Source organism: Homo sapiens, chromosome 5, assembly GCF_000001405.40.
Source record: "Homo sapiens chromosome 5, GRCh38.p14 Primary Assembly".
NCBI classification, from domain to species: domain Eukaryota; kingdom Metazoa; phylum Chordata; class Mammalia; order Primates; family Hominidae; genus Homo; species Homo sapiens.
Window position 1 is genome coordinate 44,741,310 of NC_000005.10, and position 144,179 is coordinate 44,885,488.

Sequence of the window (144,179 nt, forward strand, 5' to 3'; positions counted from 1 at the left end):
CATATTTACTTGTGACAATCTAATAAAACTAGGAATCAAAAATAAAATGTAACATATTGGAAATTAAGAAACAGTAATGAGTAACACCTGAATTAAAGAGAAACTGAAAATAAAATTTACTATAAGACATTCAAAGGTTGCATTTATGAGAAACTTTATAACCTGAATGCTTAAATTATTTCAGAATTATGGGGGATATAATTGAATAGTAAAGACAAATGCCTGCATGTAAGACAGGTTTGATTTTTTTTTGTTCTACACAATTATCTCTCATAAATGAATCATTATATATTTGAGTTCTTACAAAGTATCTCAAATTATGTGTCATGCTCTCAGTATGTTTTAAGCAATGATTATCTAGTTGAGGAGGACATATTAGCCTTAAATGATAGCCCTCAAGGCAGTTTGGGATGCTTTGGGATGCTTATCAAGTTTACCTGACAGGGTTGACTAACGAAGATAGCAAATAAATTGAACAAAGATTTGGTAATTATTCCAGTGCAAATTATTTTGTATTTATAGGTTTTGTATTTAATGAGAAACATGAATTTTTAGAATTGTTCAGAGTGAAAATATACTGGTTACATTTCCGACATAATAAAAAATATGTTTTTAGAGGAAATGAGAAAAAAACTGTCTTATGCCATGCAAACGAGATTTAACTGTGTGAGGAAACACCAGGGACCATGAGCTGTGGATTGAAAAGGTGCTGCATCTTAAACAACTTAGGCCATGTGAAGATTAAGTGCATTATGAAAAAGTACTCAGTGACTCATCAAGTGGAACTAGTGGCAAAAAATATTGATATCAAAGATGCATATAAAGAATTCAAATAAAATTGCTTCAAAAATATAAGAGAAGAGTGATATTCCTAAACAAATACATGTTTCTAACTCCTGTTAGACAAAATGGAAACCTAGAATTTGTTATGGGTCCCTCCCTTACCCCTGCCATGGGTATTTCACCAAAGAGGAAAAGTTATAGGTTAAAAAAAAAAAAAAAAACACGCCAATTTTGCCAAGCCAAATGAATGCCAAATGAATGCCAAATGAGAGAAGGAATTCTTAAACAGGACACAAAACACACTGTGAAAAAACAAAGCATGATATATTGAACAATAGTAAAATTAATTTTAATCAATTGGCATTTTCAGAATAATAAAAGGGCAAAAAGTGAAAAAAGAGGATATTTGTGACAAAAACTGACCAAGCACTCATATTTAAATATTCAAGGAATGTTTACAATTCAATAACAGATGACCCAATGTAAAATGGACAATAAGCACTTCAAAATAAAGAAAATATCTAATAACAATAAACTTATGAAAATGTTATCAAAATTAGAGAAATGGATACTAATTTAATGTAATTTTCCAAGATGAAAAATTACTACACACTCTCCAGAATGTCTAAAATTAAAAGATAAAAAATACCAAGTATTGGCACGAATTTGAGCAACTGGCAATCTCACATGCTGCTGCTGTAGAATACAGTAATCTGCTACAATCTGCTGCTGTAGAATACAGCAAACTGCTACAATCACTTTAAATTGTTTTGCATTATCTTCTATATTTGACTACTATATATCGCATAACATAACAATTTCACACTCAAGTAATTATTCAGCACAAATTCATGAACATGTACCTAAAGCATAGATATAAAAATGTTTATACTCCCAAAGCAAAAGCAACCCAAAGTCTGTCAATTATAGAATAAATAAGTAGTGTTTTAGTCACACAATAAATACTGTAAAACAATTAAAATGAACAATCTACAACTGTGTTCAACCACATGGATGAATTTTATAAACCAAAATTTTAGTGAAAGGAGCCAAATACAAAACAACACATACTCTATGATTCATTTTTGTATAGTTGAAAACAGACAAAACAAGTCTATTGTGTTAGAAGTCAGTGTAGTGAGTAACATTTGCTTTGGAGTACTGGGGTGCTGATTTGGACAGTGCAGGAGGAGGTGGTGGTGATGCTCAATTTCTTGAGCAGATTGATTGTTACCTTGGTTAGTTCAATTTGTGCTCATGATTTATATACTTTTCTCTTACTTTTCATCTAAAAAATTAAAAGTGGATTAAAACCTAAATGAATATAATAAATCTTTAAAATATTTAAAAGAATATGTAATTTTTGTAATATTTAAAGATACTTATGGATAAAGGTATAATAACCAAAAAAGGGTACTTAGAAGCCACAAAGGAAATACAAAGCATTCTTTACTAATAAAAAATAACTTTTCTATGGCAAATATCTCTATAAACAAATTCTAATGAAACATGCTACACCAGGGTATTTGTTCCACACAAAATTAAGTCTTACTCTTTCTGATGCATATAAACCACAAAGCCTAATAAGCTAATCATAGAGCCTAACAGAAAAATGGACAATAGAAAATGGCAATAATTCGTGAAAGAAATATTGCAAAAGTCAGTAAGCATAAAATATTTCTCAACCTCACTGATAGGAGGATACAAATTAAACGGTTCAAGAAGAAATTACAGTATAATTTGGGTAGTAGTAAATAATCTTTTGATATTTATTAAGAGCAACACATCTATTCTTTGACCTTGCAAACACACTTTTGAAAATCATAAAAAGTAAAATCATAAAAATATGTGTTCAAGTGTTTTCATTTCAGCACTGTTGCCTGTGACAAAATGTTGTAGTGGACAGAACCCCTGAATATCCTCCTCTGTCTCTCTTTTTCTGTCTCTGTCTCTCTCTCTCTCTCTCTCTCACACACACACACACACACTTGAATAAATCATACTTATAGAATACTATGTAGCTATTAAAACAAATGTGTTAATCATCAAGCTGACCTGGATGGTTGTCAGGGATACATAGTCTACCTAAAAAAGCAAATTGCAGGAGTCTTGTTTTATTATGAAAAAAATTTAAGTGCAGCAACAGAAAAAATTCAAAATGCATATATGCGAATATATGTTTGTAAATACTTATAAGCAGACATAAATATGTGGAAGAAAACACATCAGGTTGTTAGCATGATTCCCTGAGATAGGGTTTTTTTATTTTTAATTTTTTTTCCTGTGACTCATTGGTGTCTTTATGAAAGACTAATGTGGACATTTGGAATTGATAAATTTTATTATCATCTAGAAAAACATATCATATTTTGAAGAACTCTTTTCATAGCTGTTGAATCTTCTTGATGACAGTTTTACTTTATTTGGTATGCTTGATGCTACATCTACTTCACATTTTTATGACAACTTTTTAATAAACATCTTTGAAGCACTTTCTTAATCTTTCTCAATTCTTGCTGGCTTGACCAGAAAGAGCACTTTTTCTGGAAGTGTGAAATCAGACACTTACTTAAGGAGGTGTATTTTGGTGATAATTTCTTTTTGTCACACAAAAGTTGTGATGGTTAGAGATACCATATAAATGCCTTGTCTTTCAATTTAAATAAAAGTATAATTAGAACCAATGTCATTTTAACAGTTTTAAACAGGCGTATTCTGTTTGTTATCTATATCTATTTAACCATAAATTAGATCCATATCACTTGTGGGTTTTCAAAGATTTTTTTTTCATTCTTTTCATTCTTTGGGCAGCTAAAATCTAGGATGGTGTTAAGTTTCTTCATTTTGTCAATTATATATAAAAAATTAGAAACAACATGAATCTGCATTTCTTGGATGAGATAGTTAATAACAAACTATTTCTCAATATTTGTATACTAAAAACTAGTGAAGGTGTTATGTGTTTCAGTATCTTATCTCTTATTTGAACATGGGTTTCTGAAAGGAGCCTATATAATAATATAAATGGTATGTAGTAAATGAGGCACTGTCTTGGCTGGGACTGCTATAAAAAAATTACCATAGACCATTGACTAAACCACAAACATATACTTCTCACAGTTCTGGAAGTTGGAAAGCCAAGATGAGGATGCCAGTATGGCTAGCTTCTAGTGAGGGTCCTCTTGCAGGTTGCAGACAGCCGGCTTCTTGGCTCCTCACATGGCAGGAAGAAGGTGCGCAAGCTCTCTGGCCTCTTCTTACAAGGGCATTAATTACCTTCTGAAGGCTCCACCTCCAAACACCATCACATTGCTGACTGGGGGGACATAAACATTCAGTTCGTAACAGGTACCCTTAACTGTTTCTTGTAGCTTGCATTCTAATTACGATCATCATCATCACCTCAACGTTTGATGACAGGAAGAAACTTTTCCTTGGTTGAAGAATTTATCAACAGTTCAGAAGTTACTAATAAAAATACTATTTTACTTGCAATTTGATCTCTTTCAAAATGGATCACGTTTAGATCACAGTCTTCAGAATTATTAACATGTATGCCTTTTTTAGAGAGTTGATTTTAATGCATTAATAGATTTTAAATAATATATATGTATTTACTTATTTCGAGTCATTGATAAATTTGCAAAATTGTTTCTTAGGGCTTAGGATTCAAAGTATGGTAACAAAATAAAGCTGAGCAGTACAGTAAATGCACATTGGGTGATATTTCACTAACTAAACAAACCTTATTTACTACTTGTATTGCTTAGGTTTAAACACAAGAACATTACAAATGGTTTTAAAACTCATAATGATTCAAAATCTTAAAAGGAAAAAAAATGCACAAACCTTCCATTAACTTCCTTGTCATTTTTTAATGTTTTTCTCTTCTTATGTTTTTCTACTGTTGGGCAAGGTGGGAAATGTGTATTCTGACATATAGACTCTAGTGGTAAAGAAAAAAACATTGCTATTAAAAAAAAAACAGAAAAAAAACAATAAAAAGAAAGAAAAAAGAAGATCATTTTTGTTAATTTGTAGTATAAGTTGAATTAAATGTGCTACCCAGTAGCATACAAAATCAATTTTTAAAAATTGAGCACTAGAAATACAAAGGGAAATAGTTCCTTCCAGACTAGGACTTTAGATTCAAAGACAATATCTTTAAGCATACTGATCTCATATTACAAAGAACATGAAGGAGTTATTTTAAGAAAAAAGAAATAAAACTGTCAATTCCTTCACAAAGGAAAAATTTATATGTAATTTAAAAACAAATTAAACAACTACTTTAAAATATGCTATTTGTTCAATCTCAAGCCTTTTTAATCCAAAAAGGGTTTTGAAATCAGGTGAATAAAAATATATATATATAGAATATATAAACAATGCAGATGTTAAACTGTAGGACAATGAAAGTTTAAAGAGTTAGAGAGACAGGAAATAAACATGGTAATAAACACATTACTAGAATATTCATCTTAAAGATACCTACATCATTGTTCATGAAGTTGACCTTCTTAGTTCTTTTTTTTTTTTTTAACTTTCATTTTAAGTTCAGGGGTACACATGAAGTTTTGTTATATAAGAAAACTCATGTCACAGGGGTTTGTTGTACAGATTATTTTATCACCCAGGTAATAAGCCTAGTACCCAGCAGTTATTTTTTCTACTCCTCTCCCTCCTCCCACCCTTAACCCTCAAGTAGACCTGTGTCTGTTGTCCCTTTCTTTGTGTTCATGAGTTCTCATCATTCAGCTCCCACTTATAAGTGAGAACATGAGGTATCTGGTCTTCTGTTAGTTTCCTAAGGCACCTTAGTTTGCTAAGGTAACATGAGGTATTTGGGCTTCTGTTAGTTTGCTTCTATTAGTTTGCTAAGGATAACAGCCTCCACCTCCATCCATGTTCTCGCAAAAGGCATGTCTTATTCTTTTTTATGGCTGCATAGTATTCCATGGCACATATGTACCACATTTTCTTTATCCAACCTGTCATTGATGAGCATTTAGGTTGATTCCATGTCTTTGCTATTGTGAATAGTGCTGCGATGAACATAAGTGTGCATGTGTCTTTATGGTAAAATGATTTATATTCCTCTGGTATATACTCAGTAATAGGATTGCTGGATTGAATGGTAGTTTTGTTTTTAGCTCTTTGAGGAATTGCCACACTGCTTTCTGAAATGGTTGAACTAATTTACACCACCACCAACAGTGTGTAAGTGTTCCATTTTCTCCACAACCTCGTGATGATCTGTTATTTTTTGACTTTTATTAATGATAGCCATTCTGACTGATGTGAGATGGTATCTCACTGTTGATCTTCTTACTTCTACTAAATATCTGAGGAATTATTTTAGGTCTCCAAATCATGTCTGTTATTCTTTCAGCTGCCAATAATAGCAGCTAACTTACTATGCTTCATTTTAATAACTAGATAATTGGCCTCCTGGAATAATATTTAACTGGTCCATTTTAAGATCCATTGTGAAGTCATTTCCAGTCATTTCGAAAGTATAAACATTTGCTCACTTGTAAACTTCTTCAAAGCTTGGGCAAGAACACCAAGCATGTCAAAGTTCTTGTTTCTTCCCATCTCTGACTTCAAAAACATATAAAAAAAAAGATGGGAATTAATATTCAGCATGACTTGGGTGATATTTAACCTCTGAATCAGTTTAGCTTCATTTGTTTAAGTTTATAATAATACAATAAGCATAAAAGTTTCAGATCTTAACCCAATAATCTTTAGTGACATTACACTTCATAGTCTTGCTTCAGCTCTTTATGTAATCATCTCGTATGATTTTCTTGTATTTGTTTTCAAAATATTATTTGGCAACCCAAGCCTCTTGCCTAAATAACATATTTTCTATTTAGTGCATACCATGGAAAAAATGTCTTTAAAGATCAAAGGCCAAAAACTACACACAAAACAGTAATAAATTAAAAAATAATTTTACAATACTCATACCCTAGAAAGACAAGCTCACCTGATTCACAGATTCAGGTGAATTTGGTATTACAAAATAATTATTACTATTCTTCACTTGGCTGTAGTTCTGGGGGCAAGACCCTATCTGGCAATTGTTCCAGTACAAAAGGGGAATGGTAGCAGGTTAGGGGATGGGATAGATGTCACCAAAACCAGAGAAATGAGCAGATCCCAGAGTGTGTGAGTAACTAAGTCCAAAAGCTTGGAAGGAGATGTTCACCAAACCAAGTGGGTTAGAAACAGATGTAGAAATTGAGCTAAAGTGCCAGAAATCCAGGAAATCAGAGGATGATAGTAATTGCAAGCAGGTCCAGAGAGAAAACAGAGGTTTTTGGTGTAAAATGGCGTATGGTTTGCAGCCCATGATCCAGCTGGGCTCAACTTTTCACAAACATATCTGTGAAGGCACAGGAAGATCACAAAAGTCAGAACGCTGTAAACCAGAACTGACAATTAACCTTTTGCAAGTATCTATGAGAAATTTTCATAAACTAGAAAGTAAAAGACTTGAGTTGAAAATTGCGATAGGTATTTCAACCTTGCTTTACTTAATTAGGAGTAGGTAAATTTTTCTCTTTCCTGCTATTTCCCTGGTCCAAAAATAAATCTGCATCAATCAGAAAACTAGGCAAATATCTTTTTACTCTGGGGAGCTATATTTTGAAATTCATCTTCCTGCCCCTTAACCCATGATTATTATTACCATGACAACCCCTTTTCATACATATGTTTGGAGATTACAGAAAACAATGTTATAAAGTGTGTGTGTGGGGGGGGGGGGTGAGGAGTTGTCTAGTGATGATGTACAACATTCTAAAAGGTATAATCCACACAAATTAAGTGTTATGGAAATATAGTAATGAGAAAGAACTGAGAACATTGAACACTCTAAATTTTGAAAGCACTTCATTTATTCTGAGTGCTGCAAAATTAGGCAAAACTAGGTACCGGAGGCCCTATCTCTGATCAGTAGCACATCACTGGCTATCTGTTAATGGATATTGGGCTAAGAGTTATGTACTTCAGCATGTGTTTTGGTTGTAGATGTGGGAGATAAGCATATGTTTGCAAGTACATAGAGCTTAGGGTCAATGGCGCTCAATCAATGAAATTTGGGATATGCAAGATAAGTATATGGTGAAAAGAATATTTTTTTCAGTAAGGCATTGACTGGAGTTACTCAAGTCACCTCAATGAGGCAAGGTCCCATATAAGTTTTGCAACTATTCACAGCTTTCTAACCCCCACTAAGAATGAGGTATTTGAGGCAAAGGACCCTCTGTATCACTTTCCCTAGGCCACTGTTGGTATTTTGAGAATGTGAATGAGGCAGCAGTCCCACATTTTTATTTTAAATTTTCTGATTGCCACAAAAAGTAGTAGCTAATTAATTATTTTACTTGTATTTGAAATAATGATCAATGTAGGGGTGAGATTTGGGAAGCAGAATGGACAAGCATAAGCATAGATTCAGCCTGTCTTCTCCACGAATAATATTGATCTCACCATGTGGTTTAAAGGTGGACGTGAAAACAATCTTTTTCCAGATATTTATTATTTTCTTTTTCTTTTGTCTTTTTTTTGCTATGTTTAAGGTCTACAGTAATGTTTTGATATACATAAATAGTAAAACGATACCTACGGAAGCAAATTAACATATCCATAACTTCACATAGTAATTTTTTTTTGGTTTGGAGTGAGAGCACCTAAAATCCATATTCTCTTAGCAAATTTCCATTTACACAAAACAATATTGTTGACTATATCCTCATGCTGTGCGTTAGATTTCCAGATTTACTCACACTATGTAACTGCAACTCTACCCTTTGACTTATCTCTCCCCTTTCCCTTCACCCTGGTAACCACAGGTCTACTATTTCCGCATATTCAACTGTTTTGTTTTGTTTCATTATATTTTTATATTTACATATATAAGTGAGGTGATGCAATATTTAAAGCAATTTTAACAAGAGGATTTCAGAACTGTGCTTATTAACAGCAGCCTCAATAGATTAACTTTGAGGCTTGATCTGAATGTATATGATTTCAGATATTTGCTAAAACACCAAACACACATAAACTTACTCTTGATATTTCATAGGCATTGCTTGTAAAAGAAGCATTTGTGAAGGATCACAGGGCCCTGCATAGAGTAACCTTTTTTTCTTGTCCCTCAAGGCTTTATGCCCAAGTATCTTTCTGTTGCTAAAATCATTGATTTGGGTTTTGCCACTTACTTAATCTTGGTCCTCAAATCGAGTTGCCCAAGCACATTGCTGACTTTACCCTATAGCATCTGCCTGACTTTTGTTATCTTAGTTGAACTTTTTGAGTAAAACTTTGGGCCCATTTACTAGCCTCCTTCCTATTTTATCAGCTTTTCTTATGTCATCTGCCCTGTGGCTGCACAAGTCCTAACATGATCTTTATCTCTCTCAATTAAAATGAGACTATCACTTGCATTGACAAATTTAGTTGGTTATTGTGATTATATGTTGTCAAAAGCCCAAAGACAAAACAAATTAGTAAATAATCATGCTGTTTGCAGCTTTCATTTCATATATACCTTACTTGATTTCCAGATGGAGAAATCTGATGTCTGTGGAAGGCCAGAAAGCTAAGAAAGTACTGAGTTCTCTTAGAGAAGATAAGAATGTAAACAGATATAATTAAAAGATTACAAAAGTTTTTCAAAAGTGTAAGCAGACAATGGGTCATAATACTGCCAGATATATTCAAAGCTAATTTATTTGGGAATGCTTAAGGTACTTTTATTTTTAAGTAAGAAAATGCTTATTGCTGTATATTCTGAAAAAGTGTTGTGCATTTGTTCTCTGCATATTGAGAGGATTTTCAGCGGAAGCGTTACTGCTTTTGTGTGAGTTTAACTCTTCACACTTAAATCTTTGCATCTGGAGAAGTTTAGGTTTAGAAGATCTTTCAACTGCTCTCCAACCAACTTCATTGCACATTGTATATCATTCTTTTGTGTCTTTTCTCTCTTCAATAGTGCACATGGCTCAGGTAAAGAGTAGATGTAAAAAAACATAAATACACCCTGGAAGTTTCTTGATTCTTCAAACCATCTTAAAATAGAATTTGTAAGCCTAAATTCACATTGAGTCTCAAAGTTTGTATATGGTTAATTTACTGTTCTATCTGTCTTGATGCTGAACCAATGTTTTTGTTTGTTTAATGTGAGTGGTCTTTCTAATCCCATTAAGTGGAAACAAAGTTTACAAATGTAAATCCATTTTACTTTGATTTAGTACTTTTGCAAGACCAGGCTTCACAAATCAAGGACTGAACTTTGACAGCAAGAGTAGTTTCAAAAGGTGTTTTTCTCTCACCTTTGAGAGAAAAGGAGTAAGATCTTTCTAGGGATTTCTTTTTTTTTTTTTTTCCTCCAAAGATAAACACTAGTAGTATGGGAGGTTGAGGGGATTGGACTTGGCAGAGCCCTTTTGTTCAGAAGTAAATGTTGAGCCTACGCTGAGATCCTGCAGATGGAATACAATCTGTGAGATTATTCCTGTTGTTTTTCTACTACTATGTCAATTATCATTCTTTGAAGGGAAAAATTAACAGGGCCTCTGTTGGGCATTGAGGAAAAAACTCTGGACTCTGGGTCAGAAGAAAGGAAACAAGCCATAACCACTTGGAGCCTCACTTCTCATATGTATAAAATAATAGCAATAGTGGTTAGTATTTATTGAGCAGATGGAACTTCTACTTCTAATCCTCACAATAGCCCACTTGAGTTTCTGGAATAATTTATTTAGTCAAATTTATGTGAAAATGCCTGCCATACTATATACTATTGTTCTGAAAATCAAATGGGGCAATTCATATAAAACTATCTGAAAATTAAAGTTACAATTTTCAATAGGAAGGACTCTTGTCTATCTTTCTTGAAATCATTTTTATAGCTGTTTTGCATAACTCAGTTGCTGTCAGAGAAAAAGAAGTTGTATACAAATTCCAAATAATAATTTGACACTAATAAGCAATGTCAAAATAAGAACATAGAGTTAAACACTTTTTCCCTTGAGTAACAAACAACTTTGAAAAAGTCAGTGTAATACTTTTGACAGATATTATTAACAGGAAATTGTGGAATTAGTATACTTAAAGTCTAGGGAGAAAAAATTTATATTTTTCTCAGGAACTCTAATAAATATATCATTATAGGAATAAATATGAATCTAAAAAATAACCTAGTTAATATGACCAATAAAGAGTAATAATGGGTGGGAGATAAGTGTTTTTCTAAAATATGTTTATACTTTCATTTCAAAAGTTTATACAACAAAATTATAATTCTTTTTATATTTTTGAAACAGTGTTAAAAATTATATAGCAAACATGAGACAGAGAGAGAGAGAGAGCTAAGCAAGTAGGAATAAACTTTAGTCCTCAACCTCAGGTATGCAAAAATATATATATATTTTAAATTTTTCTACAACTTCATTTTTGATGCTGAGACTCCATGCTATCCATCTGGTAAAAAATTCAATTGTCTTCATTACTGGTGTCCTTCCTATCTTGATCCCCTGGTTCTTTTCCAGTGCCAAGGCATTGGGGGATGTTCATTGGTATAACTATTTAATCATCCATTCCTCTGTTTGCACAACGTCTTCAGGTCTCTGTTGCTTCTATGCCAGATGATTTGGTTTGGCTGTGTTCTTACCCAAATCTCATATTGAACTGTAGCTCCTATAATTTCCATGTGTCCTGGGAGGGACCTGGTTGGAGGTAATTGAATCATGGGGGTGGGGCTTTCCCATTCTGTTCTCATGGTAGTAAGTCTCATGAGATCTGATGGTTTTATAAATGGGAGTTCCCCTGCACACGTTCTCTTGACTGCTACCATGTAAGATGTGACTTTGCTCCTCATTCATCTTCTGTCATGATTGTGAGGCCTCCCCAGCCATGTGGAACTGTGAGTCAATTAAACCTCTTTCCTTTTTAAATTACCCAGTCTCAGGTATGTCTTTATTAGCAGCATGATAACAGACTAATACACCAGGTTTTGATGAGAGAATGTTTTCCTATTTAATCTCATTCACATCAGAGATCTTGCTGCTTTCCTGGTTACACTGCCAGAAAACACAGATCTTTTTCTCACCTCCTTCACAAGCTCAGGGGATCTCTATTCTTGAGCGAGGGTCTCCCACCATCCATGGTATGATATTTTGAATAGATAGTTAGTCTTCAGCTCTAAAACTCTTGCAATCTCCAGATTGATAAAAATGTATTCTGTATGTTAGTGAGATGACTGGTGGCTGACCCCTAAATAGCCTCAGAATGGGGGCTTGTCACCAGAAAGACAAAGTCATGATTACAGGGTTGGGACTTTCAGCCCCATCTCCCAACTTTCAGAGAGGGGAGAGGGGCCAAAGGTTGAGGTGATCAACAATGGCCAATGATCTAATCCATATAGCCATGTAATGAAGCCTCCACAAAAAAACTAAAAGGACTGGGTTTGGGGAGCTTCTGGATAGCTGAACAAGTGGAGATTCCTGAAAGGTGGCACCCAAAGAGGGCATGGAAGCTTCATGCCCCTTCCCACGTGTCTTACCCTATCCATGTCTTTATCTGGCTCTTCATGTGTGTTCTTTGTAATACCTTTGTGATAAAAAAGTAAACACAAGTAAGTGTTTTCCTGACTTCTGTGAGCTGCTCTAGTAAATTAATCAAACTGGGAAAGAGATCATAGAAACCTTAATTTATAGTCAATTAGTCAGAAGCAAAGATAACAACCTGGGACTTGCAACTGGGGTCTGAGGTGGGTGCGGTCTTGTAACACCGAGCTCTTAAACTGTGGGAGCTGATGCTGCCTCCAGGTAGATACTGTCAGAATTGAATTGAATTAGAGGACACTCAGTTTGCTGGAGAATCTGGTGTCAGAAGTGTGTTGTGGTATGTGAGAGTAGAAAAAAAGCAAGCTTTTTTTTTCCTTTTTTTTTTTTAATATGGACACTCCTATCCTTGTGTATGTCCAGCACATACTGTCTTAATCTGTGAGTCTTCTTTTACATGCTTTAAACTTCCTTAAGACTTACATGTTTATAAAACAAAAGCCAGAAATATTTGCAGTTTATTTCTGATTTCTGCCTCTGCTTCTATCCTCAAAACTGTTTCAACTGACAATTTTCTTAAAACAGATCAAAGGAGAGAGAAAAAAATGTATAATTTAGTGTAATATGTATAATTTTAGTATGTATAATTTAGTATCTCACTGTGGTAGGATGAATAATCACCCCCAAAGACGTTCAAATTCTAATCACTAGAACCTGTGAATGTCACCTTATATGGAAAAAGATGTTTTGAAGATGTGAGTAAATTAAGAATCTTGAGATTAAGAGATTATCCAGGTGGGTCTTATAAGATCCTTGTAACAAGGACCAGGAGAAGATAGAGTCAGAATAGTAGCAGGTGATAAGTTGATGGTAGCAGATACTGGAGTGGCATACTTTGACAATGGACCACAAGTCAAGGAATACTCTTATAGAAGCTAAAAGGGAAGGAAACTGATTCTGCCTCCAGGTCCTCAAGATCCCCAGTGAAACTGATTTTTGACTGCTGACCTCCAGAACCATAAGAAAACAAATTTGTGACGTTTTAAATATCTAAATCTGTGGTGATTTGTTACAGCAACAGGAAACTACTAAAGTCAGAATCCTCTCACTTAAATGCTAAAAGTTCTCGAAACTCAAAGCTTGATAACAAATTCTTTTCTTACCTGTTTTCTCTTAACTGGAAGAATTAAGATATTCTTAAATACTTTTCTCTTCCATGTGATATGTTAAATTATTTCTCTAAAGATTTCATATTTTAATATTAACAAACCTTGTTTTTCTTTGCAAAAATTACTATACGTCTTCAAAAAGCATTTAATACAAGGACAAAGTTGGTCCCCATCCATGAAGTGCTCTGATAGTTTTAAATAGATTTGATCTTGATAGTTCCATATTTATTCATTAACTCAGAAAGAATGACAAACATTTATTGTTAACCCACTGCATTTTAGACCTTTTATCTAGTTCCTGTGGGCATAATGATAAATAGAAAGAAATAATCAAAACTACAAAATTATTAGTGCAATAATAGAAATATATGAAGAAAGCTCTGATGTTGCAGGGCTGAATCTTATGTGAAACAATGAACCAGTCCTAAGGTATTTACATTGTCCAAAATTGAGTGTAATCTCCTGAATTTACTTAGTTTGACCAATGGGGTATATGCAAGCATAATTCAAGTAGAGACTTGATGCACACTTGCTCATTGGAGCTTGTTGTTTAGTAAATCTTGCTCCTGAGATCCAGACACCATGTGAAGAAGTTCAAGCTAGTCATGTGGAAAAATCCAAATAGAGAGGGAAAGAGTTTCCACACTATTAAGGCATAGCACTTGGGCACTATAAAACTCATAGACAAAAGACTATCTCTAAGATATCTATTTGCATGGCTTTGGATCCTGCTAAAGAGCTATATATGGAGGAAGCTGTCTTGAATGCTCCAGCTCCAGCCACCATCTGACCACAAGCAAGAGCAGCACAAGAATGGTGCAGCTTAGCCCATGCCAACCTATAAAATTCTGAGCAAATAAAATGGTGGATGTTTTAACCCACTAAGTTTTGGACTGTTTGCTATGAAGCAATAGAAAATTGAAATAGAAATTAGTATCTGAAAGTAGGATACCACTGTAATAATAACCGAATACAGGGGTAGTGGCTTTGGGACCGGACAGTAAGGAGATTGTTGAAGGAAGCTTGAAGTGCAGGAAGGAGATTGTTATTAAAAGGTGGAGGGGGTAGATAAAACCACAAAGATGGGAAAAAACAGAGCAGAAAAACTGGAAACTCTAAAAATCACAGCGCCTCTCCTCCTCCAAAGGAACGCAGCTCCTCACCAGCAACGGAACAAAGCTGGATGGAGAATGACTTTGATGAGTTGAGAGAAGAAGGCTTCAGACAATCAAACTACTCCGAGCTATAGGAGGAAATTCGAACCAATGGCAAAGAAGTTAAAAGCTTTGAAAAAAAATTAGACGAATGGATAACTAGAATAACCAATGCAGAGAAGTCCTCAGAGGACCTGATGGAGCTGAAAACCAAGGCACGAGAGCTACGTGACGAATGCAGAAGCCTCAGTAGCCGATGCAATAACGGGAAGAAAGCCAATGCAATCAACTGATGCAATGAACTGCAATCAGCGATGGAAGACGAAATGAATGAAATGAAGCATGAAGAGAAGTTTAGAGAAAAAAGAATAAAAAGAAACGAACAAAGCATCCAAGAAATATGGAACTATGTGAAAAGACCAAATCTACGTTACATTGGTGTACCTGAAAGTGATGGGAAGAATGGAACCAAGTTGGAAAACACTCAGCAGGATATTATACAGGAGAACTTCCCCAACCTAGCAAGGCAGGCCAACATTCAGATTCAGGAAATACAGAGAATGCCACAAAGATACTCCTTGAGAGAGCAACTCCAAGACACATAATTGTCAGATTCACCAAAGTTGAAATGAAGGAAAAAATGTTCAGGGCAGCCAGAGAAAAAGGTCAGGTTACCTACAAAGAGAAGCCCATCAGACTAACAGCTGATCTCTTGGCAGAAACTCTACAAGCCAGAAGAGAGTGGGGACCAATATTCAACATTCTTAAAGAAAAGAATTTTCAAACCAGAATCTCATACCAGCCAAACAAAGCTTCATAAGTGAAGGAGGAATAAAATACTTTACAGACAAGCAAATGCTGAGAGATTTTGTCACCACCAGGCCCGCCCTACAAGAGCTCCTGAAGGAAGCACTAAACATGGAAAGGAACAACCAGTACCAGCCACTGCAAAAACATGCCAAATTGTAAAGACCATCGAGGCTAGGAAGAAACTGCATCAACTAACGAGCAAAATAACCAGCTAACATCATAATGACAGGATCAAACACACATAAAACAATATTAACTTTAAATGTAAATTGGCTAAATGCTCCAATTAAAAGACATAGACTGGCAAATTGGATAAAGAGTCAAAACCCATCAGTGTGCTGTATTCAGGAAACCCATCTCACATGCAGAGACACACATAGGCTCAAAATAAAGGGATGGAGGAAAATCTACCAAGCAAATGGAAAACAAAAAAAGGCAGGGGTTGCAATCCTAGTCTCTGATAAAACAGACTTTAAACCAACAAAGATCAAAAGAGACAAAGAAGGCTATTACATAATGGTAAAGGGATCAATTCAACAAGAAGAGCTAAGTATCCTAAATATATATGCACCCAATACAGGAGGACACAGATTCATAAAGCAAGTCCTTAGTGACCTATAAAGAGACTTAGACTCCCAAACAATAATAATGGGAGCCTTTAACACCCCACTGTCAACATTAAACAGATCAACGAGACAGAAAGTTAACAAGGATACCCAGGAATTGAACTCAGCTCTGCACCAAGCGGACCTAATAGACATCTACAGAACTCTCCATCCCAAATCAACAGAATATACATTCTTTTCAGCACCACACCACACCTACTCCAAAATTGACCACATAGTTGGAAGTGAAGTACTCCTCAGCAAATGTAAAAGAACAGAAATTATAACAAACTGTCTCTCAGACCACAGTGCAATCAAATTAGAACTCAGGATTAAGAAACTCACTCAAATTCGCTCAACTACATGGAAACTGAACAACCTGCTCCTGAATGACTCCTGGGTACATAACGAAATGAAGGCAGAAATAAAGACGTTCTTTGAAACCAACGAGAACAAAGACACAACATACCAGAATCTCTGGGACACATTCAAAGCACTGTGTAGAGAGAAATTTATAGCACTAAATGCCCACAAGAGAAAGCAGGAAAGATCTAAAATTGACACCCTAACATCACAATTAAAAGAACTAGAGAAGCAAGAGCAAATACATTCAAAAGCTAGCAGAAGGCAAGAAATAACTAAGATCAGAGCAGAACTGAAGGAAATAGAGACACAAAAAACCCTTCAAAAAATTAATGAATCCAGGAGCTGGTTTTTTGAGAAGATCAACAAAATCGATAGACCGCTAGCAAGACTAATAAAGAAGAGAAGAGAGAAGAATCAAATACACACAATAAAAAATGATAAAGGGGATATCACCACCGATCCCACAGAAATACAAACTACCGTCAGAGAATACTATAAACACCTCTACACAAATAAACTAGAAAATCTAGAAGAAATGGATAAATTCCTCGACACATACATCCTCCCAAGACTAAACCAGGAAGAAGTTGAATCTCTGAATAGACCAATAACAGGCTCTGTAATTGAGGCAATAATTAATAGCTTACCAACCAAAAAAAGTCCAGGACCAGATGGATTCACAGCCAAATTCTACCAGAAAGAGGAGCTGGTACCATTCCTTCTGAAACTATTCCAATCAATAGAAAAAGAGGGAATCCTCCCTAACTCATTTTATGAGGCCAGCATCATCCTGATACCAAAGCCTGGCAGAGACACAACAACAAAAAAGAGAATTTTAGACCAATATCCTTGATGAACATTGATGCAAAAATCCTCAATAAAATACTGGCAAACCAAATCCAGCAGCACATCAAAAAGCTTATCCACCGCGATCAAGTGGGCTTCATCCCTGGGATGCAAGGCTGGTTCAACATACGCAAATCAGTAAATGTAATCCAACATATAAACAGAACCAAAGACGAAAACCACATGTTTATCTCAATAGATGCAGAAAAGGCCTTTGACAAAATTCAACAACCCTTCATGCTAAAAACTCTCAATAAATTAGGTATTGATGGGATGTATCTCAAAACAATAATAGCTATCTATGACAAACCCACAGCCAATATCATACTGAATGGGCAAAAACTGGAAGCATTCCATTTGAAAACTGACACAAGACAGGGATGCCCTCTCTCACCACTCCTATTCAACATAATGTTGGAAGTTCTGGCCAAGACAATCAGGCAGGAGAAGGAAATAAAGGGTATTCAATTAGGAAAAGAGGAAGTCGAATTGTCCCTGTTTGCAGATGACATGATTGTATATCTAGAAATCCCCATCGTCTCAGCCCAAAATCTCCTCAAGCTGATAAGCAACTTCGGCAAAGTCTCAGGATACAAAATCAATGTACAAAAATCACAAGCATTCTTATACACCAATAACAGACAAACAGAGAGCCAAATCATGACTGAACTCCCATTCACAATTGCTTCTAAGAGAATAAAATACCTAGGAATCCAACTTACAAGGGATGTGAATGACCTCTTCAAGGAGAACTACAAACCACTGCTCCATGAAATAAAAGAGGACACAAACAAGTGGAAGAACATTCCATGCTCATGAGTAGGAAGAATCAATATCGTGAAAATGGCCATACTGTCCAAGGTAATTTCCAGATTCAATGCCATCCTCATCAAGCTACAAATGACTTTCTTCACAGAATTGGAAAAAAGTACTTTAAAGTTCATATGGAACCAAAAAAGAGCCTGCATCGCCAAGTCAATCCTAAGCCAAAAGAACAAAGCTGGAGGCATCACGCTGCTTGACTTCAAACTATACTACAAGGTTACAGTAACCAAAACAGCATGGTACTGGTACCAAAACAGAGATATAGATCAATGGAACAGAACAGAGCCCTCAGAAATAATGCCACATGTCTACAACTATCTGATCTTTGACAAACCTGAGAAAAACAAGCAATGGGGAAAGGATTCCCTATTTAATAAATGGTGCTGGGAAAACTGGCTAGCCATATGTAGAAAGCTGAAACTGGATCCCTTCCTTACACCTTATACAAAAATTAATTCAAGATGGATTAAAGACTTAAATGTTAGACCTAAAACCATAAAAACCCTAGAAGAAAACCTAGGCAATACCATTCAGGACATAGGCATGGGCAAGGACTTCATGTCTAAAACACCAAAAGCAATGACAACCAAAGCCAAAATTGACAAATGGGATCTAATTAAACTGAAGAGCTTCTGCACAGCAAAAGAAATTACCATCAGAGTGAACAGGCAACCTATAGAATGGGAAAAAATTTTTGCAACCTACTCATCTGACAAAGGGCTAATATCCAGAATCTACAATGAACTCAAACAAATTTACAAGAAAAAAACAAACAACCCCATCAAAAAGTGGGCAAAGAATATGAACAGACACTTCTCAAAAGAAGACATTTATGCAGCCAAAAAACACATGAAAAAATGCTCATCATCACTGGCCATCAGAGAAATGCAAATCAAAACCACAATGAGATACCATCTCACACCAGTTAGAATGGCAATCATTAAAAAGTCAGGAAACAACAGGTGCTGGAGAGGATGTGGAGAAACAGGAACACTTTTACATTGTTGGTGGGACTGTAAACTAGTTCAACCATTGTGGAAGTCAGTGTGGCGATTCCTCAGGGATCTTGAACTAGAAATACCATTTGACCCAGCCATCCCATTACTGGGTATATACCCAAAGGATTATAAATCATGCTGCTATAAAGACACATGCACACGTATGTTTATTGTGGCACTATTCACAATAGCAAAGACTTGGAACCAACCTAAGTGTCCAACAACGATAGACTGGATTAAGAAAATGTGGCACATATACACCACGGAATACTATGCAGCCATAAAAAATGATGAGTTCATGTCGTTTGTAGGGACATGGATGAAGCTGGAAACCATCATTCTCAGCAAACTATCGCAAGGACAAAAAACCAAACACCGCATGTTCTCACTCATAGGTGGGAATTGAACAATGAGAACACATGGACACAGGGAGGGGAACATCACACACCGGGGACTGTTGTGGGGTGGGGGGAGGGGGGAGGGAGAGCATTAGAAGATATACCTAATGCTAAATGACGAGTTAATGGGTGCAGCACACCAACATGGCACATGTGTACATATGTAACAAACCTGCACATTGTGTACATGTACCCTAAAATTTAAAATATAATAATAATAAAATTAAAAACAAAAAGGTGGAGGGGTTTGGAGCTGTATATTGGTAGAACAATTGGGAGGCTATCACTTGCAGTAAACTGAAAGTGACTACCAATCTGTAGTCTAGAGAAGGTGATTTTCAAGAAGAATATTGCAGGTATAAATGGTCTTTTTAAAGTATTTCAAAAAAGTGAACTAAAGAGGGAAATGTTCAGTTTTTGAACATAATTTAGAGGAATTGTTTACAAATGAGAACTTGTTGTGTTGGAAAGCAAAACTGTTCTTCATTCCTAGACTTTCCAGTTGGCAAAAGGTTTTTAAGGTAAAAACAGGTCTCAGTGCAAGTATCAAGCACAAGGTGATGACAGTAAACCGTGATTTCAAATAGTAAAAAGTCAAGGAAGGGTACAGCTATAAGACCTCTTTTAGAGAACTGAGAAATATTTAAGATGGTGCTTTATAAACTTCTCAGCCATGCAAAAGACTTATAGGATGTTAAGGGTATGTGTTTTATACTCTTATAATTTGATACTCAGGAAAACCACAAAGCTTTGAAAGGAATTATATTAGTTTGCACTAAAAGGAACAAAGATATTTAAAGCAAAAAAAAAAAAAAAAGATTTCTAAATCCTACAGGCCAAACATAGCCTGAGAAAACTATTCACATGCAAATGCAGGATATTATCATAGAAAATAAAGACCCCAGAGGGTGGAACAAAGAGCTGCAAAACAAAACAAAACAAAAACACTCTCAGAGAGTAGCACTGAGTTCTAATGAACACACTATTTTTGCCCCTAGAAAAATAAAGAGGGCTAGATTCCAGAATTTCAAAATTAGTGACTGTTAGGTGCCTCTCACCACCATACAGATCATTTTTAAAGAAGATATTATATTGTGGTTCATGTATCCCTATCTCACCATTATATGTCCCTATCTGAACCTCAGCATACAATATGGGTAATAGATAACTTCAGTTCACAGATCTACAGATCAGGGATAACTGCACCAGAGGAGTCTTATCCATTATTTGAATATCATTTCAGCAATGACATTCTGGACTCTATGCCTGAGCCTAATGCCATAAAGGAATGAAGCTTTAGCAGTCTTCTGGGAGAGGCAAGTAAGTATATTTTATATACATACACTCCCGTGAACAGTGAAAAATGAGACAAGTTAGCCTACCATGGTTTCACTGATGCTGTTAGAAGACTTAAAACTCATGGGTCAGAGCAGAAAGATAGACTATTCTTCTTAAGAATAGAAGTATCAGAGCATTTGCATTTTTGTGCTAGTTGCACAAGTCTCACTTCTCATAGGGTGAGGTGAAGAGGGCCACATTCCACCTGCACATGCAGCAGGTTGTGTTACAGGAGATGAAACCCAAGTCTAGGGAGCCCAAATCTTTCATCATTGGCAGGATGCTTGCTTGCCCTTGCTCTAGATACAGACATCAATTTTATTATACTGGCCTTTTGCTCCAGATAGAGACACTATGTTTACTTCAGAGAGCATCTGTTATACAGATACTCTCATAAAGAGAGTCCAGAACAAAGTCAGCTGGTGCATCTACTTGTAGGAAGTACAGAAATGCAAGACAATCATGGGGATTATCTCCCAGCAATTACTTTCAGTTATTAGCAAAAATTTCTGTTTGTTTGTTTTAGTACTAGACATATTTCTTTTTATTTTAAAAACTTTAATCTTAATTCAGTTCAGAAAGGATCCCCTTGCCTTATCTACCACAGGCTAAAACCTTGCCTCCTCAGCTCTTGGAGTAAGGTGGCAGAGAAACCTCATCTTCTTCCGTTTCTTGGCATTTAGTTTCCACAGTAGGGACACTGTGGAGAAATGAGGGTGGCGGACAAGTATTTGTGGTGGAGAGATTCTCTGACCTCACTCCGGTTTCAATTGGTCTCACCTTTTCTCCTAGCGTCCTATTCATATGATGCTTAAGTGCTACACAGACTTATTTTTTTTCACCTTGCCCCAGGCTCTTTGCCTCCTCCAAAGTACAGTCTTGACTCTCTTTGACAAGTCAAAGGTACAAAATCCCCAATCCTTTCTCTAATATAAACATCTAATCACTTGACCTCTATGGCCTCTTGAGCAGCTCTGCAGCTCATCCCACACCACTGACCCCCATGGTATCCTTTCTTACACATTCCCATAACCCTAAGGGGCCCTATTTTATTCCCAGACACATTACACTATGACCCTTTGAAAACCTGAAGGTGTATCCCATTCCACCAGACCTCCAGGCCTCAGAAATCTCTATACAAGGAGAAGCACAAATATCTATGTTCAAATTGCAGAGGGTACATGTCAAGTTCTCCTAATTTTTCTCATACCTGAATAAAAGCAACCGAAGAGAATAGTGTAACATACTCTGAGATTTCACATGTTTATTCTGAGGATACTCTCACTAAAATCTTCCCTAGCATTGGCCTGAGTTGAGATTTTAGTCTCTGCATCTCAGCAAGTCTCTAGTTGGGAAAGACAAGACACCAAGCATCTCTTTCTGCAGGAATTCCCCAGTCTCTATGAAAGATTTACTTACAGTGCCTAACTTTGTTTTGGGGAGGCAAAGCAACATTGCTCATATATATTTATCAACTGAGGGGCGGCAGTAAGACTGCTTCCAATGTCTCTTGGCAAGCCCTGCAGCACTGTAGCTAGATTCTACTCTAGGCTACTTGGAGACATCTTTCTGAACCTGCAAAGTAGGGTGCTAATGACCCTTTGTTTTCAGCTTTATCCTTTCCCTACAATTTTGAAACAGAAAGAAAAGTCACAATCAATATTTTGACTGAAAAGACAATTCACAATATAAATTACATTATGATAATCTATTCCTATTGTGTTAATGTTGTATCATATTTTTGTTGATATTCTTATAACATACCCCAAATATTTATTGGAAAAGTGGATTACAAGAAAATTCCACCCATAAAACAGACATCTGTGTATATAGTATGCATACACTATTTCTGCCCTCCTAAGTTTTCTTGTTTATCTGAGCTGCTTCTGGATTGGAGGTTCACATGACAATCATAATCACAATAGTAGACCCAAGGTGGAAAACTGAGGATGAGCTAGAATACTATGTATTCCAAGTATATTTTAGACAACTTCTAGTGATTTTTTGGTTCTCTTTAGAAGTCCTTTATTTTCCCAGGCTGCATCGATTCTCTACTCAATTTGTCACCATAATGATGTGAAGCTTTTTCAACTCTCCTCCAACCCAGCTCAAATCCAATATTAATCACATATTGCTTCCTTCACTTATACCTCAGGATCTTTATTTTTAGTGTAAATAAGGACTACCTATGACCTTTGCTGAAATTCAGATTTACAAATCTCTGGCATATAAATTTTATTAGCTCAAGAATTTAAAAATTTTAACAGAATTTTTGCATAATTTGAATGTAAGTGATACATTGGGCCCTCTATTTCCCCACCCATATAAGGGGTGGCATTCTTCAAAGTATTATAAATACTTTGGAAGCAGCATAATCTATTAGATGAAAGTACTGGCTTTAGAGTCAGCCAGGTGTGCATTCAGATCCTGGCTCCATTATTCATTAAAGCTTTCTTCATTTTTGAAGGAAGATAGAACTTTGTTGACAGCTAAGGGCAATAGAAGGTATAATTGCCTTAAATATGATAAACAGAGTGTGAAACACTTCTGCAAAGAGTGAGATAGTAAATATTTTCAGCTTTTCAGTAAATATTTGGGCACAACTACCCAACTCTGCCGTGGTAGCATCAAAGCAGCCATAGAGAGTACATCAGCAAATGAGAGCAGCTGTGTTCCAATCAAAATTTATTTACAAAATCATGTGCTGAGCCAGATTTGGCCCACAAGCTATAGTTTGTTCACTTCTCTAAAAGAACATGAAAATGATAAAATCACATTTATGAATGCATTGATTATAAAATATAATTCAGCTATCATTTTGTAATCCTTTAAATAAGCTGTCTTAAATGATAGAAAATGAAAACAAGACTAGATTATGGGGTTATATTGTGGAGAGATTGAGCGCTACTGTGCCAAATTTTGTATCTCTAATTGCTACACATCTTTCCAATGATGTGGTGGCAGTTATTTTAAAAACGAGATTTGAGGTAGAGTGCATTACTTTTCTATCTGCAGTAATTGAATTATAAACCTATATTCTTTGGCATGTAGCTTTCAGTGCTTTCCTATAGTTTGTGGAACAAATTTTCCAACCCCTTGACTGTTTTTTTTTCATGTGACTTTCTTTCACCAGTGGAATATTAGCAGACGGGACATGAACAGAAGTTTATAAAGCTACTTTTGAACCTATGGTAGCACAAGAAGGATATGCTTAGACTAGTCTGCTGGTCCCACAGGAGGATATGCAACATGTGAGGCAGAGCCATGCCCAAGTGAACTCAACTGGTTCCAGAGTATGAATGAGAAGACCAGTAGAACCATCCATGCAAGACTGACTTGGACAAATGTCAGCCAATCTGAAGATCTGTTGGATAACTGATTCAGCGTTTTAAGCCACTAAGTTTTGGGATACTTTTTAATGCAGCGTTATTTTGGTCAGAGTTAAGTGGTTAAAGAGTCAATATTCTTATACATATTACACACAGTCAGATAGACAGACCGATACACACATGTGCACACACACAGAGAATAATATAGGTCTAATGGCTTAGAATTTACACTTTAATTTCCTTCTATTACTTGACACATTCTTTATTTTTCAGTTTCCATTGCTGGTTTCAGGAAATGATGCTAGAGAGGTAGGCCAGAACCAAATAAAATAGGATGTGCCAAGAAAGACAGAACACAAGTAGACATAAGAAGCCACTGAAGGATTTTAACCAACATCTCATATTTATACTGTAGTTTAAAATTGTCATATTGTCAACCAGGTATGCATAAGTAGAGTTTTATTTTTCATAAAAGAATTATTTGTACATACAGCTTCATATCTGCTAATGGAGAAAATAACTTAAACTTGGCCCTGCCAGGCAACCCATTTTCTTCCAGTTTAAAACTTAGTCTTTTTCAGGTTAGCTAGGCCAATTCCAGGTGCTCGTCCTACCTTCTTTCTCCCATTTCTACACCACCCTTCTTTTTTGTCTCTCCCTGGGAGATATCTGAGCTTAAGGAAAAATTCGTTAAGAGTGGGGATCGGAGAGACCTCTGTTCCACTAGTTGCCTTCTGGACATTTTCTGGTCTCCACTGTTGATGTATCCATCCCTTCTGGCCTTTGGGTGCACTGAGGCATCTTGCTATTGTCTATGGTTATGCCATAGCTCCTAGTCAAAAGGCTCACATTCTTTTTTATTATTATTTTTTTTTTGACAGAGTCTTGCTCTGTCACCTAGGCTAGAGTGCAGTGGCGTGATCTCAGCTTACTGCAACCTCCGCCTCCAGGGTTCAAGTGACCCCAGCCTCCCAAGTAGCTGGGATTACAGGTGCCCGCCACTGTGCCCAGCTAATTTTTAGAAACGGGGTTTTACCATCTTAGCTAGGCTAGTCTCGAACTCTTGACCTTGTGATCCACCAGCCTCGGCCTCCCAAAGTGGTAGGATTACAGGCGTAAGCCACTGCGCCCGGTCAAGGCCCATGTTCTTAATACTTTCCTAGTCTCACTCCCATGTGTCTTCGGATCTGCTTTATCACATTTACATGCCCTTGGCAAATAGGAACTTATGAATGTTTCCCATTCACATGTATGCTGTAGGGAACTAGAATCAAGGGTTATCTTGAGCCCATTCTTTCTGCTTAAATACGTTGCATACATACAGGTGTTCTTTGAGATGGTACTTCCCTAAAGGTCGAAAGTAAAGGGAAATACAAACCCACTTTCAGCTGGGTTTGAAAGGTAAGAAGAAGACAGAATCTAAGGTAATGCCTCTCAAACTTTAACAAGTTATGAATCATTTAGCAATCTCTTTAAAATGGAGACTTTTATTTAGTAGGTCTGTTTTGGGGCCCAGAATTCTGCATTTTGAACAAGTTTCCAGGTAGTGCTAATACTTCTAGTCCATGGACCACACAATGAGAAAAAAGGATCTCAAATTCTAAAGCACCTGAAGACTAACTGGAAAGCAGAGTTAATGTAGAAGAAAGGGCTTAGGATAGCTTACCACCCTCTCAATTGGCCTTGCCAACTCTTTAGAACTGTTTGACTTCCCTCCTCAGAAATCCTGAAACCCACCAAATTTACTTTCAAAGTTCACATTCATCACTCTGTATTGCAGCTGCTTTCTGTTACCCTAATTAAAACAGTTTTCTGTGCCTAATTCTTTTGGTACTGCTTTTGCCTAATCCAGCTGAGCACAGAAGATTCTCAATAAACGTATGAAGAATAGTCTGTACTCTCAAATTAAAAGCTATGGAAAATATTCCAGTATCTTTATCGAATATCTTCATAAGTTTAAACACAACAACAACAACAAAACTTCATCAACTAGTTTACTTGTACTGATAATGTAGAGTGAACAACCTAATCACCCACTTTCTGGTTATTAAATTTAAAAAAAAAAAGAAAGAAATGTATATGAACTTTGGAAAACTGAAGATATTATTGAGATTTCCCTTTCCCTCTCTTTTCTTCTCCATCCCCATCCTGTACTTCTTGCCCTATAATATCCATTGACTAAGTGTTGGAGCTCTAAAACTAAAATATTATAATCAATCTAAGATTGAATTTTGCTATATAAGATTGTAATTCATCTCACGTTTACATACTATTCCTCTTAAATGATTAATAATATAAAGTAATATACATATAATGTGTATTATATATTGTATTCATCTGATTTACACTGCTGATAAAGACATACCCTAGACTGGGAGGAAAAAGAGTTTTAATGGACTTATAGTTCCAGATGGCTGGGGAGGCCTCACAATCATGTTGGGAGGCAAGGAGGAGCAAGTCATGTCTTACATGGATGGTGGCAGGCAAAAAGAGAGTTTACGCAGGGAAACTCCCCTTTTTAAAACCATCAGATCTCAAGAGACTTATTCACTCTTATGGGAAGAGCATGGCAAAGAAGTGCCCCCATGATTTAATTACCTCCTACCAGGTCCTTCCCACAACATGTGGGGATTCATGATGAGATTTTGATGGGGACACAGCCAAACCATATCATATATTATGGAAAATTTTCTAAGATAATGCTTCTAGAAGTCTTTTTCAAAATATAAAAATAATTATTATAGTATAATCTGTACAACATTCAAACAACCAGTTGGTGAGGTTGTAAATCAAATGAGAGAGGAGGAACTGATCCGGGTAGCAGGAACACATTTCCAAGTAAAATTTGCAACAGAGCATGTTGAGATCATGGTTTTAATTTATGAATGGCATTATTATCTTTAAACTATTATTTTCCAAGCTCATATATGGCCTTTTTGAAGGTTTTCTGAATGTTACATTTGATTTTAAGATCTAATCCAAAATGAAATATAGAATGTGCTTTGTTTTCTATAAAAATGCCAATGACTATCTCTTAAATTAGTCAAGGAAAGACAAATTACCAAAATTCAAACTTATTTGAATTATTTTTAAGTGATTCCAGGCAATAAATACATAGAACCCATGGAAAGTTTTAGCTTCAAATCACAAAATTGCAAAAAAAAAAAATTGTAAATGGCTAAACATAAGGGGGGTTATGGAAAATATTTGGTCACCTTAATTATAGGTTTAAATGCCACAAACAATATAATAATAGTTTTAACTTACTTTTTTTGATTACTAAGCAACTAAACCAACTTTACAAATGTTAAATTCAATAAACTCAATATCTCTTTAAAGCAGGATTTCTTTCTCTCCCTGGGCATCATTTGCTGATAGATAAAAACAGAGTAATAAATAAGTGGCTTCCTGAAGGCAGGTAAGGCAACCTCCATGCCAGACCAGTTCTCAATACAGTGACCAAAATTCCCCCCATTTTCTTGCTTTTACTCTCTATAACTGTTAATTATAATAAACCATATGGAAATGTTTTCCTTAAATGATATTCTTGCTCTATTGTATTTTCATTAATATTTTTACTTTATTTCATTTATTAATATGAGGATGAAACAGTTTGGCATCTCTTTTTCCACCACTCAGTGTTATTTTCAACAGATTGTTTTCTATTATTTGACAGTTTTCTGGAAACCACCTACTCATTCATGTTCGATGTGGTCAGACCACTGTGGTGAACTGAAGACTGAAGACCACCATTACTATTTGTTTAATGTTTACATTTTGTTTAATAGGGGCTTCCTATTTGAGACTACTTTGGGAAATGCATCTCAGATAATTATGGCAGGAAAACAGTGGACAAAAGTATAAATGATGCAACCCTAGACTGGAATTCTCAATCTTGTCTTCCAGTGAAGAAATATGTTTTTACTACATTTATGTCTTTCTGTGCACTATTTCTTAAGTATAGAAATATTTTGTAAGGTAGACAAGAGAATTTATGTGTTTAGTCCTTACAGATTTTATTTTTATTGATTTCACAAGTTGTGACAATATTTTGCCTGAAAGCTCAGTTATATTATTCTTAGATTTCATTTGTTGGCAGCCACTATTAGTTTATTTATTTAAAAACTATTTTACGTAGAAAAAGGTGCTGTGGCTGTATCCTGAAACCTTAGATGTTTCTCCCATTAGACTTATCTATTTTGTTTGTGACATGATAGCTTAGCAGGGCACAGTAGACCATTAGGAAAATAAGCAAATTCTTATCTGGTAGTCATTAGCTAGAATCACTCATTCTCATTTCTCTCTTGCCTGAAAGTTGGTTCTTTTCTCATCCTGGAAAATATTTTGATAGAGAAGTAAGTGCTGGTGAAAAGTGAATATGTGGCAGATGGACTGGAACGGAGAAGGGACTAAAACTACATTTGTCTATGTAATCATTGAGGGGGTTAACAAAGACAAATCAGTGACTAGCTGCTGGCATTATCATATTTCAGGGCTTAAGTTTTGATGTAGAAATAGCAAACTATGAAACACGTTCATCGTCAATCTCTTCTGCTTTTTTGAAGGGACTTCTAAGCTCTGTCAGCTAATAGCTTTAGATAACAGAGTTTTAATACACCGTATTGATAACAACTATTATTGTTATCAATCACGAGGACCTTCTATTCCTTTATCAATATCAAGGACCTTTTATTCCTTTTACTAAAAATGTCCTAAACATTCATCATTGCTGACGTTAAGTATCTTCTGAGTGACAAAACCGGCAGAGGAGGGGTTTACAGTAGTTTCTGTTTAGTCCTGTGAATTAGAAAAATTAAGAATAACATGTTCTTTTTATAAAGTCAATATCACTGAAATTAAATTAAATTACAGAAAACTTAAAACTTAAGAAAACTTAACAAGTACTTGCTACTTACAAAAGTAATTTAAGTATTACTTGTCAAGCTTTAATAATGAGCAGATTCCTTTTAAAGGGAAAAAATGCTCTCACAGACCAGTGAATAAGAGATTCATGAATCCAAATTTGAGAGTCCTCAATTTAAGAAAATATCTTTCAGGTGTAAATTATCAAAGAGAAAGAAAATATTTTGGCTTTAAATATAACAAAACAAAGTTTTTAAAGATTAATTTCAAAACAAAACCAGAGAAAAGTCCTATGGATCTTGTAGATCCCTAAATAAGGGCTCTAACCTGAATTTCTGGATAAAAACCTAGCAAGATACTTGGGAGCATATGACTTATTTAATAAATTGCTGAAAGAATTTATACATTTTCTAAAATTGCCTAATTTAAAGTTGGTAATGTCACAAAGCCTGTGAGTGAATATGACTCAATCTGCATTTCGGAGAACTCAGTAATATACATAATTTGTAATAACATATTTATGTAGTAATTATGACATGTTCCAGCATCATCATTTTGACAGAGATCAGTGGGAGAAAATAATTAGATTATATTGTCAGTGTAGAGGAAATGGTCACTGAACCACAGCCAAGTTTTATCGGGGCAAAGTATCATAAGATATGGGCCCAAATGATTACTTTTTATGGAAAGATTAATAAGTGTGGATATTGGCCATGGGAGGAGAGTCAGTGACTCTTTAGTTTAATAACAAAGTAATGAGGAATTCGTCATCTGAATTCTTGCTGAGCTAGTTACTTAAATGCACCCATGGGAATGAAATGAGGTAATGGTGAAAGCCTTTTGAAATCCCCCAAATTGTCCTCATTTAGAAGAAAAAGTCCAGAGACCCTAATTTCAATTAACTATTTTCTAAAATACTGAGGGAAGAAGGTGTGGTTTGTTATATGGAGGTTTTTATTTTTCTCTAGCAAGTCTCAGTTTTCTGAGAGCCCCAAATTAAAAAAGAAATTCCAAGTTTAGTGTAAGAGGCAGTGAGGAGAGAAGCAAACGGATATTTAGCTACCTCCTTCCCTCATAATTCTATGTACAAACCAGAACCAAATGCTATTACCGCCACATTAAAGAAAAGAGGAAGAGTGGTTGGCCATGCTAACAGAGCTTCTATCAGACATTAACCCTGTGTGTGGTGGTTCCAGAAGCCAGTTCTCTAATTCTTGACAATTTTTTCATAAGCACTGACTAAGGAACACAGAAGGGGCCAGATATTGTGATATCACTGTAAATCCATCACTCGGTTTATTTAAACATATCTCAATTCTATGTAGACAGAAAGTACAAACATATTTGCAACCTGTTTATTAGTCATCATATTTGATATATTTTATGGAATGCCCTTGGTATACCAGGTGCTATGCTAAAAGGCTTATATATCTCATCTTAATTAAACCTTACACTAATGCTAGGAGCAGGTATACAGCCAAATATGTGCGATATAGTACATGAAAGATACAAGATTTGAAACCCATCTGTTTCTTATTCCTACATTCTAAGCCACTTCATTATTCTACTCTTCCATTGTTTTTGCTTCTATATAGCCATTTAAGACTAGGTGATATATTCCAAAGGAGTTTGTTGACTCATAGGTTCATTTAGATTATAGGTTTTAAATCTAGATGGTAATTCACACATTTGGGATTTCAAGTCCAGTCGCAACTGGTCCGCTTCAGTTGTTTATTTTTAAAAATCCAGCAAATATGATTTTTCCTTTTCCTGTGCTATGAATAATCATGTGGACAGTTTCCACACGAATAAGAACTCATTGTATGAATAGTATATACAATGACTATATGTTTTATATGTTTTAATACATATATATGTATAACATATATATATGTTTTATATATTGTATATTATTGTATAAATAGTATACTTACTATTTATACAATGAATATATACTGTAAAAATAAATATATAAATATATATGCTATAAAATATATATATTGTGTTGCAGTGGTGCGATCTTGGCTCACTGCAACCTCCACCTCCAAGGTTCAAGCGATTCTGCTGCCTCAGCCTCCCAAGTGGCTGGGACTACAAGCACGCACCACCACGCCCAGCTAATTTTTGTATTTTTCAGTAGAGACAGGGTTTCACCATGTTGGCTAGGATGGTCTTGATTTCTTGACCTCGTGATCTGCCCGCCTCGGCCTCTCAAAGTGCTGGGAATTCAGGCATGAGCCACCGCGCCTGGCCGACACATTTATTTTGCTACTTAATCAGCCATAACCTAGATGTCATATCATTGCAGTTCAGTGTAAGGCTGGAGAGGTAGATTTTGGCCACACACATAAACACACACACGTGTATACACATACATGTATAAATGCACACATTCATCAGACCAGTGGGAATCTGGGTCACGGTATTTCATGGGCAAAAGGTTTGGAAAGATTTGATTAATAAAGTAGGTAATGACATTAGACTACAAAAATTATTCTGGAAATCAATGATCTCAATGTATTCTTGATTCCTCCAACTATCTGTTGTATCAAATTCCAGTTTGAGCATCATATTTTAAGACTATTGCAAGATGATGGGGACCTAAAATTAGTACTAATATTAAGATGGTGAAAAACTGAAGGTGAGTTTAAGAAAATGAAAAAGATGCTTAGTTAAATGACAATTTTCAACAAGTATTTAAAAGGTTGTTATGTAGAAGCAGGAAAGAACTTAGCTCTATGTGGTTCTTAAGAGCAGAACTAGGACCAATGGCTAAAAGCTACAGGGAAGCTTTTAGACATCAAGTTCAACTCAGGAAAAACTTTCTAGCAATTAATACTTTTCAATAGTTAAACAGGTGAACCTAAATTCTCACAGAATGGGAAAAAATGAAAAGTACCCTAGAACTCTTTTAGTCTTGTTTCTTAATTTTATGGATGAGGAAATTGGGGTTTGGCAATAAGTGATTTGATGAAGGTGATGAAAACTAACTGTGGATCCAGAGTTATAACTCTTTCTCTCTTGTTGTACAAACTAATGTTTTGGGATTTTTTCCTTTTTTTAATACTCCATGCCATCTCCAAAGCAGTGAACTTGTCGTTGTTTTTCATTTATTCATAAAATGTTTAATAACTAATCACATGCAGTCCAGTAGGGGCTTTGTAAAAACATGATAACTTTGAGCAGATTTTGTTGAAGGAGACTTACTCAATTTTTCAATTAGAGATGACTAACACAGAAACTGGCATGTAGCTATTGTTAAATCAATTGAACAAGACTGAATAAAATGGAGGATTATTCCGTACACTCCCCAAATCCTTCTGACTCTCAGCCTAATAGCATATGAACTAGAAAACAGAATTGGTTCAGAAACAGAGGTCTAAGAGTGAGACTATGGTATAGGCAGGGTCAGTAGAAGAGAAATGAGGGGAAAGAGAAGGACTCTAGAGAAAGCAGGAGGAGTAAAAAGCAAAATCATAACAGAGTCAGAGTTATGGGATCTGCTTTGGAAATCAAAACTTACATTAAGGAAGGTTTAAAGATAGGCATGCTGGAAAGTAGGGGGTTAACAATAGATTTCTTTCTAAGTCACATGCAAAGTAATTTTTTAAAATATTGTAGTGAAAAGGTAACAAAAAATAATTTAACACTCCCATTCCTAAGCTATTATTTGGGGATAAGACGAATTCTAGTCCTTAAAGCATCTTCTATGATGCTCTTTTTCATCTTATATTAAATCTTTTCTGGAGGAAATGTTCATTAGTTCAAATAAAGCTATTGTTCCTGGTTAAAAGAGTAATGCCAACTCGGAGTGGTTTTGTGGGTTTATTCTCCACTTGAGAATAGAGGCTTCAACTTCGTTAGCAAACCATATTGTTTTAAATTAAATTTTCAAATAAATATACTTGGGTGTGAATTCAACTGAAAATATTTTGCAAAACTAAAAAAAAATTCCCAAACTCTAAAAACATTCCAGTGGTTTTGAAAAACTGAAACATGTTGAGGTTTAGTTATTGCCAAGGATTTTAAAATAATGATTTCTAACCACACCGGCCCCACAAAACCTAGCTGCTGTTCAAGGCAACTTTCCCTCCCATACATATGTTAACAGTGACATCTTGTGGTCAGTTTTTACTTAAAAAATATACAGGCAAAGTACAGAAATACATACTTTCATCATTACAAAAATATCCAATTTCTCCTTGCTCTTCCAAATATTTCTATGGTACTTATCCATTATACAAATACTCTTTTATATTTTTAATTTTTTTAGGTACATACTAGATGTATATGTTTATGGGGTACATGAGATATTTTGGTAAAAGCATGCAATGCATAATAATCACATTGTGGAAAATTGGTGGATAGCCATCCCCTGAAGCATTTATCTTTTGTGTACAGACAATCCAATTATATTCTTTTAGTTGTTTTAAAATGTACAATTTAATTATTACTGACCATAGTCCTCCTGTTGTGCTATCAAATACTAGGTCTTATTCATTGTTTCTATTTTTTTGTACTCATTAAACATCCTCACCTCCTCCCATTCCCCCACTATGCTTCCTAGCCTCTGGTAACCATCCTTCCATTCTCTGTCTCTGTGAGTTCAATTGTTTTGATTTTTAAATCCTATGAATGAGTGAGAACACACAATGTTTGTCTTTCTGTGCCTGGTTTATTTCACTTAAATAATGACCTCCAGTTTCATCCATGTTATTGCAAATAATCAAATCTAGTTCTTTTTTTATGACTGTACATATGTACCACATTTTCTTTATCCATGTATCTGTTGGTGGACACTTAGGTTGCTCCAAATCTTGGCTATTGTGAACAATACTGCAACAAACATGGGAGTGCAGATATCTCTTCGATATGCTGATTTCCTTTCTTTTGGGTGTATACTCAGCAGTAGGATGGCTGAATTGGATAGTAGCCCTATTTTTGGTTTTTTGAGGAAACTCCAAACTGTTCTCCATAGGGGTTGTACTAACTTACATTCCTACCAACAGTGTACAAGCGTTCCCTTTTCTCCACGTCCTTGTCAACATTTGTTATTATTGCCTGTCTTTTGGATAAATGCCATTTTAACTGGGGTCAGATGATATCTCATTGTAGTTTTGATTTACATTTCACTGACAATCAGTGATGTTGAGCAAATTTTTATATGCTTTTCTGACATTCGTATATCTTCTTTTGAGAAATGTCTATTCAAATCCTTTGTCCATTTTTAATCGATTGCTAGATTTTTTTTCCTGTAGAGTTGTTTGAGCTCCTTATATATACACTGGTTACTAACCCCTTGTTGGTTGAGGAGTTTGCAAATATTTTTTCCAGTTCTGTGAGTTGCCTCTATGTTTTACTGATAGTTTCCTTTGCTGTGCAGAAACTTTTTAACTTGATGTGATCCCATTTGTCCATTTTGACTTTGGTTGCCTGTGCTTGTGGGGCAAGAAATTTTTTCCCAGATGAATATTCTACAATGTTTACTCATAGTCATTTCATAGTGAGAGGTCTTAGATTGAAGTGTTTAATCCATCTGATTTGATGTTTGTGTATGGTGAGAGATAGGGGTCTAGTTTCATTCTTCTGCATGTGGATCTGCCCTACAGGATATACTTTCATAATTCTAAGTGGTATATACTGAGTGTTGTAAGTGAAAACTTTCCACAAATATGAAATTGATATGTGAGTGTTGAAGGAGAGTGGGAAAATCATGTCTGTTAACCTCGTTAAGATGAATGAAGCTAAAATCTTCATTTTCCTGATCCCTTGATCTTTCTTATCCTTACGACATCACAGAGTACTAGGTAAACGTAATAAACATAATAACAGTTAAAATTTGTTGGACAGTCATGATGCATCTGTTACCCCTCTAAGCACTTTGAAGTGGTATTATTGCATTTAAACATAACAACACCCCCATCAAGCAGTTACGTCGTTATTTCCATTTTAAACATGAGTAAAGGGGACACAGAAAGGTAAAATGACTTCCCCAAGATGGCAACGCTAATCATTGGCAGAACTATCATTTGCCCAAGGGAATCTGACTCCACTGGATGTACTTATCCACTAATCTGAAAAAGAGATGCTGCTGGATCAGAACACATGGGTCATTATCCTCTAGCTAACCTACATTGCAGAGTGAATCATCACCTTAGGTTTTATTCCTAGTGTTCCCTGATAATCTTAAAGGCCACACTCATAAAAATTCCACCTCTCTTTTTATACGAAGTCACTGTAGTCATAGTGATATTTTCTAATTAATTCAACATGCAACTAATTTAAGAACTTGAACGCAACAGACTGATTTCAAATCTCAAGAATGAATGGAGAAAATAAACTAGTTTTTCTCGTAGATCTCCAGGTGCTATAAATTCTAAGGATCTTTCTCATTCATTTCTTGAACTAGAAATTGAAGTCTCTTCTCTTTTGTGATGCACTAAAGTTCAATTTCTCTATATAAACACATTTTGAGGTATTAATAATTAAAAAATAATGTACAAAAGCCAATCATGAGAATGTTGAGGGCTGCCTGTGTGTGTACATATATGTGTGTGTTTGTGTGTGCATGTGTGAACTTATAAATACACACCCATAGACCCTGTTTTTATGCAACCCAAACCCCATTGTGCATTTTTCTAATAACTCAGTCTATAAACCTTACCCTCTCATCTTCTCTTGATGTTTTGCATAACCTTCTGGGATATCCCTGTCTCTTCTACTTCACTGCTGGAAAAAAAATTAAGCATTCTCTAGATTTCTGTCAGTAAATTTAAGTTTCTATACTTGGCTACCCTCTTAGCAATACCTAAGCAGAGTTTAATCTAGAAATTTAGAGCAATAAAAACGTTTTAATACAGGAAATTATTTTGCTGTACAATATAGGCAGACAGTTTGCCTTCAGAAATTCAGAAATGCAGCTTTTGAGGGAGGTCAGCATCATTGGTCTCAGCTACCTGCAATACAGAAGGAAATAATTTATTTCATAGGGAAAAACATGAAAAAGACTTATCTCACACCACACACAGAAATGAATTCCAGCTGAGCTAAAGACTAAAATGTGAAAAAAGACAAAATTATTAAAATTTTGGAAGATAATATATCATAATGTCGATTTGTGAAATATTTAACCAGGTTTTTTTAAATGAGCAAAACATAAATATGATCACATTGAAGTTTAAGAACTTCTCTTTATCAAATGTAATACTGAAGAAACTGAAAAGTCAAGCCACAAGCTAGGCAACATATTTGCAAACTATTTTAAAAAAAGATGAACAAATCCTGAACAGGCATTTCACAGCAGAGGAAATAAAAATGACCAATAATTGTACTAAAACAAGCTCAAATTCATTAGTAGGCATGGAAATGCAAATTAGAACCACAAAAAGATGTCATGTTACCCAGTGAATGAAAACTTAAAAGTCTGACAATAACAAGTGTTGCTGATAATAAATTGCTAGTAAGTGAAAGAGCTGTTCAAAATTGACATATAATAGTTAAAATAAAACACTTTTAGAAAACAGTTTGACATCTTACTAGAGTTGAAGATGATTCAGCCACTTTTATTCCAGCCACTCCATTTCTAGCATACACTACAGAGAAGTGTATATTTAAAGAGGCCTGTTTAAAATAGGTCAAAATGAGAAGCAACGCAAATGTTAAACAATAGGAGGATTATCTACTGAGAACTATCCATGGAATGTAATACTATATAATGTAAAAATCATCAAACCACAGCTACAAAATTCAACATGGATATATCTCATAAACTTAAAGTTGAATGACCAAACCCATTACAGAAGAAAATACAAAGCATGCCTTCATTTATATAAAGTTCAAGAACATGCAAAACTAAACCATTGAAAAGCCATACAAGTTGTTCACTGTGAAAGTGAAACATATGTTGAACTTTTAACAAAGTAATAATAAACATAAAATTGAAGACAGTGGCTACCTCTGGTGGAGAAAAGGAGGGATAGGATTGGAGTAACAGCGGACGGGGAACTCTTCAAAGCAACTGGCAATGTCCTATTTCTTGTGTTGGAAGGTAGGTATGTGATTGTTTATTTTGTTTTATTCTTCAAATTTTACAAAAATTTATCAATGTCATATCTGTTCAATATTAAATTACAAAATTTAAAAGGACTCGCTGGTTCCACTTCCTCACCTGCATAGCCTGGCCTCTCCTACTATTCTTCACTACCATCTGAGTTATCTCATATGCAAACATTTCTCTGCTCATAGTTCTACAATGGTTGCCCATCCCCTACAGGAGTGTATGTAAAATGTATGTAGCACACAAGGCTCTGCATAAAGATACAGTCATTAAAATATCATTAATTTTCCAGTTTATCCTTTCTAAATTTGAACTTGGGCACAGACTATTAAACTTCAGTGTAGAGAATCAGTACAACCAGAATTCGACTTTGGAATCTGTACATGATCAGGTTTATTCAGCAAGTAATTGTCCACTTGATGGAATAATATATAATGCATGTATTCAGATTCTGGTGAAACATTACTTTTCTTCCACATTTCTTACATCTAAACCAAGTTTTGTTCTGATTTTTAAAAGAAATAAGCTGACGGGCACGGTTGCTCATGCCTGTAATTCCAGCACTTTGGGAGGCTGAGACGGGTGGATCACCTGAGGTCCGGAGTTTGAGACCAGCCTGGCCAACATGGTGAAACCCCATCTCTACTAAAAATATACAAAATAAGCTGGGTGTGGTGGCAGATACCTGTAATCCCAGCTACTCAGGAGGCTAAGGCAGAAGAATCGCTTGAACCCAGGAGGCGGAGGTTGCAGTGAGCCGAGATCATGGCACTGCACTCCAGCCTGGGCAATGAGACCGAAACTGTGTGGAAGGGAAGGGGAAAGGGAAGGGGAAAGGGAAAGGGAAGGGGAAGGGGAAGGGGAAGGGGAAGGGGAAGGGGAAGGGGAATCTGTAACCAGTAAAGATAAATTAGAAATTACAAGGAGGAAAAATACCAATAATCCCATCATTTGCTTTCATCTTTTGTTAATATTTTATTGCACTTCTTTCCTGGCTTTTTCCGTGTCATTATGTGTGTATTTCTTATCCAATCATGTAGTTTATACATTTTTTTAATCTTGGGTTTTAAACTCATCTTTATTTCAAAACTATTTTACTATTTCAAAAATGTTATTTTAATGGTTTCATAGTAGTCTTAATTTAAATATACTACAACTTATTTTATCAGTCCTATACTATTAGGTAGATATATATCGATATATCTATATATATAGATATATCTAATGTATATATATATCTATATATATATCTATATCGATATATATCTATATATACCCCTCACAATGATTATACAAAATCGGGCCTAGAGGAAGGGGAAGAGGCAGAGTGGTGACTCAAATGCAAGGGAGAAAGAAGTTTAGAGGAACAGGGTTTCTTTCACTAATTGTGAAGAGAGAGAGAGAAAACTATTCTGGACAGAGGACTAGGAAGCTGGATGGAAGAAACTCACCAACCAAGTGGTCATAGAAAAACGACTGCCCCTGCCTGCAGGTCAACAGCCTGAGTACTTTCAACCCTCGTGACTGGGAAGTAGGGACTTAGATCTGCTGGAGATTGGGTGGAAATGATGGTGCCATGTTTGGTGAGCTTCTAGTCCTTGACCTGGGCAAAATTAAACTTTTTCCAGAGAGTAGAAAAGCAACCCACTGTCACCATTAAAAGTTGAGTGTGTGTGTGTGTGTGTGTGTGTGTGTGTGTGTGTACTTAATATGTTAAATTATATTGAGTCACTCTGATTGACTTACAAATTTTTTCCTCAGGGTCAGAAGTAATGGACATTTTAACAGACTGAACTATATCACCAAAATACTCCCCAGAAAAGTGGTAACAATTTACTTTCCAATTGTGAATATCATACTTTTGATGCCTATACATAAATTCTTTAAGACTATTTTAACTACTTGTGTTATTTTAGAAAAATATTAATTTTAGGCCAACTTAGATCAACATAAATTTGAAGGAAATATATTGAAGAATGAGAGGAAAATTATTGTTTTTCTCCTATGTCATCTTACAGACAAGTTTTCATTAAACTGGGATGACTTCACTTGCCAAAGACATTTGATATATCAAATGCAGCCATATGTTCTAAATATAACGGATTACTGCCATGTGCATGAGTTAAGGAACATTGTATTGTGTATTGAAAGAACATTGTATTGAAAGAACATTTAAAATATATGGTTAAATTTCAAATAATTCATGTTGCAGATGTGTTCATATTTTAATGACAGAGAAGTAGGAAAATACATAGCCTGGTGTTTGGGGTATAATCAGTTTGATGGTACACCTAAGCCATATTGAAATCTGGTCCTATCTCCAAAAGAGTATATTTAAATTCACAGGTAACTCCTCAGAAAGTCTTTGTTAGGGAGGAGGAAGCAGAAACTACAAATGGATAGAGAGAATAGGATGCCAGGAAACTCATCGGTCTAATATTCAAGGAAGCATTGTGTGCATGACCTCTTGGTGCCTCACTTATGGACTGTGAATAGATTATGAGTGGATTAGCATTTCTATTGATCCTAGTTTTATTCTGTTTTTTATGATTTTTGGCATTAATTTTGACTTTTAAATATATTATATTTTTAAATATATTTTATTTTATGTTGATTATTGAGTTTTTAAAACCCCTCCTTAAGTTTTGCACTGGTGGCAAGTAAGACACTCAAATTACTCCTGTCTCAGTAGACATGCCCCTGGCTACCTTTTTCTTCCCTTATTTGTCCAGAAGCTTAGCATAGTCATGTGGCTACTGAAAGTCAGAATTTTTTACTATATCTTCCAAGCCAGACCTTTCCCCTGTGGGCTCTTTTTTATGCTTCAAAAGGCCTCCCTCTTTCTTATCTCACAAACATGAAAAGAACTCTTAAATACATTCTACTCCTAGGTGTTCTTATCCTAGCTAGTTGTAGACAATATAATAGACAATACATTGCACATGAATGTTGAAGGGTAATTATATTACTATTGCTAGGGTAAATGTATGTGTTAAAAAGAATCTACCTAGAGATAAACTCTTCTTATCTATTTTGACAAAAATATGTATGCTTCTAGTGGTATGAAGATGGCTGTGAACAAGACATATAAGATTTCCATTCTCATGGGATTTAACTTATGGAAGATATACAAGCATAAAGATTTGATCAGGATTGATGACATCTCATGCACTTTGGCAAATAATGAGGAAGGAATAATAACAAAAATGCTGGTAACAGAGTCAGTACCCATAGGTACTGACTTGAAAAGATAGGCTTGTCTGATCTGGGTAAGATGGCAGAAAATGAGATAAATGTAAACTGTTGAATTTGAGTTTTAATGATAACTACAGAGAAGGGGCTGTAGCTTAGTCATAACTCATACACTTTGCTACACAGAAACTCAGTATGAATTGACAGTTTGAAATGGTTCCACCCCTAATTCAGATAATATGTAATATGGAGGTGGGTGTTTCCAGGGTTGTTGTTTCAGGGATGCAAAATCATTCTTAGATTTGATGATTTGCTAGGACTCACAGAACTCAGAAAAGTGGTGATATTCATGGTTATAGTTTTTTACAGTAAGTTAATACACATTAATATTAGTAAAGAAAAAATGTGCATAGGGTAGAGTCCTGGAGAAAACAGGTGCTACCTTCCAGTTGTCCTCTTCTATTGGAGTTACATGGACAATGCTTACTTCTCCCAGCAATAATATGTGACAATTCATACAAAGTGTTGCCAACTGAGGAAGCTTACTTGAGCATTTGTATCCAGAGTTTTTTTTTACGGGTCAGTCACATAGGCACAGAGTGCTTGCCTGACTGACTTTAGTTACTTGTTCTCTAGTCTTTTCAGAGGCCAATCTGATAATATGTGTTCCAAAGCCCCAGGTATACAAAGATACTCTCATCAAGCAGGATATACCAAGGGACTAGAAGTTATCCCTCAGAAACCCCAGGGCCAGTTATTTTATTTATTCATTCATTTATTTATTTTTGTAATGAACAGAATTTTAACACTCTGAGTCTGGCGAGTTAATCCTTTACTGCACAGTTGCTTAATTCAGCAGGACAAAAAATGTCATAAAGGAACCAGGATCATCTTTCCATTCTGTCATTCTTGGTGTTCCTGTGATGTCTCTTTGCATGATTGTAAATGGCTAAGACAATTCCAAGCATTACATGAAGATATAACAACTATTGTTGAAGATGATGGGGGTACCTCCCTTTATCAAACTGGAAAACCCATCCAAGAAGCTTCAAGAAAAATTGCCCTCAACCATTGTAACGCAGGCTAATCATGATATACCCCATGGACTAAGGGGACTGTTACCTTTCCTGAGCACACTGGAGAGTAAATGCCTGAACACAATTCAGGTTCTACTAGTCAGGAAGAAGAGGACAAGAGAATGGTCATTGGATTCCAAAACGATCTGCCACAACCAATCCATGTTTTCACAGGAATCAAAATTGAATAAGTCAGAAGTTATAGGAATATTAAGCTCAATTTGGTGTAATGAAAAACACTGGATTCACACACTGCTTTTTATGTATTCTTAATGTAGTACCTATTACATTGTATTCAAATTATCTTTTCATGAAATGGTATTTACAGCTATGCTTTGCGGTCCTCAAGAACAGGGACAAGTCATATTTCTATGCCTAACACTTAACATACATTAAACATTAAATAAATCATTGATGAGAACATAAATGAATTAACAGAGTAGTCCAAAAAATAAACAGGGATACTCTGGCAGTAGGTGACTTCATCATTCACTTGATAAGATACAAGAAAGAAGTCAGGTATTAAAATGGGTGCTGATACAAAATAACCTTTACATATGCTTCCAATACTAGATATTTTAAAAATGAAATTGCTATATCATGAGAATAAATTGGTTTCTAGTGCTAATAATGTACTTCCTCTTCTTGTATTACCACCCCCAAATAATAATATTAATAAGAACATAATGCTTAAAGAGCATTTTATTTAGTGACCCTGTGAGAAATCAGGACAGGCAATAATAATCCTACATAGATAAGAAAATTGAGGCCATGAGGCCTTAAGTAACTTCTCCAAACTCACACAACTTATTAAAGTAGAGGAGCTGTTACAGGAAAGCAGTCCTGATCCAGACCCCAAGTGAGGGTTCTGAGACTTCACACAAGAAAGAATTCAGGATGAGACCATACAGTAAAGTGAAAGCAAGTTTATTAAGAAAGTAAAGGAATAAAAGAATGGCTACTCCATAGGCACAGCAGTGGCATGGGCTGTTTGACCAAGAATATTTATAGTTATTTCTTGATTATATGCTAAACAAGGGGTGAATTATTCATGAGTTTTCTGGGAAAGGGTTGGACAATTCCAAGAACTGGGGGTTCTCCCTTTTTTACGCCATATAGGGTAATTACCTGACATAGTCATGGCATTTGTAAATCATCATGGTGCTGGTGGGAGTGTCTTTTAGCATGCTAATGCATTATAATTAGCATATAATGAGCAGTCAGGAAGACCACAGGTCACTTTCGTCACCATGTTGATTTTGGTGGGTTTGGGCTGGCTTCTCTACCACAACCTATTTTATCAGCAAGATCTTTGTGACCTGTATCTTGTGTTGACCTCCTATCTCATCCTGTGACTAAGAATGCCTAACCTCCTTTGAATGCAGCCCGGTAGGTCTCAGCATTATTTTACCCAGCCCCTATTCAAGATGGAGTCACTCTGGTTTAAACACCTCTGACAGAGCCAGGAACATAACCCAAATAACCTGATTCCAGAGTTCTTACCCCTAACCACTACACTTTACAGTACTGACTCACTCTTTCTTGCCCACGTTCTTTGCTTCCTTTCCCTGGGCCATCAAGACATACTTCCTGAAATCTTAAAGACATAATCTCTACTCTTATTTATTTATTTAGAGACAGAGTCTCACTCTTGTCACCAAGGCTGGAGTCCAATGGCATGATCTCAGCTCACAACAACCTCCGCCTTCCGGGTTCAAGCAATTCTCCTGCCTCAGCCTCCCAAGTAGCTGGGCTTACAGCAGCCACCGCCACGCTTGGCTAAGTTTTGTATTTTTAGTAGAGATGGGGTTTCACCATGTTGGCCAGGCTGGTCTCAAACTCCTGACCTCCGGTGATCCACCTGCTTCAGCCTCTCAAAGTGTTGGGATTACAGGCGTGAGCCACCACACCCAGCCTAATCTCTACTCTTAACAGATAATTATACATAAAAAGTCTTTCAAAAATCTCCACTTCACATAACTGCTAGATTAACTCACACACTCCATTATTCTGTAAGACCTACAAAACTGTAGGAGAGAAAAAAATAGTTTTCTCTAGCCTTCATAATTCTTAATTGAGACTTCCCTGTAACAAAAGACAGATTAACAAGATGTGAAAGGAAAATTAATATTGGGACCCCAAAATCTCTAGGCTAAAGGGAAAAGTCAAGCTGGGAACTGCTTAGGGCAAACCTGTTTCCTATTCTACTCAAAGCCACCTCTCTGGTCACTGAGATAAATGCATATCTATTACCTCCTTTGGTGAGGCAAATCAGAAACTCAAAAGAATGCAACCATTTGCTCTTATCTACCTATGGCCCGCAAGTCCCATCCCTGCTTCAAGTTGGCCCACCTTTTCAGATCAAAATGTTCATCTTATATACGTTGATTGATGTCTCATGTCTCCTTAAAATGTATAAAACCAAGCTGTGCTCTCGTTACCAGAAAGGGGTCTCGATCCACACCCCAAGAGAGGGTTCCTGGTTCTTGCACAAGAAAGAATTCAGGGTGAGTCCATAGTGCAAAGCAAAAGCCAGTTTATTATGAAAGTAAGGTGGTGAAAGAATGGCTACTCCATAGACAGAGTAGGGCATTCTTGAACACACCAGGACAAACACGTCCACCCTAGGTACAATATTTGTTTATATATAGGATAAAAAAGATATGGGGAGATGAGCTCTGCTACAAGAATTTGTGATAAAGGATTTATTTTCCTAATTACTATATTTTGCAAGAATTGATATTATTATCTTTAAAGCAAAATTAAGAATGCTTCTGTTCTCAATATTCGGGACATCAGGACACTCCTAAGTCTGGGTCTGTTTAGTAAATGTTATCAATCTGTTCCCTTAACCATGAACATCTAGAGGCTAGGGATACCTAACTTTTTGGGAATGCAGCCCAGCAAGTTCCAGCCTCATTTTCCTAGCCCTCACTCAAGATGGAGTTGCTCTGTTTCAAATGCATCTGACATATTTCCCCCCCTCCCTTTACAAGAGGACCCTTAATGCTAAGGGTTGCAGAGAGATGAAGATCTGTCTTCTCTAATTTCTTCAGGCTGAATAGAGGTGATAATATTCCTGCCTAACTACTGGGTCTCTTGCATTCAGGGTAGAGAGGGGCTCAGTCAGAAAGCATCAGTATGGTGAGGGCTATTCATAACTCTCAATTTCAACAAAAGGTGATATCTGAAAGATTAATAAGTGTTCAATTTAAGAAAACATTGAGTAAGCCTGTCTTGCATTCCTACACACAGAGTACAACCACAATACATTCCAAAATAGCAAAGCAAATTAAGTAAAAGTATCCCAAGTAAACTAAATTAGAAGGCTTTCCATGAACTGGGCAATTGTTGGAACCAAGCTGATATGGGGTTGCTAGCTGATTCCAATGTGCCCAGAATTAGGATATCAATCCAGATTTTTACATTGACCAACCCTCTTATTTCTTCTCAGTAGCAGCCAGAGATCACTGGTTGGTGCACAGGAATAAGCAGGGTTAGTCTAAATTGCAGAGAAAAACCTCAAAAACAACTGAGGAGACTAGAACCTAATAACAGGTGTACCATAGTTCTTGAAACACAATTTTTTCCTCTCTTCAGTATCCCATTTTTATTAAAGACAAATCACGATAAGACTGATTTGCTTTATTATACTTGGCCTGATTATTTGTGTAAAATGTAGCAAGAATAATTATTTTTCACTTAGACTTTTTAGATTGGCTTTGATGGAACTCTCTTCCATAGAAGGAATCTCAGATAAGACTTTTTTAAAGTCAAGCCCTGATATGGGATTGTATCCTCAAATACCTATGAGTTGGGTAAATGTCTCTCCTTTTGAGGTCCCAAGATAACTTAGGGCTAATCAGCCTGTCAGAAAGTGATATTCTTTACTTAATACAGGTCAGGAATCCTGTGCAGGGACTGTGTAGACAAAGTATGAGGCCAGATTTCCTAAGGGGCTTTTGTCGCCTCTATATGTCAAGTTTAATTCCTTAAAGGAAAACACACCATTCCAGTCAAGTCCTTGGTAAAATAACCAGTTTCTCCAACTGTGTATTGTTGCAAAAGAAAATTGATTCTTATTGCACTTACACAAATAATTATACTGACATAAATTAAGAATACTCACAACTAGTTCCAAATTCTGGAGAAATCAGTTAGAGAGAAACAAATATGTTCCAAATTTTGTTCACAGGAGTATACTTTACTCAATTGCTAAAAGCTGTAAATAGCTCAAAAGAAAAGCTTCCTTGACTCTGAAAAAACAAAACAAAGGATCAGCAACATTTTAAGCAAAAATATTACTTCAGTCTTCTTCAGTTCGGTCCATGCAGTTAACTCCTATTTGATATCCATGAAAATTTTGACTCTCCATGAGTCCTGAAAGTTTTTTTCTCTAATGTCATAATCTTCAAAGTCATCAGAAACTTGCATTTAAGAACATCTGTCAAAGTCCTGCAGCTGATTACAAACCACCTTTTGAAGAAGATTAAAACAAAACATCAATTGTCTGTGGATGATAAAAAGTCTTAGGATAGCCACTATCAAAGCCACAACTGATAAAAAAACTTGGTTACTTCTGTGGCATACAAAATTTTATGTAATAATTGTAATTATCAGTGATAAGCACACTAAGTTATATTAGGATTATTGGAGTTTCCCATAATTCTGGAACACATACCAATAACATATTTATACAAATATAGCCCAAAGAAAGCCAATTTTATATGTGACAATGTTTCCTTTACGATTTTTGTACTAAATAAACCAAACTTCACCTTTACATTAGCATACTGTTAATGTTAAACCCAAGTCCTAATAAAACCTAATAAAAATATCTACCCAATTTTAATATTTGACAAGGGGTAAGATTCTCATAAACCTCTTATAACCCTTCAAAATTTTTTGTTAAAGAGCAGATCAGCGCTCTAAGAAAAAGTATGCTTGTATTCCAATGTTTAATTTACAGAAAAACTGAATACTCCTTTAACTTTGGCCAATATGTTCACACATAGATAATTTTTTTAACAAGATTAATTTTTCACAAACCTTCCACAACTTGTTCAAACATTCAGCTTTATCCAAACTTAAAACAATCATTAACCCTTTAATCTAGGCAGAAACATCCACATTCCCATGCCCTCTTATAATCTTTTACCAAAAACACATTTCAATTTCTTTACACACCTTACATGTAGAACTGTTTCTATTTTCCAAAGATTACTTAAGTCACGTGACCTAAAAGACATTACACTTTTAACTTTCCTGACAAAATATTTGATTTAAGCTTATATTATTATTAAACCAATTAATCAAAGCTGTTTTAGATACAAATATCACACACCCAACACATATAAATACGCAGACAGAAGGTAAAGGACTCATTCCCTAAGCCAGGAATTGAACCCTGAACCCCAGCCGCCATTGTGATGAGGGAGACCAAGAGAAAGAACTGCCACGTGCTTATAAGGTCAAACTCCTGAGGACATACAAAACAGGAGGAAAACCTCATCCAGTACCCCCCCACCCAGGGACCTGCAGCAAAGTTTATAAATGACCAGTTTGCTGGGCTATCTTGAACAGTGGGCTTATGGGTTTCTAAGCCCATGTTCTATCCTGAGGTACCCCTCTTTATGATAGAACACACAAGGCACACCAGATTCACTGCAGCTTAAGATAAGCCTCACAAATCCTTTTTTCCAATAATCAAAACTTAATGAAGGAGATAAACAGTAATTTTTACCATTCAATGAACCAGTTTGCACAGAGAGAAAGAGAGAGAGAGGAAGCATTGCCTTGGCAGGGTGAGGAAGGCAAAGACTCAGGGAGGTCAGAGAAAGACCCACCAATTGCTCAAAAGTTCAAGCAGCTGCTTCTCAGTTGTTGGGAACAGGCCTCCCACCATCTGGCCGTAATCTGGCCCCAAAACTGGCAATAAACAAAATCTCTGCAGCATTGTGACATGTTCATGACGGCCATAATGCCAATGCTGGAAGGTTGTGGGTTTACCAGAATGAGGACAAGGAACACCTGGGCCACCCAGGACAGAAAACCACTTAAAGGCATTCTTAAACCACAAACAATAGCATGAGTGATCTGTGCCTTAAGGACATGCTCCTGCTGCAGGTATCTAGCCCAACGCATCCCTTTATTTCGGCCCATCCCTTCGTTTCCCCTAAGGGATACTTTTAATTAATCTAATATCTATAGAAACAATGCTAACGACTGGCTTGCTGTTAATAAATACGTGGGTAAATCTCTGTTCAAGGCTCTCAGCTCTGAAGGCTGTGAGACCCCGATTTCCCAGTTCACACCTCTATATTTGTGTGTGTGTGTCTTTAATTCCTCTGGCACTGCTGGGTTAGGGTCTCCCTGGCTGAGCTGGTCTCGGCAAGCAGCATCCATTGTGGGGGCTCTAATCCAGGTCAAAGGGTCGTTAGAGCGACGGTTGGAGAACATGGAACTAAGCTGGAGGACACCTGAGTACTCTTAAAGCAATCCCCGTGGTAAGTAAGAAGGGGAGCTCGGAAGCATCAGGGTAACAATGGGACAAGTGTGGGGTCTGGTTCATTCTGCCTTGTAACTTTTTCACACTGATGATGAGGAGGAAGGAGAGTATAATGAAATAACAGAAGAGGTTACAGAGCAGGTTTGTTTGCCAGCTAAAGCTAAAGTGGCAAAGAAGGGAGAGATTCATCGCTACCCTTCTGCACCCCCTCATTGTTATTTTGAAGAAAAAGAGTGGCCTGACTCTCCAGATCTTTCTTTTCCGGAGGACACTGGGCGAAAAGTAGTTGCCCCAGTGACTGTTTGAGCAGTGCCTCGAGCGATCACTCTTAGTTCTATTCAGGCTGGAATTCAGCAAGCTAGACGTGAGGGTGATTCAGAGGTTTGGCAGTTCCCTGTTAGAATACACCCCCCAGATCAACAGGGAAATATTACAGCTACATTTGAGCCTTTTCCTTTTAAATTCGGGAAAGCACATTTAGTTGATTATATCAAGGCCTGTGATGATATCAGAGGTAATCTGCATAAGGCTACTCTGCTAGCACAGGCAATGGCAGGACTGAGAGTGGATAAAGGAAATACTCCATTTCCTGGAGCTTGTTTTAACTGTGGGAAGCATGGTCATACGAAAAAAGAATGTAGAAAAAAATCAGCAAGTCAGGCCGACAGATAGGGGAAAAAAGAAAACTGCTGAGCCCAAAATATGTCCAAAATGTAAAAAAGGAAAATATTTGGCTAATGAATGTCACTCTAGTTTGATAAAGATGGGAACCCGATTTCGGAAAATGCCATGAGGGTCCCGTCCTGGGCCCCATTCTAAACTGGGGCATTTCCAGCTCAGGCCATTCCCTCACCCCTGTACAATGTCTGTCCCCCACCACAACTGGTAGTGCTGCAGTAGATTTATGCTGCACAAAAGCTGTGAGCCTTCTGCCTGGGGAACCCCTGCAAAAGGTCCCAACATGAGTCTGTGGACCCTTGCCAGCAGGTATGACAGGGTTACTTCTAAGAAGGTCTAGTTTAAATTTAAAAGGGGTACAAATGCATACAGGAGTAATTGATTCAGATTATAACGGGGAAATTCAAATTGTTATGTCTACTTCTGTTCCCTGGAAAGCAGAGCCAGGAGAGCGTGTAGCACAGCTCCTGATTGTGCCATATGTGGGAACGGGGAAAAGTGAAATTAAATGAACAGGAGCATTTGGAAACACAAATAAACAAGGCAAAGCTGCTTATTGGGTAAATCAAATTACTGATAAACATCCTACCTGTGAAATAACTATTCAGGGAAAGAAATTTAAAAGTTTGGTAGATACAGGAGTGGACATTTCAGTCATTTCTCTACAGCACTGGCCGTCCACATGGCCAATTCAACCCACTCAATTTAACATAGTTGGAATTGGTAAAGCCCCTGAAGTATATCAAAGTAGCTATATTTTGCATCGTGAAGGGCCAGATGGACAACCTAGGACTATTTAACCAATTATAACTTCTGTACCTATAAATTTATGGGGAAGAGATTTATTACAACAATGGAGAGCACAAGTTCTAATTCCAGAACAATTATATAGCCCTCAAAATCAACATATGATGCATGAAATGGGGTATGTCCCTGGTACGGGACTAGAAAAAAATTTGCACGGTTTGAAAGAACTGCTTCAAGCAGAAAGACAAAGTTCCCACCAAAGGTTTAAGATATCATTTTTGATGGTGCCCATTGTTAAGCCTCCAGAACCTATACCTTTAGAGTGGTTAACAGATAAGCCAATTTGGATACAACAATGGCTGCTAAGTAAAGAGAAACTGGAGGCTTTAGAGGAATTAGTTACTGAACAATTAGAAAATGGGCACATGGCTCTAACATTTTCCCCTTGGAATTCTCCAGTTTTCGTAATTAAGAAAAAATCAGGTAAACGGAGAATGTTAACTGACTTAAGAGCCATCAATTCAGTTATACAACCTATGGGAGCATTACAGCTAGGATTGCCTTCTCCTGCTATAATTCCAAAAAATTGGCCTTTAGTAGTCATAGATTTAAAAGACTGCTTCTTTACTATACCTTTAGCTGAGCAAGACTGTGAATGGTTTGCATTTACAATTCCTGCAGTAAAGAACCTGCAGCCTGCTAAGCATTTTCATTGTTTCACAGATGGGTCTAGTCATGGTAAAGCTTATTATTCTGAATCAAGAGGTAAAGTTTTCCAGACGCCCTATACTTCAGCTCAAAAAGTGGAGCTTGTAGCTATAATTGAGGTATTGACTGGTTTTAATATGCCTATTAATGTGATTTCTGATTCTTCATACGTGGTTCATTCCACACAGTTAATTAAAAATGCTCAGTTACAATTTCACACAATGAACAAATGATGACAAAAACAAAAAAGGGGGAGAAACAAGGATTATGGGACAGCCCATACACAACTGACTTTAAATTTAAATAGCATTATTAACTTTAAATTTTTTTGAGCCTGCCCAAAGGCCAGACGTTATCAGCAGCTGAACAGCATCTACAGAAACCAGCTGCAAAGACAGAAGCAGAACAGGCTGGTTTGCTGGAGAGATCCAATAACAAAAAGTTTGGAAATAGGTAAAATAATAACTTGGGGTAGAGGTTGTGCTTTTATTTCTCCAGGCCAAAATCAACAGCCAATTTGGATACCATCAAGACACCTGAAAACTTATCATGAGCCAGATGCCAAGGAAGAGATTCCAGGAGGATCCCGAGGACCCCCTGGTTGCAACCATGTCAAGGCTGATGCTGAGGAGGACCCCATCTGTCATGAACAACACCCATTCAACACAGCCATCCACCTGGGGACAGATCAAGAAGCTGTCACAGATGGCGAAAGAAAACCTGAGGAAAGCAGGACAACCAGTCACAATGAGTAATTTAATGGTAGCTATGATAGCAGTTATCACTACTGCCATGAGTATTCCTTCAATAAGGGCTGACACAGAGAACAATTATACTTATCAGGCATATTTAGCAATCTTGGCTAGCAATAATGCCTAGATGTTATCACTCTATGACGCAGTTACATATGCTTTCTTATCTCAGTATTTACCATAATAAATCTGCTCCTATAATTGAGGCATACCGCCCTCAAAAACTTATTTGTAAACAAAATTAAACCTGGACAGGAAAAATGAACGTACTTGTTTCGGAAGATTGCACTGCAGAACAGGCAGAGGTGCTGCACAATGATTCCTATGGAATCATTATTAACTGGTCCCCTAAGGGGATGTTTAGCTTGAATTGCACTGCTCAGCGTGTGTGCCATGGCCATACTATGTTCAGATGGTCTGAACAAAAAGGTCAGATGGTAGAAATGATAAGAAGTACGGCAAGAATTTCTATTATCTGGAACCATGGCGGTATAGTGGCACCTCAACCTCAAATGATATGGCCTGCTGTAGGAGCTAAATATAAGGATTTGTGGAAACTATTAATAGCTCTTAACAAGATCAAAGTTTGGGAAAGAATAAAAAAGCATCTAGAAGGACACTCTACAAACTTGTTTTTGGATATTACAAAATTAAAAGAACAAATACTTAAAGCATCCCAGGCACACCTAACCTTAACGCCAGGAACTGGAGTGCTTGAAGGAACTGCAGACAGATTAGTAGCTAGTAACTGAGTAAAATGGATAAAAACACTTGGAAGCTCTGTGATTTCAATGATGATTGTGCTTTTAATCTGTGTTGTTTGTCTTTGTATAGTCTGCAGATGCAGATCCTGACTCCTGTGAGAAATAGCTCACCGTGACAAAGTTGCTCTTGCTTTTATCACTTTGCAAATCAAAGGAGGGGGACATGTTGGGAACAGGCCCCCCCAAGATCTGGCCATAAACTGGCCCCAAAACTGGCCATAAATAAAATCTCTGCAGCACTGTGACATGTTCATGATGGCCATAACGACTACGCTGGAAGGTTGTGGGTTTACCGGAATGAGGGCAAGGAACACCTGGCCTACCCAGGGCAGAAAACCACTTAAAGGCGTTCTTAAACCACAAACAACAGCATGAGTGATCTGTGCCTTAAGGATATGTTCCTGCTGCAGATAACTAGCCCAACACATCCCTTTATTTCAGCCCATCCCTTGGTTTCCCATAAGGGATACTTTCAGTTAATCTAATATCTGTAGAACAATGCTAATGACTGGCCTGTTGTTAATAAATATGTGGGTAAATCTCTGTTTGGGGCTGTCACCTCTGAAGGCTGTGAGACCCCTGATTTCCCACCTCACACCTCTATATTTCTGTTGTGTGTCTTTAATTCCTCTAGCGCCACTGTGTTTGGGTCTCTCTAACCGAGCTGGTCTCTGCAGTCGGTCACAAAGTGATCTTTTCCAGGTGTTCCATCAGCTCTCAAGCTTCCCCTTATATGGAGGAAAAAGCTCCCCATGTCCCATGATCCTTTACATACCCTGTCACCCACAGCCATCAGCCAAGAGGGCAAGGCAGAATAATCCAAAGAGAATAGCAGTTAATATCCCATAGTGCAAAACCTATTCTTAGCTGAGAGAGACTTTACTGAGAGGGGCCTCTAACCCCCTAAATCTTAGGATTCCTAAGTTGGCCTCGAACCCAAGTTCAGTCAAGCATCCTTGCCTTTTACTGAGAGGAGGCTTTAACCCTCTCTGTCTTAGGAAAGACTCTAACTCTACTAATTTGGGCCTGTAACCCAATCCCATCCTTTACCTGGGTACCCCACCATGTACACAAGTTGGGCAATCTGTGCTGCAGTCTATTTCCTTCCTTCAGGTCAGGGAGTTTCTTCAGTATCATCCCTTCAGGGTTTGCCAGAAAGGTATTACAAAACCCCACCACTTAGCCAAATTTAGCCTTTTGGTTGGGGTTTTCCTTAGGATCATTGCTTTGTAGTCACCAGGAAGATGTTACTGGAAAGGGGTCCTGACCTAGACCCCAAGAGAAGGTTCTTGGATCTTGCACAAGAAAGAATTCAGGGCGAGTCTGCAGTGCAAAAGAAAAGCAAGTTTAATAAGAAAGTAAAGTGGTGAAAGAACACTGGAGTAGGGAATCCTGAAAGTAAGAGGAGGAATGCGTCCACCCTAGGTACAATACTTGTTTACCTACAGAATATAAAAAGATCATGGGGAGATGAGCTCTGCTACAGGGTTTGTGATAAAGGATTAATTTTCTTAATTACTATATTTTGCAAGAATCAATATTATTATCCTTAAAGCAAAATTAGGAATGCTTCTGTTCTCAAGATAGTGGGATATCAGGACGCTCCTAAGTCTGGGTCTGTTTAGTCTGTTTATCAAGCTGTTCCCTTAGCTGTAAACACCTAGAGTCTAGGAATACCTAACTTTCTGGGAATGCAGCCCAGCAAGATCCAGCCTCATTTTCCTAGCCCTCACTCAAGATGGAGTCATGCTGGTTCAAACACCTCTGACACTCTGGTCACTTTGGGCATATTTCATCATGACCTCCTGAAACTGTTTCACAGGCATGCATCCTCAACCTTGGCAAAATAAACTTTCTAAATTAACTGAGACCTGTCTCAGATATTCAGGGTTCACAAAGAGAAAAACAAACAAGTTTTTTTAAACATATATATTGCAGATATATGTGAGAGAAAACCTAGAGAAATGAGTCCATTTCTAGAGTAGGTCACAAATAAAGGGTTTAAACGTCATGCTCAAATTTCATTTGCTAAAACAAAGAAAGAAGGGTGTGGGGAAAATCCACAAAAACCCATCTATGGACAGATGGCCAGGAAAAGCACAAGGGTAAGATATGTTTTGCAGATTTAAGTCTAATCCTTCTCCATTTATTCATTCCTCTCTTCCTGTTGCAGAGAAAGGGAGACATTCTCATAAGTGTAATTTCCTTTATAGATATAAATTTCTCTTACAAAAGGGTAACTTTTCAAAGTTAGTCCTGTGCCTGCAGTTTCTCAAAATAACTAGCTCAAAATAATCAATGTTCCAAAGAGGCATATTTTGGGGTCATATTCTGGCCTCCTGCAGTCATATTTTGGGGTAGTGTATCCTGAGCCCCAGTAGCATAATGTAGAGCAAACACAAAGTACCTCTGCTTCCACTGCCCAGATGTGCTTATCAATTTCTTCTCAAACATGTTATATCAACATAATTTATTATTGAAGAATGTAGTTTAGCCAAAATAACCTAAAATGATAAAGAATGAGTATAAAAAGAAAGAAAAGCAAGCTTTAAAATTATGTAAACTAAGCTTTAAAAAATCTGAGAAGTGTGGGTCATCCCAAAACAATTACTGTTGAATTAGATGGGTCTGAGATTGTGGTGAAATATGGGAGCAGGAGGAGAGAAATGAATAACAGTCTAGAAAAAAGTCTGTATTCATATTATTTTGTGCTGCCAAGTCTGTCCTGCAGACTCTGGCTGAGCGATGGATGAAAGAAGTACGCTGACACAGGTATTTTGCCTGAGAGCACAGCTAGGGGACTGCACCCCTCTGCACCACTGACAAGAGTGCAGTGCAGCCGCTGAGAGACTGCAGCCCCAATAAGCTAGCCCTGCTCGCATTTATTTAGTACAGATTTAATGACAAAGGCTTGGAGCAAAAACAATTTGTGGATAATAACCATTGTCAACTCCCCCACCCCCCCAAGTAGAGAGCAGTCCTGCATGCAAATGATCAAAGGTTGGTTTCTGGAGACAGGAGGAAACAAATTTATCTAGATAAGTCCCTTTACATTCCCTTATTATTTACCCTTTGCTCTCAGGCTCTGGATAAGAGAACTTGGCTGTCTTCAGGCAAATTTACTTTTGAAGCTTTTGCAAAACCTCCTGGCCTTCCAAGAAGGTTTGTGTCTTTCCCTGTAACTTTTATACCTTTTCCCACCACACTGACTGATTTCCTACAGTTTTGTAAATGTAGCTCTAGTTTTACATTAAGTAAACTAAAAATGGAAATCATAGATGGTAAATTATGCGAGTGGCTTATTAAAAAAAAAACATGGGGATCTTAATTAGGAGACCATATTTGTAGAGGAGGGCTTGGTACTACATCAAAAACTGGCAGTAGTTCCTATAATTTTCATTTATTATTTAAGATAATTTTAATTTATTTATGTAACTACCTTTAAGACCAAGAGCCATTACAAATTCCAATCGTTGGTGAGAAAGGTATTTATGTTCTAGAGACATCTGTATTTCAACAGGAATTTCTGGAGACAGAAAAGTAAGGACTTTTCTCACAGAAGAATTTTAAAACTAGGGAAAACGGATGGGACCATTTTAGGTCTGGAGCTTTTCGACACACTGAAACACACTGAACACACATTCACAGAGTTGCGAATCTGAATGCTTTCCTCTAGAAGATATTCAATGTGACAACGAGAGAGTGATCATTCCTTGTGAGTGGCCAGCTCTGTTTATCTCACAGAGTCCTGGCAAATGCCTGTTTTCTCTCTGAGAGAGTACAGAGTTGTGATCAGTGCAGTGGATCCCAGCAACCAGAGGTCGGGCCAGATGTTTGAAAGACAGCTTATTTTATCAAAAAGACATGGTTTCTCTTGATTTCCTTCTGGATTAAGTCTACTTAACTGAATACAATACAAGCTAGAAATGTTTCAAAATGCCAAATTGCTATTAAAATGAATTCAAGTGGAATATTCATAAGAATATATGCTCTTTAATTAATGTCAAATTGGCTGAATATTTCCTATCCCAAATTTTTCTACCCCTTTCTAGTATCTCTAACTGAATTATGATATGCATGAATAAATAAATGGCAGAGAAAAAAAGGACCAAACTTTTTCTAATCTTTTATTTCTCAAAGATTCAATTCTCTGTATTTCCCACCATTATCTGCTTCACAGCAGAATATCTAAATATCTATGCTTCTTGTTAAAAGTAATAGGAAGATTAATGTGCACTCGAAGACAACACAGCCTACAAGGCTCTTTCAAATGTTCAGCTCAATTAACACTTGAAATTCTACTAGACAAGTAAAAAATGTGCATGGGAGGAAAGACAAGTAGGTAGAATATTAGTTACACTAGAAAATCACTTGACAATTGAAATATTACACTTGGAGAAAAGGAATCAACCCAAATTGAGAAACAGGAGATTTTAGGTGTTATTTCTTAAGCTTCCTTTAGAATAGGGCAAAAAAGTAATACAATATAGCAAATAAAATTGGTCAATATGTGAGTGTCATTAATACAGATTGCCTTTAAAGTGGAAGAGAGTTGTGAATCTGAATGCTCTCCATTAGACAATATTCAGTGTGACATCAATGACTTTATCCTGAATTGTACATTGACAAAGTGGGACATGGTTTAGGTTATAAAAGTGCAAAAAGTAGATGGAAGCTAAAAGAAGGATATGATTCTTCTGACACAAGTTCCAACATCATTGTGCTGCTGGTCAGAGGCAATGTACTTGTGGTAGCCAGAACTAAAAGGACAGTTGGAAGAAGCATTTTATCTATATACCCAAAACATATACCGAGGCAAAATTTGAGACCAATATTTACTAAAAATCAGCATGCAGTTGATGTTGAACCATACGAAATCAAGTAAAATGATATATAGCCATACTGAGCCTATACATTAATTTTAGAGTTATTAATGCCTGAAACATCAAATGTATACATAGTCACATACAAACTGAGATAGGAGTTTGTTAGGACTTGTTTCTCAAGAAGAGGTCACAAAGACGACACTGATATAACAGGATGTGGTAAAGAAACTGGCAGAAACCAGCCAGAATCAAGATGGGGATGAAAGCAATGTCTAGCTGTCCTCCCTGCTCATTATACGCCTAGCATGCTAACAGAAACACCCAAAAGTGCCATGACAGTTTACAGATGCTATGGCAATTCCCAGAAATTACACTAGATAATCTAAAAAGGGCAGGAACCCTTGGTTCTGGGAACTCCCTACTCCTTTCCTGAAAAACTCGTAATTGACCCCTTGTTTAGCATATTATCAAAAATAACCATAAAAATAGCCAACCAGCAGTCCTTAGGGTGACTCTGCTATGGGGTAGCCACCATTTTATTCCTTCACATTTTAATAGACTTGCTTTCACTTCACTCTTGAATTCTTTCCTGCTCTAACCCAAGAACCCACATGGCCTCCCAAGCTGAATTCCAATTTTGGGGTTTATCCTGTGAGAAGCTGACCTCCTCTTGCCAATTCAAAGTCAAATCTAAATCTATTTAGACCTGCATCTACTATATACCTCCAATCGTGTAATAATTGGAATGTTTCTCTTAAATTTTATCATGCATAATCCAGTTGCACTATTCTTTTGTGAACTCTAGCACATTTAAAAAAATTTAAGAACGACTGATGCAGATGGAATAAATAAAAATCTATTTTTTTTAAGTGAACGATCTTCTGTAGCAAAACAGGAAACTAGAATTATGACTCTGAATTCATAAAACTTTTGTGCAGCAAAAGACTCCAAAAACAAGTAAAAAGATACATTATAGATTACACAAAATATCTGCAACCTTTGTGACATATGTAAGGTTAACAAAACTAATATTAACAATAGACAAAGAACTTCAAGGAAAAAGGCCCCAAAATAAAAGCGAATGCCAACAAATACATTAAAATAAGAGTCCTCAAACCCCAGGCCACAGACTGGTAGCAGTCTGTGACCTGTTAGGAACCAGTCTGCACAGCAGGAGGTGACTGGTGGGTAAGCAAGCATTATTGCCTGAGCTCTGCCTCCTGACCCTTGTCAGTTCAGCCAAGGCATTAGATTCTCATAGGAGTGTGAACCTTATTGTGAATTGTGCATGTGAGGGATCTAGGTTGCACACTCCTTATGAGAATCTAATGCCTGATGATCTGAGCTGGAACAGTTTCAACACAAAACCATCCGCAACCCCCACCTCAGTCCGTGGAAAAACTGTCTTCCATAAAACTGGTCCCTGGTGCCAAAAAGGTTGAGGACTGCTGCATTAAAAGATACTCAATCTCACTTGTAGTCTGATAAATAAAAGTTAAAACAATTATCCAATATATTAAGTTAGGCTGAAATTATATAAGATTTTTTTTAAAACTGCCAATAGTATTGGTGAGAATGTAAGAAAATGTGCACTTTATGTAGTGTAGTAGGAATATAAGTTGTTGGTAATATGTCTACAAATAAGGGTACATAACCTACATCACAAACGTTCCACTGCTGAGAGCTCAGCCCACAAAATAAAAGCATCAGCACTTAGCATTTTTTTTCTTTTGAGATGGAGTTTCATTTTATTGCCCAGGCTGGAGTGCAGTGGCACAATCTCAGCTCACTGCAACCTCCACCTCCTGGGTTCAAGTGATTCTCTTGCCTCAGCCTCCTGAGTAGCTGAGACTACAATTGTGTACTACCACGCCTGGCTAATTTTTTGTCTTTTTAGTAGGGATAGGGTTTTACCAGGTTGGCCAGACTGGTCTCAAACTCTTGACCTCAAGTGATCTGCCTGCCTCACCCTTCCAAAACGCTGGGATTACAGGCATAAGCCATTGCACACAGCCTTAAAAATGTTTTTTATAGCATTAACTGTATTGTTAAATAAATAAATGAATAAAAAAGGTAACATAATTAACGTGAATGTCCATCTAGAAAAATGTCTAAATACCTGGAGGCATTTTGATATGCAGCTATCAAAAGAAGTGTTAGATTTTTATCTATTGACCTGGAAGACTATCTGCAATATGTATGAGATTCTGTTATGATTTAAAACAAATTCTCTCCAAACAACAACCAAAAAAATAAGTGTTTGGCATCCACGTAAAATATCAATAGCTTTATGAGCTTTGTGGGAAGCACTGACCATGTCTGTCCGCTACTCTGAAGCCAAGAGTAAGGGGGAAAGACTGAAGAAAAACAGAACTGTAACAGAGCAATGAACCTGAATTCTTGATTTTTTTTCTCCACACAAAACGAAAGTCTAGAAACAAGCACCAAGTCTAAAGAATGGCTTAAAGAAGACATAAGTATTTCAGATACACCCATCTTTCTGCTTCACCATTCTGAATGGAGTGTTTGTCCTGATGGCTTATGGTGTCTTGCATTTGTGTTCCAGAAAGAAAGGTAAAAGGGTGAGGGGCAAACAGCCTCCACTTGTGAGGTTTGTCATTTTATTCAGAACAGAGCGCCCTCTCCAGGGACTCAGTAAGACAAAAGGTGGGGAAACGGGTGATTTGATTGCTCAACTATTTGTATTGTTATAAAATGACAATACATGCCAGTGGGTAATCAATGCCCATACTAGAAATAAAAAAATATGACTCAAAATTTACAATAGGAAGGGTGCAGTGGCTCTTGACTAACTCCAGGGCTTTGAGAGGTCGAGGTGGAAGGATCACTTGAGGCCAGGAGTTCAAGACCAGTCTGAGCGATGTAATGAGATCTACCCATGCAAAAAATAAATAATTAGCCAGGCATGATGGTTTGTGCCTATAGTTCTAGCTACTTAGGAAGCTGAGCTGGGAGGATTGCTTGAGCCCAGGAGTTCAAGGCTGCAGTGAGCTATGATTGCACCACTGCACTCCAGCCTGGGCATATAAAAATATTTGATTCTTTGATGATTTATCTAAAATGATTTTTATAAAGAATGCAGATGTATCTCTTTCTCTCTCTCTTTCTCTCTCTATATATATACAGATATATACATATATCATATGTATTGTATATATTCCTAATTTTCTATATATGTTATCTCTCAGCTCTCCTTCTCTCTCTTTCTAGATAGATAATAGATAGATACACAGTATATAACTATTTATGTTTTATTTTCAGCAAGAGAGCAAGAGTCCCAAAACACTAGGTGCCAATCAGTTCCATATTTCCAAGTAAGGTGCCAGACTACCCAAGAAATAATTGCAAATGAGTTTTTAAATCATGGTTTATGAGATATGATTTTGTATTTCTTGACTCTCCCCTGCTTCAAAAGACATGAGGCTGAAAAAGAATACTGAGAGCCTATGCTAACCAAACCTCATTATTGAGAGGACAGAAGGAATATTTTTCCAACATCTCAAGCCTAGCTATGAAAAAGCGCCTTCCAGTAGCACCTCTGGAAGGAGCTTGGTATGGGTCTCCTGAGGACTGGGGACACAGTGGACTGGTGTCACATTCACAACGTGAAACAAGGAGAAGTCAGTGACAGCCTAATGAATGGGAGAGAAGCCTAAGTAGAGAAACACAGGACGCCCATTCTAGCCTCTTCGTATAGCAGGCAACCTGTGTTAAGTAACAGTGGAGAGAAGATAGAACTTTAAAGCTGACAGCATGTTTTTTCTTATTGCACTGAATTGCACATGTAATTACTGAACTGAGATGTTTTCATGACTAGAAGATGGACCTAAGATCAACTAGTAAAGTGACAAGATTTGCCCGAGATTTTTTCCAAATGTAAGAAAGAAACAGTTCTTCAGAGCAGTTTTTAATAGGCAGTCAGTAAAAAGAATAAAGCTTGTTATTTCTTAAATAGTATCTCACATGTCCTTTTGAGGGTGTACATACATGTAAATATTCTTATACAGGAATAGAATTCTGTAGAAAGATACACAAGAGAATAGTAACAGTAATTGCCTATGGAGAAGGAAAAGAAGGGATAAGATGGAAGAGGGATCTTCACTGTCCATTCTTTGGACTCCAAATTGTTTACTTTGGGCATTTATTATTTAAGAAAAATTGATTAGGTCACTGGCATTCTGCAGCAGCTCTGATGTTTCTTTATAAACATCAATTATAAATTATGTAATCATGTTGAAAAGTAGTGAGTTCTGATCAATAGAATACTAATAAAAGGAGCTAGTTGGAAAGTTTGAAGATCCTGAATTTGCATTTTCTTTGAAACCTGAAATGTTATCTACTTTTTAATCAAACTTATCTAGGGGATTGAAAATTGGGAAAAAAAAAAGTTATCATGTCACAGATTTATTTTGTGGTTGAAATTTCCTGTCATGAATACAGCTAACATATAGATTTTGCCAAAACAAGAGTTTTACTTCCACTCACTTATGCTATTACGTAACTACTACCAGTACCACCAACAGTGACAAATACAGACAGACAGATACTTTTCAGGTTTACAGGAGGATACTTTACAGATTATTTATCCTTGACTTACTCTTACTTAAACTAACAATTAACCTGAAAGTTCCATGCTGTGTTATAATCATGATACAAAATATCAGTCAGTAAGAAAAGTACCCCATGTTTTTCCTACAAACTTTTGCAAAGCACTGGGGTACAAAAATTGCTCTGAAATTATATGAATTAATACATTTTGCAGTTTTTTTCTGTAAACATATTAAATTTAATTCATGGGAAATTTTCTGCAACATTATACTATTGATATGCACTGGAAAAATTCATCCCAATTACTGTTTTTAATTTAATGAATTACTCTTGCCATGACTATATTTTGTCGTTATTTTGTTTAGGTTTATAGGACACTAATGCCTCAGGGTTGTTCGCCCACAGTGGAGGACTCTATCTTGATTATCAAAGTTAAAATGCTCTTACTTCTTAGAGTCAAAATAATAGATAAAAATAATTTACTGATATGGCAGTCAACTTTCTCCATTTATCCACAGAATCTATGTCCTTTTGAGTTGACTTTAATTTTCCTCTGGAATAATGTCCACCTCTGTTTATAAGAATTCCATGGTGATCTCCTGTGTTCCAGGGATTAGCAAACTAATAACCCTGCCTAATCATTGCTAATGTTGTCCTATTATCCCCATATCACCAAGATTTTTTTCAGCTTCCCTCATGTTGCTTACTTCTGTGAAGGAAAAATCATGGACTAGTGAAAATAATATACAAGAAATTCTGAAATATTTTCCTTTATAGCAAGTGCATATAAATGAATTTCATATTTTCCCAATTTTAATTATTACTGAATTGTGCATACAATCTTAAGATGTTGACTCATGATCTTTCAAGAGTTTTTGCATCCCTTCAAGATCCAAGGTTCTAGGTTACTGAAACCACTGGTATAAAAAACATGGGCTTCATGGTCTAAGATCATGGTTTCATGCTGGTCTGGCACTTAGGAGCTTGAGCTAATGTCTTAACCTCTTATGGCCTCATTTTCTCATCTACAAAATTAGGGTCATATGCCCTGATTTAAAGTATATTGCTGAGAGAATGAAAACCAGTGGCACGTATAAAGTATTGGTGTTCAGTAAATGTTATTTTGCATCATTTTACATATGCACCTCATTAAATCCCCATAGCAAACTTGTAAAGTGGGTACTATTAGTCTCCTAATTAAGAAAAGCGAAAGTGGCAGAGCCTGGCTGGATCTCAGTTGAGTTTATTGAGCTTTCAAATTAGTACAGAGACTAGTTTAGGAAACACAAAGAGTATACTTCCGTGGATGGATATAAGCTGTTACATGTTGAACCTGTGGGAAAATAACATTCATCTTCATTTTTTCCTCTCTAACTATAAATGTAAACTATATTAAACGTTCATAATCCTATCAGATTCTATGCCCTCTTTTACAACAGTAGTTTATAGTTTGCAACACTCCCTCTAATATCCCAGAAATAAAATCTTCAGATAACAGACTGAAACCATAAATTCAAAAAGTATATCTTTATATGATACCCCACTGTAATACAAAGGATAAATTTTAAAATGTAATTATTAAAGTAATTTGTAGTTCAAGATAAAATGCTCAGGTTCCCCTATTTGTACTATTTGTAGAATCACTGTGATTGTGACAGCTACCGATGCAGACCTACTGAAGACTACTTAACCTGAAGCATATAATGGTTTCTCCCTATGTCCAAGAACTCTACCTCATTTGCTTTTATTTTTTAATTAAAATTTTATTTTAAGATAATTATAGATTAACAAGCTTTTGCAAGAATAATACAGCTAAATCTCCTGCACCTTTCACCCAGTTTCCAGGAACATCTTGCAGAACTATAGTAAAGTAATACACCAGGATTGACATTGATACAGTTAAGATAGAGAACATTTCCATTACCACAAGAATCCCTTATGTTGCTCTTTTATAGGAATTTTCACTGCCTTCCCATCTCACTGACTCCTTAATCTCTACCAACTATTAATCTGTGTTCCATTTCGATAATTTTGTTACCTCAAGAGTGTTATATAAATGAAATCTTACCATATGTAACCTTTTGGTATTGGCTTTTTGTAAATCCAGTGTAATTCTCTAGAGATTTATCCAGATCTACCGTATTAATTGTAACCATGCACCTGTTCAAGAACATCTGCTTGTTTGTTTCCGATGCTGGGCTATAATGAATAAGACTGTATCATGAAGAGGTTTTTGCTTGAAAATAAATTTTCATTTATCTGGGATAAATGCCCCAAGAGTGCAATTGCTGGTCAAAACTTACCAAGTTTTACGTTTATGGATCATGCTTTTGGTATCAACTCTAGGAACTCTTTGCCTAGTCCTATATCCTGCAGTTTTTTTCTCTTATTTTTTGGTAATAATTTTATGCTTACATTGAAATTTGTAATCATTTTAATTTTTCCAAAAGGTGTAAGAGATAGATTGAAGTTTATTTATTCATTTATTTATTGTCCAATGGATGTCCTATTGTCCCAACACAATTTGTCAAAAAGTCTATCTTTCTCCATTGATTACTGTAGCTATACATTAAGGCTTGAAATCAAGTAGACCTATCCTCCTATTTTATTCTTCTTTTTCAAAATTGTTTTAGCTAATCTTCATCTGTTGATGTGTACAAGTTTTACGACTTTCCAGACAAAAAAAGTGGGGAGAGAGGGAAGACAATATTTACTTTGAAAGGTGATTGTGACTATGTGATTATGCAGGAGATTTAAATACATATGAAGTTCTTAATACAGTAGCTGGCATATAATGTAGACACTTAGCTTCCTTCCTATTATTTCCGAACCAACTATCAGAAACCCTTCAAAAACAAACCAAGCACAAAACTGCACCTTTCTTTCCCCAAAATATTTTGTTCTCAGTTTTACATAAATTTGTTATATATACAACTGGGTAAGATATCTGCCTTACGTAGGAAATATATGTGAAAGAAACAAAGCTCAAAAAGAACCAGCTGCAACTCCCACTACATCTGTTGGTAGGAAATAGTTTCTGTTTCCTTCTCACCTCATCAATTTGATAGTGAAAAAGCTCTGGTAAAAACTACAGTTGATTGGGAAAGATTGGTCTTATTCAAACATCAACAGAACTGTCTGATGCCCAACTAAAATTGATCAAGACAGATACTCAATAACAAAAACTACTGTGGTTACAAATATTATCCCACTCATCAGAACCTGTTTCTGAAGATGGTAATTGTGATTATTGGAAAAGTGTTCCATTCCACCTTAGCTGTACTGGCTTCCTTGTTAATCCTTTATCCCCTTCAGGTGTTATTCAAATGTCATCTTCTCAAGAAGGCCTTGTGTGATTAGTTTATTGAAATTATTCCACTCAACTCCTATGTCTAACACTATTCAGTCTCCTTTCCTGCTTCAATTTTCTTCTTGGCTCCTAGCACCATCTAACTTGGAACATGTATATGTGACATATTTGGCTAGATTATTTCACCCATTAGCATGTAAACTCCACGAAGGCTTTTATTTTACTGCAGTATTTTCTGCACCTAGAACAGTATTGGTATATAGCAATCACTTAAATATTTGTTGAATGAGTGATGTAGAGAAGGTTCAAAAAGCCACTGGAGAATGTCATGGCTTGACCGGTTTGAATTGTAATACTTTAAATCAAAGATCAATGGAAACATTAATAGGAAAGATCTTAACATCAATTTTCTTCCAGGAGAATTTAAACATAAACACATACAAATAGATAAGCACATGCTTTAGAAACTCTCCCATTCCCTTCTCTAAACCTCAACCCACTCTCTCTACCACCCTTCCCTAAAAAAATGAGAGATTAAAGAAAAAGTAAACACACTGTGTCCATGGGCCTTTTTCTCTCATCCGACTGCTCAGATCCTAAATTTTAGAGTCTTTCTCGAATCATCTTTTTCTCATTGCTTCCCATTGTCTCCACTGCTATTATCCCTTTAAGCCACAATCAGTTCTTGCCTAAAATATGGCCAATTGTCTGCTAACTGGTTTCCCTCTTCCAAATTTGACCTGCGACAATCTTTATTTCCAAATCAGCTACAATGCAATGGACTGGATTGTCTCCCTACTAAATTCATATGCTAAAACCCTAACCCCTAATGTGAGATAGGGACTTTATAGAAGTAACTCAGATTTAATGAGGTCACAAGGGGAGGGCCCTGATCTGATAAGATCCTTATGAGAAGACACAGCAAAGATGTTGTTTTCTCTCCACCCTATGAGGACACAGGGAGAAAGTGGCTGTCTGCAAGCCAGGAAGAAAGCCCTCACCAGATTCTGACCATATTGGCATACTCATCTTGGACTTCCAGCTTCCAGAACTATGAGAAAATAAATGTCTGTTGTTCAAGCCACCCAGTATGTAGCATTTTGTTATGGAAGCCCAAGCCAACTAACATGCTGAGAAATTCTTTTAAAAACCTAAGTCACACCATGACAATCTTCTGAGTAGAAGCCTCCAATGGCTCTCCAGTCTTAATCCTAGCAATTGCCTTCAGGAGCCTTTAGTTTCTGGCTCTTTTCCTTTGTAGCCGCATTTCCTACTACGTTCCCCACCCATCATTCCTTTCAACCACACTGGCCAATGACCTAATTCTTGAACCCATCAGGCATGTTTCCATCTCAGGGCCCTGTACTAGCTGCACTTTCTAGAATACCATTCACTGATACTGGTATGGTTCACTCCTCACTTCCTTCAAACCTTTGCTAGAAGAATGTAATCCTTTCAATAAGCATTGCAAACAACACTCCTCACCTGCCCCCACCCCCACCAAATACATTGCACTGATGATCTTCACTTCTCCAGCTGTTTTTTTCCCCCGTGTGCTTATCCCCTTCTAACACATCATATAATTTACTACTATGATTATATTTTATTGTCTGTCTCCCTGTTAGAGTGCAAACTTTTGTTTGCTTTGTTCATTAAGTATCCTGAGCACTTAGAACACAGCCTAACATATAAAAGGCAATCAATAAAATTCATCAAGTAAAACTGACTGAGAGGCCAGCAGCCTGGATTCCAGTCCCAATACTGCCCCTACCATGCTATATAACTTTGGCTTTATGTCTGTTTCCTTGTGTGTAATATAAAAGCTTTGGATCATATTAGATAGCCTACTTTCCATGGCTCTGACTCAGTCCTTTCTCATCCGTAGGCTGTTTTGTTCATTGCCAGTCTTACTCCACCTTTCCTCTGGCCCAGACTGCTCCACCCTTGATTAAGTATACTCTCTTTCCCACAGCCTCCTTCCTTGGTTCATAATGTTGATGATCAGTAAGTATTGAATAAATTGAAGTTATTTTGATTCACTCACAAAAAACCATAAAGGCACTTTCTGACAGGATTATGTCTTTTGGTGTTAATTGGTCTCTAGCTCTAATTTCTAATCCTAAAATCTATGCTGTAATACTATAAGAATTTAAAAAATATCAACCTAGGATTTCTATGATACATTCTCAAACAGCGTATTTATTACTTATTTACACAAAAAACTGTCACTTCAACTTAGATAAAATTGAGCACCTCACTTTTTAAATATTGAATATCGGTTTAAAGATCTCAAGTTTTTATATCCTCCTTTTGTTAACAATGTAGAAAGGATATTTTAGATTCCACTAGCAACTTCTCACAGAAGATATTATTAATGAAACTGAAGTATTGCATTTTATTTCTAAAGGTCAGTTTAATAGACTTGCAATTTCAAAGTTTAACCGTACCATCTGTTTTAACTTAAAAATATAGTTATAAATTCTTTTTAGCAACATTTGTGTTTTAATACCCTGAAGAATTATTACAATAAATCCAAATTAATATTCTGGTCCCTAATTACAGAAGAGTGAATCAATAAATTAGATTACCCGAAATGAGACTTTGGTGACTTCTTAGCAGATATTTAGTGAGCACCCATTATGCACAAGTATTGATTTGTTGCTGAAGATTAAAAATTAAATCAGTCCCTTTTTAAGAGGCTCACAGATTAGTAAGAACTCGTGTTTAATTTATAATGGGTTTTAATACAAGGCAAAATTTAAACACACTTCTTTGATAGTTTTATTTCCCTTTTCTTTCTGTCTTCCCCAGTTAAATCCAAGTAAAAATACACCCCCCTTTCAAAATAAATATCATTAAACAAATTGTCTGTATTTAGCACAGATAAATATATGGAATTATTTTCCCAAAGATGAATAGTAGGTCACGAGTGATGCTTGCATAATTTTTAAATATAATCAAATATACTGAAAAACATGCTAGTACTGTATTTCCAAAAGTAAGTTTCTATTCCTAGAACTAAAACAGAAAAGAAGTGTTGTGAGATACATAAATGAAGCCAATAAATTTAACCAAGGGCTTACCATTTTCCTGCAGGATGTTTATAAATAGTTCCTGGCAAAGGAGGTTGCCGTATAGGGTCCTACAAGTAACCTAGGTGGCAGCATCTCCTCCCAGCGTCAGGTCTAAGCACACAAGTTCTTCCTTCCATCTACAAACGCAGGAAACCACGACTGGAGAAGTTATATGATTGGCTAAACCATGAATGACGCAACATAACCCACGCCCACTGAGAATCGTCCTTTCCCAGACTGGCTCAGATTCCGCTTTCCGATTGGTCCCTACAGCAAGAGGGCAAGGACAATTGCTTAAGTTGACCTCTGGGTCCGGAATCGCGGGCAAAGATGGCGGCGGCCAGGTGTTGGAGGCCTTTGCTACGCGGTCCGAGGCTTTCATTGCACACCGCGGCTAATGCCGCCGCCACGGCTACAGAAACGACCTGCCAAGACGTCGCGGCGACCCCCGTCGCGCGGTACCCGCCGATTGTGGCCTCCATGACAGCCGACAGCAAAGCTGCACGGCTGCGGCGGATCGAGCGCTGGCAGGCGACGGTGCACGCTGCGGAGTCGGTAGACGAGAAGCTGCGAATCCTCACCAAGATGCAGTTTATGAAGTACATGGTTTACCCGCAGACCTTCGCGCTGAATGCCGACCGCTGGTACCAGTACTTCACCAAGACCGTGTTCCTGTCGGGTCTGCCGCCGCCCCCAGCGGAGCCCGAGCCCGAGCCCGAACCCGAACCTGAACCTGCGCTGGACCTCGCGGCGCTGCGTGCGGTCGCCTGCGACTGCCTGCTGCAGGAGCACTTCTACCTGCGGCGCAGGCGGCGCGTGCACCGTTACGAGGAGAGCGAGGTCATATCTTTGCCCTTCCTGGATCAGCTGGTGTCAACCCTCGTGGGCCTCCTCAGCCCACACAACCCGGCCCTGGCCGCTGCCGCCCTCGGTGAGCCTTGGATTCCGCCCCAGGGCGGAAGGGAGAGATGGGGATTGTACTGGGTTACTCTGCCGCAGATTTACCCCTCGTCATTTCTTTCTCTCTGCTTCGTTCATGTTTTCCTAGTCCTTTCGTTCCTATCTGGGGTGGCCTGGTTTTGTAACAGTCACTGCGTTAGGAATCTAGAGACTAGGTGTGTGTGGCTGCGCTAACACCTACCAGCTCTTCAACTCTGAAAGCCTGAGCTCTCCAGGATTCCAGTCCTGGATTCTACTTTGTGAGTGTTCAGCCAAATGGAAGAGCAGTGGTGATGAAGAGAAACGCCACTTAAGAGAGTGGGGCGGGCCAGGTTTCCTGTTGGCTGTTCCACCACAAAGCTGTGTGACCATGTGTCACATGGCTGAGTAGTAACTTCTTTTTACCTTAATTTTAAATTTAGTATGTCTTTTCTTTTTCTTTAGTAACTTTTTTGCTTAATTTTTCGCGTTTTACGGTAGTAGTTCTTTGTTGTAGAATTGTGAAGATTAAATGAAGTATTAACTAAGATACCTAACGTTTACTCAGTATTTATGTGCTAGGCCCTGGTTCTAAATTTTATATGTGCCAACTTATTAATGCTCACAATAACCGTTCACGATAGGTAGCAATGTTTTGGTAAATGAAAAAAAGACAAAAACGTAACAAACTGAGGCATAGAAACGTTAAATGTGTCTGCCTGACACCCTATAGCTAAGAGATTAGGGGGTCAAACTTCAAACTCCCATTCCAAGTTCCTAGTAAAAAATCAGCAGCTTCCGTGTAACTGTTCAGGGCGGACATGAAAAGTAATTAACGTATAAATAATTTTAAAAATTATTGTTTTTGACGCATTCATTATTTTATATCTTCTACCAAGTGTATGTCTTAATATTTATTGAAGTAATGTTAGGACTGTAGATGTGTGCTCAACCTAGCCTTGTTGTGTGCATGTTTTTTCCCTTCCCCAGTTGAGAAAGAAGTGGTCTTGAGGAAAGCGTCATGGACTTAGACTACTCCTGATGGATGGCCTAGAAAACCTGTTTAACTTTGTCAAGACCCAGGTTCTTCTCCTATAAAATAGAGATAATGAAAAGTATACATACCTTTGGGAGTTATTGTGAAAATTGAATTGGATGTTCATAAAATAGCCCTATTTTTATTTATGGTGAATGATATTCTTGTTAATCTTATTTTCTTTTATTACTCCTAATGAGGAATCTCTTTGGTTACTGTTCATTGTAATGATGGCACAAGTAGACAATAAATGTTTGAATGTTATATTTAAGTCATAATAGTTAAATTACCACATAACCCAGACTCTTACCTCAATCATTCCTAAGTTATCATTTGCTAAGTTAGTACTCTTTAGTGTTCTAATAGTAACCAAATTTATTTAGATGATCAGATGAAAAAAATTTTGAATATCTTTTTGATAGATTATAGATGCCCAGTTCATTTTTACTGGGTGCGTGGTGAAGAAATTATTCCTCGTGGTCATCGAAGAGGTCGAATTGATGACTTGCGATACCAGATAGATGATAAACCAAACAACCAGATTCGAATATCCAAGCAACTCGCAGAGGTAAGGATTTATTGCGATTATGTATCTATTGATATCTCGTGTAGGATTTGTCATAGGCAGGTTGAGTAATAGTCTTAGTAGAATAAAATGTTTCAGGTGGATCTCTTGCCTTTCAAGTTTCCTTTTTGAAGACATCACCTCTCAAAAATCTTTTTAGCTTTTTAAATCTGCTTTGGTATACTCCATAAAGGTCAGATAACCATTTTAACAATAACGGGTTAAAGTGTCATTTTGCCTGACCATACAGATCTATATGTTTCTCTTAATATAAAAATTCTGAAATAGTTTACGATTGTAATTTGTGATTGTAATTTACTAGACTAGTCATAAATCAAGGAAGTTTAACAGTTATCAACTGGGCCATTTTACATATTTGCAGTTCTTTTGGAGAAAAACAAGGATATTTTGAGTATTGTCTATGCTTTCATGTCAGGGGTTGACACACTTTTTCTGTAAAGATCTGGATAGTTAATATTTTGGGCTGTACAGGCCGTAAGTCTCTGTTGCAAGTGTTCAGCTCTGCTCTTAACAGTGCAAAGCGCCATACACAATTTATAAATGAATATGTGTCGGCTGTGTTCCAGTAAAACTTTACTTGTAAAAACAGGTGGCTTGCTCGATTTGGCCCATCATTCGATGATAGTATTATCAAATCATTTTGTGAAATCACCTCATTTTAAGATTTTTAAATCTAATGAGTGTGAGTAAAATACATACTAATGTTGCTGTGAATTTAGTATGTCTTTTCTTTTTCTTTAAGTTTGTGCCATTGGATTATTCTGTTCCTATAGAAATCCCCACTATAAAATGTAAACCAGACAAACTTCCATTATTCAAACGGCAGTATGAAAACCACATATTTGTTGGTAAGTTTCTCTTTTGACATATTGTACCATAAATGTGTTCCAAGTGTCGTATGCAAATTTGGAGTATTGACTACAATGAGGAATTAATTCTCGAAGACCGAGAGGTTTACATAGTCTATGAGCAATATAATTCGTAATCTCAGGTTATTACAACATGCATAAACACTGGAAAGAAAATATTAAGTTCATTATTTGAAATTTTACTTGTTTCTACCAAAATAGAAGTATTTAACTTTAGAAAATAGGCTTTGTTGACTTATTAGATAGAAAAATTAGTGTTTTTTTAAAAGTAAAAACTTTTAGAACTGGACTTGAGATAGCAATTGGCTTTTTTAAGTGTCCTATTTGTGCCATGCATGGTGGTAAGATAAGGAATTCACAAATTCATAATGTCTGATGTCTGCCCTCCCTCATGCAGCTTATTTTTTTGCAATTTTTTCTTCCTTTGTTAATTCCTACCCAATGTGAAGAAGTCTTAAGAAGGTTTTATACCAGCCCTCCAGACCTATTTTATCAGCCTTTTCTCAGTCACTGTGGTCTTAGGGAGTGACCTGCAAGGAACTTTTTGTTGAAAAGACTACCACTAGAATCAAGAATGTCAGCATTTCATGAAATGTTGCTACTTATTTTTTTTTTTTTTACTTAGAAAAGTAGTGTAAAAATGATTTTTAAAAATTAGGAGCAAAGTGTGTAATTATTTCATTAAATAAGTTATTAAAGTCTTGAAGTGGCTGTATCCTCTTAGTTAATATGACAAGGAGACAACCATAGCTAATCATGACTAAGGGATTTGAGAAAACAGATCATAGAAATTTTAAATAACTTGTCTATATATTCTTTCAACTTCTTCCATGTTATGATGGGCTTTATGATAGCTAGCAGATTGAGAAATTATGCTTTCCTGTGAAATTTAATTTTATTATGATCCATAAGATATATAAGTAAACTAATATTCCTACTTATGTATTTAGAGTACTGAGAATATGATGTATAAAGAAGGAAAAAAAAGGCTCAAATACTAAAACATGTGCTCCACATGTTCTACATGTTTGTTTCATCTGAAATGTTTTTATTTTGCTCTTCAGGCTCAAAAACTGCAGATCCTTGCTGTTACGGTCACACCCAGTTTCATCTGTTACCTGACAAATTAAGAAGGGAAAGGCTTTTGAGACAAAACTGTGCTGATCAGATAGAAGTTGTTTTTAGAGCTAATGCTATTGCAAGCCTTTTTGCTTGGACTGGAGCACAAGCTATGTATCAAGGTAAAAATTAATTTTATAGCATTTTCTTTGAAGGTATTTGTAACATTCTAAGAATATAATGGTTAAAATTTTTTCTTTGGGTTAAAACATAGGTTGAATCTTAACATTTTTAAACTTTTGCATTGGCACAAAGTACAGTTGTTTTAAAATCCTCGTTTAAATACTATACATTTGAAATCTGACACTGAGGTAGTTGTTTTTGTCTTTTACTTTGACCATCTTCTGTGTGAATGTACTTTTGCACACATTCCAAAGACTGTAGCCAACTAAGTCAACCCTTTCTAGATAATAGCTTTCTGCAGGTAGAAAAGGTAATGATTTTGTGGATTAAATATTTATATTACATCAATGGCTATCCTATATAATTTCTTTAAAGGTTATATCCAGGATTTGGATTAGGGGATTGTTCATTCATTCAGTAAACAGTAACTGCTTTTTTATATGCTATACTCTGTTCAAGATGCAGTGTTGAGTGAAACAGATCCTGCTTTCTTAGAGCTTATATTATAGTGGGGGTGTGGGGTGGTAAAAGATAATAAGCATGTAATGTTTATAACTAGTGGTAATACTATGGGGAAAATACTTTAGCCTAAAGAGTAGAATGATTTATAGGGGGGCAGGTATAAATGAGGTATGGAGAAGAATCTATTTTTAAAAAGTCATTCAGGAGAGGTCCCTAAAAATGACTTACTCTAAGACCTGAATGGCGAGGAGCTGCCTATGCACAAATCTGGGTAAAGACACTTCCAGGCAAAAGGATCAGCAAGTAAAAGTCCCTGAGGTGGGAACAGGCCTGAAATATTTAGGAACAACATGAAGGGTAATGAAGAGTGGGACAAGGAGAATGATGTAGAAGGAGACAGTGGAAGCCAGAGGCTATATCTTCCAGGACTATTAGAGCTCATTGTGGGGCATTTGGATTTTATTCTAAAACCTGAAGTAATGTAATATGAAGTAGATTAACACTATGTGAATATCCAAGAGGAATTTTACTACATATTTGATTACTAGGCTCATCTTTTTTTAACATATATATGTATTTTAACCTTATACTCAAAATTGACTTAGATTTATATAATAGAATTGAATAGAGGAAGTGGGAGTAGGAGTAGATGGAATTAGACAAAGTAAGAAGTAACTTTCTTGAAGATGGTAGAATGGCACTGTTTACTTTTGAAAGATAAAGTACTTCTTTTTACAATAAAATAAATTACATATGTCAACAGTATTACTCATTTGCTATCTCCATTAAAGATGACATAAAATACGTGTGGAGAAATAAAGTTACTACTTGGCCTTGGTAATTGGGTAATGACATAGTACCAGATGTAGAAAGCATCTGTGTAGATAAAGCTTGCTGCTCTTAGATGAAGTAAATAAGACTGATGTTGTTGAAAAAGATTAATCATGAGATTGAGGATACTAGAAGGGAGGAAAATATTATTTGTGCAGAAATAAAATATAGGGTTAGAATAGAGATGATAAGGAAACTTTGAGGTCTTCAGGGATTTTGTTACATAAAGTATCTAAGTTGTAGGAGGTATTTGATACCCTCTAATGTCTAATGTGATTGTTTTGTTTGGGTAAGATATATTCTATGTGTAAATTTCAGCATAACTTTCTTCTACAGGATTCTGGAGTGAAGCAGATGTTACTCGACCTTTTGTCTCCCAGGCTGTGATCACAGATGGAAAATACTTTTCCTTTTTCTGCTACCAGCTAAATACTTTGGCACTGACTACACAAGCTGATCAAAATAACCCTCGTAAAAATATATGTTGGGGTACACAAAGTAAGCCTCTTTATGAAACAATTGAGGATAATGATGTGAAAGGTTTTAATGATGATGTTCTACTTCAGATAGTTCACTTTCTACTGAATAGACCAAAAGAAGAAAAATCACAGCTGTTGGAAAACTGAAAAAGCATATTTGATTGAGAACTGTGGGAATATTTAAATTTTACTGAAGGAACAATAATGATGAGATTTGTAACTGTCAACTATTAAATACATTGATTTTTGAGACAAATATTTCTTATGTCAACCTGTTATTAGATCTCTTACTCTGCTCAAATTCATCACTGAAAGATTTAATTTTAGTTACCTTTTGTTGATTTAAAAATAATTGCATTTGTATATTGCTAACTGATAAGACAAATTGAGTTATTGAGCTATTAAATGCACATTTTAATATAAATGCAGAAATCCCAAATAAAATGCTAACATACTGAATTCAGTAATTAAAAGAACCCACTGCAGCTGGGTGCAATGGCTCATGCCTGTAATCGCAACACTTTGGGAGGCCAAGGTGGGTGGATCGCTTGAGTCCAGCAGTTTGAGACCAGCCTGGGCAACATGGCAAAACCCCATCTCTAGTAAAAATACAAAAATTAGCCTGTCCTGGTGGTGCATGCCTGTAATCCCAGCTAGTCTGGAGGCTGAGGCACAAGAATCACTGGAACCCGGGAGGCAGAGTTTGCAGTGAACGTAGATTGTGCCACTGCACTCCAGCCTGGGTGACAGAGCAAGACTCTTGTCTCAAAACAAACAGAAGAACCCACTACAGCAGGGTAGAACTAATCCATTCAGTAATGGACTAATGTTAGGAAGTAATGCTAATACAGAACATTAGTTGTTCAAAGGAGAAAAATAAGGCTTTGATAGAATTCTCAATCTTGGTTTTAAAAGAAAAGAAAAGATAGATATTAATAGGACAGTATAATGGTGAAACGTAAGGGATAACCCCATTGAAATCAAAGTAAGCTTTGAACTTCATATGCTTTATTTGCTAATCCATTCCAAGTGCCTAGATTCATAGAAGTAAGAAATCAATAAATGTTTGTTGAATGGATGTGAATTAATGAATTTAAGGTAGTCAACCTTTTTAGTTTGAGATCTAGTATATCTTCTCATTTATTTACTTTTTTTTTTTTTTTTTTGAAACAGTTTTTGCTCTTGTTGCCCAGGCTAGAGTGCAATGGCACAGTCTCAGCTCACTATGACCTCCACCTCCTGGGTTCAAGCGATTCTCCTGCCTCAGCCTCCTAAGTAGCTGAGATTAATTACAGGCATGCACCACCATGCCCGGCTAATTTTTTGTATTTAATAGAGACGGGGTTTTGCCATGTTGGTTAGGCTGGTCTCGAACTCCTGACCTCAGGTGATCCACCCACCTCGGCCTCCCAAAGTGCTGGGATTACAGGTGTGAGCCACTGCACCTGGCCTATTTACATCTTATTTCTTAGCAACGTTTAGAGTTTCTTTTATCTCCATGCATTTCCTGTGTATGCCTACATTTTTGTGTAATTGGAAATGGACTTTTTCTTTCCAATTATATACTTCTTTATAGTTTTTAAAAGTGGCTTTATATAGGTGATACTGATAGCTATATATTTATCTTGTAAAAGACCAATTTAAGTTGTTCATTAGAGCCAATAATTTGTCAGCTGATTCTCATGAGGTGTATATAACCAATCTGATTTGCGTTCTTCTGAAACTGCTTATCAAATAGATGGCCATTAGCCCCTAAATGGCAAAATCCACTGGACAGTTTTCTGTATTGTACTCAGTAAGGTCTGACATATTTTGCATGTTTGACCGCTCCTTCATTTTTAAAATAGTTTTTTTATTGCCTTCAGTGAAACATGCTCTTGGTTTTCCTCCTATCTCATTTGCTGTTCTGTCATATTTCTGTTTGCTGTTCTTCCTCTCACTTTTCTTCAAATATTGGTGTACTTTTTTTTCTTTTCTAGACTCCATTTTTGTTTAACCACACTCTCCCTAGATGATTTTATCAAATTCCATGGATTTAAATATATTTGTAAGCACATTCAAAATTAGTTTGATTTCAACCTTGTGTTTTGTATCTGAATGATAAGCATCAGCATTATAACTAAACAGACTGTGTGGTTAAGATTATGGACAGTTTTTCCCTCTAGTTATCTAATTTTCATAATTACCCCCAGAACGTGAGAACATTATTTTTATGATCAGAAAGTATTTTAAGAAACTAGTTGAGTGGACTCTAATATGGAACCATCAACATGTATCAAATTCCACTTAATTATAAGCAAATTCATTATGAAATTATATTTAAAAAGGCATTTCATGATTACATTTGTTATTTAAGAAAATGTTATTTAAAGAAATTTACATAAGTTTCATTATACATGTATTTTAGCTTACTCATTCTGGAAATGGAAAACTTAGATACTAGGCAAGAAGGCTTTAGATTTTTTTTATGAGATATTTTAATAGACCAGTACTTAGGTCTTAATATTTGTGTTTTTCAAAAATTTATGTTAAAATCCTAACCCCCATGACTATAGTATTAGGAGATAGGGCCTTTTGGAAGGTGACTGGAGAGGGGCAGCACCTTCAGGAATAGAATTAGTGCCCTTATAAAATAGACCCAAGGGAACTTTTTCATCCCTTACACCCTGTGAGAACATGATGAGAAGGCACCATGTATGAGCCAGAGAATAGATCCTCACCACACACTGAATCTGCTGGTGCCTTGATCTTGGACTTTCTAGCCTCCAGAACTGTGAGAAACAAATTTCTGCTGTTTATAAGCTGTCCAGTTAATGGAATTTTGTTATTGTAGCCCAAATATACTAAGACAACAACCAATATAGTTAAAATTACTATGCATGTTCTACTTTATATTAAGTTCTAGTGTACGTTGTATAATGCTTACATCAAATAAAAGGTAAGGTTAATTTACATAAAACATGTTTAGGTAGGATAATTGTAAAAATTATTTATTAGAGAAATTGGTAAAATTGTGGCTTTGCATAGAGGCAGGAGAAAGAAAAGAGCAAGGCACTAGTGAGAAAAATTGCTATGGAGAATATTGAGAATAGATACAAGGAGACCTACAGGTTTACAACATTAATATTGGCCAATACTTGATTGGACAGTTTAAATTTTTCAACCTGAAAGGCCTTTGTGCCCCAAAGTTTGGTAAGGAGATTTTGTAAAAACAAACAACAATAGCAATAAAAAATCAGGGAAGATTAAGAGATTTCATAAGGAGCAAGAATTTATAGGTAATACTTAAAAGGTATAGGTATGATTACTATTTTGGTGAATAATAGGCACATGGTAGACTGAAATTCGGCAACAGCTACTGTGCAAATAAGCATATCTGTGATTATGGCTTATATCTGGTTGGGGACCCCTGTTGTAAGCCATTCTTTTTAGTACAGGTTAAGCTCCATTTCTCAATCACAGTTCTGTTATTTTCATCTGTGGGAAATAATGAATTCTGTTTCAGATTTTGATTGTCTTTTGTGTTCTTTGTCATCCAACAGAATTGCACATTTCACTTTGTAAAATTTTTATAACTAGTGTTTGACACTTGAAACTGGCTTTTGAGTCTTCTATAATAGTTTGTGCAGAAGTCTGAGGTTTAATGTTATGATGGCCTTATTCATACTGTAGAAATATATACTGCAGCAATATGCACCCAAATGGTCAAATGGTCAGTAAGCTTTTTAAATGAACTAGCTAGATTTTTAGTTTTGATTTTAATTCTTGGTTTGAATTGCTAAAAGCTATCTTGACCTTAGGAAAATGAAAGCTTACATGAGGTTTAGCCACTTAAAACAAAGTATTTCTTTGTGTCTCCAGTTCATGTGAAACCTGACTTTTATTTACAATATTTATGTTAGGAGCACTTTTATTAGGATCTTTTGAAGCCTTTCAAGAGTTTTCTTTCAGTTATTATTAATAGTACTAATAAAGAAGGTGAGCAGGATTTAAAGCTGAAAGGAGCATCAGAGATAATTGAACTTTGTTTATGCCATTCATTGTTACCCTATGCAATGTCTTTTGTTTGTTTTTAATTAATTGCCAATATTTAAGAAGAGGGTCATAGAACAGTCATTATTCCAGATTCTCTTGAAAAACTGGAAGATCTGGCAACTACAGGTTTATGTTCTTGCATGTTAACAATATACAGGGGCTGGAATTAACCTGCTCTGAGTCCCTTTAGATGTGCATACTCTCTCCGATTTGCCACAGTTCCCACCAATTCTTATTTCTCCTCTCTTTACTTGGCCCACATCATTGGGCCTATCTCATTAATTTCTATTAAATATTTTATTACTGAGGCCATTAGTTTATGACCCCTGAGGCCAAGACAGCTGTTAAGAACTTGCATTACTGGTGGCAAAATTATACCTTTACGATTACTTACTAGGTTTTAGAAATCTCACTTTTCTAACAAGAGGTATTATGGTAATCATAAGTTCAAAATAATTAAAGTTCATTTGAGATAATTAAATCAAAACCTCTAGTCTGGGTTGGAGGGTGATAAAGTTATCTGGCGAAATATATGAACTTCTGTTACCTTCCTCTTCTGCTAAATGAATGGTAAAATGAATCCTGATTTGTTTAGGCAGTTTACTTATGAAGTTGGGAGAATTTTTTTTTTTCTTTAAAGGACTGAGTCTGGCTCTGTTGCCTAGGCTCAAGTACTGTGGATCTTGGCTCACTGCAGCCTCCACCTCTTGGATTCAAGCAGTTCTCCTGCCTCAGCCTCCCGAGTAGCTGGGAGCCACCATGTCCAGCTGATTTTTGTATTTTTAGTAAATGAGTTTTCACCATGTTGGCCAGGCTGGTCTTGAACTCCTGACCTCAAGTGAGCTGCCTACCTGGCCTCCCAAAGCTCTGGGATTATAGGTGTGAGCCACTGTGCCAGGCCTGAGGTTGGGAGAAATTTTGTCCATTTCTTTAGAACCAAAATTGGCAACCAGAGAGTATTTGGATGTTACACAAAATATTTAGTTTCCCTTTCTAGCCTAAATTGGGTTGTTTATAGCACCCGTCTCTCCATTTGAGAAAAATGGTTAGGATGCTGGTGCAGGGATGAGGCCTTATTAAAACAGAGAAGGTACCCAAATGGTGGTTCAAACACAGGCTGGCTAATAAGCTGTGAGGTGACTTACCAAAAAACAACAACAACAAAAACCCTTGAACTTCTGCTTTCAACTTCTACTTTATGCTAGATTATTTGGTCCAATCTTCCTGGTCTAACACCTGGCTACATATAACAACAAACATCTGCTTGAATGTGTTGGAAAGGTGATGATTAATTGCCAGGCTGATATATTAAATAAAATGGAAATCTCAAAAGTTGAACTTGCTATTCAGTCTGCTTTTGCTCTGGAGGGGGGATTTGTTAGCCAAGAAGAGGCTGAAAACATGAGTAGTGTACTTTGGGAGACTAGAAGGACGAACGTTAAAAGTATACGACCTCCAAGGTTGTGACTCTGGTAGAATTCTTTGGTTAGAGATCCTGAAGGACAGCATCCTAGGGATAATGGTGAAACAGAAGTAGACCATTCACATAGAGTGTAGTTTAGCATTAAATCATCAAGGTGGATTAGTAAATTGTGAGATTTTGGAAGTGGACTAAGGTGACCTTAGGTTTCTAATGCCCCTAGGAACCTGAAAGATAGAAACCTGGAGGAAGAATATTTTCCTAGGCCTCAAATTATTTGGGTACTTTTTCAAATACAGTATCTCCACATACCCTGGATACAGGAGGAGAAAGGCGGAATGAAAACTGGCAGAAACAGTAGACCCAAAGGGGCACCAAATAATTGCATTGTGAGGTAGACTTTAAGTATGTTTACTGTATTCAAGGAGATAAAAGATGGAAAATTTCCATATAGAATTGGAAACTATAAAAAAGTCACTGCAGATTTGTTAAAAAAAAAAAAAAGCCAAATATAAATTTGAAAACTTGAAAAACCAAACAGTGAAAATTAAGAACTCCAAATGTGTTAGTTATCTATTGCTGTGTAACATACTGCTCAAACTTGACTTAACATACGTTTATTATCTCAGTTTTTGTTGGTCAGGAATCCAAGCATGGCCTAAGTGGGTTCTCTGCTTTAGGCTGCAATCAAAGCATTGGTCGGGGTAGGGTCTCCTCTGGAGGCTGAGCTGGGGAAGGATCTGCTTCAGATTTATGTAGTTGCTAGCAGGTTCTTGGACTGAGGACCTCAGTAGCTTCCTGGCTGTTGGATGAAAGCATTCTTCAGTTCCTTGTCCCATGGACCTCTCCTTTAGGACAGCTTACAACCTGGCAGCTTGCCAGAGGGAACCTATAGAGCCCATAGAGTGAGTCTGCTAACAAGACAACTGAAGAGAGAAATAACCAAACTGAAAATGAGAAAAAAATATTTAGAATTAATGTCTTTGTAAACTTTGACTCTATTACTCTGCCATCACCAGTAAGGGGGAATTGAAATATACCCATGCTGGGAAACAATGGAAGTAGTGTGGAGAAAAGTATTAAGGATATATTTTAATTGAATGTAGGAGCTTAGAAATAAGGACAGTATTAGGGAAGAATGGATTATTAAACTAGATATTTAGGAATCCTCTTCATACTTATTCAGGACACCAGTGGGTACCCAATCTGTACTGGTTTTACTGATCTTTGTGCAATTTGCTGCTCAGCAGATATTTTCAATGCTGATTGGTAATATGTCAGTGGATAACCAGTGGAAATGCATGTCTATTAATTACTATTGCACATAATATTTATCTTGTTTTTATATTTTGCACAGGATTTTCAAGGTGCTGGTATATTTCTGAGCACTGTAAAGTTTTCTTTGAGAAATAAGTGTTTATTTTTAAATTGCGTTGTCTCATGGGAGGGTAACATTTGTAAATATACTTCAAATTAGTGTTGTTCCCTCTGCTTTCTTTTTCCTGACTCAGAAACAGAGTGCTTTGACTGCTCTATGTTGGGGCCATGTTTTCCGCAGACTTGAACCCAAGCCAGGCCCTTGAATGTTCCCAGGCACGGATAAACTTGTTTAGACTGGCTGAAACACCAAAACATCAAACGTGTTGCTAAACATGTAAATACTAGCCCCAACCCTGAACCCAATTCCTTAAGCCCCCATATAAACTCCATATCCGATTCCCCATATCTAGGTTAGAACGTCTCTTTTCTCCCTGTCAATCATGAGGACTAATGCAGCACACAATGTATACAGTACTAATAAAGGCTTTGGACTTACCACTTCCTTCTTTGAAATCCCAACTGGTCGCATCTTAGGTTGGTTTGGGGCAGTCCCTTGTGGGAACTCTCCTGCTATTCTGTCTGGTTTTGGGCCTTACTGCAGTTGTGGTTTTGGGTGGTTGGAACAAGCATATATTTCAATAAATACGTTTTTTAAATGTCCAAAAAACAACATGACACAACTGCGGGTCGAGAGCCAGTTTTAGTTTGTCCCATAAGCTTTCTGTCTTTGTTCAGTTTAGTTACAATGGAGAAAACCTCTTTAATGTTGACAGGATTTCTTTAGAAAAAAACCATTGCTATATCTGAAAGTCCAGTTTCAACTGGCAAAATTGGACAAAAGCAGCAATTTGAAAAACCAAGCTACTTATAACTTGATAAAGTCCTCTATAAACTAAGTCATTATATTTCTCCTTTTAAATAAACCATTGTAAATTTAATGTTCATATCAGTTGAGTATTAGTTTCCAGCTGGATTCATGCTGAATAAAGTCCAGAAACTTTCTTTGTGATTCAAATAGATGCACAGGAAGCTGGGAAGGAAAAGAAAAGCATATGGTGAGTAAATTTCTTAATGCCAGGTATTACATTAACATGAAAGCAGCCAACATTCAGCATTCCTATTCATTTGGAACTCAATGAGAACGTTGAGTTACTTATCACTGACTACTTAAGGGGACATTTGCCTATTTATTTACAATGCTTTGCAGAAGTATCCAGTAACATTTATGAATTTATTTGTATATATCAAATATTATCTTATGTTCTAATGAATTTTATCCATTTCAGGTAGAGAATGGATTATTCTGAAAACTAGATTTTCATATAATTTTGTTTTTAGTTTCATTTTCATTTTTAAAATATAAGATTTTTGTTATTGCTATAAAATACATGATCATTACAAAAAATCTGAAAAACAGTAGGGAAGATAATCTCACGCTGTTAACGTTTTGGTATATCTTTTATCTATAGATTTTTGTTGATATTTTGTTTTTCAGGTCATACTATAGATAAAGGTTTTTACATTTGTATTTCATAATCACTTTTCCTCATTATACATTTCAGTATTCCATAAGTAGTCTTTGGGGGTATTTTGTAGATAATTGAATATAAAATTATTGTAAAATTAAACACTAACAAATACATAAACATGAAATTTTCATCAGTTCACACTCATTACAGGGAGAAAAGGAATCACAACTTTTTTCTATTATTAAAAAAACCCAAGCATGATAATTATATAAGATTAGCTAATGTGGGTGTAAATATATTTCATGTTGGAATAGTTCACAAGTACACAGATGATTAAATCCTGACTTCCAATATATTTGCAAGATTTCCATATCTTACCACCTGGGTGTGATTCATAATCAGATAAATAAAGGATCTGTGTATTTGGAAAGCCTTAAAAGAAGGAAAAAATATCTATATAATTATCCTCTGGTAAAGTATACTTTGTTTCAACCTAGAGTTTTAAATGCCATTTGAAAGAACAATTCTAGAAGAGTTCTATCAGTCTAATTCTCATGTTACCTGAAAATATAAACAAGTTTAAAGTCAGTTTGACAGTTGAATCTGAAAGTCTAGATTGAAGTCATGCTTTAGTCATTAGCTAAGTGACTTAGGACCAATAAATTTTTATTGAGTTTAGTTTCTTCATCGAATATATTGAGTGGATTGGATAAGAAGATATTCTAAATCCCTCCTAACATGATGAATCATTCCTTCTAAGCTTCTCACTGCAGATGTAATTTGCCATTAACACTAATTTTTTAGCTTTCTTTTTTAAAACTCCTGTTTCCAAATGACAAAATAATAATATTCTTAAAGAGCTAGAGAATTAAGAGAGGTTAGCGTGCCCTTTCGCTGAATTTCCTCAGTTGCGATATTTTTCTTTCATACTGTTTTCCACCATAACAATATCCCCTGAGGCTAGACTCATATACTTTTAGAATAAAAGGAAATTTCATTATCAAGTGGAACGAATGATTCAATGCTCAAATGTCCTCTCAAACACTTGCACCAAATATTCAGTTCCCTCTGTGCTTGAAAGATAAAGATTTATTACCTCCCAAAGCTGCTACTTTTCCGGTTTGAACTATACTGATTATTAGACAATGCTTACTGTGAGTTGAAATCTGTTTTCTGGTAGCTTCTCCTTCATCTTAGCTATACCTCTTTTTTTGTTGTTGTTTTTTAATTAAGTTTTAGGGTACATGTGCGCAACGTGCAGGTTAGTTACATATGTATACATGTGCCATGTTGGTGTGCTACACCCATCAACTTGTCATTTAACATTAGGTATATGTCCTAATGCTATCCCTTCCCCCTTCCCCCACCCCACAACAGGACCAGTGTGTGATGTTCCCCTTCCTGTGTCCATGTGTTCTCATTGTTCAATTCCCACCTATGAGTGAGAACATGCGGTGTTTGGTTTTTTGTCCTTGCGATAGTTTGCTGAGAATGATGGTTTCCAGCTTCATCCATGTCCCTACAAAGGACAAGAACTCATCATTTTTTATGGCTGCATAGTATTCCATGGTGTATATGTGCCACATTTTCTTAATCCAGTCTATCATTGTTGGACATTTGGGTTGGTTCCAAGTCTTTGCTATTGTGAATAGTGCCGCTACAAACATATGTGTGCATGTGTCTTTATAGCAGCATGATTTATAATCCTTTGGGTATATACCCAGTAATGGGATGGCTAGGTCAAATGGTATTTCTAGTTCAAGATCCCTGAGGAATTGCCACACTAACTCCTACAATGGTTGAACTAGTTTACAGTCCCACCAACAGTGTAAAACTGTTCCTATTTCTCCACATCCTCTCCAGCACCTGTTGTTCCCTGATTTTTTACTGATCACCATTCTAACTGGTGTGAGATGGTATCTCATTCTGGTTTTGATTTGCATTTCTCTGATGGCCAGTGATGATGAGCATTTTTTCATGTGTCATTTGGCTGCATAAATGTCTTCTTTTGAGAAGTGTCTGTTCATATCCTTTGCCCACTTTTTGATGGGGTTGTTTGTTTTTTTTTTTGTAAATTTGTTTGAGTTCATTGTAGATTCTGGATATTAGCCCTTTGTCAGATGAGTAGATGGCAAAAATTTTCTCTCATTCTGTAGGTTGCCTGTTCACTCTGATAGTAGTTTCTTTTGCTGCGCAGAGGCTCTTTAGTTTAATTAGATCCCATTTGTCAATTTTGGCTTTTGTTGCCATTGCTTTTGGTGTTTTAGACATGAAGTCCTTGCCCATGCCTATGTCCTGAATGGTATTGCCTAGGTTTTTATGGTTTTAGGTCTAACATTTAAGTCTTTAATCCATCTTGAATTGATTTTTGTATAAGGTGTAAAGAAGGGATCCAGTTTCAGCTTTCTACATATGGCTAGCCAGTTTTCCCTGTACCATTTATTAAATAGGGAATCGTTTTTCCATTTCTTGTTTTTGTCAGGTTTGTCAAAGATCAGATAGTTGTAGATATGTGGCTTTATTTCTGAGGGCTCTGTTCTGTTCCATTGATCTATATCTCTGTTTTGGTACCAGTACCATGCTGTTTTGGTTACTTTAGCCTTGTAATACAGTTTGAAGTCAGGTAGCGTGATGCCTCCAGCTTTGTTCTTTTGGCTTAGGATTGACTTGGCAATGCGGGCTCTTTTTTGGTTCCATATGAACTTTAAAGTAGTTTTTTCCAGTTCTGTGAAGAAAGTCATTGGTAGCTTGATGGGGATGGCATTGAATCTATAAATTACCTTGGGCAGTATGGCCATTTTCATGATATTGATTCTTCCTACCCATGAGCATGGAATGTTCTTCCATTTGTTTGTATACTCTTTTATTTCGTTGAGCAGTGGTTTGTAGTTCTCCTTGAAGAGGCCCTTCACGTCCCTTGTAAGTTGGAATCCTAGGTATTTTATTCTCTTTGAAGCAATTGTGAATGGGAGTTCACTCATGATTTGGCTCTCAGTTTGTGTTATTGGTGTATAAGAATGCTTGTGATTTTTGTGCATTGATTTTGTATCCTGAGACTTTGCTAAAGTTGCTGAAGGAGATTTTGGGCTGAGACAATGGGGTTTTCTAGATATACAATCATGTCATCTGCAAACAGGGACAATTTGATTTCCTTTTATCCTAATTGAATACCCTAAGTATTTAGGAATCTTCTCCATTTCTTTTTATCAGGTCAAAGTACATAAGTACATATTTTAGGGTCTTCTGTTCTTGAGGGTTTTTTTTTTGTGTTTTTTGTTTTTTCTTTTCCTATTGGAGGTTTGACACCTATATTTTTCTCTGACATTTTGGAAATTTGCTTCCCAAAGTCAAAAACATAATGCCTAACTTTTCCCGATTTGGCCAACATCAACTTTAAGATTCTGTGGTTATCTTTTTACCAAGAGATTTGTCAGTTTTACTGCCCCAGTCATTTCCTTTTTACTGATTAGAATTAGGCCTTTGTGTAGCTGTTCACCTAATTACTTCCTCTACCTTGTGAAAAAGAGCAGGGACGCTAACATTTGCTGGGTACCTACTACATGCCAAAAGTACTTAATCGTATGCAGTAATGTCATTTAATTTTCAAAACAACTCTCCAAAGGAAGTGTCACTCTCCTTGTTTGATTTCTTGCTTCCCAAATGGAAGGTCCTTTGTATTAATAGTATCTGTCAAATTTCATACAATACTTAAATATGTTCTTGATACGTACTTCAATATAACCAACAGAATGAGGCAGTATTCGATAAAGTAAAAAATAAGATGAATATTTCTAGTGATTTATAAGTTACTTGAGGAAATCATGCTGTTTATTCTTTTCCTTTTTAGGTATTCTTTGTGAATTTGCTATTTGTGTGTGAATATATCTGTTGCGATAATGAATAACCATATGAAATGGATAATTGTATGAAAATTCATTTGTAATTCAATAGATTGCCAGGGATTTTAGGTTGGTTATGAAGGTTTGTTTTTTTTTTTTTTTTCTTTTGGAGAGTGGGGAGATTGGCATACAGTTTCAAATTGTTTATGTGGAAGTTGGAAGTGTGACTAAGCTCGAAGAAAGGAAGAGAGGGACAAAGAAAGGGAGGAGGTACCCCTAAGTGGGAACCTACCAGGACATTCAAAGCAAGAGCAGTAAGTTCTGAATGTTCTGGGACAACCTGGGTGATATGCATGGATATGGGCTGTGGAGGCTGAGCATTTTAATGATAACTTAGGGAAACGAGGCATGGCCATGGTGTAAAACTCTCAAATCCCAAGCCCTAATCCAACCTTAAAATCCGAGTCTTCTAAAGGGCTGTTTTAACCATGAAAGGACCATAAGAAAGGCAATTCACAGAAAATGAAGCCATGTGGCCAAGAAATATAAGAAAAACAGTAAAAGCCCTTAATCTCAATAGCAATAGAGTGGATGCAAATGAATATAATGAGTTGCCATGTCGTTCTTACTGGATTGGAAAAGAAATTAGAATGTCTAAATAACATGTATCATCCAGGATGTGGGGAAATGGGAGCTCTTGTACCCTGCAGGCAGGCATTTAAATTGGTGCAACCGCTTTGGATTGCTGCTTTGTAGTATCTGGTGCAACTGAAGATGAACATGCCCTGTGACACAGCAACCGCACTTCTAGGTCAATACCCTAATTATATTCTTACTGTGGTTCACAAGAAGGTATGTAAGAGGTCATTGCCTGAGCACTGTTTAGAATAGGGGCAAACTGGAAATCCTCTAAATGTCTGTCAATGAAGGAATAGATAAATTGTAATATGTTCATATAAAATGCTGCATAAATAAGTGAAATTTATAAATATACTAACGAATGAATCTTGAAAACAGAGTTGGGAGATAAAAGCAAGCTGTTGAAGAACATGGTCAGTATCCTCTCACTTATGTAAGTTAAAAACTCCAAAGAACATTATCTATATTGGTAATGGCATAGACATGTGTGGTAAAATATAAAAATATTAACTAAAAGTTCTATACGCTTCAGGATATTGTTAGTATAATAAGGCAGGAAGTGGATAGCATTGGGGTGAGACAGTGGTTTGGTGGTTATGTTTGGTTACTTTAGTTATGTTAGTAACATTTTTTTTTTAAAGAAGGATCTGGAATAATTATGGTAAAATAATAGTATTTGCTAAGACTAGATGATTGGTGTACTGGATTTCATCCGCTATTTTCTAAGTTTGTTATGAACGCTTAAAATATATATGTATGTAGTAAAATTAATGTAAATTTGTACAAATAAAAATAAATGGCATGTGATATATGGCAGAAGCTGTGTGTGTGTATGAAAAGCAAAGGCAGGCAGGGCAAGTTTCTGGGTAGCATAAACATGGAACAATCCTAGGAATATGAAATTGACCTAAATATACCAGCTTTCTGGAGATTCCACAGTCCCAGATGATTGATGATCTAATACAATTTTCTAGTTTTATTGATAATAGGAGCAAGAAGGGTTAAGTGACTTTCTCCAAGTTGCACATACATAAGTGGTAGAGCTCAGTCTAGAATCCAAGTGTTCTGAGTCCTGTCCAGTGTTGTTCTTCCTACATTGCTGCAAATGAGTCCTTCATGTATAGCTCATGACTTGCATAAGGTAGATAATTTTGTGAGCTGTTCTTTACAGATTCCCTTTTATTTTATATTCTACGAGGTCTATCTATAGCAAAAGGCATTTAGAAGTGGTGTTAATATTAGCATGCCCAAAGTAACTCTGAGATGATATCATTTACTTCCATATGGGAATTTTCCAGTTAGTATCAAGCTTGAGATTCAAGTGGAAATTAGCTTTCAGGAATTTTTGCAATATAAAATTTATTATGTGTTGACCTACTTCTGTGTACCAAGCCAGGCTCAAAGTAGTAGTACAAGTATGTTGCTATTACACCCAAAAATAAGTTATCTAAAAGTTCTCCTGTTGTCTGTATTAACTACCTGATCTTTTGGATTAAAAGATTGATAGACAGTATTGTTTCTTTCTAACTATAGTTAGGAAAAAAGGAAGTGTTCAAATTAGTTTATTACAATCCAGATCATCTTATCTCTTCCTGACAACCTAGATAAATCTATTTGTGACTAGCAAAATGGAACATTTTTAGTGCTGTCAGATATTTTGTAGAACCACATAAATTTTGTGGAGAAGTGGTTATATTTTTAGTAAGGGAATTATTTCCTCTGGAAAAAAGCACTGAACATGGAAGCATTAAAACAAGTGACAAGGAATGGAGGTCATTTATTGTACCCATCCTCTCTGTCCTATATAATCACTAAGCATTCCTAGGGGATAGAGTACAAATCTGGGTATTGGGAAATAGATTCTTGCTATTTTGATAATTCCACCTATATCAGTTATTTACAATATGTTATTTCTGCATCTGAAAAAATTGATTTTAATAGTAAATAATCCAGAGATACAGAGTGAGTTATTAATTAATGCTTATTAAATATAGTATCTACAAGTCTTCAGTATTAATGTTTCACAATTTATAATGGTAAGATGTCTGCAATGGAGAGATATTGGACATGGGGGAAAGTAACAAAACATTTAAGCAGGAACTGGCTTTAGTGGGTAATTGGGATCAGTATTGAACCTATACAGTGGAAGAGTGACATAGCTTGAATGATATGATTTGGAGGATACAAAGGCCTCTTGAAGGAATAGTTTGTTTCTGTTCCATAATGTCTGGGGTCTCAACTGGTAAAACTCAAATGCTGGGAGTGACTCCATACCTAGGGGCTGGGATCATCTGGAGCCATCTTCATTCACAGGTCTCCTATTGATACTGGCTCTTGGCTGGAATCTCAGCTAGGGCTAGTTGACCAGAGAACATACATGTGTCCTCTCCATATGGCCTGGGCTTTCTTATAGGATGGTGGTATTAGGGTAGTTGGACTTTTTACATGGTGGCTTAAGACTCCAAAAGCCAATGCGTAAAAAGATCTAATGGGGGTTGCAAGGCCTTTTCTGACTTAGCCTCAGAAGTTTCGTAGCATCTCTATTGTAATCAATTCGTCAAAGCAATTACAAGCCCACCAAGATCCAAGAGAAGGGGTATAGACCCCACTTCTTGATGGCAGGAATATCAGAGAATTTTGGATGCATGTTTAAACCAACATAAGCTACGTGGGTTGAAAGTCACCAAAATCAGAAAGGCACTGTCTGTGAAAATCACTGCCTGTGAAAGGAACTTAGCTCTAACTAAACCGCGGCTGCTGCTGGCAATCCAAGTGTTGCTCTAGAGATTTATCTGAGGTTCTGGCTCTTGTTTCAGGAAGCCCTCCTGAAACATTGATACCATTACATTAGCAGGGACAATAAGGACCCTCACCTCAGGCTCATTACAGGCTTTCCATTACCACCTAAAAGAGAGCAGCAAAAATTAGGGGCTTCCTGCAAGCTTACTTGCTTGTCATCACATCAATCTACTAAAATATTCAATGTCAAACTACTCAATTATCAATGTATGAAAAAATTTTTCAGGTGTAAACACTACTTTTAGTACAATTTTAAGGAATCTCCTTCCTTAATGTAAGTCTTGTTATATAATATGGTCTTCTAGGAGTACTATTTTTGCTTATATGTATACCAATGTCTTCATGCTTGGCAGTAGGAGAAGAGAAGGGAAGTTGGGGCGGAAAAGAGTAGTGATAAGAGAAGATATAAAGCTATTTTTAGTTTTAAATTAAATCCACAAAGACTAAATTTGATGAAGGTGATGGGGTGTTTGGAAACATCCAAGACATAATGGTTTTTCAGAGGATGGTTTTCATATTCTTTATATTCAAGTTTACTTTTTCCTAATAATAAAAAACATAAAGGAGTCAAATATTTTTAGATGCCTGTGGATTTTGAGAATCTTACCTCACTCCAGGTTTATTTCTGAGCTCTATTATTCTTTTCATGTATATGAGGCAAATACAATTAAAATTTAAACATAAAATACAGTGTTGCTGCTTTTGCTGTAACACATAAAGTAAGCATAAATGAGTCTCAGTTACACAAACATAAAAATAATCATCCATCCAGGAAAGTAATTTAAAACAAATTATAGTCAGGGAACTGAAACTGATACTTTTAACTGTTGATATAAAATGTGAATTAGATTGTAAAAACTCAAGAAAATAATTATTATAAACTAGGTATATATGTGTGTATCTGGAATGAAAATTTGTAGAAATAGATAAAAAGCCACAAAATCCTTTTAGTCTTAGAAATAATAATCTTAAAATGCTTTTAGTAAATTACAAAGCTTTTGTTGTCAAAAAGTACTACAGTCTGATTAGGAATTACATTTTCTGTGATCTATGCCATAGACCTCTCCACATGTGCTAACTTTTCCTGAAATGTAAATGAGCAATGTTTATGAAAATAGCTTATTTTATTAATATTTGAAGTTATAAAATTCATAATTTCTCAGTTTCTTGAATTTGAACAAAAATATATAAAACAACACATCAGCATGGGATCATGGAATTTTCTGTTGCTAAAATATTTAAGTAGTCATGTTCACTGGGGATATGCTTTCCTTTTAATCATTGGTAATCTGTGGATAGAGAAGTCAGAGTTAGCTGAGGATTCGTTTCAAACCGTAGCCTCCAAAGTTTTGAAACTGCGCCATCTCTGAGCTTCTCTGCAAGATTGAAAATCCTGCTGTTCTAAGCTTTTGATACCTGGTAGGAGTATGTCACATTTCTGAGATGTTTTAGAAGAGGAAAAATGTTTTACGAACCATTGCTTTTAACAAACCCTCATATGTTAAAATCTAGATTTACATTACAGACAGATAGGGGTACTAGCTTTGCTAAGATATTCCAAACATTTTGCATGTTATTACAAGGCTTCAATGGACATGTGTACCTGAACAATATTTCAGCCTCTCTCTTCAGCCAGAATTTGCTCCTGAGAGGCAAATTCATATCTCCAGACATCTCTACCTGAACATCCCAAATATGCTCATAATCAACATGCCCCAAACTGCATTCATCAGCTTTTTGTCCTTTTCAATATTCCCAAACCAAGGGTTGGCACTACTACTTGCATAGTCTTTCAATCTAGACACCTGGGAGTCATTTTTTACTTTCATTCTTCCCTTCCCATACTCAGTCAGTCACCAAGTCTTGCAGATTCCCAAAGATGTTTCCAACTCCCCATTCATTTCTTCCCTTATCAATATTTAACTTATTTCAGATCCCCATCATGGCTCCCCTGGACAATTCCAAGGGTCTTCTAAGGTTCCTTACTCACAGTCTCATTACCCTCTAGTCAGCCTTCACAATGCAATCAGAAAGATCCTTGTGGCATACAAACCTTTTCCCCCTGAATGAAATCCATGCTTCTAACCAAGCCATGCAAGACTTCTTGTTTTCTTTCTAGCCTAAAGTCTTGTCATTCTTTACCTCCTATGATTTAGCAATCGTGATGGAGTTGACTTTCACTAAATGCACCAAATTAGCTTTTAGCTTCTTTCCTTTTATGTTTGTTTGTTTGTTTACCTGCATAGAAAATTGGTTCAAGCATAGCTTCAGTTTTCCTTGATCTGTGATCAAGGCTCTTCCACATAAATTGAGACTCTCCTCCTGTTTATCCCATCATATACTCACTGTATTGTACTTCTTTGTTCCTAGGTTCCCTGAGAGTATGCATTGTGTTTGTTCTTTGTTCAATTGGTAGCACATTTATAAAATGCTTGTTACATAGTAGTGCTCAATAAATATCTGACTAATGAATTAATATATCCCCTCAATTAGAACTCCAGACACAATTAAAATATACTTTACCATGCAATAATTCAAACTTTCGAGTTACAAATATATTGAATCTCCTACTGGCTTCACTCATAATCAATAAGAATAATTTTAAAATGTAATTTTGTCTGATTTAAATATATTCATCTTCTGGGGGAAAATGCAGTTTGGAATTGTAGCAGATTATCACATAGTTGCAGGAAATTGTAGATATCAACACATTTATTATCTTTACTGTCTATTATGTGTCTTTTCCCCCTACAATCAGCAGAATGCTTTGTATATCATATTTGTTCTCTTTTGCAAGGCACTGTGTGTGGGTGTTCTGATGTGTAATTTGCCCATGCAAAAAGAAAAATGACTGCTAGAGGAAAATGTAGGCGGTGTCTGTTCTTACCTTTGGAAAAAAAAAAATTGTTATATAACTGATCCCAAACTCTGAAAAAATTTTCTATCTTAAGGACTTCTTTTTTTCCCTCCACATGATTGTGACTGCAATTGATATAAGACTTCTAGAATCCTCTTCATTCATTCAGTGAGTGTTTATTGAACATTTAGTACTTGTCAGATATTGCTCTGGATGTTGGGGTTAGTAAAATGAATAAGACAGAATCCCTATCGACACAGTGATTGTAGCCTAGGAAGAAAGGCCAGTGAGGAGACAATACAATAATAGATATTATAGTATTATAGTAGGTAGCCTGAACAAAGCTAAACTATTACCTGGCCCATCTCAACAGGATGTTGTCCCAGAGGGTGTGGCATGCAGGAGGAACTCAATCCAAAAGTGAAAATCAACTTATTTTTCTGTATTTTCTTCAAAAATGCCAACAGTGATTAGTGCATGATGCACTGCAAAATATCCTAAAAATCTGCTGTGCACACCCACCTCCCATAGTCAATCATCACAGTAAGGGCCCCTGCCTGGGATCTCGCACCTAGTTATTGGTTAATTTGCCCCCTCCCCCTTTCTCATTCATTGTCTCTCCCTCTGCAAAACTTTCTATGAAAATTCAGACCACTCTTAGTCTTTTCTATTTCTCCTTTTCCTCATTTTTTTCCAAGTCTTTTTCCCCCCAAGCATAGAATTTGCCGGTCTTCATATAAGTAATATAGTTTTGTGGGGGTTTTGTTGGCTCTGCCACTTCATACCTACTTATATCAAAATCCTGACTAGTAAAATGACCAATGCAATGAATTGCTCAGAGCCAAGCAAGGATAGGGAAGTGAAGGAAAATGTGAATATTTATGCATTGTTATTTTTCCCAATCCTACTGAGAAATTATGGCAGCCCATCATATCTTCTTTCCAAAACTGGGATTCAATGAGTAAATATAACACTTTCCAATTGACACAAAGTAAACAGGAACCATAATTATTAAGCTCTCAACTGGGTGTGGTGGCTCATGCCTGTAATCCCAGAACTTTTGAAGGCTGAGGCGGGAGGATCACCTGAGGTCAGGAGTTCGAGACCAGCCTGGCCAACATGGCGAAACCCTGTCTCTACTAAAAATACAAAAATTAGCCAGTGTGGTGGTGCACGCCTGTAATCGCAGCTACTCAGGAGGCTGAGGCAGGAGAATCGCTTGAACCCAGGAGGCAGAGGTTGCAGTGAGCCGAGATTGTGACACTGCACTCCAGCCTGGGCAACAGAGCAAAACTCCGTTTCAAAAAAAACAAACAAACAAACTGTTAAGCTCTCTAGACCTAAATATGCTTATGAAAAACACATTTTGCTGCTAAAAAGGAATGGGACAATAACAAAAAAAGAGAATTCTAGATAAAACTTGTTAGAACAATTTGTCTTGGGAAATTCTGAAATGAAAACCTTTAGTCCTTGACTAAAGAGGTTTCCATCTTTGGAAAATATACCAAATTCAAGATAGGCTGGAATCGAGTTGTACTGTGCATTTGGGTCAGTATGAGAGTCTTGTGCTGATAATTTGTTCCTCTCCTAAACACGGAAACGTTTTATTAAGTCTATCCAAAGGACTTTTGCAATTTTCTAGTCAAATCTCTTCCACGAAGTGTTTGATAAACAGCCATTGACCCTCTTCAGGGTCAATCTGGAGGAGTAGGGAAAGGTGGGAAGTGTGGGGGAGGGTTTCCCATGAAGAAAGCATCTGACCTATGTCTTAGACATAGAGTAGGGTGCCAGTGGATGGAGAAAGGAATGAAGGACATCCCTGGTTAGTTGAATAGCACAACATATTGAGAGAGATGATTGAAACATATTGTGTTTGCAGAAAATCCAGTAATTTTATATTGTGGGGACAAAACTTAGGAAAAGATGTAATGGGGGATAAAGATAGGAAATATATTTTGGGAAAGTGGTGAATTTTCTGCAGGCCACCACAAGGAATTTGAAGTTTATTCTGAAAGCAATGAAGAGTTCAATCAAGCTAATAATGGGAAGCCTCCCACTATTCTTGAAGTTTAAATAAAATTTTCTTTCCTCTGGAGACAGATGAATGAATGAATGACTAAAGGAATCACTGCCACAAGTTTCTTTATTTTTTTAATGCAAAAATAATTTTATTATTCATTGTTTCCATTTTGCACACTGCTTGGGAAAGGGATCCAGGATGAAATGACCCATGGGGTCCAGAGGCTCCTTGTGCTGGAGAATGAGTCTTTCAAAGAGGTATTCACCCAGCCTGCTTGTGGAGGAGGTTAGCCAAGTGGTCATCCAAAAGTGGCCCACACCCTCCAGGGTGACATCTTTCCAGTGGAAATAGAAGTCCAGAGAAAGGTGTAAGAAACCCGCGATGCTGGGGACCTGGTGGTTAACAGTAGTGACCTACACTCTGAGTCAGAGTAATGTGTTGCTTGTGGTGCTCATGGTTGGTTGGTAACAAGGAACTGATACACATACACACACACCCCATAACCCCATGAATACAACAGCAACACAAAGTAAAAGGCATTAACTGATCCTGGAAGCTAGGCCTTAGATGAGAAGATGGTCCTGGAGGTTGCTACTGGAGAGGAGATTGGAGCGTGGTTAGAGATGAAGGGTCAGAGTCCCCAGAGTCTGTGGCATGCAAATACTGTTGAAACAAACAGTGGATCCACTGGACCAGTGCATGTCTTGTGCCTTTGCACACTTTTTTACATGCACGTAACCAAGGATGGCTTCAAGATCATGGCCCAATTATTAATCGAGAAAAAGGGATACATAAAGTAAGAGCATGATGGTGCTTATCCTAGTGGAGACTTCTCCCTTGGTTGCCATAGTCATTGACTAAGCACTTCGTGGGAATAAATGTTCCAATAGCAGAGACTTCCACCATTAGCAGAACCATCAGCTCATATTTATTTCACTGCATATTTCACTCGATTACTTGAAAAGACATATTTTTAGAGATAAACTACACTGGGACAGATATCATAACACCGTAGTTTTTTTTGCTAATTCACATATATTATTTCTGGCCTTTCCAGATATAAAATAGAATAATTATGGCAAGGATAATTGCCACAACTTTAAAGAAAAGGAAACCCGAATTTAAGAGGGATTAAATAATTTGCTTGAGGCTACATAATAAGGGGAACCCAAACCCAAAAGGGACACAAACCCAAATGTTTCCAGTTCTGAGCCCATCATTTTTTCTAAAACGTTACAATAAATCCTAAATATATTTTGATTAAAAATTATAAATGTATATTTTGACAAAATGTGGTCCATCAGAACAGTGAAAGAATGCTGTGCACAGTAGGCAAATACGTTAATTTTTTCCAAATCTGTATTGATACATCAGTCAAATGCATGTAGGAGACAAAGCAGCCTATAATGTTTAACACAGCCAGTGTGGAAAGACTACCTAAAAATGCTGGGAAAATTATTATTTTACTAGGAAACATACTCTTCACCTCCATTTGTCTTTGGAGACATAGCACAAGAAATTTGCCTGAGGAGCAATTTTGTGAAGCAAAAGATGCAGACAAATTTTAAGGAAGCCACAAGAGGCTAGGGAAGAAAAATGCCCAAGGAAATGTCAATAAAACAAATGTATTTAATCTCTGAATGGTTATTTAAATGGAACTTTTCTTCTACTTTGAAGCTTAATAACAGTTTATTGTTTTAAAAAATCTATCTTGATTATGCATAATGACAGGGTATATATCTTTGTTCAATTTCCCTCACTAGGCTCTGGAGGTTAAATCACCCCCATATTCTTTACAATAGTATTTCTTGGTTCAATTCCCCTTTCCCCACAAACAGGGACATTCATAGTGCCATGTGTGTAAGAGGTACCCATGAAATATGTGCTACTGATCTGAAGTCTGACTTAGCTTTATTATCCTGGCAGCAACTGTATATGCCATGAAATGGACAGAGAGGAGAAGTAGCAAACAAACTCCCAGATAATAAAAGACTTCATAATTAGGCACTGAATAGTTGAGAAATATTTGAAATTAAATATAGTTGCCTACAAATATTAAGCTAATTAGTCATGTATTTTTATAACATCCACAATTGTTAACCACAGGCTGAAACAAGTGCTCTATGTTATCATCTTTTCATTTTAAGAAGATTAATCTTTCCTTTTTCTTCCTTTTTTTTTTCTTCAGCACAATAAAGTCTTCATATAAGATGGGGGTAATAATAGAACCTACTTTTTGGTGTAATTTTGAAAATCAAGTGAGATGATCCACTAAAAGTGCGTACCATGTTGACAGCAATGTCAGCGTATTTTGTGGTAGGTTGTTCATATTGGATCCTTATCTTTACCAGGCACTGGCCTAAGTGCCTTACCTAAATTATCTCTTTTTATCTTGACCCGCTTATTTTGGATAGGGTTCATGGTCACAGAGCTAATTAATGTTAATGACAATATTTGATCCTATGTTGTCTCATTTTAGTTTCTTAATTCTTAATACCATAGTGCTTCTCAGTTTGGATATCTGTGACTTGTTCTACTTTCTCTTTGTAAGCAGCAAGCTCAGCTCTGCTGTGTTTTATAACAGTGTTTTATAACATGATTTTCAGATGTAGAAAACACTTAGATCCTTCGAGTTACTTGAGTGAAGTCCTTCAGCAATAAATCATCAATGCAAATATCTCACATTAATGTTAAAATTTGATATGGTTTGGCTCTGCATCCCCACCCAAATCTCACCTTAAATTGTAATCCCCATGTGTCAAGGGAGGGACCTGGTGGGAGGTGATTTGATCATGGGGGTGATTTCCCCCATGCTGTTCTTGTAATAGTGAGTGAGTTCTCATGACAGCTGATGGTTTAAACATGTTTGGCAATACCCCCTCTCCCTTTTGCCACCTTGTGAAGAAGGTGCTTGCTTCCCCTTTGCGTTCTGCCATGACTGTGAGTTTCCAGAGGTCTCCCCAGCCATGTGGAACTGTGAGTCAGTTAAACCTCTTTCCTTTATAAATTTCCTAGTCTCAAGTAGATCTTTATAGCAGTGTGAAAATGGACTAGTACAGAAAATTTATGCTGGGAGTTTGGGGCACTGCTAAGAAAATATCTGAAAATGTAGAAGTGACTTTAGAACTGGGTAACGGGTAGAGATTGGAACAGTTTGAAGGACTCAGAAGAAGACAGAAAAATGTGGGAAAGTTTGGAACTTCCTAGAGACTTGTTGAATGGTTTTGACCAAAATGCTGATAGTGATATGAACAATAAAGTCTAGACTGAGGTGGTCTCAGATGGAGATGAGGAACTTACTGGGAACTGGAGCGAATGTCACTCTTGATATACTTTAGCAAAGAGACTGGCAGCATTTTGCCCCTGCTCTAGAGATCTGTGGAACTTTGAACATGAGAGAGATGATTTAGGGTATCTGGCAGAAGAAATTTCTAAGCATTGCATTCAAGGTGTGACCTGGTTGTTTCTAAAAGCATATGGTCACATGCATTTACAAAGATGATCTGAAATTGGAACTTATATCTAGAAGGGAAGTGGAGCATAAAAGTTTGGAAAATTTGCAGCAGACCATGTGGTATAACATAAAAACCCATTTTCTGGGGAGAAATTCAATCTGGCTGCAGAAATTTGCATAAGTAATGAGGAGCTGAATGGAAACCACCAAGACAATGGGGAATATGTCTCCAGGACATTTCAGAGACCTTCAGATAGCCCCTCTCATAACAGGCTTGGGGGTCTAGGAGGGAAAAATGGTTTCCTGGGCCAGGGACAGGCCCAGGGCCCTGCTGCTCTTTGCAGCTTCGGGACATTGTGCCCTGTACCCCAGCCACTCCACCTCTTGGCCATGACTAAAAGGGGCCAAGGTATAGCTTGGGCTGTTGCTTCAGAGGGTGCAAGCCCCAAGCCTTGGTGGCTTTCATATGGTGTTGTGCCTGTGGGTGTGCAGAAGACAAGAGTTGAGCTTTGGGAACCTCTGCCTCAATTTCAGAGGATGTATGGAAACACCTGGATGTCCAGGCAGAAGTCTGCTGCATGGGAGGAGCCTACATGGAGAACCTCTACTATGGCAAGGCATAGGGGAAATGTGGGGTTGGAGTCCCCACACAGAGTCCCCACTGGGGCACTACCTAGTGGAGCTGTGAAAAGAGGACCACTGTCCTCCAGACCCTTGAAATGCAGATCCACTGACAGCTTGCATTGTGCACCTGGAAATGCAGGCACTCAAGGCCAGCCCATGAAAGCAGCTGCAGGGGCTGCACCCTGCAGGGCCACAGGAGTGGAGCTGCCCAACTCCTTGAAAGACCACCCTTTCCTTGTATCATCATGCCTTGGATGTGAGACATGGAGTCAAGGGAGATCATTTCAGAGCTTTAATATTTAATGACTGCCCCACTGGGTTTTGGACTTGCATGGGGCCTATGGCCCCTTTTATTGGTCTATTTCTCCCATTTGTAATGGGAGAACTTACCTAATTCTTGTACTTTTATTGTATCTTGGAAGTAACTTACTTGCTTTTGATTTTATGTGCTCATAGGTGGAAAGGGACTTGCCTTGTCTCAGGCGAGACTTTGGACTTATACTTTTGGGTTAACGCTGGAATGAGTTTAGACTTTGGGGGACTGTTGGAAAGCATGATTGTATTCTGAAATGTGAGAAAGACATGAGATTTGGGAGGAACCAGAGATGGAAATGATATGGTTTGGCTCTGTGTCCCCACCTAAATGTCATCTCTAATTGTAATCCTCATGTGTTGAGGGAAGGTCCTGGTGGGTGGTGATTAGATCATAGGGGCGGTTTCCCCTATGCTGTTCTCATGATAATGAGTGAGTTCTCAAGATCTGATGGTTTAAAAGTGTTTGGCAGATCCCCACCACCACCACCACCTCTTCTGCTGCCTTGTAAAGAAGGTACTTGCTTGCCTTTTACCTTCCACCATGATTGTAAGTTTCCTGAGGCCTCCCCAGCCTTTTTTCTTTATAAATTACCCAGTCTCAAGTAGCTCTTTATAGCAGTGTGAAAATGGACAAATACAAAATTCATTAAAATACCTCCAAATTTAATATGGAATTATGTTTACATTTAAGTTATCAATATCAAAAGCTCTATCAGTTGTCAATAAATATAACTGGGAATGTCCTAGAAGTAAATGGTTACCCTTTTTCCTTCATTGCTGCAACAAGAAACATTGTTCTGGTGGAACATTTCACAAAATTATGAATGTTTTGAAAGAAAGAAATATGAAATCCCTTGGATTTTACTAATATACACAGTTCTCATAATATACAACTTATTTACCATGCTGGAGAAATAGCAACCATAAAAACAGCTGCAATTAAAATGTTACTAAAGCTTTTGTACAAATGGTAGATTATTAAAAACAAAATGTTATACCGATAATTTAAGGGACAATATTGAGTTTCTGTATTTTTCCCTTTAAAGGCTGTAGGTTTATGCTTGACTAATCCTTTTGACAGTATCCCTGGCAATAATATTTTTTGAAGTAGTTGGTGTTCAATATTTGTAATTTCATGTTTCCCAACAGTCTGTTTTTCCTTGTTTATTTAAATAAAAAACTGTAAAACAGCCACGGGAAAATCGAAGAAATATAAAATCTATCACAGTTTAAGTAATGTGTCTGTGTCAAAGTAAAGAGTTATGTCTGAGGACACAACTGTCTCATTCAGAGGACTACTGTAATTTAAAGAGAATATTTTATTCTACTGAAAGTCATATGGATTATATAAATCCTGCATCCTGCACCTAGCACCGAATCCCAGCTGTTAACATAATATTTAGCTGCTAGTCTAACGCTATTAACACCTAGGAGGATCTCAAAAAATATTTATTGAATGTATAAATTCTGGCTACTTAACAGAAACACTGTAGATGTGTGTGTGTGTGTGAGAGAGAGAAAGTGTGTGTGTGTGTGTGTGTAAGTGTATGTGTATGTGCGGTTTTTAGATGGGAAAGACTAATTTATACACCATCAAATGAAAAAATAAGGTTTTTAAAAAAGGCTTCCGTGGCAAAGGCTTTGAAAGTAAAAGGTTATAAGCAGTTTAGAATCCAAACATGAGTATAAAAGGTAAGTGTGAATGATAAGTTCATACAGTGTAACTGTCTTTTAATGTCCTCTATTTGGATACTTTATTTTGTAGACATTGTTGCCTTAAGATATTTGTTGAAGTATGAATTTTCTGGATAAAATTTAATGTAATTTTTAAAAAAAGTAACGATGCTCAATTACATTGTTTAAACAAGTTTGAACTAGGAAATATGTTATACAAGGATACATATTTTCTCTCAAGACTTCACATATCTGAGCATTTTGCAATTTCTATAGAAAACATCATCTTGTATGAGGAGAGAGGGCATTTTAAACTGCATAGGCAATTCCATCTAGTTTTAAATAGGTTGTGTTTTAGAAGTTTATTTGAAAGTTAATTTTTTGGAAGTTATAACCTATTTTCTTGTGGAAGCAATGTGAGAAATAGGACTTGGATTCCCAGGATGCCAGATGGTGTCATGGCTTGTCCAAGCAATTTAATGTAAAAGCTAGTGCTCTGGAGGAAGAAAGATCAGTATTCAAATTTCCAACTCTCTAAATATTAGTTTCCTTCACTATAAAATTGTGCTAATTATAGCACACACTTCATTGCATCTATGTGGATTAAATGAGGTAATGTATTATTAAGTAAACTGCAGTATTACTCAATTTTTTCAAGGAAGCCATTGTTAGCTATGATTGTCACAAATCCTGTTAAAATCCACATTCCCATTCTATTTTTAATATCTTTATTGTATCCTTTCCCTTTGGGGACCCAGATATTGACAATGTTTAAAAATTATCCACAAAATTCTCTGCTGTGCCAGGTAAGACTTCATGCCTTTCCTTATGTTCTTTTCTCAGCTGGAAATGAATCCATCTACTTTTTGCATTCAGGTCCCAGCTCAAATTGCTACTTCCTCAAAAGACATTTTTCCTATATGGAGAACCGTTAAGAAAAATTCAAATGTTGGAGAAGTGCTAAATGCTAAGCAGAAGTAGTTTTAGAGCTTAAAAAGGCCTTTAGATTTGTTGGTTTTGTCTGCTTTTAGGGGTGGGTGAAGCAGGTAGTCAGTGTAACAGTGGATCCTGGATTAGTAAAGCATCTAACACAGAAGAATGAAGTTACATGGAAATCAAGCTGAAGCTATGTGATGCATAGAACTAAGCCATATATGGGCAGACACATGCTCCAGTTCATTGTTATAATCATGCCATCTAGTACAGGGCTAGCTGTTCATTAACTGACTTGGTTACTTGTTTAAACAGGAGAGATGGAAGGATGAAGGGAGAAAATGGAAAATTAAGTTGTATGGAAATCCAAAAGTCTGTATTAAACTATACTCACTGAAATAAAATGTCACCAAAGGTAATGATTCTACATAAAGTAAAACCACCTGCTTGGTGCCTCTGTTTTATTCTCTGACCTGTGTTCATCTTTTACCTGTTTGTTTTCGACCTAAACAGATACACGTGTGTAAGACAGACTGAAGAAATAAAACAAGATGCAGAATTTATGCAGTCTCAGAATAAGGCATATAAATATAAATAATATTTAATAGTTATTTTATGTTATATATTATATTAATAGCATATTATAAATTAATACATTATAATATTAATATATTAATAATATAATATAGGAATCATATAATGATGTAAAAATGGGGAACTATCAATAAATATTAAAAAGTTGGCTGAAGTGCATTAGAGACAATTTAAAACAAAACAAGTTATTAAAGAAAGATACTGTGGAAAGTGAGCTGTACTGGCAAGATTGCTGAATTTTTCAAATTTCTTATTTCTGTTTACCCTATATTTGCATGAGTATATACTAGGTATACCTGTTCCATGCATATTTTCTTGACTTTTCAGTTATTCTCATTTTTCATCAATAGTTTTGTTGTTTTTGTTAAAATAATACATACTTTTAACAGTTAAAAGCATAGCAAAAATTACTCCTAATACCACTCCTCAAAGCTAACTACCCAATAGTTGGAAAGTTTTCTTCTCATTCTCTCTCTCTCTCTCTCTTACATCGTATCCTTACATACTGCTTTTAATTTGCTTCCTTTCACTCAAAATCTGTTTCAGTATTTATAAGTCATTATAGACATCGTTATCGTCATGGCAACAAAGTATTCCACTGGGTATATGTAAGATAATTTACAGGACAAGTGGCCCATTTCTAAATTGGAAGGTTGCTTCCAATTTTTCTTCAGTATACATTTATTATTCTTTTAAAAACAAGTGCTTTACTTATGCCAGAGATAAGCCCAGCTTAACAGTAATGGAAGATTAAGTAGTCACCCAATTTTTCTAAACTAGAAAGACTAAGCTTCTGAAAGGTATTTATGTTCAGTGGTACTAATGATTAAAAACAAATTAATAAACTAAATTCAAGCCTAGAAACCTCTAAGCTTTCTAATTCGGGTAGAAAAAGCAGAGGGATTTATAGTTTAATCAAGAAAATAATGAGGAAATGGAGGGATAATCACTTAGACCTAGAATCATTCATCTATCTAACTTGTGAAAATGTGTGTGTGCATGTGTTTGTGTGTGTGTGTGTATTCAGCTTTCTGGAAAGATGAAACAATAAAACATTATTTGAAAAGCTGAAGCAATGAACATAGAGCAAAGTACTGCCTGTATCTTTGAAAATCTGAAATGCTATTATGGAGAAAAATATTAGCATCTGGCTTGCCTGATGTATTAATGTATTAATAACAGTACTAAAATAAAAACTTAGAAACTCCATCATGGAAATTAGGTAACAACAAACTTGTTTAAATGAGACATTAATGCAGATACTTCAAGGAGGACTAACTAATGCATGTGTTTTAAGACATTTTAAAGATAAGGGTTTGCTTTCATAAAACTATATTTTCTTGGCCAGGCGAGGTGGCTCACGCCTGCAATCCCAGCACTTTGGGAGGCGGAGGTGGGCAGATCATCTGAGGTCAGGAGTTTGAGACCAGCCTGGCCAACATGGCAAAACGCTGTCTCTACTAAAAAATGCAAAAATTAGCCGGGCATGGTGATGCACACCTGTAACTCCAGCTACTCAGGAGGCAGAGGTAGGAGAATCACTTGAACTCAGGAGGTAGGGGTTGCAGTGAGCCGAGATCGTGCCACTGTACTCCAGGCTGAACGACAGAGCAAGACCCTGTCTCAAACAAACAAACAAACAAACAGAAAAACAAACAAAAAACTATATTTTCTCAAGTATATGCTCTATTGAATTGTTATTCAGAAATATTTTTTAGTCCAAGAAGATTGTCTAAACGCTGTCAGTGTAGCAGTGTAGTTGGGTATGAATATTTGCAGGTAATATTCTGCAAATATCTAGAATGCCAGATATCAAATCTAATTGATGTGACTCAGTTTGATTCATTCTCAAAATATTCTGATTCACTTAAATAAGAAAGAGGAAAACAAAAGAGCAAACAAAAGATGAAAATCAAATCTTGACAAGAACTACAATAACAAGTACAGTCAGAGCAATTTTTCCTGGTCTTAAAATGAGAAGGCAATGGTAAGCCACATTTATTTTTTGCTCTAATTTGCAATTCCTCATTTAAGAAATAATTTCACATTTCATTTCAAACCATCATTATAAATATTCATATCTCTTGTGTGGCAATTTGGAATAGAGTAGGGTGGTGGGGGTGAAATAAAAGCTTTAACTCAATATTAAAAATCATGTTTTTTATCACAAGGCTTTTCAATTTCAAAACACTAGGTGAACATCTTTATTTACCCTTATAACTTTCATAGCTCAATGCATGTAGTTATAGAATAAGAAAACTCCAGCCAGGCGCAGTGGCTCATGCCTGTAATCCCAGCACTTTGGGAGGCTGAGGTGGGCGGATCACTTGGGGTCAGGGGTTCGAGACCAGCCTGGCCAAAATGGTGAAACCACATCTGTACTAAAAACACAAAAATTAGCTGGACGTGGTGGCACATGCCTGTAATCCTAGCTACTCGGGAGCGTGAGGCAGAATTGCTTGAACCTGGGAAGTAGAGGTTTCAGTGAACCGAGATCACACCACTGCACTCCAGCCTGGGCAACAAAGTGAGACTCCGTCTCAAAAAAAAAAAAAAAAGAATAAGAAAATTCCTTTGGGAAGAGGAGGGTCAGATACACACTAGCAGACTTAATTAAAACTCATATTGTCTTATTTTCCATTTTTCTAGCCCACCAAATTATATTGACAATGCTTACTTTTCCTAGAAAGGAATTTTACATTTTTGGTAAATGTCAGTTTTGTACGTTTCCTTAAGGGGTAACTATTACTAAAGGCTATTTTACACACACATATGCGTGCACACACACACACACGGGATTCTCAGAAGATAGTAGTTTATGGCTATATTCCAACTCTTCCATTCTGCACATGGCTTTCCCAAGGGGACTGTTTACTTTATAATTATGCTGTTATGGGCAACTGCTTTAACCAGGTGCAGTGGAAATTTTTCTTCCTTTCATGATTGCTAAGCCAGCCACCCCCTCACACATGTGGCTGCACATGTTTCTGTGAACATCAATTTGATCGTACATCTTCAGATGTAGTTCTTGTCCTTCATGTCTTTTCACGCTTGATGATCTTTGGTTTGTTTCCTTTCTTCCTATGATTTCTAGTGCTATCTCTGTATGAACCAAAGGTGCCCAATTCAAATTGCCAACCATATCTCTGTCCTGAATACTCAGATACATGTATTAATATCCAAATGTCCCTTAATATCTTAACTTCCATCAGACAGCTCAAACTCAACATGTTAGAATTTTATATATTACACACATACAATATCTCCCCTCTCCTTTTGTTTTCACAATAACATGGCTCTTTTGCTATATCCTTATCTCAGCGAATGTCACCTTTATTTATGTAGTACCTAAAATTAATCTGAAAGCATAGCTCCATCTTCCTTGTCTCTTACAGCCAATTAATTCACCCTCCTTAACATCTTTGCGATCTTTTTCTTTCCCTATATCATAAACGTACAACAGAACCTTGTAGAATTTTGCTTACTTTACTGCCATAACCTCCAAAATATTCATTTCCTTACAGCGCAGCTCTTTTCCAATTTATTTTCATACTCTACTCATCCACAGTGGTCTTTCTAACACACAAACCTTGGATTCTAAATTTAGCTAACATTCCTCTGATTCAGTAAGTTCCTTGAGTTTACCACATTTGATTCAACTTTGTATCTCTAATTTCTAGATGAATACAGGATAAGAGGAAGACTTACTAATTCATTCTCTTATTCATTCATTCTCTTTCTATTGAACACCTTCTGTGATCCAGGAACCATGACCTATACGGGGTATCAGATGTAAATAACACAGATGAAGCCCCTGTTTTGTGAAAAGATCATGTGATATGACAGAAAGTAAACAGAAGTGGCTATTTTACATAGTTTTATCAGAGAAGGATCCTCTTTTGACAAAACATTGGGGTTGGACTCTTAAGGGTGGGAAGGATTCAGTCTTGAAAAACAAAAAGGAGACAGTGTATCTGGAGCATGGTGGGCTAGAAGGGAGGTTGCAGCAAGGTCAGATTGCCCAGATGGGAACAAGCTAGATGTCAGAGGCATTCAATACACCTTCATTCCCTTCCTGGCTGAATGAATATAAATAACCAGGTGGGGAGCTTCTTCATTTTTTGACTTGGTCAGCTAACATAGCAGTCCTCAACCTTGTTGGCTCCAGGGACCAGTTTCATGGAAGACAGTTTTTCCACGGACGGGTTTCCGGGGTTTGGTTTTGAGGTGTAAATGTTCCACCCCAGATCATCAGGTATTAATTAGATAGATTCTCATAAGGAGAAACCTAGATTCCTCTCATGAGCAGTTCACAATAGGGTTTGTGCTTCTATGTCAATCTAATGCCTCATCTGATCTGACAGGAAATCTTTACCTCCTGCTGTGTGGCTCAGTTCCTAACAGGCCACTGACAGGTACCGGTCAGTGGGTTGAGGATATTTGAGCTAACAGACACAAGGAGAGGTTCTTGCTGGTCATTTCAAGCTATTGCCTTTACATTTCCATGGGATACTGCAATCTGCTTTCTGTTTAAAAGTAGCCACTGGGGATTAGTGAGCTCCATTGTCTTTTGGACAGTTGATTGGGAACCTGCAAGGCCAAAAATGAAGATGTCAGCAATTCTGTGTGATAGTTAAAGTGGATCCATCTAACGATTTATTTCTCCAAGTCTTTTAAAAGCCTTAAGTGGAGACTCAGAAGCATGATTTCAGTGTGAATTAGCATCAGGGAAAAAACATATTCTTCCTTTGTTTTGATTCATGCTAAAGGGCCTGATTTCACATTAGATCAAAAATGTCCTGATTTTTTTTAAAGCAGTACCAAGTTTAAATATGCTCTCTATTGTCTGCATAAACTTACAAAAGTGTTCCAAAATTTAAATATTTCCGTTTATTAGCGGCATCTTGAACTCCTTCTTATAGGCAGAGGCAGGGCCATTCCATTGGGATAAGCAAGTCACTATGATGAAGACAAAATTGCAAACTGTTGTTGCATAGACAAATACATCCATTTCCATAATGAAAATAATCAGTACCATGCTGCATAGTATACTTAACCGAATTTGGTTAGACAAGTTTGAAGGTGAGTGAGAATGAGGTTCTATTTGACGTAGTGAAATGGAGCCAAACAAATCTATTATTCTTGCCTCTAACCTGTGGGAAGAACTTCAACTCCTCTGAGCTTTAGACTTATGAACCTATTTTCTTTAATGCAGTATTCTGCAAATTTGCCTGGTGATAAAAGTTACCTATGGTAAGACTTATGTTTTACATTCTATAGTTTCTCTTGAGATCACAAACTGTCTAGGGGAAGGATTGGGGAAGTTAGGTATTTAATTCCTTGAATTATTTTCATAATCTGAAAACTTGGGGACCCACAAGCCTTATGTAAATATTTAGAAATTCTGTAATTAATCCCTGAAAATTCTAAGGTTCATCAGTTTGAGAAACATTGATTTAAGAACCTAAACACTTAAAATAACGATAGGCTTAGTTAGAGAATTTCAAGAAACAGCATTAATATACTTACCTCTTAAGAAAAGACAATGGAAATCCCAGAAAATCTCTCCTTTCATGGTGAATTCCAATCTTTATGGCATTTCATCATGGAGGTAAAGGACACATTCTAGCTGTATTTTTTGTTTTTTACTAATTCTTAGAGCCTATTAGTACCGAAGTCTTTTTAAAGTGAATTGTACAATAGGCTTTGGGCTTTATGCACATAAGTTACTTTGTTACTGCAATGTCTTGCTATCCTGACTTCCTAAAAGAGCAGTGTTTGTTTTTTATATTACCATCCTAACTTCATTTACTCTGCCACCACTCAATATATTATCTAATTTGATATTTATAAAATGTTGTAATACATAAGCTATTTTAAATTAAATTTATAATGCTAAAAAAGAAACTAAAGACATACTTTTAAAATGTCTTCAACATGCTAATTATCACTGAAAAAGAGTAGTTTTGCCTTTAAGCCTGTTAAAATTGGTTTAAGTCTTACCTGTACAGTAAATAGTAAAATTTAAAAAATTCTCAGAGAATTCACAAACCCCTAGGAAAATATGGTACAATCTTTGGCTTGAGAAACTAAATTTGAGCCCATAACCAAATCATGACAGTGGATTTATTGTTGCATAATTACTTTCAAACTTTTTATTGTCTAATATCCTAATTTCCCATTCTAAAGAAAGCCAAGTTGTCCTAATGAACACAAAATTAACATTTTGGACTATCTAATATATGTCAATATATACCTAATATATTTAGGTCTAGCTCCATATATGTTATCACATAAGTTTGATAAAAAGGTATTTCAATTAACTGATTTTATTTTTTGTGTTTTTCTCTGGGAGAAAGAGACAAGTCACTGGAAAATGAGTATGTGTGTAGTAGAACAACTTCTGGAGCAGTTGGAAGTCCAAAACCTCTGCCAGGCGCGGTGGCTCATGCCTGTACTTCCAGCACTCTGGGAGGCCAAAGTGGGCGGATCACTTGAGGTCAGGAGTTCGACACCAGCCTGACCAAAATGGTGAAACCCCATCTCTACTAAAAATACAAAAGTTAGCCAGGTGTGGTGGCGGGCACCTGTAATCCCAGCTGCTCAGGAGGCTGAGGCAGGAGGATCACTTGAACAATTGCAGAGAGCCAAGATGGTGCCACTGCACTCCAGCCTGAGTGACAGAGTGAGACTCCATCTCAAAAAAAAAAAAAGTCCTAAACCTCACTCTCCTTTGATTTTTACACCCAAAAGGAAGGATGATTGTTTATGTCCAAAGTAAAGATTTTTTGATTATGAAGTTCTTAAACATCAAGGAAAGCACCATATAGAATTTAATTGATTGCTCTGATCCCATATATTGCTAAAAGATTTTCAGGGATGATTTTACTATTTCCTTGCAGTCTTTAATTTTTCTATACATGGTTTTCATGTAGTTTAGATCTATCTAGCTAGCTAGTTTTCTCTCCTACTTTCTTTGTGTCCTTTTCTCCTTTCTTACTTTACAGTGTATTTTTCTTTTCAAGAGCACCTGTGATTTCTGAATCAGGTATCTTATGTATTTCTGAGACTTCAGAAAATCTAGGATATGGAGGAGGGGAACTGAAACTTTGACTGAAAAATGCGATTTTAGGCTGTTATAAGCAATTAAATTACGTACTAGTTAGTTGTCTCTCCAAACAAGGTTATGATTAATAATATTTAGCTTTCCATTTTTATATAGGATATAAAAAAGATGAATTGTTCTAGGCCATGCAGTATGTATTTTATAGCATACTCTTGATCTTAGATCTGTCACTAAAAAAACAAATGAATATATGTATAAATTAATATGAGTGTTAGGTCCTTGAATAAGAATGAGATATATATTTTCTCCCCTTTTGGCAATCTCTATCACAGAAATGGGCCAAGTTGTCACCACATTTAGTTCATGGGAAATTTGTTTTCTTTTGAAAGTGCTACTCTAGTTTTGTCGTATGAAATAACAACAATTTGTATTTAATTAGTCTAGTACTTCAGAATAGGCCTTCAACTGTTTCAACTATTTGGAAAAGTCACTCTAATTTTTGTTATCCCAGAAAATCTTTGTATTCTATTAAGAACTAAAATATAATTTGCCAGTCCTTTTATTATTACTATTGTTTTTTTAAAACTGCAAGATATGGTCATGAGTATCTGGAAATGGCTCAGAAAATTAAAAATTATAGCTAATAATATTGCATTATTTCTCACATGGTTACATTAAGAACTCACATGATACTAGGTGCCACAAGTTTTACAGAAAAAAAAGGCCCCTAAAACAAATTTGAAAGAGCAGTTTCTCAGTGATTATTAAAAGAATAATACACTTAAAAATAATTGTGTAATGATAATTTTTAAATATAAAAGTGATATTTAACAAATTCAGCTAAATCACAGTTCTATGAATAATTTATTTCCTATGTGAATTCATTAAACATATAACTCAATACTCATTTAGTCCTTGCTTAGCTAAGTTGACCAAATTCTCATGTAGCAATATTAGAAATGGCTTTTTGTTATTTGGTAGTTTGGCATTTAGAAAAAAAATTTCAAAGTAACACTTTTCATGCTATCTACTGGCCACTCCATGCTGGATTTCAAGAAAAAAAGACAAGATTTCCATACTTGACCTCTTTTTTTTAAATATATGTCAGCTTTGGATTATTTACTCTATCAACAAAAATATCCAAAATCATAGGTAATTTAAAATATTCGAATATTTGGTTTTTGAATCTGCAGCTTCACTTTGTGAAGTTACTTCCCAGATCTTCCCAGATCAGAAAATGCCATCCTGTGGAGATCTGAATTAAAAAAAGGAAGAAAGTTATACAGTTTCTCATTTTTAAAACATTCATGTTTTGTTATAGAAAATTTGGAAAATATAAAAAGAAGAATTAAGAGAAAAAAGTACTGTCAATTTTACTATTCAAAGTCAGAAGCATTTAATCTTCAGTACATGTTCTTCTAACATATTATCTAAGTCTACCTTTAAAGACTTTTAGAGTTGGGTGTAAGCAATATGAAACTCTGCTTTTCTTCCCAGCACACACCATATTTTCCCCATATTGTTATACATTTCTCACATATATCATTTTAAATATCTGCAAAATATTTCATTGGGTTGATGTCCCACAATTCATTTAATCTTTCCTCTATGCTGGACAATGAAAGGACCTGTAATATTATATTATTTTTTATACAGCTTTGCTATTCTGTCATTGACTTGTTGCATTTCTCTGTGACTCTATATGTTATTCATGAGAGTTCAAGTCCTTGGGAAGATAGAGCTATCAATAAATTTTAAAATGAGATTTTTCTCAATTAAAGTCAAGTGGAGTTATCAGGTGATGATAATGGAAATTGCTTATTCTTATTGAAAGATAATATTCGATATAATTGAATTATTACTGTAAAGGTTGGTATATCAATAACCAATCTCAAAATCAGTGTCTTGAAAATTATGTATAAAGCAATATAACCTTAACTGAATGGCAAAAATTATATGTACCTAGTAGATGTCCTAATTTGAATTATATATGATTATATTTTATCTAAATGCTTGAGGTTGAATATTGTCATGTTGGGTATTAAACAAATCCCAGCCAAAAATAATAGTCGGAACCAATTTCTGTACCTCATAGACTCTGTAATGTCTATGATCAGACTGGGATGCAGTGGGGATGGACAGTAGACTGTGCATTTTCTTATGTGTCTGGGGTGCTGAATCCAAGAGAGGTTACACTGTTATCTGTTGAAATAACAGCTGGAAACAGAGAAAGGGTTATTGATCCTTTCATCAATAAATCACGTGTAAACAATGTAAGCTCCTTGAACTGAGAGGGGAAGATTATGATATCTAATTTCCAGCTTACCTCCTCAAGGAGAGCGGGATCATTCACTAAATATGTGCAAAGGAAGTTTCAATTCTGAGCTGACTTCCAACATTTTTTTCAGGGAAAATATTATCTCTATTGTTTTATGTCTATGACAAACAGCCTTTACTGTAGCTCTTCCTTTTAATTTCTCTTTCTCTTGTTCCTTCTCTTCTTCTGCCAGCTTCTTCTCTTCTTTCACCTTCTATGCCTCATTTTCCTTATCTTCTTCCTTTATTGAACATGACTTTCTTTGAGAGACTCCAATGAGAGTTTCTTAAAAATAAAACCCAGTTCTTAAAAGGCAAAAAAAAAAAAAACCCCTCAAAACTTCCTCCTGTACCATTTTTCTTGACAATGGAAATTGAATACATCTATATTAGTCCATTCTCATGCTGCTAATAAAGACATACTTGAGACTGGGTAATTTATAAAGGAAAGAGGTTTAATTGACTCACAATTTCACATAGCTGGAGAGGTCTCACAGTCATGGTGGAAGGTGAATGAGGAGAAAAGTCACATCTTACATGGTGGCAGGAAAGAGAGCTTGTGCAGGGAAACTCCCATTTATAAAACCATCAGATCTCCTGAAACTTATTCGCTACATCAAGAACACTATTGGGAAACTGCCCAAATGATTCCATTGTCTCCCACTGGGCCCCTCCCATGACATGTGGGGATTATGGGAACTACAATTTAAGATGAGATTTGGGTGGGGACACAGCCAAACCATATCAACATCTAAGGCATGTCCTACTGGGCAAAAGACTTCTGTCAGCACTGGGTCTCTGGTAGTATTAGAATTGCTAGACCTGGCCAGTGGATAGAACTACTATGATAGGTGAGAGATCCAAGACTGATTTGAGCAGTAGCCAAAAAGAAGAGGGATGGGCATTGCAGGTTGTTGAGGAGGATCAGCCTGTTTTGTAAATGCAGCAGGTGATTCAACCAAAAGTCACTGAATACTTGATACCATCTAAAGATTTCACTAAATGATGGGCCATAGTTTTTGACAAGTTAGCAAGGCACAGAGAAAAGGAATTTAAGAACAGGTATTAATAGAGTAAAAATCACAAGGACTGACGTTCAGCCTTAAGGCGCCTGCATACAGAGAAAGAGAGTGAGGAGCAAAGCAATCACAAGTTTAGATGAAAATGCACTTATGGATGTATTTATTTCCCAGTACTTTTGTGCTGATTACACCATAATTGCATAATGTTTTATTACCTATTTAGAGTTTTCAGAAGATTTTGATGACAGAAATATGTCATTATTTATGTCTAATTAACTATACTATCATTGCTTGGGATCTCAATATAATTAAAATGAAAATCTAATCAGAAATGAATGTGTGCACACTGACTTGGTAAAATATTTTTGTGTAAATGTAATAAACAAGTCACAGTTAACTCAGGATGTATTTGTGTTCCTCTGTACCAAAGTAATAAGAAAAAAAAATAAGCAGGTAGCAAGCTTCAGATAGATTCTTTTGTATCGTCAGTTAATTTCAAAATGTGATTATATTTGCAAGTGAAAATAAGTTAAATATCAGAGAGTGATTAGACTACATCTAGTTATGCATCTTTTGGTTATCCAAGAATGAGCTGTGAAAGGTATGCTACTTGAATGATGCACTGAGCATTTACTTTAGTACTATTCTAATGTGTAATTATAGATAGTTACATCCCAAGACAAGTTGTTGTCTTTTTGAAAAGAAATCAATCAAGTACCAACGCATCAATATCAAGAGTATTGTACCCTTCATCAAAATGAGCCATTGCCTAAAGAAGATAGGTATTGGTAGTGAATTTATTTTATCATTTAGATGATCTTGAAGAATCTTGGTTATTTTGATAACACACTTTATTTTACTCAATCATATACTGACTATAGTGAGGAATCTAAACGTTCTTGGGAGAATTGGCGTTAGGATGTGGAGGGCTAGAAAGAGCTGGATGTTTCTTACCATCATAATTGACATACGCCCTTCATTTCTTAGAATAGGAATTAGAATAGAATGTTACTGATATTTCAGACTAAGGATTTTATCATAATAGTGCTTAGTCTGTTATGAGAATTTTCTTCCTGCAGGATATTCTCCTCATCCCTATCTTCAAAACAGAAGTAGATTCCTCTCAGTGTTCAAAAGTCAGTATTTTTTAATGGAGGAAAATAAAAATTATCAGTCGTCATCAAAAAGAGCAGCATTACATATCTGTACAGTTTTTGTTTTATGTTTGGGTTGAATAAAGAAAAGATCAAGCCAGGGTCTTTCCTTTGATAATTTATAACTTAGGGCATCTTTTGATAGTGTAGCTATATACTGAAAATGTTTCATGCAGGTTGAAACAATTATCTATGGGGTGTAGAATTTTCAATTACATGTCTACATAATTGAGTTTGTTAATTGTGTTCTTTAAATATTGTCATTAGTAATGTTTTGACTTCCTAATCTGTCCATTTATAAAAAATATAATTATACTTCCAATTATAATTGTAAGTTCTATCAATTTCTTGTAATTCCATAATTGTTACTTTATGTATTTTGAGTCAATTCTTTCATGTGTTTACATGTAAATGATTATTTTATTTTCTTAGTGTTCTTTTATTTTCATTATATGATGTCCTCCTTATTAACAAATTTGCTTATAATTCAATTTTTATTATTCATTATTATTGGTTACTAGTTATTGTAGTCCTGGAGAATCTTTGTCAATCTCTTCATGTTAAATTTCCCATGTCATTTTTAGGGTGTGTTTTTTGGAGCCAGCATCTAGCTAGATTGTGTTTGCTTATTGTGTTTACTGGTTTATCTTTTTATTATGTATGTCATTTTGTTTTATGTTTTTACTTTATTCTTTCTTTCCAAGGATTACTGTTAGACGTATGCTAGAACTTCTCAAGGTATTGTTTTTGACTTGTTTTTTAAGATTTCTATTTTATCTTTTTGGCCTATATTCTAGATGATTTTTTTCTATATCATCTTTGAGTTTACTAATTTTTTCTTCACAATACTTCAGATTGGAGTTTGTCTCATACTTATGTTCTCAATTTCAGTGAATTAATTTTATCATTTCTTAGGATTTCCAGTTTGTTCTTTAAATTTATCCATTCTTGAATCATTACTTAAAGTTGATTTTATAATTTATTGTTCTGTTTTAATGAATGCTTTCTTTCAATTTTGCTCTGTAAGAATGTTAAACATACTTATTTTAAAAATAAAAATGTTTTCACGTTGCATATTTTTATCTTATTTGAGATAAATTAGTCAGCTTTTTATTTATTTATTTATTTTTACAGGGAGGATTGCACTCTGTTGCCCAACTGGAGCACAGTGGCACAGTCATAGCTCACTACAGCACTGAACTGCTGGGTTCAAGTGATACTCCCATCACAGCCTCTTCAGCAGCTGAGACAATGGGAGACGCTACCACCTCTATCTAGTTTTTTAACTTTGTGGCAATGGGGGTCTTACTTGTTGCCCAGGCTGGTCTTGAACTCTTGGCCTCAAATGATCCTCCTGCCTCAGCCTCCCAGAGTGTTAGGATTGCAGGCATGAGCCACCATGACTAGCCCAGCTGTTTTTTCAATGTTGTTGGCTATCTGCCCATTTATTTATTTATTTATTTATTTATTTTAAGACGGAGTCTCACTCTGTTGCCAGGCTGGAGTGCAGTGGCACGATCTCGGCTCACTGCAACCTCCGCCTCCCGTGTCCAAGCGATTCTTGCCTATTTATTATTTATAGCTTGTATTAAATGGGAGATTTTATTTTTATCTCACATGCCTTTACCCACTTTTCATTGGTAGTTTTAAAGTTGCCTCCAGCCAAACACTTCAGAACTTCCAAATGATAGCTAAGTCTTATTTTTAACTCTGGACTCTGGTGCCTCAGAGATACTGATGACATAGAGAATCTAGTCACTAAGCTAGTTTATAATATGGCCCACACCTTGGCCTGTAGACTATGTCTTCTTGCTTCTGCTTCTCTTGTTCACTAGAAGCCTTAACCGCAGGCAGAGTTTGGACACAGATTGGGAGACCTGCCCAAGCCTTGAGTATGATGAGATTTGTCTTATTGACCAACCTGGCATGGATCACTTCTCCATGGATAGTTTCTTTTATTCTTTGAGTTGGGAATTCCCAGCCAACTTTGTAGAAACCAAGCTTGGCTGGCCTACGTCTATAGTTCTGCTGTGTTACTGTGCTAGAGATGATCATCTTATTCTATTTCTCAGTTATTTATTTTTTCATTTTTTTACACTTGCATTTTCCATTTACTGTGAGTTAGAAGAAACAGATCTCAAAACACAGAGGTATATAATGCGATATTGTCTACAGCAGCACTGTCCAATATGCAATCCATTAGACACATGTGGCAATTTAAATTAAAATTATTCAAAATTAAATAATATTGAAAATTTAGGTTCTTAGTCTTATTAGTCACATTTAAGTTCTCAATAGCCAGTTAGGGTTGTTAGCTACCATTCAGAATAATGCAGATATATAACACTTTTATCTTCATAGACAGTTCTCTTGGGTAGCTCTAGTTCATGGTATGAAACTAAATACTGAAAAGATAAAAAAAGAGTCTGCAGGTATTTAACCTTTTGTGAGGCTATTAGAAGCCCTGAAGCTCACTGAATTAATACATATAGTTCCTATTTCTGTGGGATCGGTGGTGATATCGCCTACTCATCTGACAAAGGGCTAATATCCAGAATCTACAATGAACTCAAACAGATTTACAAGAAAAAAACAAACAACCCCATCAAAAAGCGGGTGAAGGATATGAACAGACACTTCGCAAAAGAAGACATTTATGCAGACAAAAGACACATGAAAAAATGCTCCTTATCACTGGCCATCAGAGAAATGCAAATCAAAACCACAATGAGATACCATCTCACACCAGTTAGAATGGCGATCATTAAAAAGTCAGGAAACAACAGGTGCTGGAGAGGATGTGGAGAAATAGGAACACTTTTACATTGTTGGTGGGACTGTAAACTAGTTCAACCATTGTGGAAGTCAGTGTGGCGATTCCTCAGGGATCTTGAACTAGAAATACCATTTGACCCAGCCATCCCATTACTGGGTACATACCCAAAGGATTATAAATCATGCTGCTATAAAGACACATGCACACATATGTTTATAGTGGCACTATTCACGATAGCAAAGACTTGGAACCAAGCCAAATGTCCAACAATGATAGACTGGATTAAGAAAATGTGGCACATATATACCATGGAATACTATGCAGCCATAAAAAATGATGAGTTCCTGTCCTTTGTAGGGACATGGATGAAGCTGGAAACCATCATTCTCAGCAAACTATCGCAAGGACAAAAAACCAAACACTGCATGTTCTCACTCATAGGTGGGAACTGAACAATGAGAACACACGGACACAGGAAGGGGAACATCACACACCGGGTCCTGTCGTAGAGTGGGGGAAGGGGGGAGGGATAGCATTAGGGCATATACCTAATGTTAAATGATGAGTTGATGGGTGCAGCACACCAACATTGCATGTGTATACATATGTAACAAACCTGCATGTTGTGCACATGCACCCTAAAACTTAAAGTATATAAAAAAAAGAAAGAAAAAAGAAAAAGAAAAAAATTAATACATATAACAAGATATACACAGACTATGTAATAATTGGATTGTGAATCTATACGTTTTCTTTTCAACATGTCTGTAGTAGCGTACTATGAATTTTCCCCTGAAATATAATCTTATAGTTTTGCAGCCAGAACATCTGGGTGCAAATTCTATCCCTTCCCCTCACTAACAATTTCATCACTGGCTAGACACCTAACTTCTCTGAACTTCCACTGTCTCATTTGAAAATTAGGATAAGAGCCGTTTTGCCAACTTTGTGTGATCCTTGAAACGTAGTATGTTCTATTAAAGTGGTTTTCTCGATTAATTAAAAGTGTTCCTTTTTGTATTTAAAACTTTTTTTTTTTTGAGACGGAGTTTCGCTCTTTGTTGCCCAGGCTAGAGTGCAATGGCGCAATCTTGGCTCACTGCAACCTCCGCCTCTCAGGTTCAAGTGATTCTCCTGCCTTAGCCTCCTGAGTAGCCGAGATTACAGACATGTGCCACCACGCCCGGCTAATTTTGTATTTTTAGTGGAGATGGGGTTTCTCTATGTTGGTCAGGCTAGTCTTGAACTCCTGTTCTCCGGTGATCCTCCTGCCTCAGCCTCCCAAAGTGTTCAGATTACAGGTGTGAGCCACTGTGCCCAGCCTTAAAACTTTACATTAAAAAAATCTTGCTTTCCATCATGTCTTCTCAAGTCACATAATGTTTATGCTAATTCTATTTGAATATTGGGAATATTCATGTTTAGCTATTTTAATAGAGACTTAATTTTGAGTAAATGAGAAAAGTGTAATAACTTCATTCCAAAACAGGTATGCCTATGGATAACCTGGTTCTTTGGACTAGAGGGTACTAATGAAGGTAATGGTGGTGATAATGATGGCATTCCACTGCAGAATCTCCCAATTGTAGGCTTAGTGGATGAGGTATATGTATTTCCAACCCTCAGCCTAATCAATTTAAACCTATAGTTTTTTTTTTTCACAGTGTTTAGCACCCATCACACAATAACTAATTCATTTTTATTAGACATAGTAAGCCAAACTATGAAGCTGAAAGCTGAAGCCATCAAAAGGATTTGGCTCTAATAGTTGTATTTGTCTTTATAAATGTACAGTTTTGTCAGTCTTTTTTTTTTTTTGGTAAAACAGCTTAACATAAACATTTTTATCAAGACATTTACATTTTAAAATAATAAATTTGTTTAACATTGTGCTCTATGTCACCATAACAAAATATCTATATTCATTCCTGAATCATTTTATTTACTTACTAGAAAAGAGAATCTCTAATTGTGTAATAAAATGCTAATTTTGAGTGTAAGTAAATGATAGTAATTTTTAAATGATGCTATTTATTCTACTTTAAAAATCTGCCTACTTCTACATATTTTTGCTCATTAAAAACATTTATTTCTCCTCTATGAAACTGGACCATGTACTATTCTAAGATTTATCATTTATAGACTACTTTTAATGAGATTTACTTAAGTCTTTATACTTATAATATGTGGTGATTTGTTTATAGCAGCTGGTTCTTGTAACTATTACCCAATTGTGGTGACATATTCTTTCTGCTTTCAGCTTTTTATGTTATTTATGATTCTGAGTATAACTTTATTCTGAAAAATGAATAGTAAAATGAAATTTTACTTGTAAAATATCTTCCATAATTGGGACAATGAAAGGAAGAGGGCATCTACCAATGATGTTAATGTGATGGAAGGAAACAAACATATTTAAATATTTAAACCAAAATCAAATATTTTATTTATATATTTATAAAGTATAGCAAAACCTTTTCACTTCTTACTATTTCTACTCTGTCTTACATTTTTACTACCAGCTACTGTTATCTCTGGCCTTGAGTGTTAGAATAGACTTTTGTCTATTCTTCCACTCCTGTGAAAAGCACTCTTTCAGGCACTGAGAATATCAACTTAGCAAGACTGGCATAACCCCTAGTTATGAAGCTCAGAATATTTCATGGGATGAGTCTAGGCACCTGAATGTGTAGCAAGTTCCTAAGCTGATAGGTTATTTAACAGAAATATTTTGAAAAATATTTCTCTAGAGTGATGATTCGCAAACTTAGTAAACATAGGAATCACTGAGGATCATTGCTAATCAGATTAGATCGCTAAGATTTACCCCTGATTACTATTGGAAAACATGCAGGAAAGGGTCTTGGGAATCTACACTTTTAATTAGATCTTCAGATATTCTAATAATCAGTAGAGTTTGGGAAACACTGCTCCTGAAGCTGTAAGCAAGTCATAGCTGGCATGGATTAGGGCAGCGAAGCTCAGCTGAAAACTGTACCAAGGGTACCAAGAGGCTTCCTCCTGGCTTTCAGAGGAGTAGCCCCTGGGGCCTGGGAGCTGCAAGGCCAAGTCTAGACATGCAGCCTTAAAGTGGGAACAGCTGATAAACCAGAAGGCGGAGGCTTGCAACACAAAGAAATATCTCTTGGATGCTCAGCCCTCCAGGGCAATAACCATAGTCCAGAGCTATCCGGTAAAGAAGAAACCAAAAAGCTCTGAGGCATAGCACCCCTAAACCAACTTACCCAGGAAGCTAGAAGGAGCAGAGGTGTTTTCCCCCAGGGCTGAGAAAGCCAAACTGAACTGGTGGTTACTGTTCCAAAATTTGAATCAACCTAGAGGTAAAGAATTCCATGGGGTGCTTTCTAGTTGGGGAAAGTGGTAGAAGGGGTGAAGGCTAATATTTACTAAGTTATGAGATTCTTGTATATGTTGTCTTTTAATCTTCACAGGAATTCTGCAAGGCAAGTATGTTTATCGCCCAGTTTTACAAATGAGGCAACTGAAACACAAGAAGTTCACTTTTCCCAAACTAAGTTTTCAATTGAAAGTCTACTCCCTATCTGTTGTCTTTCTTGTAGTGAGGGCTCAAGACACAGTCCCTAACATATCAACTATCTGGTTTTTAACCCCAGAATGAAGGTTTTCAATATTTATATTAATTGATTTTTTATTAGATTTTTGGGGAAGACATTAATATAACATGCTTTTTTAATATGGCACCAAATGACTATTTCCAAGAAATAGTCATATAGATAGTGAATCTTGCCCAGATGGTCTAACTATTCCATTCAAATAACTATGGCTCCTTCTTGACTATAATCTCTAAGATCTTGTCTTGTAGTCTAGTTTTAGTCTGTGTTTTGTAATTGCCTATTTATTAATGATGTCTGTATCATAAAATTAGAATTGTGAAGTTAACATCTAATTTTCAGTTTGATGGAGAGAATTTATGTATAAATAATAGTGAAATTAAAAAATCCTAACTAAACATAGATATTTATAGTAAAATATTGTACATACAGGGATATACTTTCTATGAAGAGTGATAAGAATATCACCTTTTAATTTCATTTACCAGAAACTTCTAAATAAGTAAAACCTTGGAAAATTTAGTTTTCTATAAAAAGAATTTTACAAGAAGTTTTCCAGGCCACTGAGAATGTTTGAGGTGAACTGGCACACTCATTTTTCATTATGACCTAAGTTGTTTCTCTTAATTCAGATTGTAGTAGTGGGGCCTTTACATGGAAGATTTGTGCAATTGTATTGTGAGGCTGGAGTGAATTTTAAAAGGTTATGTATTCGTATATTTTTATCTTCTCAATTTGGCTGGGCCATTTAGGGTGGATAAAGTGTTAAGGTTATTAGAGAGGAAAGCTCACCGCCTACCTTACTAACTCTAATAAGCTTCCATCTTGCTGTATGCTTTATTTTAAATCTGTACCAGCCCTACAGGAGGACAGAAAATGAAAAAAGTAAGAAAACGTGAAACTATGTCACATGAATAGAGTTGAAGAAAGTTTAGCTAACTAGGAAAAGGATAAGCCATTCTTTAAGCATTGGAAGAGATGTCAAAAGAAAAGAAGACGCTTGTCTTCTAAGTGTTACTCATGCTAATGGATAAAAATTACAGGAAAATTGACTTCAGTGATAAACTAAAAATAATTTTATGACAAGTATTTAGAGCATTTCCTATATTTGCAGTTGTTGTTGTAGAAGGAACGGAAACACTAAACAAGTATTTGGGCTAGGAAATGTCTCCCATTTTGTAGACAATTTATTTGAACCTCAGGGAAGTTAAGTAACTTTCCCTATGTATCACACAAATTGTGCCAGAGTTGGAACTCAAAACCAAAGCCTACTTCAAGTCCAATGAATATTGCATTGTACCCAGTTTCTAATGCTCAGAATTTCAGTCAATGACCACCCCTTCATTTTTGCATAGGAGACAATTTAGTCCCGGAAAGAGAAGGGAACTTGCCTAAGTGTACATGTAAAACAAACTAAGGCTCATGTAAATGGAAAGCTATTACTGTACATTTGTTTGCAATGGTAGGATAAATTATAGATGAAAAAATTCTCACATCTTGAAGTAGGAAGATCGGCAGAGGTTACTTTGTCAATTGTAAAGATCCCTTTTAGAGCTTGCTTGATAAATGGTTATTCAGCCGGAGCTTAAAAGTTCAATCTTGTGAATATTCCTTTCCATATTTGTCAGAGAGCACTTTTATGTTGAAATAGAAAACTGTCTCTTTTTCTGGTAAAACTTCTACACTCAGAAACAATATAGAGTAAATTTGCTTTTTTATATGCCAGATCTTCAAATTTTGAAGAAGTCTCAATTGGTAGAGTATCATTATTATGCCTAATTGCTTGGGTGTTGATAATGCTGTTTTTGTTGTTGGTCAGTTAATAGTCGAAAAGGTTAAGACTCAAGTAATTATTAGAACAAAAGTACATATCTTGGGAAGCTTTATTGGTTTGTCAACTGTTTCTATGCAAAACGGAAATTAAAGGTAAGAATAAAATGTGCAAGAAAAATGTGAATTCATAAATTGTGAAGCATGAGGTGAACAATGCTTGCTTTTTACCACCAGAGGTCTTCAAAAGACCTATAATAGCTGCATCTCTGCCAGATGAGGAGGAAAAAATCTCTAGCTAAGCTGACAGAGATTCTTAGCAAGTAATTTGCTTAAGAGCTTAAGTAACTTTAGTATGAATGTTCTATAGTCTTAATACTAAACATTTCTGCTAGATAGATTTCAGGCAATGAAAACAAACAAAAACCCCAAAACAATGCAGAACCAACCTTCAAAATGCAGAACAGTTACAATGTATCATTTTACATTTTATTTTAATTTATTACCTAATTATTTTAGTTTATATTGGGAAGCTTCTGATGCTAATTATAATGATTTAAAAAACATAAATATTACATAGAAGTGGAAATCCACTATCATTTACATAAATTTAATGAATATACTCTGTATGTAGATTATAAACATATTGTGTGTATGTATGAAATATCCTAATTTTGCTGTTAAATTTAAAGCTTAGGAGACAATGTGGGCTAATTCCTTTGACTTATCCTAAACTATGATGAAGCAAAGACAGCCAAAGATTTTCTATCAACTTGGATGAACAGTTTCCCGTTTGGACTTAAAAAAACAATAAAAGGACTTTAGATGAACTGATACTAGAACCTATAATAATATGCATAATAATTTGAGTAGTAACAATCTTATTTCATTAGTATTTTGTATTTTTATGTTACTTACTTAATTCAATACTTATGGAGGGCCTACTATGTGTCTGCTATTTTACCAAGTGATGGAATACATAAAAATTGCAATCACACCTGACAAAATTCAGTTTACTGCAAGAAAAAAGACAAAAAATTGCAATTCAACTTTATAAATACCACATTAGGAAAATGGCAATCATATGGGCTGTGGGAACCCAGTGAGTGAGTCCCTAACTTAGGGAGAATCAGAAGATTTCACCAAAGAACTGACCTAAGAATGAGATGCTGAGAGAGACACAAGGCATTCATGCAGTTGGGCAGGGGAATGTTCCACGGAGGGGAGAGAATACTAGAAAATGCTGGGAAGTGGATGGATAAATGTGCCTCCTAGACCTCTAACACAAGCTGCTTTGCTTGCTCTGTGTAAAATGAGTTCAGGAAGTACATCCTTGGCTGTTTTATATTAAGAGAGAGGAAAGGGCTAATGTTGAAATATAGAGTCAGTATATCGTAATTCTTTTCTTTTCTTTTCTTTTCTTTTCTTTTTTCTTTTCTTTTCTTTTCTTCTGTTTTCTCTTCTTTTCTTTTCTTTTCTTTTTGAGATGGAGTCTTGCTCTGTTTCCCAGGCTGGAGTGCAGTGGCGTGATCTCTGCTCACTGCAACCTCCGCCTCCCGGGTTCAAGCGATTCTCCTGCCTCAGCCTCCCGAGTAGCTGGGATTACAGGTGCCTGCCACTGCGCCTGGCTAATTTTTGTATTTTTAGTAGAGACAGGGTTTCACCATCTTGGCCAGGCTGGTCTCAAACTCCTGACCTTGTGATCCACCCATCTCAGCCTCCCAAAGTGCTGGGATTATAGGCGTGAGCCACTGTGCCTGGCCCGTAATTCTTATTTGTTATTTTAACCATTAATCCTATGAAAATAAATAGTAGTTCTCTTATCAGGATCCAAACAAAATTTAGAAAGTAAATTTATGCAATGAGCTGAAAAAGAATTTCAAAATTGTTATTTTTTAATTATCTAGCTCATATTTTTTCTTTCTCATGAACTTTTTTCATTCTGTCCCTCCTTCTGGGGATAGAGACTGTATGGTCCACAAAGTCTAAAATATTTATCCTTTGGCTTTGTCCAGACAAAGTTTGCCAACCCTTGATTGTATGTTATGCTACTTAGTACAATTTTATTGGTCTATGCCACATTACTGTTTCTCAGTTGCTCTTTTTGGACAATGATGTAACAAGATATGTTACACATTAAACCTTTACAACATACATAAAAAAATTGAGATAGAAAGATAAGTGTGCAGTGACTAAAAAAGTTTATAAATACATATGTACAGGGATCTTTTTGTAAGATAAAGTAAAATTGAGTGAACACAGACACCTTAAAGAAAATATAATGAGCAGAGGAAATAAAAATATCTGTATTATAGATAACTTGTCTGTTAAATAACCTGTTTTTAAGCTTTCTTATTATGACATTGTTTACTACTCATTGTTTACTATTGTTTATTGCTCAGAAAAAAAAAGCTATTGAGTTAGTACCATCTGTGAAAATAAGTATACTTCATTTATTTTAAAAGACAGAAATTATACCAAGGTCAGCTAAGATAATTTTCCTACTCTTACCTATAACATTATGTTATTTGTACCACTTGTACTGCAGTTCCCAGTAATTAAAACAGCAGGTTACCGATGGATTATTTCGGCATGGGCACACTCACTTTCCTGCCCTCAAGTTAGAGGGACATTGTCTTATGTAGACACTGCCCATTATCCATGGGCAAGATTCCCTCAAATTACCCTTGGAGGAGAAAGGTAGCCTAAATAGATCTCTTTCATTTGTCTCATGAGTCTTTGAAATGAACTATATTAGTGACTGTTAGCTGAGTTACTCCAAACAGAAAAAACAATTCAGTAATCTTATGCTTTTGATGTCAACTTGACATAAAGTTAAAATGAAAGAGATTGTTATTTAAGAGAAGACTTTAAGCAAGTTTCTTTGAAGTGCATATTTATTTGTAAAGAAAACTTATTTTAGGTCAATTGGAAGAAACCACATTCCTCTGAACATTCTCTAATGTTACTGCATTGCATACCTGCAAATAGTGGTAGTTAGGAAAAATTGGGGGAGAAAGGAGAAAAGATAAAAATGTTTCAGAACAACATGTTCATTTGATTTTAAGCATATGCAGAATATGCAGAAAAATCTTAGCAAATATTGTACATGTCCCTTAGATGATGCCAAGTTTCTGCTCCTTTTTCATAACCAGAAAAACATTTTTTTCTAAACCAGTGTATAAATATCCAGATAAGATATTTCAGTGCATGATAGAAAATTATATTTTGTCTGATTATTCCTAGGTATAAAATGTGTAAACTGTTTATCACCATGTTTGAGTTCTCACAAATTCTTGGCAATGTCCCAAGTTCTATTTGACAAGTTTCTGTATTGAGAACTCCAAGGCTGCCTTGGAGATAGATGTAAATCTCTTTGATAATTTACAGATTTCCACACAGGTTATGAAATAATTTCTATGGTCCTGTTCACCTATATTGCTTACCTCTTTCCCTCCTCACCATCTGTCAAAATCCTACCATTCATTTTGAACTTTGTTCAAGCCCTATTATATTCGTGAAGACTGTTTTGATCATAGAGCCTGACAAGATCCCTCCTTCCTCTGCTCTCCCATAGCATTGATTACCAAGTCCACTCATGTGCTCTGTATTTTTACTGTGCTGTCTTGTACTGCTCTTCAGTAAAATTTTATTTGTCCTACTGGATAACAAGCTCTTAAGTTAGTGACCAGGTCTTATACTTTTGTGATCCCCGCATGATGCCTTGAACGTATTGATTTCTCAAAAATGTCTGAAACCATTTTTCATGAAAAATATAAGTGGTTTTGGATTGTCACCTTTTAAGATTACACATACATGATTCAGATAATCTTTTGGATAATTGAGTTGATTAAATCATTTCCACATATGAAACTAGAAGAGTAATCTCTTCCAAATCATTATTGATTGCTCATGAATTAAATACTCTACAGAAGGTATATTTGTGAAATATCAATATGGTAGTAAACATATCAGTATAATAATAATTTCTGTCAGTGTTTATGATTTTTATGGCCCCATGCTAGGGCTTATTAGCTTGAAGCTCCTTATTATTTACTTTTTTTTTTCAAATACATTGATGGAATACCCAAATTGAGAAAAATTATGTTAAGTGAAATAAGCCAAGCACTGAGAGATAAACATTTGCATGTTTTGTCTCCTATGTGGAAGCTAAAAAAAATACAAATTGGATTCATGGTGATAGAGAGTAGAATGATGGTTACCAGAGGCCAGAAAGGATAGTGGGAAGGCAGCAATAAAGAGGGGATGGTTAGTGGGTACAAAAATAGAGTTAGAGAGAAGAAATAAAATCTAGTGTTCAGTAGCACAATAGGGCAACTAGACTTAACAATTTATTGGATATTTCAAAATAACTAAAAGAGTGGAATTGGAATATTCTTACCACAAAGAAGTAATAGGGTGATATGTATCCCAATTACCCTGATTTGATCCTTAGCAATCATATGCTTGTGTCAAAATAACACATGTAGTCCATAAACATGTACTATTATGTAACCATAATAATCTTAAAAAATTAAAGTCATGGTGAAATATATTCCTTCTTTGGAACAACCACCCAAATGTGAGAAAAATCATGTTTGCATCTAGAAATGATGGAGGAATATCCAGATCAATATACATATGTCTCACAAGCAAGGAATTAAAATCAATGTAAGTATAAATACCTGTATGTTCTATGATTTTATTTTATTTATTTATTTTTGAGTAAAAATGGGGAAGGCAGTAAAAAGACCTTTTTAGTTTATCTCTAAACTTTTCAATACTTTTAAATTTCAACTTTTTTTTTTGAAATTTCAACTTTTAAAGTTATTTTTACAGACCCCCAAATCAGGCCTCATCTGAAGAAGAGAGTTACCCACAATTTGGGCAAGAGACTGATAAGGCACCATAGAAGGCACGTATGCAGACATCATTATGAATCACAAAACAATTAGTATTTATTGAGTGCCCACCCATTCTGCGAGGCATATGCTAGTGGATCATATAGACTGTCCCCTGTATTCCTCCCTGCAACTCCATGAGGTGGTTTAAGCATTTTGTTTTGTTTTGTGTTTTTTTATTTCTGAGTTATTTAACTTAGGATATGATTTAAACACTTCTATCCCACTGTTGCATATTGAGGAACTGAGGCTTAGAAAGAGGATATAGAGGCCGGGCGCGGTGGCTCACGCCTGTAATCCCAGCACTTTGGGAGGCCGAGGCAGGTGGATCATGACGTCAGGAGACCGAGACCATCCTGGCTAACAAGGTGAAACCCCGTCTCTACTAAAAATACAAAAAATTAGCCGGGCGCGGTGGCGGGCGCCTGTAGTCCCAGCTACTGGGGAGGCTGAGGCAGGAGAATGGCGTGAACCCGGGAAGCGGAGCTTGCAGTGAGCCGAGATTGCGCCACTGCAGTCCGCAGTCCGGCCTGGGCAACAGAGCGAGACTCCGTCTCAAAAAAAAAAAATAATAAAAAAAAAAAAATAAAGAGGATATAGAGCTTACCCCAGATTACACAACTGATAAGTCATGGAGCTAGGATAGATAGGCAGGTGCATCTGATTTCAAAGCCAGTGACTTTTCTCTTATCATGTTGCTTTCTGTTATCATGTTGCTTTTTTTTTTTTTTTTAACATTTAACAATCTTGCTTATCAAAATACCCCCAGAGAGTTTAGAGGCCACAGATGATAGATAGATGGGTGGATAAATGGATGGACCTAGATAAAAGGGAAATTTGCAAATACACTTCAAATTAACTTCAAAGAACTTTTTACAAGTAGCTTGTGAAAAAAAGCAGAATTTGCCATTTTATAGAAATTGTTCGCTTTTAAGGAGTTTGACATTTCTACCTCATATTCAGCGTGCTCTCCATTTGACCTCTGAGTCCTTGCCTGTTGTATTTTCACTTAACTTGCCTTTCTCCTTTTTAGAAAAACAATTTCCTTGTAATGGATTTTCTTTTAGGGTTGAAACTCAGTTCAACAGGAAACAGACTGACTGATTCAGAACTGCAAGAAACCTTGAGGCAAAAAAATTCAACTCCATGCCATCATTTTACTGATGCATAAAAAGCTGACATTCAGTATAGTTACACGGTTTATCTAGTCTATGGGAGAGACACAGGTCTCCTAATTCTCAGGGCGGTGGAATTCTGTGACCCACTGCATCTTAATGAGATGCTGAAATCAAACAGTTATGAAGTTGATTGACAATTTTTTTTTGTAATTTAGTGACCAGGTTGATTTGGAATTGTCTTTACTAATTCATTTTTTGAAATGCTATTATTAATATGGAGACCATGAAAAATTGAAAAATGCCGTTTAATATAGGAGCACAGATACTGTTGTACATCAATACTGGCTTCAGTCTCCCTTACCAGCTTCACGCTGGTTCATTCTGAAACTTGCCATACACATCATGGCTCTACGACTTAGCCCCCTGTACTCCTTTATCTGGAATCTTTCCACATCTTGACTGCCTGGAAAAAATCTTACTTATCCTCCCTTTTATGTGTCTTAGCCTTACCCACACCTTCCCTCGCTTTGGCAGAGTTAATTTCCCACTTGTCTGTGATATTACAGCAATTTCTGCCCTTTTTATGATACTTATCTATGTTTTATTGCCATTATTTCTTCACCTATGTTTCCTGCTCCTGACCGGAAGCTTCTTGAGAGCAAAAATTTTGTCTTAGCCCTCTTAGCATCTCCTATGACAATGTAATGCTAGGAACATATTGGGGCACTGCAAAAATATTTCTCTTGAATAAATTATTTGAAAATCATGGTATCTTTCAAAGAAAATGCCCCAAAAGAAAACATGATGTCCAAAAATCAGGGCTGTAAGTAAGACTATATGATCAGATAAATATAAGAAAATATTTGCTGTCATTTTTACTAACTGAATTTTGTACAGTTATAAAGTTTGAAGTTAATACTTTATTTTTTTCAGTGGTCTGTGTTTTATGTTGCTTTTTTAGTAACAGGGATAGATTCATATGTCTCCAATCATAATATCTTGCCTGGATGTTAGTTTGGCTAACATTAATTTAGTCATCTGTTGACTAAAGAATAAGCCTCTGATCATTCCTTCTAATTTGAGAACTTCTAATAAGAAAGCCAGTGACTAGTATAAATTATAAATCTTTATATCACTATAATTTTGGTAGATCCAAGGTTTAATATAGTATTACATATATGGAACAGATCTGTCATAAATAAAATGTAACTGCTCCTATTTATAGAATGAATTCACATGCAAACACTTCATAAAGCTGTTTTCTCTTCACAACTAAGAAAGATGGAAAGCCAAACGTCAGCTGTAGGATATTTAATTAAATAGATTATATTTGTTTTCATTGGTACGCTCCCAAAAATTAAGCATAATTCAAAACACATTGGGCTTTTAGAGATATTGTCTTCTGGTCCCTACATAGAGTTATATAATACCCAGCTGTTTGTTATTAATCACAGTTTGTAATGGCTCAAGAGTTTATTCTGTACTGCTTAAAACAGCAAAAATGCAATGATTTTTTGTTAGTTTGTTTTTTAGAGTGAACAAATTTTGGATATCTGAAACTGATAAATCAGCATTACAATTCCTTAATGGGGAGCTTTTGCTTTCCCAATGTCTAAAATCAGTGAAACATCTGTAAATATGCTTATATTGAGCTTGACAGACCCCCTTTATATAACAAATTGTAGTTACATAATCTATAACTAAAATGATGATTAGGTGGTATACATGAGCTCCTTCCTTAGAGATTTCCAATGGTGCAGGAGACAGGTGCAGAAGTATCCCAGAATCCAAGATTCTTTATATGGAATTTCTAAAAGGTCTGCTATTTTTCTTTTTTCTTTTCTTTTTTTTTTTTTTTTTTGCCATTTCAGCATTTACAAAAATGATCTGTCATTTCAGTAGCCCTAGTGGAGACCACATTGCCAAGGAATGGACCTCAATATTATTCTCTTTATCTTTGCACTGCTTTACTCCCAGAACCCAAGTTCTTGTGTATTTGTGCATTTGTGCATAGCTAAGTTAAGGTTATCCTATCCTAAATGTGCTGATTAATATATTAAATATGATATTTCTTTCCTCCTTTTTTATTTTTTGAAGGTGAAGTATTTCTCAAACAAATCATCACCTTTATTCAGGGGAAATGCATATACTATAGCCAATTAAATGCTACTACAGATGCACCATGAAATTTTCAGTTCATGTGAGGCATAGCTACATTCCTTTAGTAGACATTCTGCCCCTTCCCAAGAAAACAAGTTTCTTTGAATGCTTCTAAGACAGAAGAGTAAAAACAGATTTGCACAGATAACTAAAAGTGTGTTTCCAAATGTCCACAGCTTACCAGGTTATAGTACCTAGGTCATTCAATTCTTTCCTTGTAGCTACTTCTTGACTGGGAAGTGGGTTTTTGTTTTTTGTTTTGTTTTTTCATGTAGAACATAAGATGTTACATTGTTTTACTAAAACATCGCATAAGTCAATGAAAACTAATTCCACGGGACAAGTTCCCAAGGAAAAGATCCGGAGACTCTGAGATTTTCATGTAGGTTTGTTGGGAATGGCTCTTGGGAACACCTAGGAAAAGTGATCGAGGCAATGTTGAGCAGGAGAAGCTGAGCTATGATGCAGTTGCAGTAGTGGTCTCAGACAATCCTACAAGAAGTTTTCCTTCTGGGATGGCCCTTCAGAGTTTTTATGTCTTGAGGTAAGGGGCCAGGCTTTTACACTCCTATATCTACCAGTCATTTGATGCAAGCCACGCTTGGTGGGGACCAGACAGAGTAACTTTGAGCCACTCTGCTCTCTGGCTGAGGCCAGTTTCTCAAGATAAACTAATCTGAGAGCTGTCAACACTCCCAACAATGGAAAAAAAAGTCCTTAACTCCTGAGGAGGGAATCTGAGCAGGGCACTACAGTGTTCACTACAAGGAGGTGCTTAACTTTTGCTACAGTAGTCTTGTAATGCTAATAGTGAACGATAATTAACTTGGGTGTTACATAGAATACTAAAACTTTTTAAGTAAACTATGTATTATCAGTCATGGCTAACATCTGAATTATTCTGTAGCATGGTTGTCTTTATCTTTAGAAATCTAAAATGCCAGCCTCTAATTTCCAGCTGAGACCCTAGGGAGGTTAGAGCTCAGATTATCATTAGCTTTAATGAGAATAATTTGTATGGAATCCCATATGTTAGTGAAAGAATATAAACATCTCCACATATTGAGCTTTGAATATCCCTTTGTTTACTTCAGCCTTTAAATGAATACAAAATTGTTTTGTTTACAGAGTTTTTATCAAAATAACGTTGAAGATTTTTCATGTTTTGTTTTATTCCTAATAGACTTTCAAATATATTAGTATAAGATCAGTATTTTAAAATGTTTTTATTAATCTAAGTTAAAAATTATAGGTAAGGAAGAGTTACACTTTCTATTATGTAATACAGCTAAAATTCTAAGGTGAAAATGGATGTATTTTGAAGATATATTCAGAGTGAAAAAGAAGACAGTAATTGAGTGATATACATCTTGATGTTTATTGACAAAGTGACTGCCATGGCAAAAATAAATCCAGATGTTTGAGTATAAAAGAATGGCAAAGTGGTATAATTAAATCAAACACATGAAATTTACTAGTTGAATGAACAGGTCAATTTGCATTTAACACTAAGGGATCGATTGATATTTGGAATGAGGGTTGGTGACAGATGGCATAGTTTTGTAGTCCCATTTCAGTCAGTTAACAAGTAATTGACAGATGTACTCATGGTGCTGAACATTATTTAAATAGAAATGTTTAGAATTGTTTCTTAAAATAACTTCAAGGTTTTCCATTTGTGACTATAGTTAATTCTTAAACTGTACTAGGTAAATGGACATATTTCATGAATTTAGGATTCCAGTGATGTTTTAATTGAATGAGTAAGTAATTCTCATAGTTTATTTAATGAAACAATCTGTCTGATCTTGGTCTATACTAATATTGTTTCTTAGTCCATCAAATTGGTGGCTGTAACAAAATGAAGACTTCCAAAAAATGAATATCAATTTTATATGGTAAGAGACACAGCTCAAAAAATCATTGAGTAGAAAGAAATGACAATGTAGTTGTACTCTTCTTAAAGTTTTAATTATCAATGGACACTACCCTCATAGAATTATGTACTGTTCTAGTTACTTTACTTTTAAAGCTCAGGAAATAAAGTTTGATTTACTTTGTGTTGTCCTAGAGAAAAATGGTTCCAAGACTGTAAAATGTACCCAGGTTAGCATCCATGTAGCTGTATATATTGATAACAGTTGACCTGATAAGAAAGTATAGATGACTGATAGAATAAGAAAAATATACATTAAAATCTACGTGGGGAAAATTTTGTTAAATTAGTGAACAAAGATTTTAATATATGCCCCCATTGCTCTACCCACAAAGTTCATTAAAAAGTTGGGTTAAATATAAGAATCTTAAAAAAATAAACAACTACCAAGGACAAAAATGTCAAAGAAACTGTTGAAAAAGTGAGTTGTAGATAAACTGTTCCAACCCAGATGTATATGTGAAGCATTTATTCTTAAGAAATGGTAGCGTCTTAATGTCAGTGAACGTAGATTGTTGTCAACCTCATGCCTGCAATCTCTGAATCCTCTGAAAAGAGAAGTGCACAAAAAAAGACAAAAATTCTAAAAATCCTGTATACCTACACACACAAGTTAAACAATACACAGCTAAAGAAAACACTAATAAACTACAAGATATATTTGACAAAATACACCGAAAAGAAAAGAATGCTATTATATTTCCCATCTCATCAAACTGAAGTTCAGGCAGAAGACAGTTGAGAAGAGACACTATTTTAATAAATATTAATGAAAAATGATTCAGATTTAAAGAGAAACATAAATTCTCAGATAGCAAGAAAAAAATATCAAGTCCCTAGAAAGACAAAATAAATCTTTAACTAGATACAGTGTTCTGAAACTATAAGATATCAAAGATTTACAAAGATGTGAAGACAATGGAGAGAAATGACAAATTATTTTCAAAGAGACCAATTGAATCGATATCAGATTTCTCATTAGAAACAATAGACGCATAAAGAGAATAAGATGATATTTTCAAATTCTGGGGAATACAATGATATAACCTAGCTAAACTATTATTTGAAAATATGAGTTAGAGACATAGATATTCATAAATATGAAAAAAATAAATCGTTGGCCATAGACTCTTATTGAAAGACTTACTAAAAGATGTACTTTAGCAAGAAGAAAGCTGACAAGGAAAGTATGGAAAACAAGAAATGGTGAGCAAAGCAGTTGATCAAACTTCTAAATACTGAAATTACTAAGAATACTTATAACTACTTTTGGAGTGTTTAAAAACAAAGTGGAACTTAAACACTGAATAATAATTACAGTAACTAAAGGGGTGGATCTGAAGGAAATGTAATTTATTACATATTCTCAAATCTTTTGGGGGAAGATAGTGATATTAATTAACCTTAGAATTTTTTAGTTAGAAATAATGTAGGTTAAAAATTTAAAGAAAATAAAACACTAAAACAAGAGAAACAGACTGTTTAATTTCCAAACCAGGGTGAACATTTCTACTAAGACAACAGAAAGCAACAAAAGAAAAAAAAATAGGATATTAAGAAAAGCATAGTAAAATTTTTAAAACCTAGAATAAGATGTCGACATATATCCAAATGTTAGTAATCAAATAAATATAATAAATAATCTTAAGAGAAAGAGACTTCAGATTTGATTTAAAATAAAATAAATAGCTATGTGTTGTTTGCAAATGATAATGCCTTACAAAGAGAAGGGGAAAATTAAGGAATGATAACTTACATACTAATCAAAAAAAGCAAATAATACTTTTATCAGAAATATATAGAATTCAGACAAAAGAATATTATAAATGAAGACATTAAGTAAGCTAAAAATAATGTATTTCCCCAGATGATATAATAGCTGTGAACTTGTATGGCAACCAAAATGATCAATATATGAAGTGAAGTAGGCATAACACTAAGAAGAAACTAAAAAACTTATAATGATAGTTGAGTGTGTTAACCCATCTCTTTTGGAAACAGAGTAGCAGACAAGAATATTATAGGAAGATGTGCACATGTACCACAAAGCTTAAAGTACAATTAAAAAAAAAGAATATTATAGGAAGATGGTGAAAAGGAAGAGGACTAAAAGTGAGTGGTTGTTGGTAATATCAATTGGTAAGCACATTTTTAAGAACAGTCTAGGAACATTCATTTGAAAGTGCACAAGAAGTATTTCCTAATAATTCTGCTTCTAGATATACCACTTAGAAAAATCACTGCACGTCTGTACAAGAGGATATGTCCAAAGATTCCCACGGAAGCATTGCTTTTAGTAGCAAAAATTGGAAACAACCTAAGTGCTATATGATAGAATGCTATCCAGCAGTTAAAATGAATAAACTTGATTTTTATGTATAATGTGGGAAGAATTTAAAAAATACTTTTCTTGAGAGACCTACATATATTTTAGAAAAATCTGCCTATGCATCTTACATAAGTTAAAATACTGTATAATAATTAAAGATACTGGCAAAAGCCCTGATATGAGAGCTTATTCCTGATTCTAAGGAGGTAATTGAAATAGAGGGATGAAGAAGAGAATATCAAAAACATTATTCCTTTCAAGAAAAGAGGAAAAAATATTAAAGCATTCCCATTAAAATTAAGAAAGTAAAGGTTCTAATGATCACTGTTTTATTTAATATTGTTTTGGTGGTTCTAGATAATAGAATAAGACACTGTTTGGGATAAACATAGTAAAGAAAAAGTTTTGTTTTCAGATATAATTGAATACCGAAGAAAATCAGAAAATTCAACTGAAAACCTATTTAAAGTAAAAAGAAAACTTACTAAGATGGCTGCATACAAAAATCAAGAGTTTTCCTTTTATAGTAGTATAACAGGATGTGAAAATGAAAGCTTTGACTGAACTCTGAATTACAGTGTGCTATGAGTCAGATCAACAAGCTGAAATTTCAAAGAAGGTGTTTGTGAACCTGCTAGATGAATCATCTACATCAAGGATCTAAAACGGTCAGGTGGCTGGTGATTCAACAGGATTTGGTGAAGAGGACTGGTTTGGAAAATCTGTGTTCTTAATCCTGTCTTCCATCCCAGAGAAAGGGAGGGGGGATGATTGACCCTTCTTTCTCAAATCTAGGGAGAAAGTTTCATGAGGGCTGCTTGCAGAGCTTGATATATGTTTCTTGTAGTCGTGGGGCATTGTGAATTGGTTTCTGATTCATGCCTGTGAAATTTGAGACAAAAAGATCATGGCTGGAAGTTTCGTGTGACTAGGTGACTAAGTTCCTTCCAATAAGAAATAATGAATGCAGATGTCTTGTTCTCCTTTTCTCTCCTTCTTCCTGTTTCTAGTTGGCCCTGGAACAGTGGCCTCCAGGCCTGAGATAATCGAAGCAACTGGAGAAGCTTGAAGGAGTCTGGGTCCCTGATCCTGACAAAGCCGCTATTCCACCCCTAAACTGGCTACATCTGGATTTTTTTTCTTTGGCATGAGAAAGGAATAAACGATCTTACTAATTTTTAAAGTTAGTGTTATTTGAGGTTTAGCAGAAGCTAATCCTCTCATTTAATCATTTTTCTTATCCAATCTTCACAATTTGAGAGGTTTGAAGATGAAGAATACGTTTACAGCTAATTAAGCAGTGGTGGTTGCAAAACATTGAAGTAGCTGTGGAGAAACATTAATGAAGTCAATTTCAGAGAGGGAAAGAATGTAGAGATTGTGTGCCAGGATTAAAATATTTTTATTTACTGATATGTTATGCTCATAATTCTTTTTTTTTTGTTTGTTTTTTGAGACAGAGTTTCCCTCTTGTTGCCCGGGCTGGAGTGCAATGGCACGATCTTAGCTCACTGCAACCGCCACCTCCTGGATTCAAGCGATTCTCCTGCCTCAGCCTCCTGAGTAGCTGGGATTACAGGCATGCGCCACCATGCCTGGCTAATTTTGTATTTTTAGTAGAGACAGGGTTTCTCCATGTTGATCAGGCTGCTCTCCAACTCCCGACCTCAGGTGATCTGCCCGCCTTGGCCTCTCAAAGTGCTGGGATTACAGGCGTGAGTCATCGCGCTCAGCCATTATGCTTATAATTCCTATTTTGCCTACAGGTCATATCTCATTCAGACATTTGGCCTTAAAGATGCATTGCCTCAAGGGAGTAAGGATCAAAAAATAAATATCTATCATTCTTAGTTTTTAAGTTCCAAAGCTCCAAATGGAGGTTTCAGGTGTGAAAATTTCATTTGACCTCTTCTCCCTGAAAGTGATCTGAGTCAGAGAAGAGAGTGAAAGGACAAGGGTGTCTGAGAAAAGGCTGGCTAAGTCCCACATTGAGGAGAGGACACAAGGCAGACAGTAGAATGCTTCTGATAATTTTGTGATCTTGGGGTCAATGGAATTTGTGTTCTGTTTCCTGTCTGTAGCCCTGAGAGTACCCCAGGCCTTTGAGGACTAGACACTAGAAGACGGATGGTTGATGCAAATGTCCAAGACAGAAGTGGGTTTGGCATACCTACTGGGTTTCCTGGGCCTTCAGAGTTGTATGGAAGAACTGAAAAATTTCCTCATGTTTCCCAGGACAGCTGTGGAAATGAAGACAGAACGAGCAAGACAGCAAGAGAGAACTGTTGGGCACTGAAATCTAGAAGTTATGAAAAGAGGCTACCTCTGGGGACAGTTATGTAGATCAAATTTAGAGATTAATCATGGCTTAGGACCAGAAAGAACTCTATGTTTCAATTATGAATTATGACCAAGTAGGCAGAAGCTATCAGGCAGTGACCAGATGACCCCCTCAAGTTTTCTGGGTACAAAGAAAGTGTACTTGAAATGAAAATTAAGAACTTGTAAAAATTGTGTATATTTAACTTTTGAATTAATGGCCTGAAAAAATTATACCATTATGTGTGAATAACTAATAAAGTAGAAGTTTGAAGATGCAAGCATGAAAGGCAAATAACAGAGCACATTTCAGAGAAAACAGAGATTATAATTTTATGGAGAGGGATATGTAGTCTTGACCAAAAGGGATACTTCTTTTTCAGAAACAAGATCAAAATTAGATTTTTTAAATTGAAAGTTTAAATCATATAAACTTTGCCTATTAAGTAAGGGGGAAAAAATCCTCATCTGTTTATAATTTTAAAAAATGGGATGCTTTTGGGAAGTTTCTTTTTTTCCTATGGGTTTCACATTCCTGCAAGTAGCATCAGGTAGATGAATATTTAGAACCAATTTCAAGAAGCAAAAATTAAGTCTTAGAGAACTATATTTAATTTCAAGTACAGTAGTCTTTAGAGTATTTGGTACATTAAAGAACGGAAAATGTTAGTTCCACTTACTACTTAAATTTTAATAGATTTTATTTTGATTATTATTTTTTGTTTGTTTCTAAGAGTCAGCGTAACCCAATCATTTCACTTTTCCTCAGGATCACCACAAATATCACTCTTTTTCTTTTTCATTTTTTAGAGCTTAATTGCTTCGTTTTGTCTGTTTTGAAACATTTATCCAGATATATTCTAAGAAAGAAAATATCTGGTTGTGCAGCATTTTTACCTAGAGCATAATTAATCAACTAAATATATTATTTGCCAAATTAATATTTTTTCATACAGTTTATTACCCTAAAGGAGTAATTTTTGTCAACTTATTCCCCAATCTTCAACTGACTGGAAATCTTTGAAATAAAGATAATAAAGGTAACATATTTCATTAGATAGCACTAAGAGAAATAATCCTACAAAATCCAAGCTTGCAAGGACTTCTATCATCATTATTTTTTTAAATAACCATTTTTTTTAACTTTTGTGTAACTAAAGTAGGGATCTCAACCTGAATACAAAGTTTCAGACCAGTCTGGACAATTAGTGGAATGGAATGTGGAAGCCTGTTGACATCCCAAGTAGGCTGTAAAGTCCTTGTCCAACACTGAATCTTCATCGCCGACTAGTTTCTCAATAGATGTTTGTTGACTCAATCGGTTAATGGGAGGAGGTATGGATGTATGGATAGATAAAGGAGAGAGAAAGAATTTTCCATGAAAGAGGTTGCCAGAATAAAGATAACTAAGAAATATCACTGGTAAGGGGCTACTATCTGGGGCTGGTGGTGTGGGGAAAAGAAGAATTTACTGACAGTTGTAGGTGAAGAAAAGTTTATTAGATTAGGTATGAAATTATGTTTCAAGGAAGCAATGGGTAGGCCAGCAAAAAGGAGCTGACTGTAAGGAAACAAAGGCTTGCTGGGATTTTATAGGACAGTGCTTGTGCTGTGTGCTGAAGAGGGCTTTGTGCAGTACTGATAATGCCAAGATTGCAGTGAGCTAACTTTCATTTTTTGCATCATCCCAGATTCTGGTGATAGCTGGGCACAGGAAGACTGTGATTTATTTGTGCAGGAGGGGTATGTGTTTCTAGATCATGAGAAAGGCACACATAGTTCTTTTTTCTCTTTTTGCTTTCCCTCAGTCCCACCAGCCCGACTCCTTTTTCCTAATTAGGATTCCACAAGAAAGCTGTTTCTGGATTATCAGAAGGTGGATCACCCTAATAAACACAGGATCTGCTACTGGTATTTGTTTCCTGTCCTGACTGCATCGAACTCATGTCCAAGGTCAGAGGATATCCGGAGAACTGTGAAGGACAACTATGAACGTGGTTTCATTAAAACCTCAATAAGACTTGAAACACAAGCAATAATGCTTGTAATCTCAGTTAATGAAAGAGGGAAAACCTTCTTCCCCACTTAAAAGCAAAGCATAGGGATTTTCCATACTGTCCCTGAACCAGTGAGTTTATTCCTAACTACTTATAACACATATCCTGGGGCTCATAGCAATATTTGAGGAACAGTTTACATGTGGCTATAGCCTGCACTGATAGATGTTGGAAATAGCCAATATTATTTAAATTATCTTCCTAATGTGTCAAAATTATAAGGCCAGGACCAGGGATCTGCCCTACTACACCCTCAGAGTAAAGTGCCTTTTTAACTTTTACACTGTGGGCACCTTTCTTGCTTCACCCTAGTTTTTGGCCTTGTTTAATTAATACTCATTAGCTAATGACAAATAGAGATCCTAGGTTAAAAAATATTTCACTGTCTTTCATATCCATTGATGAAGCTTCTAGGATATAAAAAATGGTGAGACTAACAATACTGACCTCAGGTAATTGCTTTCAGTAGAAAATGACTTAATGCATGTGAACTCTGCATCCCCAGATATTATTATTTTTCACCCACTTAACTTCCTCAAACCTCAATTGATGTCCTTCTCTAGAAGTAATTACAGAGCTAAAGATGACTGCAGCTAAATCACTGCCCTTGGGACTTGGCATGTATTTATAATAAGAGAATATTTTTTCCCTTAGCAGTGGTAATAAGTATACACTGACCAGTCTCCATTCTATTACTTCATTTAATAGCTAAGCAGGACATTTTTTTAAAAAAGTTTTAAAGCCACTTTAAAATTAGAAAAGCTTTCAAATGGTGTATGACATACACTATACTGACAGGCTAACTGGTATGCTTTGGAGCACCACTCAGAATAGCTGTAGTTTTATTCCTACAGAAAATGATGTCAAAGAGGCCCAACCTTCGTGAATGTGGGCTGGTGTGGGACCTTCTTTTAAAAATAGAAGTGTCCTGACTAATCTGTTACACTGGCAACAGATCTAAAGACTATAGGCTGGTACTTGTGAAGATTAGAGAAAATGAAGACACGCAAAGACAGATTTGCCTTTCCCATAGTGGCTAAGATAAATCTGTCATTCAGTTAGAACTGCAAAGAAATTTCATTTAGATTTTAACTTTTTGATATCTAATTCACAAAGGGAATTTGTCTCACTCCAAAAATAACTCTTCAAATATCAAACAACAGAAGAAATGTTTTTTACATTAGAGAAATATTTGAGACTTTTCTGACAATGCCCTGTGTCCTAGTGGGGGGAAAAGGAGGAAACTTTGTTCTCTAGAGTTTTCCTAACAAACCTCTTCCATTTGTCTCTGTGGAAACAGTCAAATTGCCAGAGGCAACTTTGCCAACCATATGTTGTCAGAGATGTAACTTTTTTTTAAAGGTTAGATTACATTCTTCCATTTATTTCATTAATCTCTACTGAGGGCTCGTTTTATACTAAAACTTTTAAATTGTTGGTGAATTTACCGATCTTTTATAAGAACTTGTAAGTATAGAGCTGGGTGTTGAGGAGCTAACAAAAGTACTTTGCCGAACGGTGGGCATTTACAGCTTCTTTACAGTGTGGGAAAAGGTGTTAACATAATCTGAGCAAATTCAAGGTGATCTTCTAAGAGTAGAATACCCAACTATTGAGTGAGGTGGGAGGAAGAGGGCGGAAGGAGGAGGAGGAAATAGATGACTGATCTAAATGAGTTTTGCATTTTATATTGTGCTTGTACCAGCCCTCAGGGCAAATTGTGTGCATCTTCTCCCAGCTCTGTGCTCAGTGACGCCATGTTGGTAGCTTCAAACAAGACATGGTGGGAGTATTTACACTGCAAAAATAAGCAAATGCTACAAATCCTGGCATTTCCCTCTCTGGAGAGCCAGTTGTTAAACGTTTACCAGCTCACCACTCATTAACCTGGAAACTCTCAATGGACACTTTGGCAAAGAAAAGCAACGTAGTGAAAAAGAAACAAATCACGAGCTAGGATGAAGGTATCAAGGGGGGAAGGAAGAGAGAGAATTGAGGTGGTTAAGATAATCATGTAACCACTTAGGTAAGCATGACTATTGGAAAAACACACGTGAGAGTTGAGCCCATTTACTGAGATAGCTATGTCTCTGGTGTAACAGTACTAAAGCGATACCCAGGAGACACTAGAAAGTCAATAGATAGCTTTGCCTGGAGTTCCATGGAATAGCAGGAAGCAGCCCATTTTTAGAGTTAAATAAGAGTTGGGGACAAAACATAATTAAAATGTGGTATACCATGAGGGCAAAATTAGGTAAATATAGGCACTTTGAATGTAGAATTGAGGAGGAATAAGAGCAAAAAGTGTTTTGAACTCAAATCAATTTAATATAACCTATATCAACACAGCTCATAATGACTTCTTCCAGGTTTCTAGAATGTTCCAGGTACTGGATTATATACTGTATATACATTACGTGAATTGATATTCATGGTAATCATGTTAAATAAGTGCTAATATTGTCTCATTTTACAAATAAACGAAATGAAAGAGATATTAAGCCACAACCAAAGTCTAGTCCAGAGCCTAAGCTCTTTACCACCTTAGTATGCTTTGCTACGTCATTCCAGGGCTTGCTAGATAGTTTAAGCAGAGAATTCTGAGGTAAATTTTATAACTGAGGAATAATGACTCCTCAGTTCATTGAGATCTCTTGTACCTAAGGAAGATACCAATAAACTTGAATTTCTGTTTTTTGTTCTGTTTTTGTTTTTTGTGCTAATTGGTATCTCTCTCACAGTACCTTCAACATAGAGCATATATGTCTCATAGATCTATATTATATAAAATAATTATTTCGTTTAAATAACATAATATGAAAAGCCCCAATTTACTGTATAGTATCTACATCTGGAAACTTCAGCTGCCTAAATACTTTTCTTTTTCTTAAATTTTTTGAAGTATAATATACACATGAAGGACATACTTTGTAAGTGTAAGGCTGGATGAATTTTCACTAAGTGTTCATACTAGTGCAAAAATTGCCTAGAAAAATAGACCATTTTCAAAAACCCAGGAATTTTTCTCATGTCCCCTTCAGTCTCAGCCCCCAGCAAGTACAACTACTATCCTGATTTCTATCACCAGAGATTAGTTTATACCTATTTTTGAATTTATGTAAGTGGAATTATAAAGCATGAATACTGTGTCTGGTGTTTTGTTTGGTAAATACTGTTTCCAAGGTCCATTTATGTTGTCTATAGTTGCAGATCATTTTCATTGCTACATAATACTCCATCATTTTCATATATCTAAATTGAAAGTATTATTTATTATAATATCTTATTCTCTTGAACTTTCTATGTTAAGCATTTTGAGCCTCAGAGGTCTTGAAGGTTAGGAGAATCTCATAAAAAATTTGCCTTGCAAATACACACTAACAAATTAATCTCCACCCTTGTTCAACTTTAACCTATAACTTGTATACTAAATTCCTAAATCTTTCAACCTTTCTAAGATACTTCAGAGTCATATGACTTTCTTACTACCTATCCCACTTAGAGATCTCAAAGGCCTATGTAAATTCACAGACATGATCCAAAGTTTTGTGTCCGGAATTGGTGGGTTCTTGGTTTTGCTGACTTCAAGAACGAAGCCGCAGACCCTCGCGGTGAGTGTTACAGTTCTTAAAGATGGTGTGTCCGGAGTTTGTTCCTTAACTTGTTCAGATGTGTCCAGAGTTTCTTCCTTCTGGTGGGTTCGTGGTCTCGCTGACATCAGGAGTGAAGCTACAGACCTTCTCGGTGAGTGTTAACAGCTCTTAAAGGCGGCATGTCAGGAGTTCATTCCTTCCAGTGGGTTTGTGGTCTTGCTGGCTCCAGCAGTAATGCTGCAGACCTTCCCAGTGAGTGTTACAGCCCTTTAAGGCCCTCGCAGACCCAGTGAGCAGCAGCAAGATTTCCTGCAAAGAGCAAAAGAACAAAGCCTCCCAGCTACCCAAGCAGGTTGCTGCTGCTCACTTGGGCAGCCTGCTTTTATTCCCTTATCTGGTCCCACCCACATCCTGCTGATTGGTCCATTTTACAGAGAGCTGATTGGTCTGTTTTGACAGAGTGCTGATTGGTGCGTTTACAATCCCTGAGCTAGATACAGAGTGCTGATTGGTGCACTTACAATCCTCTAGCTAGATATAAAAGTTCTCCAAGTCCCCACCAGATTAGCTAGATACAGAGTGCTGATTGGTGCATCCACAAACCCTGAGCTAGACACAGAGTGCTGACTGGTGCATATACAACAATCCTCCAGCTAGACATAAAAGTTCTCCAAGTCCCTACCCCACTCAGGAGCCCAGCTGGCTTCCCCTAATGGATAACGCCACGGACCCGGGAGGCCCGTCAGTCTTGTGCCAGCGCCAGTGCGCTGGCACTCCTCAGCCCTTGGGCAGTCGATGGGACTGAGCACCGCGGAGCAAGGGGTGGCGCTCCTTGGGGAGGCTAGGGCTGCGCGGAGCCCACTGGGGGTGGGGGGGGCGGGTTCGGGCATGGCGGGCTGCAGGTCCCGAGCCCTGCCCCATGGGGAGGCGGCTGAGGCCCAGAGAGAATTCCAGCGTGGCCCGCGGACCCTGCGCACCCTCTGCAGCTGCTGGCGCAGGTGCTAAGCCCCTGCCTGCCCGGGGTGGAGGCCCCGGCTGGCCGCTCGGAGTGCGGGGCCCACGGAGCCCACACCCACCCGGAACTCGTGCTGGCCCAGGAGCGCCACGCACAGCCGCGGTTCCTGCCCCTGCCTTACCCTCCACACCTCCCCCGCAAGCAGAGGGAGCTCAGAGGGAGCCAGCTCTGGCCTCCGCCAGCCCAGAGAGGGTCCCCCACAGCGCAGTGGTGGGCTGAAGGGCTCCTCGAGCATGGCCAGGGTGGACACTGAGGCCGAGGAGGCGCCGAGAGCGAGCTGATGGCTGCTAGCACGTTGTCACCTCTCAGTTTTGCACATACAACCAGTATAAATTTATAGATCACTAGTAATCCTACTAGCAACTATGAGGCTAGAACTTTGGACAGCAGTGCAAACCATTGACAAAAGCTCTTGCTCTAAGCAAACTCCTATAGTATTCTACTTTCTTTGCACACATTGTAGCCATTTGCACAAAATCAATACTCAGCTAAAGTTTGGTGATTTAAATTAAATTTGGTCATTTCAACAAAATTGGAAATTATACAGAATGCATTAATTCAATTGATGACTTTAAAATATCTCTAGTTTTGTAGAAAATAAACAATTATTAATCAAAATTATATCTAGCATACAAATGTCCCTTTTCGGATAGGTCTAAAGCCAGTACTGCTTAATTTCTTTCTTAAGGAGCAATTTGAGAATATAGTGAAAGCTGTGGACCTTCTTAGAAAAATTCTGATGAATTGTATTTTTCCACAGAACTCTTGTGGGCCCATCTAGAATTCTATGAGGTTTCTGTAGACTCAGTATTAAGAAACTGTATTCTAAACATATTTGACGTCAAACATTTATTGAATAACTAAATGCCAGAGAATGTGCTATTTGTCACTTTTTGGCATGCATTCACTATGAGGGTTATATTGCTCCCAAGGGAATAACAAATTTGTTTTTGGAAGGTGAAAAAAACTTACTATTTTAATGTATAATGCACAGAAATACACACGGTACATTGACTGATAATATACCTGTGGTATTAAAATTTATAGATAAAGCAATTTTTAAAATGTCTAAAATGCCTCCTTATAGGGCAATTAGGAAAAATTGAGAAGAGCTGCTCAACAGCAATTTGCGTTTGTGGGACTTTAACATCAATAGATCAGGGAAACTTGGAGTGGAAGAGGATCCACATATAAAAGAGTTTCCTGGATATATTAATTATATATCCAGTACCTAGTATGATGTTTGCCGGCCTAATACACAGAACTGCTTCTCATTCCATAGAAATTTCACTGGAAATGGGAAGGTCAAAAGGACT

The 144,179-nt window shown here is 36.2% G+C and overlaps 1 protein-coding gene and 1 long non-coding RNA gene across 5 annotated transcripts, besides 5 other annotated features; one reads left to right on the top strand and one right to left on the bottom strand.

Annotated features, from left to right (window-relative positions):
• Positions 1-3,018: 3,018 nt before the first annotated feature.
• Positions 3,019-67,484, bottom strand: MRPS30-DT (MRPS30 divergent transcript). Of its 4 annotated transcripts, none has more exons than NR_109863.1 (4): positions 67,333-67,484; positions 35,728-35,792; positions 4,633-4,729; positions 3,019-4,095 (listed from the first exon to the last, which is right to left on the bottom strand). It is a non-coding gene; the product is annotated as an MRPS30 divergent transcript (long non-coding RNA). The 4 variants fall into 4 exon arrangements; NR_109862.1 differs by having other exon boundaries at positions 3,019-4,099; NR_109865.1 differs by lacking the exon at positions 35,728-35,792.
• Positions 67,377-68,033: an enhancer, noted in NCBI's record as "NANOG-H3K27ac-H3K4me1 hESC enhancer chr5:44808788-44809444 (GRCh37/hg19 assembly coordinates)". NCBI's record gives its function as "activates a minimal SCP1, AML or CMV promoter by ChIP-STARR-seq in naive and primed H9 embryonic stem cells {active_cell/tissue: H9 hESC(naive and primed)}" and the evidence as "EXISTENCE:reporter gene assay evidence [ECO:0000049][PMID:30033119]".
• Positions 67,377-68,043: a biological region, named in NCBI's record as "NANOG-H3K27ac-H3K4me1 hESC enhancer GRCh37_chr5:44808788-44809444".
• Positions 67,564-68,043: an enhancer, noted in NCBI's record as "active region_22541". NCBI's record gives its function as "activates an Ori minimal core promoter by ATAC-STARR-seq in GM12878 lymphoblastoid cells {active_cell/tissue: GM12878}" and the evidence as "EXISTENCE:reporter gene assay evidence [ECO:0000049][PMID:35858748]".
• Positions 67,638-74,205, top strand: MRPS30 (mitochondrial ribosomal protein S30). The gene is made up of 5 exons (NM_016640.4): positions 67,638-68,254; positions 69,700-69,845; positions 70,606-70,711; positions 71,797-71,973; positions 73,604-74,205. Exons 1-5 carry the CDS (start codon positions 67,654-67,656, stop codon positions 73,891-73,893), a joined length of 1,320 nt encoding a protein of 439 aa, NP_057724.2. The 5' UTR covers positions 67,638-67,653; the 3' UTR covers positions 73,894-74,205.
• Positions 68,034-68,689: an enhancer, noted in NCBI's record as "NANOG-H3K27ac-H3K4me1 hESC enhancer chr5:44809445-44810100 (GRCh37/hg19 assembly coordinates)". NCBI's record gives its function as "activates a minimal SCP1, AML or CMV promoter by ChIP-STARR-seq in primed H9 embryonic stem cells {active_cell/tissue: H9 hESC(primed)}" and the evidence as "EXISTENCE:reporter gene assay evidence [ECO:0000049][PMID:30033119]".
• Positions 134,149-135,348: an enhancer, noted in NCBI's record as "P300/CBP strongly-dependent group 1 enhancer chr5:44875560-44876759 (GRCh37/hg19 assembly coordinates)". NCBI's record gives its function as "activates an origin of replication core promoter dependent on BRD2, BRD4, P300/CBP, MED14 and CDK7 cofactors, with strong dependence on P300/CBP, by STARR-seq in HCT116 cells {active_cell/tissue: HCT116}" and the evidence as "EXISTENCE:reporter gene assay evidence [ECO:0000049][PMID:35650434]".

Bases quoted from the DNA above. Each gene is read 5' to 3' on its own strand.
- MRPS30 (NM_016640.4), top strand. From the start codon at position 67,654: ATGGCGGCGGCCAGGTGTTGGAGGCCTTTGCTACGCGGTCCGAGGCTT. The intron at 69,846-70,605 runs GTAAGGATTTAT...TTTTTCTTTAAG, and splicing joins TATCCAAGCAACTCGCAGAG to TTTGTGCCATTGGATTATTC. The intron at 70,712-71,796 runs GTAAGTTTCTCT...TTTGCTCTTCAG, and splicing joins TGAAAACCACATATTTGTTG to GCTCAAAAACTGCAGATCCT.